Raw genomic sequence first — 144,179 nt, 5'->3', positions numbered from 1 at the left:
CTAACCTAAGGAAATCACACACATCCATGCCCGAGGCAGGATTCGAACCTGCGACCGTAGCAAGACACCAGGGAATGGCCTCCATAGTACCAGAGGGGGCTGTAGAGGGCAGGAACAGTAGAGGAAGACAGAGATTAGATTACATCCAGCAAATATAGTAACTGAGGACATTGGTTGTAAATGCAACTCTAAGATGAAGAGATTGGCACAGGAGAGGAATTAATGGTGGGCAACATCAAACCAGTGAGAAGACATGTAAAATGAAAAATCTCTCACATCATGCATTGCAATTGTTTCTGCTTTTACTTTTGGCTCTGTTCATTGTGTGATTTAGAAAGCGCCTTTTAAGCTGTTTAAGAGGTTCGAGCCTCGATGTATTGTATGTTACCTCCTTTCTTTTCTTTTAAAGAAAAGAAAAAAATCACAGCTGGTTTTCTTGTCAGTGTTATTTAAGCGGGTATTTGTTTATATAAAAGTAGATCTATGGTATTGAAAGTATACTGTGTGGCACTATTTCTCTTTTTTCCTAATATTAAAACTTTAACATGTTTCGCTTGTTTTTCTTCGAGCCCTGCAAAGAGTCTTTGGGTGCTAGGGCAAGGTCCTACTGCGGTGTCTGACGCTTTGGCTATGTTTTTGTTTGTACCCGTCCATGTTCTGGGTGAAGGACAGCACATCCAATTATGTAGGCTATTTTTTAATTAAAAGTATACCTCTAAGTGCCTATAACCAATTTCGGTATTAAAAGTATGCCTCTAGGTGCCTTGGGCTATTGAAATGTTGCTTATTTCAATTTCGATGTTCAAGTTCCTGCGAAGGTTAATGCCAATTCGCAGCGATAATGTTTTTATATGTGTTTGTTTTCAGTACGTACCTTTTAACAAGAAAGCCTTCACAGAGTGCATAATTATCTATTATGGGAAATCGCTCTCATTGATGCTTTGTGTAGCTAAGGTAAAGTATTTTTGAAGTGTACTACAGTTACGTGTATTGTTTTCTACTAAGTGTCATTAATAGCTTATTCAAGGAGCAGCTTCTACTTATTCCAACCCTAAATGATATATTTTTTCTTATTTTGGCCATAAAAGTTGTATATGAACTAGGGAGTACATTTTTAAGCTAATTTATTTCCATTATTTGTAGCTTGCCTTGATTGACTTTCTTCAAACCTGTCAATTCTACTCTCTATTTCGTATTGAATCTGGTACTGAATAATTACCATGTGTTGACCAAGTGTTTTGTCTGTACTAAAGAAGCACCTGGGCATACATTTCTCATTCTGAGGCTTGAAAAGGTTATACTGCTGCTATGTTTTGATCCATCTCAGCACTGGATTTCGTTTAGCAACCACGGCCGGTGTTCAGTGCTACCGTGTACTTCAGACTAGCACTTTGATGCTTGGGCCCTGAGGTTTCTGCTTGGCGTTCACTGTCGTCCTTTAAAGAAATCTGAAAAAACGTCGTCAAGACGCGAGGTAAGTGGAAATTGTATTAGGCGCAGATAATTGTTTCACTTCAATAGGGCATTTTATATAAAGACAAGTTCTATCCAGACTAGTTACAGTTCAGTTCAAATCAGGTTCTCTTTAGTCAAAGGTTAGCATACAATTTTAAGCTGGATAACAGTTTGTAGGTAAATAGTTTTGGTAATACGTAGACTTTTTATTAAGTGGGAGATAAATTTGGGCTAAATTTCATGCAGAATCACATAGTGGGGAACTAAAGGGTCAGCCATCATTTCAGGCAGCTTGGGTTGCGGGTATCTTGCAAATTAGTATTTTTGGGCTGCACTGGTGTCACGATCAAAGAATAAGTTAGGTATTTTTCTAATTTTCAACTCGTCTAAATTTAAGACTGTTTCTGTGGTTCTTTCATTTGTTTTCAATCTTGAAGGCTGCTTTTCTCCATGGATTACTGTTCTCAAAATGTAGCGAAGATGCTGAGTCCCAAATAGGCACAACAAAAACACTGTCAACCAGTAAGCTTTCGGCCAAAATGGACTTCATCGTAAACAGACTGACACACGCGCACTCACACAAACGCAAGTCATACACACATGACCACAATCTGGTTCAAACGGTTGAAATGGCTCTGAACACTATGGGACTTAACTTCTGGGGCTATCAGTCCCCTAGAACTTAGAACTACTTAAACCTAACTAACCTAAGGACATCACACACATCCATGCCCGAGGCAGGATTCCAACCTGCTACCGTAGCGGTCGCGCAGTTCCAGACTGTAGCACGTAGAACCGCTCGGCCACTCGACCGGCGACCACAATCTCTGGCTGCTGCAGTCTGGCCTCAACAACCGAAGACAGTGGTGGTATGAGTGTGCGTTGCGCTTTCGTGTGTATGTATGTATGTATGTGTGTGTGTGTGTGTGTGTGTGTCTGTTTGTTTTCTGTTTCCGATGAAGGCTTATTTGGCCGGAAGCTTACTTGCTGAGAATCTTTTTGTTGCGTCTACCTGCGATTCAGCATCTCCGGTATATGTGAGTAGCAACTGTCATTTTCATAAAACTGTCGTTACTCCATCCTGGATTTTCCGTTGTTGTATTAGTACTCTGACTGTTTGAAACTGTTCATTTATTTTACTGTGGCTTTAACTTGGGCGCAGTTATTGTTTTATGTAATTTGGAGTTCTGATGTATTTGAAGTCACCTAGTTCATTTGGAAAGCTAAAAGGTAGCTCACGTAACTTCAAGCTGCTAAAATTTGAATCCACTCACTGTTTTCTTGGACAGTAAAATAAAAAGAGAATGTTTAACTTTGTTGCTGTCCGAAATGCTCACTATCAATCCTTTTACATTCTGAGTTTGAAATAAAGGTGAAGTTCCTTTCAGTGGTGAATGATGCCTTAAATTCCTCGCCGTCCAGTCCTCCCACAGAAGAGCATTTCCCGCCAGAAAGTTAGATGCAGCTATCTAGCTCAGTCACACACCGCAGGGAAAGTATCGTTTTCCTTGGAGCATGAATACTCATTTCCCCATTAAACGGCTGAACTAGCCCTCGCAGTCTCCCAGAACTCCATACCAAACAGCTCTTTTTTATTGGACGACAAGACAGCTGCGAGATAAAGGTAAATGTAAAATCTCAGGCTCAGTCCTGTAGCCGGATCGTTGGCCTCACTGTATTTCTTCGTCGAGGCACTAGGAGCTGAACGCTGTCGGGCCCATCGACCTGGCAGCCTTTTACTGCAGGATACGATACCCGGCGCTTATTTAATAGTAGGCTGAGTGGACCTGAGCCCGTCCTGGAGGGACTGTGTCGAGGAAAATTCCTCCCCCTCCCCCTTCTTATCTGAGAATGAACTCGAGACCGTCAAGACTGTTCTAGTGCTCTGTCCGCTAGACTATCATGGACACCAGGCGCAGTGCAAGTCTCTTAACACGGAAAATATTTCCTTTCATACATTTGGACACTTTAGAGCAGGCTTGACGAACAACAGCTGCGTTTTCATGATTTCGGTTCATCTGCAGTAGGGAAATCTCATCTGCAACTTCTTGTGTCTGTCCTGTATACAACTTGATTAATAAGCAGCGTCGCTCAAAGCTGCACGTTCTCGGAAACTATTATTGCGAGTTTCGGAGCGTTTCCAGGTGAGAGAGTCTGTCGTACCTCCTCCCGGTTCCGTCAAACAGACGGAGAGCCAGGTCTGCGCTGCCGCTGAATAATGAAGCGGGCTTCGCGGGGCGAAAACAAATCCAGGTTTCTGATTATTCTGCCTGGAGTGCTTCCTATTATGTTCAGTCTTCCCGGCCCGCTCCACCTCAACTCCTGTCGGAAACCCCGCTGAAAGATTAGAGAACAGGAGCGGGAGGAGGCGAAACCGTGCAAAGATTGCCCTTTGCGAGTAGGCACTAGTCGCTGGGGGTATTATGTCGCCGCCAACAAAAGGCGCCGGCGGGGGTGTATCGGCTCCGGAGTGGCAGGCTGGGGGGAGCTTTGTCTGCGACGCAGTGCCCCGCGCCGTCTGCGAAGAAAGGCCAGTGGGGGCGGCGGGGGCGGCGATGCGCCGAAACAATGGCTGCCTCCGGATGAGTCCCGCCGACAATGACGACTGCCTGCCGGCTGGGCCGCGCATGCGCACACGAATGTTGCGAGTTGCGGGGCCCGTCTGGCTCTTCGGAGACGGCGTTTACTTAGCACACCGCAAGCCGACTCGTGCCCTAGTGTGTGAGCGATAAATTGTATCCCTGCGCCTCCAACTGTGTTAACCAGCTGCGTGAGAAAACTAATAAGACGGGTGACTGTTGTAGGAAGCAGGCGAGTTCAGAGGCTTCGCAAGAAACTTTACGACGCATTTCTAAAGACGCTCCCTACTCTACACCATTCGCGAAAGAAACGAAGGAAATTATTACAATAGGCGCCCTTTTGAAGGCCATGGAAGCAATTGCACTAAAGACGCAAAGTGTAGTCGTAGGATATGTAGTTTTCCAAACAGTCTCATGATGAGGATTAGTCCTCCATTGGCCTGCGTATCCCGAAGGAGGACGAATAAGAACCGTGAAATGTGTAATGTGACCATACACTGTGGAACGAGTAGTAAAAGAGAGAAGGAAACGATGAAAAAATTTTAACCAGGGGATCGAATAAATTGATTGATTTAGACAAATCACAGGTGGTGGTAACAGACATTTCTGCCTTCAAAAGGATACTTCCAGAGTCATTACAGTGGGAAGTAATCCGATTCTGTGCAGTAAAACCTGAACTTTATCAAAAAGGTGTATGGACTCTGTGTTAAAGGCCAGTGTTGGCAGAGCATAAGTACAATAATATAAGAAGTTCAGACAGAAGTAACTTTAACAATAATTATCGTATTAAAAAGGAAAAAAAACATCTTGATGTTATGCAAAATTGTATTTATTTGATCGCGAACCGGCTTTCGGTTCCTTAGGCCATCTTTAGGTAATGACTGAATGTCACAAACGAAGACACAGACATTATCTGTACAAAAGATACAAAAATGACAGAGTGCTTACATAAGGAAACATTGCAAGAATTACATTACATTAAAAGGGAGTAAACAAACTTTTTATGAAAAATAAGATGAATTTAAAGTGTGATCCTACTATTTGTAACGAAAACTGAATTTATCAAAGGGCAAAATGGAAACTGAGTCTGATTGTTTAGTAGTACGCTGGCATTCTGTACAATGTGTTTGTTTATTTCCAGTATTTCCAGTAGGATTATCTTTCTTCTTTTCTTGATAAAATAAAACTTCACATTCACTTCTCCTAGATAATGATCAGCAAAGGTCTAACCTTTCTTCCTTAGTCTCCACCTTCTCTCATGATCACGTTGCATAATTGCCACGGCTCTGCCTGACTCACCAGTACACAGTTTTTCACACTGCTTGCCAGTGATTTTATACACACCGCTCTATGCCAAGGGTTGTAATTTGCCTTTACTATTGAATAAACATTTTGGTTGGTTATAGGAATTATAAAATGCAGATCTATAGTTGAGAGACTTTTGCCAAAATGGAATTTTGCACCAGGGCTTGTAACTACTGAATGATTTATGTCAGCCAGCATTGGCGATCATCTTTTAGCACAAAATCATTCATATGACGTAGAATGTGAAGTTTTAAATTCTGTGAAGAAAACCACGAAGATGACCGTACCGGAAATACTGGTAATCAACAAACACGACACAGAATGCCATCCTGGTATTAAATGATCAAACTCAGTATCCAGTTTCCACTTTGTTAAATGAAGTTTTTGTTGTAAATACTAGATTTGAACAGTAAATTCATCTCATTTCTCATCAGCTGTTAAATCTGTCTCCACATAAAACTTTGTTTGCACCGTTTTATAGCTAACGTTATTACTATAATGTTTCCCTACGTAAACACTCTGTCATTTTGTGTAGTGTTTACGGATATCATCTGTGTAGTCGCCCTTCATATTTATCTGTGTTTGCGACATTCTCATCTGAAGATGGCCTGAGAAGGTGGAAGGCTCTTCATTACTAAATAAATATAATTTTGCAGAACACTAGGAAGTCTTTTTCCATTTTAATATTATTGTCATGTTGTACAAAGCACCGACGGGAAATTTACTCAGTGTTAATAACTATTATAATGGTGATGCCTGAAACAGAGAAGAGATGGCAGTCATGGCCACAGTCCTCATGACAGAGATTGGAGAAGCTGACAGAAAGGAAAAAACAGGAATTATGGAGAGGTAAGAGAGAATTTTCAGCAGAGAACAAAGGATAACAATGGAAAATACAAGTTTTCGTTATTTATTTGAGAATAAATCGATAAATTAATGAATGTTTCTCATATAATGTTTATCTATGCATTATCAAAAACATGTGAGAGACTCAAGTTACTAGGTATTAGAACTGGTATGCAGTACTTTTACGCCTTTATATTTGTGATCTCATGGGTATGTGATCTTTATTCAGATTTAAAAGTTATGTTTTGTCTTGAGTCTTGACGAACCTCTTTGGACTAATAACTATAGTGGACATGTGATGAACTAGGGAAACGTTGAACTAGCCTGATCACTGTGTAGCCAAGGGTCAACAGTGTAAGCAGTCACTCGCAAGGGTGACTCTGAATATTTGATGGAATATGGTTTGGCTGCTGAGAGGTAGCACAGAGCACATTTGGCTGCATACGGAGGCAACTCGAGGAGTAACAGCTGCACTGAAGTAGGTTTGGGAGCAAGAGACTGGTGACATCTGTAGTCATTGCAGTACAATTTCAGGGACCAAAACAGCAGTGAAGTATTTTATGTGAAATCGTGTGCAATGAGTGGAAACGACCTGAAGTTTTCTGCAAGGTCATACCACACCAGCAATAGACTGCACCTGTTAGTATAGGCAAGCGTTTCGCGTCCAAACACCCATTCTTCAACACCTGACCTGCTTCCCCGGGGAAACTGAGCTTTAATGACTTGCTCTTACCACATGTAGCTGGAGGTACTAACCAACTCAAAAACATACGTACTGACTACAATTATTCCTCTGAAAATAACGTAAATACTGATATAACGTTGCTCAGTTCAATGTCCTCAGCACAATTAAAAAATCTGAAGTTATACCTGTTACAAGCTGTATGTGTTTCCTACTTATTACTCATGCTGACCCGTTCGCTTTAAAAATTATCACAAGATTTTTGGCACAAGTGGGAAACAATGCAAGAAATAGAATTATAATAACGGAATCTGGCACACCTTCATATTGCAGTTAACCACTGAAGAGCAATATGAAGTGGGGTTGTGTCACACATTTATTTTTCTTTTTTCTCCGAGGAGCTTGCTCGTGGAGCGGTAAGCAGGACCGATTTGATAGATCACGGCTGATAACCAGCCAAGCAAGTAATACAGGTGAGCTGATAGCTGAGTGTTGGTTGTGTATACTTCTCGGAGACACGGTACGCTCACTTTTGCATAGAAATGGAGACGGTAAAGTGGCACCTAAGATGGACGAAATGGAAGATACTTATTATATATTTCAAAATAACTACGTTACAGACCCTACAAACATGAAGCAGAAAAAATGAAGTACACCAGAAAATTCGCGACGATGATAATAATGCCGTACGTCGCTGTTTCAAGCCTTTCAGCTGAACGCCACTTCGGCGATTTGATCGCAATGTCGAGATGTGCTCATTGAAACTTCAGGCATAATTATAGGATAAATATCAAAAACCTTGAAATTGTTTTAATTATGATAGCCTGTAAAGACAGGGAAAGTCTGATGGTATGATGCGTCATATGACAATGCCATTAAACATCACAACAAGCTACTTTCCAAAAAGTGCATGTGTAGGTTAAGTCCGGGAGAGTTGGACCACTTTTTTTTCAGCATTAAATTTGTGTGTTCGTCAACTTTTTTGACTTCTGGCAGCATGGTCTTACAGACTGTCATATAAACTTACATGCAATATATTATTGAGGCGCTGCCTCTTAAAATAGAAAACATATTATAAAACTAAAACATACATGAGTGGTCTATCTCACCCATACCTGTACGAGTGTGATGGGCCAGTGTACTGGGAGGGACGAAACACATTTCCTCTCTTCTCTTATCTCTCGCTTTATTTATAGTTTCAATTGTTTCATCATAGTTCAGCAATTTGGATAGTTGCTGCTTTCCCCTTAAATTCATGTTTTTATCAGTAGATGGAATGAGTGATATTTCACAAAGAGAAGAGTAAAATTAAAACTATATATTTTATTTGTAATATGTCGTAACGAATTCATAATTATACTAATTAATATATTATTTTTATTATAAATCTCGATTGAATACTGGCTTTTCTAATGAACTACTTTTATTCAAACATTAGTCTGTCCTCCTCTCACCTCAGCAATTACACTTATTACCAACACTGAACCACGTCGTTGTGATAATTATGAACAAGAGACACACTGAATCCAGTTGTTATTTTTATTAGTTTCGTAACAGACTTCACCACAGTGAACACATTAATTTTCATCCCATTCATCAACGTTATTTTCATAATCTTTTACGATGCCTATATCTGATTAACACAGTGAGCTATTTGCAGTATTTTCCTTCTTAGCTTCTTCAGTCTATTTTACTCTTCACTAGTATTCCCTTTGGTGATACTTCTGTCCTTTTTCTACATCATTACTTTTCTTATCGCTCTCTTTATTTACAGTTTCAATGTTTTCAGCAGAGTTTAGCCCTTTCGATAGAATTGCTGCCGTCCACTTAAAATTCATGATTTTAATAACAGAAGGAATGGGTGATATCTCTTCCTGTAGTTTTGTCTCTGTTGGCTTAAGAGCAGTGAGTTTTGAAGTAATAATCTTGAAGGGTTTAGGTTTAGGAGGATGGAGTCACAAGTTTTGTTCGTGAAGAAATTTGACTTCAGCAAATAACACTGTTCTTTTTGTGTGACTCGGATCACTATATCTCTCGATTAGCTTTGAAGTCAATGTTGGCATGTGCGCTTGAGACTCTGCTCTTTCATTTATTGGCACAGACGCATCTCCCGACAAATAAGCTTTGTCTGAGACTGCGTTCATCTTCAGTGGAATCATTCCACATACATAGAAGCTATATTTAGTTATCTTCCGTCTCACTCAATCTAAAACAAGTGGTCCATCTCTGAAATAACATTGGTCCATCTCTGCCGACTGTCTGAGAAAGATGGACCACGCCGACTTTCATCTGACGGTAGCGAACTCGGTGGCCACTTCAGAATAGTTTCATACCCACACTTTTGTATGCTCCCAGTACTAAAGCAGCTTTATCACTAAAATTATGTAACAATGCGATAAAACGTTTCTAATTACAGAACAGAGAATGTGATTTTCGTCCAGAACTAACACGAAAATGACAGAAACAGTTTTGGATCAAGTTCGTTCACAAAAGAGCTTCCCCGCAAGTAATGGGACCTTCTGCGTAACGGGGCATTTGTGAAATACGCCACTTGTCCCTCTCACCCATTAGTCCAACTCTCGCGGACGTACCCTATAAAGAAGTAAAGACGAGTTTACGAAAAGTTCGTTGGCCAGTGTTGCGGAGCGGTTCTAGGCGCTTCAGTCTGGAACTGCGCGACCGCTACGGTCGCAGGTTCAATCCTGCCTCGGGCATGGATGTGTATGATGTCCTTAGGTTAGTTAGGTGTAAGTAGTTCTAAGTTCTAGGGGACTGATGACCTCAGATATTAAGTCCCATAGTGCTCAGAACCATCCTTGTACTAAACGTTCTTACGCAAATGTGCCAGTATTTACCTGACTTAACTAATCTTCATCTACATCTACATCTACGTTTATACTCCGCAAGCCACCCAACGGTGTGTGGCGGAGGGCACTTTACGTGCCACTGTCGTTGCTTCCCTTTCCTATTCCAGTCGCGTATGGTTCGCAGGAAGAACGACTGCCGGAAAGCCTCCGTGCGCGCTCTAATCTCTCTAATTTTACATTCGTGGTCTCCTCGGGAGGTATCAGGAGGGGGAAGCAATATATTCGATACCTCATCCAGAAACGCACCCTCTCGAAACCTGGACAGCAAGCTACACCGCGATGCAGAGTGCCTGTCTTGCAGAGTCTGCTACTTGAGTTTGCTAAACATCTCCGTAACGCTGTCACGCTTACCAAATAACCCTGAGACGAAACGCGCCGCTCTTCTTTGGATCTTCTCTATCTCCTCCGTCAACCCGACCTGGTACGGATCCCACACTGATGAGCAATACTCAAGTATAGGTCAAACGATTGTTTTGTAAGCCACCTCCTTTGTTGATGGACTACATTTTCTAAGGACTCCCCCAACGAAACTCAACCTGGTACCCGCCTTACCAACAATTAAAGTTATATGATCATTCCACTTCAAATCGTTCCGCACGCATACTCCCAGATATTTTACAGAAGTAACTGCTACCAGTGTTTGTTCCGCTATCATACAATCATACAATAAAGGATCCTTCCTTCTATATATTCGCAATACTTTACATTTGTCTATGTTAAGGGTCAGTTGCCACTCCCTGCACCAAGTGCCTATCCGCTGCAGATCTTCCTACATTTCGCTGCAATTTTCTAATGCTGCAACTTCTCTGTATAGTACAGCATCATCCGCGAAAAGCCGCATGGTACTTCCGACACTATCTACTAGGTCATATATATATATATATATATATATATATATATATATATATATATATATATATATATATATATATATATATATATATATATATATATTGTGAAAAGCAGTGGTCCTATAACACACCCCTGTGGCACGCCAGAGGTTACCTTAACGTCTGCAGACGTCTCTCCATTGAGAACAAGAGCTGTGTTCTGTTAGCTAAAAACTCTTCAATCCAGCCACACAGCTGGTCTGATATTCCGTAGGCTCTTACTTTGTTTATCAGGCGACAGTGCGGAACTGTATCGAACGCCTTCCGGAAGTCGAGGAAAATAGCATCTACCTGGGAGTCTGTATCTAATATTTTATGGGTCTCATGAACAAATAAAGCGAGTTGGGTCTCACACGATCGCTGTTTCCGAAATCCATGTTGATTCCTACAGAGTAGATTCTGGGTTTCCAGATACGACATGATATGCGAGCAAAAAAACATGTTCTAAATCTTCATAGTAGATGAGTAATCACAATTTACTTTATGTGTATTTTTAATTTTAGGTGATCTTTGTTATATCGTAAACTAAGATGTATACATACTTTGTAAACTGTGTTCATAACTTGTTTTATACCGTGTTGCTACGTATTTTACAAAGTGGTTGCAAAATGATTCCAACCATTTTCTTTGCTTTCTCGTATCTTATAAGTACGTATGATTAGCTTTAACTGAGAATGGTAGTCATTGTGTAAGTGACTAACTTGTGTTCGGTAGCGTGTGACTTCACAGAAAGTATTTAACGACAGTGGTAGCATACGTGGTATTTTTTTTATGTCTTTGCGTGTTGCTTATATTCTGTTGCTGAATCTGTCAGGTGACTCTGCTGCCGATTAGCTACATGATCTACGTACCCGGTACTCTAGCTTTTCATTGTACTTAGAACAGTTTTATGAGGTTTGGACTAAGTGTCTAAGTGATAGTTAAATATCTTAACTTTAAAGTGGGTTTGAAATAATTTTTGCGTATGCGAATTACGAAATTTTGCTTCTCGCTGTTCTTGTAGTATATGACTGCATTTTCAGTGAAGGATTTTGCACGATTTTACGAACTTTAATCTCATTGGATTTTCAGAAATGGATTTTACACGACTTTACGAACTTTTAATTTTCCTTATGGGAGCTGAGGCAGCTGTGTACTGTTATTATTTACTGTAAATGATACTTCCTTACATGTAAATGATACTTCCTTCCTTGACGAACTCGTTAAATGATTCTGACATAGGTTATTCCGGATAACGAACTTTATTTTACGTTGTGATTGATGGCAGTAGTAGCGGAAAACTTCGCACTTCCAGGTAAAGGAACTTTGTACGTGATTTTGTATTCGATGCCCTACTTGCACTACATACATTAAGTACTGTTTAATTTCCTATTTTTTTTGTTTGAATCAACAAATCATTTGAGGCGACCATTCACACATGTATTAATATCTGCCATACAGGATGAATCATCTAAAACTTCTACCGCAGATATTGTGGACATGGAAAGTACTACTGACGTGCGGTTTTCACAGAATGGATTGCTGGTCAAGAGCTCGTATTGGTAGCCAACAAACAGGTTGTAATTATATTTAGAAAGTGTATTTTTGTGCAGACATACATTTTTTAAATGGGATATGCCAACTGACATTAACGAACTAAAATTATGCTGAATTAAAATGTCAGTTGCGTTTGTTGCAGGTGTCTAGTGCGATTCGTTTACGAGATACTACATTTAAAAAAATTCCCTCACCGACATTGTTCAATACCTGCGGTAGCACACACTAAATAACAATACAAGTTCATACAATACATATGTGAATTCTGAATACAACGAGACAATTGACCATCGCAGGTTGCACTCACTGGCAGCGACAACATACGCTTCTTGTCTGGCATGAATGAACTGCTGTAACGTGCTAGCATTTCAGTGAATATGTCCGATCAGGCTGCAGTAATGCTTCGTTGGATATCATAGTGTGAAGTTGGTATGTCCTTCTAGAGAACGTCTTTCAGTCTTACTCACAGAAAAAAGGCTACAGGTATCAAATACGGGATCGGCCAAGATATACGAGGCCTGTCTAAAAAGTATCCGACCTTAGGCCAGAAAAATATTTCGAATAACTGACGGGGCTGGGACCCTAATCCTCTTCAAAGTAGGCCCCTTGTGCTTACACACAGTTAAGCCACCGATCCTTCCACTGCTGGAAACACCTCTGGATGTCTTCTTTTGGAATGGTTCTCTACTTTAAAAACTGGATCCTTTCAGTGGCGTCTTCAATTTTGGAAACAACCAGAAGTCACTAGGAGCCATGTCCAGCGAGTGGGGAGGTTGGCGAACGGCTATAATTCCATTTTTGGGCAAGAGCGTTTGGATCACGTTGGATGAATGTGCGGGGCCGTTGTCGTGATGCACATGCTAGATTTTCGCCGTCCACATGTCTGGTCTTTTGGGCTGAACTGCGTCACGGAGTCGCTGGAGAATATCTTGATAGTACTCCTTTGCCACTGTTTGTCCATCCGGTGCGCATTCGTGATGCACAATTCCACGGACATCAAAGAAGGCAGTCAGCATTACCATGATTTTGATTCGCACCTGACGCACTTTCTTCAGCCATGGAGACTCGGGATGCTTCCATTGTGACGACTGTCATTTTGTTTCTGGGTCGAACCCGTACACCCATGACTCATCTCCAGTTGTAAGTAGGCTGTTTATGTTTTCTTATTGGCAACGTTACGTAGCGCTCTGTATGAAAATCACTGGCTGTGCTGTGTGCAGTCTGTGGCTAGTTTGCATTGTTGTCTGCCATTGTAGTGTTGGGCAGCGGCAGCTGGATGTGAACAGCGTGTAGCGTTGGCAGTTGGAGGTGAGCCGCCAGCAGTGGTGGATGTGAGGAGAGAGATGGCGGAGTTTTGAAATTTGTAATACTGGATATCATGAACTGCTATATACATTATGACTTTTGAACACTATTAAGGTAAATACATTGTCTGTTCTCTATTAAAATCTTTCAATTGCCAACTATGCCTATCAGTAGTTAGAGCCTTCCGGAGTTTGAATCTTTTATTTAGCTGACAGTAGTGGCGCTCGCTGTATTGCAGTAGTTCGAGTAATGAAGATTTTTGTGAGGTAAGTGATTTGTGAAAGGTATAGGTTAATGTTAGTCAGGGCCATTCTTTTGTTGGGATTTTTGAAAGTCAGATTGCGTTGCGCTAAACATATTGTGTGTCAGTTTAAGCACAGTCATATATAATTTTTCAAAGGGGACGTTTCACAGTTATCAGGGTGTTCAGAAACCCAGGATCAGTGTTGGTGGTGTCCAGAAGGTCCTGTGCAACGTCAAAACAGAGGTATTTTTGTTCCAGCGACAACAATTTGTGCACCAATATCGCAGCCACTTGGTGCATGTACAAATCATCACGTAATATTGCATGTGAAGAATCTTTACTCACTCCAACCTCATGGGGAATCTCCCACACGGTCAAACGACGATCTGTCATCACCAAATTTTGCACCCTCTCAACAACAGCTGCACTCCGAGTAGTTTGGGGTGTGCCAGAACGCTGGTGCAGCCATTTTTGAATCGGTTGTACTAGTCCTTAATTTGTGTTACACCCACGCATTCTCTCCAAACACCTGCTGAATTTTACGAATTGTTTCGCTTTGAGAATCACCAAGCTTTTGACAAATTTGATGCAGTATCTTTGCTCAACACGTTCAGTCATCTTGAGAGAATCGGTAATACGACGAACACGTCGAAAAACATCTCACTCAGCTACCGACAGGCAGTGACTGACGCGCTGGAGGGCGGGGACAAAAGTCATGCATGCGTATAAAAGTCTCGTCCTTTACTGTGTCCAGTGGCGCCGCGATTTCGTCTCTTTTTTGCGAGGGGAAAATCATAGCTATTTTTTAGACAGACCTCGTAGATTCCCTGGGTCCAATCTAATGATTTGGAAACAATTTGTGAAGATATGCTGTAATATTACGAGCACTGGGGGCTGGACAGTCATCATGTTGATGTCACAAGTTCTTCCTGGTCTGTACAGGAAAGGCTTCTAGCATGATGATCTGTGAGGAGGCTACGGTACTTGTACGTATACAGCGTTCCGTCTATGAAGAACACGCCTATGAGCTGATCGTTCACTATCCCACACCACACGTTTACATTCAAAGGAAGCTAACGTTCCACTTGACTAAGCCAACCGCTCCTGTCAATACACGAGTAGTGCATGTTTCGGCGATTTACCTGGACGTGACTGATAAATGTGGCTTCGTCACTAAAAAAGATACGCCGGCATATGGCGTATCCTGTCTTAATATCCATGTAAAGAAGTTAACACGAGTCTCCTAATCTCGGAGAAAGAGATGTAATAGGGAACCTACGTAGATGGACAATGTGTAGGACACTTACCTGACTTATGCCACTTCCTCATGCAGTTGCGCGAGAGCTAACGTGCTGATCAACTACAACAGCAGCAAGAACACTAATTTCCCCCTCTTCTGTCGTCACTTGTTTCCTTCTGTTACGTTTTCTAGGTGTTAAACTACCACTTTCACGTAACTGGTTGAAGATTTCGATAAATAATTTCCGAGTTAGTTGATTTCTGTTGGGATATCTTGTGCATACACCTTACAAGAACGAACTTCATTCTACCTATACTCTCGACACACCAGCAGCACCTCGGCTTTTACTGCTTTTGTAAATTCCGTCGTCTATTCACGACCTACTACTTGGACTGTCACACAATGACTAGCAAGTCGCAGTGCACTCAAGAAACACAAGCACACTGTAAGCAAACATTACAACATTTTACCTAGCCACTACGCGTGTTGAATGCCACTAACAAGTGTTGGTATGGAAACTTTTCAAAATACTATATCTTGTAAACGACTCGCGCTATACTCCTGTAACAAACGCCACTGACATTCTGATTTAGCCTACTTTGATCGAACAGTCCACGAGTGTACTGCCGGTCCATAGTGTCCAACAGGCACAATATTTCGTCGATCAGACATGTCGCCATCGTCAGGTGCGCTGACGAACTGAGCCTCTGCCAGAGTCGAATTAGCTGGGTTACCCGCATGTTTTAGGAGATTCAGTGCCAATTGCACTCTGTCTTCTCCTCTTTTTTCTTAGGGTTTTGGAACTTGGGATTTAATTGGCAGTTATTTTAGGGTCTCCATCTCTAGAGAATGATGTAGGTAGGATTTGCTTGCGAGGGATTTTGATGGTGTGGATTGTAAGGAGGTGGCACTTGTACCTAAATTCTAAAGATTCGGTCGATGGTTGTTTTTGGGGTTGTTACTTGGGGGTGGATTTCCCTGCAAAGGGTGTTGATGAGATGATGGCGTGATGTGCATGAACTCTCGTAGAAGTTGATGGATATCTGTTGGATGATGTGATAGATTGTAGGGTATCCTAACATATTTCGGATTTCTTCATTGCTGGTGTACCTATTTACATCGGCTATGATTCGAAATGCTTTTTTTTGTAGTGTTTCGATTTTTGTTAAATTTGTGTCTGCGGCCATACTCCATACCTCTGATCCATATAGTATGACCGGCAGAATTATTGTTTTCCACGTCTTGATTTTTGCTGCATTTGTGAGACCCCCTTCCTTTTCGCAGGGGGTACAGCTGGTAGAGGCGTGCGGATCCTCTGTTGCAAGTGTCGCTTATGTTGTTTGAACGTCAGATGTTTATCTAGTTTTAAGCCTAGGATTGGATTGTTTCCATTGCAGACGCTAGTTGTTTACTGTTAAGTTTCTGAGAGGCGGCTTACGTTTTGTTGTACATATTACCGCCTGACATTTGTCTGGGTTGATCTTCGTCTTCCAGACGTTACACCACTTGATGACATCTTTCAAGTGGCGTTGCAGGCTAGCTACAATGTAGTTCAGATTTCTGTCATTGTGGTGTAGCGCTGTATGATCTGCGTACAGCCGTATGTTTCCCCTTGGTGCTTTTGGTATGTCGTTTGTATATAAGAGATATAGAAGGGGACCAAGCACAGAGCCTTGTGGTACCCCGGCTTCTATGTTTTTTATTGTGCTTTCGGCACCGTCTATTGCAGAGTAAAACTTTCGTGAGGAGGGATTTAGTACTTTGTATTGTGTAGGTAGGGATGTTTAATTTGAACATTTTGTAGAGCAGACCGCCATGCTGAACGCGATCGAACACCTTTTCAATATCTAGAAATATTGCAGCCGTGCTATATCCCTGGGATTTCTCCGTACAGATGAGCTGTATCAGGCGAATGGCCTGATGTACGGTGCTTTGGCCTGCATGGAATACAAATTGCGAGGGGTAAGGAATGTGGTTTGTTTGGAGGTGTTGTAGCAGCTGGATCTGTATTAATCCCCTCCCCCTGCGAGGCGTTCTCTCCATGGTCTGCGCACGCGACCGCGCTTCCGCTGTCGCTGAGACGCTGGCATCAGCGTCTGTGGTGACACCGGTGTAATTGCCTCGTCCGCCCTGGTCTCCCGTACGTTTTCTTTGCTGAGTGTCTTTTTAATAAAACTCAATACTGGTTCCCATGTCTTGCTGAGGTTATAGCCACAATCTCGTTTGATAAGTCTGTCCCTGGTACGAATTTCGATAGCCTCTCTAACGACGCTGTCCCAGTATTTAGATGTCTGTGCCAACACCCTGGTATGTTGGTAGTCCATCTCGCGAGTGTCCGGCAAACAGTGCTCTGCGACGTCCGGCTTGTTGGGATACCTAAGTCTGGGGTGCCTCTGATGTTCTCGGCAACGATCTTCGACGGTGCACACTGTCTGAAGTCTTCCCACACTGGCACGGAATCTGCTATGTGCCCGTCTTCCGCAAACCGAGTTTTTATTTGACACTTCCCAGTAATGCTCGTGTTTTATTGGGTGGGCAAAAGACAGTTCCAATTGGGTGTTTCCTCAATATTCGTCCTATGTTCCCCGATACTGCGCCAGTATACGGTATATAGGCAGTGGCTATCTCTTCCTACGTGACTTCTTCCGTCTCCACACGCTGTACTGCAGAGGTGGGGTGAAGAGCGCGTTTGATCTGACATTCTGAGCACCCAGAATACAGTCTTGAGGTAACTGAAGAGTCATACCCTACTTTGTCAAAAGGCATTGTTCCATTTAAAAATATATGTTTGCAGGAAAAATATACTTTGTAAGTATTATTACAATCTGTTTGTTGGTTATCAATACCAGCTCCTGACTACCGACACATTCGGTGAAACCTGCTCGTCAGTAGCATTTCTCATTTCTGCAGTATTTGCAGGGCTAGTTTTAGGTGATTCACCTTATACAGTATCTGATCAAAAGTATCCAGGTCCTCCCACACGTAATGCGGAATTGACCACAAGATGTCACGAGAGGCAGAACCTTCGCTATGAAAGAAGGTGGGAAGTATTGTTAAAAACCACTGAAAAGACAAGATCGCAAAAAATATGTTTTATTCAAGACAGCTGATTTCAACAGTCTCAGCTGTCATCTTCAGATCATAATTTTTTTTTGCAGTAAAACAAGTTCTTTTTATGCTGACCTCATGCACAAGAGGTCAAGTGGATATGACTTAGCACATTACAAATGTTTGCCATAATTAAAATATTTAAAAACACACAGCATCTTATCCAAAAGGCCATGTCCATATACATATTCCTCATAGATGCTTGTTAAATGATACAAACATGTATACAATAGCACATCTGTTTATATATGCTGGACACATATTAGACAATGCGAATCCACTTGATTTGTACTTTTTACGCCATTTAAGCAGGTTTTGCGTTGTCTAGTAAAGTGTCCATCATCTGTTAACACATTTGCTATTGTGTACGTATTTTTATGATGTAAGAATCATTTGTGAGCAGTAAGTATATGGATTATAGCCTTTTGGACAAGATGCTGTGTGTTTTTTAATATTTTAAAGAAGACAAACGTTTACAGCGTGCTGAGTTTTATCCAATTGACTTCTTGTGCATGAGGTCAGCGTAAAACGAACATGTTTTACTACAAAAAATAAATATTTAAGACCTGAGGATGACGGCTGAGACTGTTGAAACCTGTCGACTTGAACAAGAAATATTTAGTGCAATCTTGGCTTTTGAATGGTTTTTAACCATTAAAACAGATCGCTCTTCAGTACTCTCATAATGCGAAAATTCAAGGGGAATATTATGTTGACATCAGAGAACCAGAACAGCAAAATGGGTCGGCCAGGAGATCTCAGTGTCTTCTAATATGGACTAGTCATTGGTTTCCTCCGGCGTAACATATCCATCAAAGACACTGCAACCCTTCTAAAGCTGTCCACGCCGAGTGTTGGCTACATGGTTATGAAGTGGAAACTCGTAGGAACGACCACAGTTAAACTACTAAAATGCAGGCCTGTGTGATAAGGAACTGTCGAGCACTGCGGACTGTGGTTGTAAAAAATCACTTAAAATCAGCGGGAGGAATCATTCGTAAGTTACACCTTGCTATCATCAGTCTAGCTAGCACAATGACTGTGTGTAGGGAGTAAAAAGTAATGGTATACAATTGCCAAGGAGCTCCTCTTTAGCCTCACATTTGTGTTGCCAATTACAAGCGAAGCCTAGAGCGCTTTAAGGAGCGCCGCCAACCGACAGTGGATGACAAGAAATGAGTGTTTTGAAGAGGTGAATCGGTGAACAATTGTGTTTTATCATTAATACAAGGAACCTTCAGTCTTTTGAAACTGATACTTATTCTTGAGTATCAGACATGTTTTTTATGTGACATTTATTCTTTGGGAGTTTGTTTTGACCTAGATATTTCTATTTACAATTATATGATTGATCGTTTGTTTACATCCGTTTTTGCAACATGTTCATCCAGCCATTTGTTGTTCTAAATGTGCTAAATATACTTGGTATATGTCTCTTCCAGTAATTACTGGTCTGGACGTAACCTATACATGTTTGCACTGCTCTTGGTCACATGCCACACAGAAGACAGATGGACAGGTGGAACATGAGAACTGACTGAGGGATGCTGGGAGAGTTAAATGGGGTGTTGAAGTGGGGACCTGATGTTAAAATTCCTTACACTCATCCCAATACATATAGAACTGCACGTAATACATAATAATTCATACATTATATACCTGAACTGTTGTATTTATGTTTCTCCTTTGTCACAGTTTTTGGTTTGCTTTTTATTTTGTTACTTCTCTTGAAGGACTTTTTTTTGTTTTTGAAGATGTTACCAATTTTGTGTTTTAGCTGGTTGCGATATGTTATGGTGTGCCATTTTTGTAGAAGGCTGTGTTTTCTGGTGTGAGTAAGAGCTTTTGGTTACTGTTATTTTTTGTAATATTTGGACTGCTTTTAATTTTGCTGTGATCTGTCTCTGTTTTCTTTTCAATAGTGTAACGTAGTTTGTGTACTGTGTTGCTGTCGTCTCCAGTGTTTGTGCTATGTCAATAACCATGTCCACTTCTTCTTGGTAGTTCTTGTTGTTTAGCGGTATTCTGCATAGTCTGTATGCAATATGTCTGGACCATGCAGAATATTTCTAAGCAAAAGGACTACCAATAACTAAACATGATCATTAACATAACACAAAACAATGTATACAGCAGCAATACATTACATAAACTATATGACACCATTAAAAACAAAATGTAAACAGAATACAGCAAAAATTTGAAAGCAGTCAAATATACCAACAAATAACAATAACAAAAAATTCACACTCATGCCAGAAAACCCAACCCTCAACAAAATTTAGCACACCATGACATACCACAACCAGCTCACTCACAAAATTAGTAACATCTTCAAAAAATAAAAAATTATCGTATCCTCTAAGACAATTAACACAGTAGAAAAGGAGCTATAAACTGTGATAGAAGAGAGAGGTGAATAAAACAGTTCATGTGTACATGAGTTAACACATAATAGCTGCAGTTCGAAATATGAGGGTTGGAACTTTAACAGTGGCAACTATTAATTTACAGCTCGTAACAAAATATATACATGTTTCAAAGTTTTACTGACCTTCAAAGTAGTCACCAGCATTGCGTATAACCCATTGCCAGTGATGTGGAAGTCGTAGGATGCTCTTAGCAGTGCAAGTTTTGTTGACAGTTCAAGCAGTGCGGAGTAGTGCCCGAAGTCATAATATGTATATATCAGTTCATGACATCCAGTCTTGCAAATTAACTGTCTCCCCACATCCACCACTACAGGCGGCTCACCTCCAACTGCCCAACGCAACGCGCTGTTAACATCCAATTGCCTAACACTACAATACGAACAACAAGATTGGTCCGCTGAGTTGGGGCGTCCCGGGGTTTAAAAGTGGTGAAAGTCCGGTGTTTGCTTGTCAGTCCCTGCAACGATCCCTTCTGTGTTCCGCCGCTCTGTAGTTCCGTTTTCTGTCCCAGCAGGGTTCTCCCACCCTGTGGTTCAGCAGATTTACTGCCCACTTCCACTCTGTTGGTCTCGCTGTCCTTTCCCTTCTCTCGACGCTTCTGCATTGTAGGAATCGTGTCTTGCTAATTACGTCCTTTTCTTTCTTGATACTTCTCGCGTTGCAACTTGTGGGTCATTGCACCTGGTCTTTGTTGGAGTGTTTACAATGGTTCTTACAAAAAGTTTTACTTATAATCATCTAACATACGTCTAGTACCTACATTTTTTTTACGCCTTCTTAAAAAGGTTTACAAATTTTGGCGCCCTTTCCATGTTACCATTCTGAGATATTTTGAGTCTTAACTTCTACAAAAATCCTCAAATTCGTTTTATTTTTATTTTTTGTGTAGTGTCATGGTGTATAGCATTTTAGTATTTCAGGATGTTAGACTATCTACGCTTTATCCATTCACCTTAATCTATGGTACTATTGGTGTTATTTTTGTTTTTGTTTTTATTGAAACTACTTTCTTTTTCCCACCTTCCTCTCTCTTCATTCTTCTTTCTCCTGACGATCTTATCTACAACATAATCTTGAAATACTGTGCTGATTATTTACCAGTAATAAAATTAATCTTCAAACTTGTACTTAAAGTGTTTGATACTGCAAGTCTTCGGTAAAAATACCTCTGCTTTATCTCGTAAAATACCCTCTAATTCTCTTTTACTGTGTTCCGAAATACCTTGAACTTCTTGCAATTTTTCGTCGATTTCTTTATGGACTTTTAACATGAATTGAGGCGATTTCCCCTTTTGTGCATACCATTCTAATTCTTCATCCTCTTTATCTCGCATCATTCTTAATTGTTTGTGTATAACTGGTATTTCTTGTAATTTTAGCTTTTGCTCAAAGAGAAGTGTGACATTCCCGAATGTTACGCTACCTTTCCCCATATCTATCATCGCTCGTCTCTCATTTAAAAAATCTGCACCTATAATCAAATCTACAGTTAGTTCAGGTATAATCACGAAGTTGGCTTCGATCTTTTGACCTTGACACGAAAGAGTTAACCTTGTTTGTCTCGTAACTTCCACAGCATTGTTTCTGATGGGACCTCTTACTTTAATCTTACGTGTTTTCAGAAATGGCAATTCCTCATTGGTATTACACTGCATGAATAAATTTTCTGAGATCGCAGTCAGTTCACTTCCGCCATCAATTACAATATTGACTGGGATATGCCTTACCATGGCCTTCACAATTGGTTGAACCGAAAGGGTTGGTTCTGTTCTTCTTCTTCTTGCATCAACGAATCCTCCACTGAATCATACATGAGTCTTTTTAGGAATTTCCCTTGTGAATTCGAACTCTCTGTGGGATAAGCTTCGACTGCTACTTCTCTCTCTTTTATTTCCTCTTCTTTATTTCTTCCTTCATTTACGCTTTCTTCAACTTCCTCTACTTTTTCCTCATCCTCGTCTACCTTCTCCTTCTTCGTCGCCACTTCCACATAATCGCATCTAAATGCTCTAATTATCGCTTCATAACTTCCTTCATTATATACGTTGGGTTGTGTGCCCACTCTTAACTTATTTTCAACTTCTGTCTACTGCGCATTATCCTCATCGAATTCGCTTTCCCTAGTTTCCATGTCAAATAGCTCTGCAATGCTCATTACCTCGTCCTTTCCTCCTACATTCGTTGTGCATACCTCTGGTAATTCATCTTCCTCGTCAGTATTCTCCCAATTAATTTCGTCCCAACACGATATTGTTATTTTCTTGTCTTCGTTTTCAACTGGTCCCTGCGGATTTGTTTCTTCCTTCTTCTCTTCTCATGATAAGATTTTTACTTCTCTGTTCAAGGTGCTTTGATTGTCCTGGGTCGGTGCGTCATTCTCTTTCGCATGGGTGCTTAGCTGTCAATTCGAACGTTTATCGGGGTTTGGTGGTCTTACCTCCACCTCTTCTATCTGTATTCTCTTTTCTTGTTCAGCTTGTTGATAGTGGTTTCTTTGTTGATAACTTGTCGGTCTATTGGTTCTCCAGTACCCGTTCCGGTTGTTGTTATTCCCTCTGTGATAGTTGTTGCCGTTCCTGGGTGAATTATAGTTATTGCCAAATTCTCTTCTAAATCCATAACCGGTTCTTTGCTGAAATCTATTGTCGTTCCTTGGTGCGAATTTATCGCATGGTTCGTAATTATTGGTTCTTCGTACTGTGTCTTGTGAATTCCACTGCTTTTTGCTTTCGTTTTCACGTGCGCTTCGTCTTTTTCTTGCGTCATCTTCCGAAAATATGAACTCTAGTTCCCTTAGAATACCTTTAAATGCTTCGACGTCATTGCCTCCGCTGCCTACCAATGATTGCTGGTATTTCAATGGTAACTTCATCGCGCATAATTTAATCAACTCTCCGTCACTCTATGGTACATCTAAGCATTGGTTTTCCTTGGCCATTACTTCGAAAAATTTCACGGTACTCTTCTCTCCTGAATTTTCAAAATATGGGTTCTGTAATAATTCATACTTCACTCTGTTCTGTGCTTCGCTAGACCAATATCGTGAGAGAAACTTCTCTCTGAAATCTTCGTACGATCGGCATGTCGCTGCAACATTCTGCATGGTTTCTGCGACTGTTCCTGACATGTGTGCACATATAAAGTCTAATTTGTGTGCTAGCGTCCAGTGTTCTGGTAATCCTACTCGGAATCGATCAACGAAAGTTCGTGGATGTAATGAGTTTCCTTCTCGAAAGTGTTGAAATTTTCTGACTGTGAGGAAATGATCGTTATCGTACTTCGTCACAGTTCCATATGAAATTCGCGATTCTTCGCCACTTTTGTTTCTTATCATTTCTCCCGTCGTTCTTTCCGGTTGTGGTAGATCCATAGGATATTGTCCACTGCAACTTTCGCCTACCCTTGCATAGTATCGTTGGAGTGGTACGCAATAATTTTCTTCCATCGGTTGTGAACGTGTAGCAGAATGCATTGCACTGTACTCTTCGCGACCTGGCTTTCCATTGTCAGGTACTGGTTCGGTATCTTGTCTGGCTAACCTTGCTGTTTCATTGCACGATGCAAACTGTCTTGAAACATACATTTGTGGATCCGCATGTGTTTGTAATGACGTTTGCTCATCAAGAATTTCGAAACGTGTTTGTTGCTGTGCACTCTGTCTGATTTCACGTATGTTACTTTCCGCCTGTGATTGGAATCGCAAATGGGTAATATCTTCGTTAATTGCTTGTTTTTCCGGTGCTGTTACAGATACGGATGTGGTTGCAGACTCTGTGCTTGTACGATCCTGTTCACTACGCTCTTCAATGGTTTGCAACAACTCTGTTCGCTATTTCTGAAATTGTCGCTTCGTTTGAGCTTCTATTTTGACTATGCGGTTATCATATCTTTTCAGCGCTTCTTTTGTAATACGTTTGTGTAACACACTGTTTTCAACAACTTCACGCGCTGTACCCGCTGCTTGTCTAGTAATTTCGTTTATCTGTTTCTCTAGTTTCTTGACTCCTCCCTGGGTGTTGTTACGTAATGTTTTGATCTCGTCCTGAATGTCATTCCGCAATGTTTGTACGTCCGCTTGTACCTTGTCAATGTCTGTTCTCAATTGACTGTGGGCTGTTATTAAGTTTCCTATCACTTCTCGAGATTCTTTTGCCTCGTTTTTAATATACTTAGGTGTAACTGAATTTTTTTGTTTTGTTCTTTACTCGCACGCATTTGTCTCGTAGTTTCTGCATTCAGAATTTGAATTTGGTTCGCTATGTCTTTATTTTGCCTTGTCACGGTTTCCGTAATTTTTTGTAATAATTCTGCCAGATTGGCGGATCCTATTGCGTTTTCTTCCGACGTCCTACGCTCTGTGTTTTCGCCCAAGTGTTGGTTCGCAACCGATTGCATTGAACTGTGCTGTGACACGTTTCTGCTCGCATTCCTTGTACTCTGTGGTGAGGGAGCTCTGATTACTTGTACTATGAGTTCTACGTATTCAAGACGCAAGTTACAATCCGCATCGACTGTGTCTCTACTTTCCTGCTCCTCTGTTGTATGCTGACTTACGTTTTCTGTGCGTTGACGTACATTATCCTCGTTATGGTGCCTAATATGTCCTATTTCTCGCGATACTGCATCGTCTGTTGTACCGTCCTCTATTCTCTGTCCATTTTCATGCTGGGTCTCTACCTCAATTCGGTCAAGGTCTCGATTTGCCATTGCTAATCTTTCCGAATCCCTTATTTTCTGTTTTAAAAGCAATTCACGCGCCCTACTTCGAGTCAACATGCGCTCATACGATCTCACGCGTTTCATAAACTTTTCGTTCATACGACTTGACACTTATTATACACAAGACTGACAATCCATTCACATACTTGTTGGGTCAGAACCAACTTGTCAAAGATGTATCCGCCACCTGTGCGCTTGCATTGAGGAGAAAACTTAATTTTAACAATTTTTAAAATTCGTAAATTCATTATGCTATTGTCTCTGCTAGAATGTCTATCTATCGCTGCAGCTACTGTTTTCAACGATTTATGCCTTTCAAAAAACTTTTTTCTATTACGAAAATTTTTAACAGGATATTTTTCTGACCTAGTTAGGCATGTGGTCGACCATCAATCATGGTATTTTACCATCCTGGCAGGGTCGCCATTTTCTAACATTCTGCGTGGTGTCTGTTTGTTCTATACCGTGTCTCCCTACCACTTTCGCGCAAGGACGCTCTGCGCGTGTTTTTTAGGGAATTGACTAGTTTGAACCTGGGACCTGTTGCTGGTAAGGAGACGCCAGACCACACATGACATGTAGAGTTCAGAAGAGTTCAGTGAGACTAGCGATGATATAACCAAATACTTAATGATTTCGGCCGGCCGTGGTGGCCAAGCGGTTAAAGGCGCTGCAGTCTGGAACCGCGCGGCCGCTACGGTCGCAGGTTCGAATCCTGCCTCGGGCATGGATGTGTGTGATGTCCTTAGGTTAGTTAGGTTTAAGTAGTTCTAAGTTCTAGGGGATTGATGACCTTAGAAGTTAAGTCCCATAGTGCTCAGAGCCAGAGCCACTTAATGATTTCAGCGTCAGCTCCACTGCACTCCCTGTAAAGAACCTTAATACTAACTAAATTTAGTGGAAAGGGTTCAAGGCTTTCCTATTTTTAGTTAGCTGGTAAAATAACGTCGAAAAAGCAGTTAAGTTTACCATTGGAAATTTTATTCTACTCATAAAACATCGTTTATAAATTGCACTATTGATAAAAGGAAATGTTTTAATACAGGATGGTAAAAATCAACTGCGTTCAACAAAAATGTGAACGAATATTCCCTGAATGGGTTTCCAAGCTCTACAATGGATCGAAGGATGACCTATGCCATATCACATCTATAATCTAGGTTTAAATTATGTTTCACAAAAGAGAGAACTATCAAAATGGTCTACAGTGACCCTCAATTATCTTTAATTACTTATCTAACTTGTCGCAAATTACAGTGGCTGATGTGGCTTCTCAATAACTATATAACAGAAAATCATCGCGTTACAGATTTTTACTTCAAGTGGCAAATTTGAACACCCTGAGCTTTAATTGACGTTCGACACTAGTATTACGCAAAAAGGGGGTGTAATAGATGAGACTTCTGCAGTTCTGAGTGAAGCCTTATGCGATTAAAAATGCGGCATCGCGTGCGTTCATTACTTTGTCGGTGTTTAGGCAGCGTCAGGGCGGCGCAGCTCCCCACATCTCGCCGTCTCGGAAGCAACTCTCTCATAACTTCTCCTTACTACAATTTACCGAAGTTGGTTTAAAAAAACTATCTGGCTGTGTCTTCATCTGACTAATCAGGGCATCAATGTTAACCTTAAGCTCCACCTACAAAAATTCTGTCTATCGAATGAGAAACGTTATACTTTTCGTGAGGGGCAATGTTTTTAAAGTTTGCAACGTAACAGAGACGCGAAAAAGTCTCACGCTAACACTTGCAGCTGGTGTGGTCCTTTTTGTGTTATCGTAAGATCTGTAGTGTTCTTCTGGAGGGCTCTATCTTTTAACATGGGCTGGGCGTGGTCCTGACGTAACAGAGACGCGAAAAAGTCTCACGCTAAAACTTGCAGCTGGGTTGGCCCTTTTAGTGTTATCGTAAGATCTATACTGTTCTTCTGGAGGGCTGTAGCTTTTAACATGGGCTGGGGGGTGGTCCTAGCGGTTGGCTGGCGACCTGGGTGTCCGTCCCTTATCGTAGGGCCTTCTAACTTAACACGGTTCTGCTCTTGGCTTCTGTTCTCGTTTCTCCCCTCGGAACTGCGTCTGTCTCATGGTGGGAAGGTATGACATGCATTTAGGCATTCTTGTGTTAGTCTGTGGTATTCCATTTGCTCACTCGTTATTCGTATTACTTTGGTTAATTTAATGTCACGATTTATTTGGAGCTATGTGACATACTACTGGATTTGCTTATCATTTCAGGGTTTTTATGGAAGTTGTTGGATTTGCCTGACACCTTACATTCCTGAATACGTTTTATGTCTCCATCCAGGCTAAACACACTGAGCCGTGGCGCTCGTTACTGGCGCGCCAGTCCCTTGGATGTCCATTATCGATCCTTCGATGTTTCTTATCTTTGCTTGTTGTTTTCCGCATTCGCGGGGCGAGTGGCAGTTAACGTTTGCCCGGGGCTACCTGCTGAGACGCCGCGAGGTACGAAGTGGAAGTAACCACGTATATGTGGAGTTGGTTGTACGCGGTCTGCCGGTTCAGCATGGAGTATATGCGTTGGCTGCCTGCCTGCCTGTCTGCTCTTCTCATTTTGCTCGCCGTGCCTTGCGACCGCCTAGCTTTGGTTGCTGCCTGGTGTATCCTACACGAGCGATACCGGACGTCCAGCAGAAGCCAGCAGCAGTTAAGCAGCCTTGCGTTTCTTTAAAGAAAAGGAGGAAATGTGTAAGAAGTTTTGTAACCAATTTTGGTAGACTCTTAAGTGTGGCCTTCGCGTTTACACTGCCTTTGGGGAGAGATAATTCTTTTAAATTTAAATAGTTGGGGTTCCCTGTCCTTTATAATCTTTTGGGGGTTTTATTTGAATTTTCTCTTTGGGGTTCCTTCCTCCATTTAAAGGCTGTTGGTATTAACTCCCCTAGTTGCGGGGTGTTGCTAATTCGTTCCAACTGGCCTACTACTTATTCATTGGCAAGGCTGTTGATTAGTTGGTTACTGTGAGTACAAATTCACGCTGTTTATTTGTTATCGAAATTGTTGAAGTGTCTATGTCGTGATTCAATCACTAACTATATGTCTGAGCCAAACTGATATAAACCTTACATTGCCTCCTTAAAATTTGTTGCCAGCAGAAACCCTTAAGACAACTAGATTTTGTCGCTGCTTATGTTAATCTTTACTGGGAGCAATATTTCATATAGTTAAATTTTGTTTTAAAATGTGTATTTCTCTGCTGTAATAAACGAGTGATAAGAGAGAAAAGCAAAGGGGCCTGGTCCTTCCCATTGTGTCCGGTTTGTAACACGTATCACACACTATGCAGACTGAATCTGCTCTCTTCTGAGAACAGCTTGTGACCCCAATCCTCGTTGGTCCAATCCATTCGCTGTTGGTGCCATCACCAACCTTTGAACACAGTACGCTCACCGGTTAATAACATTGTGACGGTCTACTTACCCGTGTGCTTCTTTTCAGGGGTGCATTCGACCATGCCTCATGTTTATACTCGAGAGTATGCGACTGCGTCGAACAGCACAGGTGGAGAAGCTCTTTGAAACAGAGGATATTCGGCGAATGGACTGACCTCCCCATTTCTCTGACTTAAATCCCATACAGCTCATGTGGGATGTTTTGGGTAGACCTGTAGCAGATCCACATGCACCAACGACCGTCCAGCAGTTTTCAGTCCGCTGGTGGAGGAATGGAACGTCCTACTATCACAAGAACTCTTTACCAACCTTGTGGCTAACATGGGAGCAAGCTGTACGGCATGCACTGCCGCCCGTGGTGATCACTCACACTATTACGAACCCTTCCCCAGTTTTTGTTACATCCAGGGGACCATCACAAATAGCGCAGTCACTTCAGTGTAATTATTATATGTGAATAAAAGTGTCATTTCTGTTCGTCTCATTTCGTATCTCTCTCGGTTACCTTCCGTGCTACTTTGTTGTGGCTTTTTCTATATACTAGGTGTACGGGTATGAAATGAGCGTTAAGATACAAATGTGTTGATAGGGAACATTTGTTGTGAACGAGCGTTAATTTTTTTTTGTTTGCTTGGTATGACATCTGTCAAAGATATTTAGTATACATCAAGTCATGGAACAAACAACATCATATGTTTTCATCGTGTTAACAATGTCGAATTTTGTACCAGAGAGTGATGATTTGCGGAGAGCATTAATTTTTTGTTCTCATTTGAAAAAAAGTGCTGCAGAGTCGCATCGAATACTTCTCTAGGCATATGGTGATCATGCTCTATCAGAAGCAACACGCAAATGATGGTTTCAAGAGTACAGAAATAATGATTTTGATGTAAGAAATGAAGAACGTGGAAGACCACCAAAAAGGTTCGAAAACACCGAATCGCAAGCAGTATTGGACGAAGATGACACTTTGAGTCAGAAGCAAATGCCAGCAATGCTAAATGTTACACAACAAACAATTTATGACCGTTTGAAAGCTATGGGAAAGATCCAAAAGTGTGGAAAATGGGTGCCACATGATTTGCATGAAAGGCAGATGGAAAACCGAAAAACATTTGTTAAATTTTGCTTGAAAGACATGAAAGAAAATTAATTTAGCATCGAATTGTTACTGGCGATCAAAAACGGATTTATTTTAAGAATCCTAAACGGGAAAAATTATGGGTTAATCCGGGACAACCATCAACATCGACTACAAAACCAGATCGATTCGGCAAGAAGACAGGGCTCTGTGTCTGGTGGGATCCGAAAGGTGGTGGTGTATCATGAGCTTCTAAAACCCGTTGAAACAGTGAATACTAATCGTTACAGACAACAAATGATTAATCTGAACTTTACATTGATCGAAAAAAGACCAGAATGGGCCAGAAGACATGGCAAAGTAATTTTTTTTACACGACAATGCACCTGCACAAAAGCAAAACTGGTTCTGGCTACAATCAAAACACTTGGCTGAGAGCTGCTACCCCAACCGTCGTATTCAACAGACTTGGCCCCTTCCGACTACCATTTGTTTTCATCAATGGGAAACGCGTTAGCTGAGGAACACTTCGATTCCTACGGAGAAGTCGAAAATCGGGTGTCTGATTGGTTTGCTTCAAAAGACGAACACTTGAATTGGCGTGGTGTCCACAAATTGCCAGAGAGGTGGTCAAAATGTATAGAAAGCAATGGTCAGTACTTTGAATAAAATGTTTTTACTTTTCAATTCAAAATTAGTGTTTCATTTTCACAAAAAGACGATCATTTCATAGCGGTACACCTGGTATGTTCCATCTTCCGTCGAGCTTTGTTACTTGGTGTTGACACATAACGCAAACTTAATTTCTTCTTTTAGTTTTGCACACCAGTGTATAATCTACACGACAGGTAATCCAGATTGCTACGTATCAGAAATGAAAGTCCCCCGCGACGTTTTTCCGTCTGTATGTTGAGGCTAATGTCTGGTTATGATTTTCACTAGTAGACAGACTGATTCATGAGGGCCGACCGTGGTGGCTGAGTGGTTCTAGGCGCTTTAGTTCGGAACCGCTCGACTGCTACGGTCGCAGGTTCGAATCCTGCCTCGGGCGTGGATGTGTGTGATGTCCTTCGGTTAGTTAGGTTTAAGTAGTTCTAAGTTCTAGGGGATTGATAACCTCAAATGTTAAGTCCCTTAGTGCTCAGAGCCATTTTGTGATTCATGAGGAAAGTTTGTGAATGTAACTCACCGCAAACCCGTCTGAAGCCAGGGCAGGTCGATAGTACGTATTTATGCACAGTGGGCAATAAATAGCATTTCTAATAAGTCAATGTGCTACACTGCTCGCAGACAAATGTCAACTCGCAACTGCACTGCTACCGGCGACGTGCACACCTCACGACTACTGCCAACGCGGATCAGTTGACAGGGCTTTGTTTGTGACGACCTGACTACGCACGAAATGATTTCAACTGTTCCTACCTTTTCCAATTTTACAAATATTATAGTCAGCTGGATTCCCTAAGCAAGTTTTAACCAGATCACTGAAGAGAGACTTTTTACGTCTTTGAAAATAGCTTCATGAACGTAATATTTTCTTAATAAAAGCGAGGGTACTTCCAAAGGTATGTTACACACTACTATGGCAGGTCAAGCAAACTTTCATGAATGCTATACTACAGTTCACCTACGCCTTTGCGCCACTCTGGTCAAATTATTTCACCGTTGCACTCTACGGCAGCATACGATAATGAATTTAGTGCAATACCGCCAGAATTTCAGGGTGAATCTGTGTGACATTTAAAACTTTTTGACCACATGAGTCGGACTGTCACGCGTGCTTGGTTTTTGTAACAAGTTTCCAGTTGCCACGTCATTTCGCTCACACCGGGGACGACGAGATACTACGGGTCCTGCAACGAACCTGTATGTGACACTAGTTACCTTGTCCACCACACTTCATGAACGGTCAGCTCTGTGCAGGGCCCACGGGAAATTAATATTTAATTGAAAAGGTACTGACTAAAGATTCAAATGGCTCTGAGCACTATGGGACTCAACTGCTGTGGTCATCAGTCCCCTAGAACTTAGAACTACTTAAACCTAACTAACCTAAGGACATCACACACACACACGCCCGAGGCAGGATTCTAACCTGCGACCGTAGCAGCAGCGCGGCTCCGGACTGGAGCGTCTAGAACCGCACGGCCACCGTGGCCGGCCACTGACTAAAGGTCCTAATTTTATCGTGTTCTACTGAGAACTTGAATGCAGCTTAACACGCAGTCATGAAATATTAAATTCGTCTGACATAGTTAACACTCCCCTCCAGAGACGGCTGCTGGCACTCGTAAGACCTGCAGTGTCACGTGCCGTGACGTACACATCGTGGCCTGTCTTTCTGGAGGGGCCTCGCTCCGACAGTGTGAGGCAACTGTCATCCGCACAGCAGCAGATCAGAGTCTTTTCTGGCAATGCAACAATGTTGTTTCGAGACCGGAACCACTACTTCTCAATATAGTATCTAGTAGCTCGTCAACTGACCTCACAAGTGCTGAGTGCACCACATGCCAACAGTACTCGGCAAACCCGCCCAAATGTTAGCCAAGTCCGAAAGCGCTTAACTTCGGTAATGGCGGGAACGGGTGTGGCCACTGCGGCAAAGACGTTGGCAGTTCCTGAACATAGGGTGAATTTAAAATGATCTTACCCCAAAAACGCCACTTTTGAGATGTAATTTGTTGTGGTGTGTCAGAAAAAGGCTTTCATTCATATCGGTTCATTGCCCTATGAACATTAGTGTTCCTGGCGCTATAGTTTTATCTCCGTGCGCTAGTAGTGCTGCTGTCACGTCACTTGATGAGCCGGCAGGCGAGTTTAATGTATGTGAATCACTCCCGCAAGTCACCACAGACGGCCCATGCTGCTATACATTGTAGCGTGCGAACCATACCTGAGTAATCATTCAGTCATTCAGGTTGTGGCACATACCGCTGGTTTCATCTAAAATCAGAAGCTGAAGCTCATTAATCTTTAGTGCCGCATTCAAAGAGACAGTGGTAGGGTTTCTTGGTCGCATACATCAGCCAATACTTTTTTTTTAGAATCAGATGAAACTATATGGTTCCAGAGACCTTTCCAAGTCTCAAACATCTACGCTGTACACATGCAGGCTCAAGTGAGGAATGAAAATTGTACATGCTCTCCAACTGTATCGGAATAGCATCTCAGCATCAAACGAAATGGAGGTTCGTGCCTGAAACCGTGGCATAGGTGCTTTAATAAAATGAAACTATATAATGCTGTTCGAGTTGAGAGACACTACCAAGTGCGCTGAGGAGTGAGAAAGATTTGAATTGAGGGGCCAGGGTAGTCCGTGCAGTTTTGCAAACCCAGTGTGCCAGGGTGGTGTAGTGGCTGGCTTTTCTGCTTAGTGAACAAGAGATCGAGGTTCAAATCCCGCCTTTGTATTGTGTTGTAGTGAACTGATGACCTAGAAACGCTGGAGAAGCTTCGTCCCCGCCGTAGCCTCAATGGTACACAACCCCACAATAGGCTACAGCAATCCACTCACCCCTCCAACACCCCTCGCCGATCCCAGAGTTGCCGGCCAGTGTGGCCGAGCGGTTTTAGGCGATACAGTCTGGAACCGCGCGACCGCTACGGTCGCAGGTTCGAATCCTGCCTCGGGCATGGATGTGTGTGATGATGTCCTTAGGTAAGTTAGGTTTAAGTAGTTCTACGTTCTAGGGGACTGATGACCTCAGAAGTTAAGTCCCATAGTGCCCAGAGCCATTTGAACCATTTTGAACCCAGGGTTATTGTGCGGTTCGGCCCCTAGTCGACACCCAGGGGATCGTCTCACACCAGACGACTGTAACCGCAATGTTTACATGGTAGAGTAATTATGGTGTACGCGTACATGGAGAATGTGTTTGCGCAGCAATCGCCGATATAGTGTAATTCAGGCGGAATAAGGGGAACCAACCCGCATTTGCCGAGGCAGATGGAAAACCGCCTGAAAAACCATCCACAGACTGGCCGGCACACCGGACCTCGACACTAATCCTCTATGCGGATTCCTGCCAGGGATCGGCACGCCTTCCTGCCCGGAAAGCAGTGCGTTAGACCGACGGATAACCGGGCGAGCTAAATCCCACCTTGGTACAAATTTTCACTCGTCACTTCAGTCTGCATATACTTTTTTTTGCCACTGCTAGCTGCTGCAGTATGTAAGATTCATTGGAATACGAAGTAATCCTGTCTCCGAGAGTCAGAAATGTGCACTCAACCCGGCCGCGGTGGCCGTGCGGTTCTAGGCACTTCAGTTCGGAACCGAGTGACTGCTACGGTCGCAGGTTCGAATCCTGCCTCGGGCATGGATGTGTGTGATGTCCTTAGGTTAGTTAGGTTTAAGTAGTTCTAAGTTCTAGGGGACTGACGACCTCAGATGTTGAGTCCCATAGTGCTCAGAGCCATTTGAACCATTTTGTGCACTCAAATTGTCAAAGTTGGCAGAATGAAAAGCTACTGACGAACTGCGTTCCTCGATCCAAAGATGTGATGAGTACTCGTGCTCTGCGACGCGTCGCCCGAGGACGCTTCAACACGGAAGGCACTGCGTTTCCCACACAGGCTTCCTTCATACGGTAGCGCGAGTACGGTACGTAAGGAAAGTGACGTCTGCTTGGCAGCGCAGCCGTCGCGCCGTCAGACGTCGCCGTGAGAGCCGCGTGAAAAGAAGACGGGAACACGGGGAGCGTAGCAATTAAAGAGGCATCAGTGAGGATTGCGGAGTCCTGTGTGAAAGGCGGGCCGAGACAGGCTGCTGGCGGCGGGTCGCGGGGCGGCGTGAGCCGCGCAGCGGCCGCTGCCGCTAATGCATCCGTCACCGGCGCCGCTATTAATAGCCGGCTGTTCGCTTTCAATAGGCGAGGATCCGCGGCCGCCACAAAGGCCCGCGTGACGCGGCGCTTCTAATCCCTTTCAGCGGCGCTGCCCCTGCGCCGTGTGGCGTCTCTGCGAGCCCGCCGAGTCTTCTGCCCTTTGTGTGTATGTGTCTGCTCGTGTGTCTGCGCGTGTGTCGGTGCGACACGTCGCCCCCCCTGAAGCGCCCCTGACGACGAACCATTAATCCTCGCGCCTTCAATTATCTCCGCGGCTGCTGACGGGAAATAATCAAGAGAACCGCAGTGGTTCTGCGGCGTGGCGCTGCACGGCGGGCACTTTCGATGACGTCCCCTGATGACCAGCTACCTCCCGGACTGCCGCTCCTTAGCGATATTTCCGCTCGCGTTCCTATATCAGTCTCCCGTCCTTTTTGATAAGAGTGATAAACGTTGCGCAATTGTTAATGAAAGGGTAAACGTGCATCTCTATACAGGGTGGCCCATTGATCGTGACGTGCCCAAATAACTCACGAAATAAGCGTCAAACGAAAAAACTACAAAGAACGAAACAAGATGGCGCTATGGTTGGCCCGCTAGATGGCGATGCCATAGGTCAAACGGGTATCAACTGCATTTTTTTAAAGTAGGAATACCCATTTTTTATTATATATTCGCGTACTTCGTAAAGAAATTTGAATGTTTTAAGAATGAGATTTTCACTCTGCAGCGAAGTGTGCGCTGATATGAAACTTCCTGGCAGATTAAAACAGTGTGCCGGACCGAGACTCGATCTCGGAACCTTTGCCTTTTGCGGGCAAGTGCTCTACCAACTGAGCTACCCAAGCACGACTTTCTTTCAGGAGTGCTAGTTCTGCAAGTTTCGCAGGAGAACATATGTAAAGTTTGGAAGGTAGGAGACGAGGTACTGGCAGAAGTAAAGCTGTGAGGACGGGGCGTGAGTCGTGCTTGGGTAGCTCAGTTGGTAGAGCACTTGCCCGCGAAAGGGAAAGGTCCCGAGTTCGAGCCGCGGTCCGGCCCACAGTTTTAATCTGCCAGGAAGTTTCATGAATGTTTTAATTGGACCACTCTTTTCGCTTTGTGATGGATCCCACTGTAATAGTCACAAACGTATGGCTCACAATTTTAGACGAACAGTTGGTAACAGGTCGGTTTTTTAAATTAAAATACAGAACGTAGGCACGTTTGATCATTTTATTTCGGTTGTTCCAATGTGATGCATGTACCTTTGTGAACGTATCATTTCTGAGAACGCATGCTGTTACAGCGTGATTACCTGTAAATACCACATAAATGCAATAAATGCTGAAAATGATGTCCTTCAACCTCAATGCATTTGGCAATACGTGTAACTTCATTCCTCTCAACAGCGAGTAGTTCACCTTTCCTAATGTTCGCACATGAATTGACAATGTGCAGACGCATGTTGTCAGGCGTCGTCGGTGGATCACGATAGCAAATATCCTTCAACTTTCCCCACAGAAATAAAACCGGGGACGTCAGATCCGGTGAACGTGCGGGCCATGGAATGGTGCTTCGACAGCCAATCCACCTGTTATGAAAAATGCTATTCAATACCGCTTCAACCGCACGCGAGCTTTGTGCCGGACATCCATCATGTTGGAAGTACATCGCCATTCTGTCATGCAGTGAAACATCTTGTAGTAACATCGGTAGAACACTGCTTAGGAAATCAGCATAAATTGCACCATTTAGATTGCCATCGATAAAATGAGGGCCAATTATCCTTCCTCCCATAATGCCGAACCATATATTAACCCGCCAAGGTCGCTGATGCTCCACTTGTCGCAGCCGTCGTGGATTTTCCGTTGCCCAATAGTGCATATTATGCCGGTTTACGTTACCGCTGTTGGTAAATGACGCTTGATCGCTAAATAGAAAGCGTGCTAAAAATCTGTCATCGTCCTGTAATTTCTCTTGTGCGCGTCCCGTAATTTCTCTTGTGTCCAGTGGCAGAACTGTACACGACCTTCAAAGTCGTCGCCATGCAACTCCTTGTGCATAGAAATGTGGTACAGGCGCCATCGATGTTGATGTAGCAGTCTCAACACCGACGTTTTTGAGATTCCCGATTCTCGCGCAGTTTGCCTGCTACTGATGTGCGGATTACCCGCGACAGCAGCTAAAACACCTACTTTGGCATCATCATTTGTTGCAGGTCGTGGTTTACGTTTCACATGTGGCTGAACACTTCCTGTTTCTTAAATAATGTAACTATCCGGTAAACGGTCCGGACACTTGGAAGATGTCATCCAGGATACCGAGCAGTATACAGAGCACACGCCCGTTGGGCATTTTGATCACAATAGCCATACATGAACACGATATCGACCTTTTCCGCAATTGGTAAACGGTCCATTTTAACACGGTTAATGTATCACGAAGCAAATACCGTCCGCACTGGCGGAATGTTACGTGATACCACGTACTTATCTGTTTGTGACTATTACAGAGCCATCTATTACAAAGCGAAAAATGTGGTCCAACAAAAACATTCATATTTCTTTACGTAGTACACGAATATGTAATAAAAAGTGGGGGTTACTATTTTAAAAAAAACGTAGTTGATATCCGTTTGACCTATGGCAGCGCCATCTAGCGGGCCAACCATAGCGCCATCTCGCTTCCCGCTTCAAGCTAGACAAGTTTCGTTCTTTGTAGTTTTTTTCGTTTGACACTTATTTCGTGAGATATTTGGCCCGGTGACTATCAATGGACCACCCTGTATAGGGTACGGCATGTAAAACCGGCCCGTCTTTTTTGTTGTTGTTGTGGTCTTCAGTCCACAGCCAAGACTTATGCACTCTCCATTCTACTCTATCCTGTGCAGGCCTACATCCTTATGAATCTGCCAGGGGTATTCATCTCTTGCTTTCCCTCTACGATTTTTACCATTCACGCTTCCCTCCAGTACTAAACTGGTGATCCGTTGATGTCTCAGAACGTGTCCTAGCAACCGATTCCTTCTCTATTCAAATTGCGCCACAAATTCCTCTTCTCCTAGTTACATTCAGTACCTCCTCATTAGTGACGTTATCTGCCCATCTAATCTTCAGCATTCTTCTGTCGTACCACATTTCAAAAGCTTCTAATTTCTTGTCTAAACTATTTATCGTCCATGTTTCACATCCATACATGGCAACACTCCATACAAATACTTTCAGAAAAAGACTTCCTGACACTGAAGTCTATAATTGATGTTAACAAACTTCACTTCTTCAGAAACGCTTTTCTTTCCAACGCCGTCTACATTTTATATCCTCTGTACTTCGACCATAATCAGTTATTTTGCTTTCCAATAGCGAAACTTATTTACTATTTTACGTGTGTCATTTCCTAATCTAATTCCCTCACTATCCCCTGATTTAATTCGACTACATTCCATGATCCTCGTTTCGCTTTTGTCAATGTTCATCTTATATCCTCCTTTCATGACACTGTCCACTCCTTTCAACAGTTTCCCAAATCTTTTGCTGTCTCTCACAGAATTACAACGTCAACGGCAAGGTTTTTATTTCTTCTCCCTGGATTTTAATTCCGACTCAAAATTTTTCTTTGGTTTCTCTTACTGCTAGTTCAATGTACAGATTAAATAACACCAGGGATAGGCTACAACCTTGTCCCACTTCTTTCACAACCATTGCTTCCCTTTCTTACCTCGACTCTTATAATTGGCATCCGGTTTCTGTGCAAATTATAGCCTTTCGTTCCCTATATTTTATCCCTGTCACCTTCAGAATTTGAAAGAGTGTATTCCAGTCAACGTTGTCAAAAGCTGTCTCTAGAAATTCTGTAAAAGTAGCTGTGCCTCTGCTTAATCTAGTTTCTAAGATATGTCATAGGGTCAGTATTGCCTCGTGTGTTCCATTTCTGCAGAATCCAAATTGATCTCCCCCGAGGTCGCTTTCTACCAGTTTTTCCATTCGTCTGTAAAGAATTTGTGTTAGTACGGTATTTTGCAACAGTGAATTATTAAACTAATAGTTCGGTGATTTTCACACCTGTGAGCACCTATTTTCTATGGAATTGAAATTATTATACTCTTCTTAAGTCTGAATGTGTTTCTCCTGTCCCATAAATCGTGCCCATCAGATTGAAGAGTTTGGTCAAGTCTACCAGTAATTCTAAAGGCGAACGTAATAGCTGCTGTCGTAATGGCTGAGCCAATAAGATTGCATTGGCGAGTACACTTTAGATTTCCCAGTTCGCTGTAATTCTACTCCAGAAATTTTGGAAGCTAAAAGCAGCTGCTCAAAAAACTATAGTGCCGTATAAAAACTGATAGGTGCTAGCGTTTCTTGAACGGTAACGTAAGTCAGTACTTCAACTGTAATCAAATGAAATTATACCGTTCTAGATACTTTTTTAAATCTCTCAAACATAGACACTGAAATGAGGAATGAAAACAGCAGACGCTCTCCAGATGTATTAGAACAATATTTCAGCATAAAAATAGTTTTTGAAAAGCGAGACTCTTTATTATATCTATCAGAAGTTCAACCCGTAAGAGAGTGGAAGGAATTGTTCAATAGTCCACCTCGCACTTTTTTTGGTTGGATAAGTGTTCTTTAGGTCATCATTATTTTCATATTTGTAACATGACAAAGAACTTAAGTAAACATGAAAAATAAATATTGAAGCTTCGCCCTTTTTAGTGTTATTACGGTTGAAGATACATCAATTACATTTATGCCTTAACTCTATAAATAATGGCATAAATGGCCCAGTGTTTTCCTAAGTGGCTGGTCTCCAAAGTGTTAACGACGGATGGTCTCTTTTTCACAGCTACATTAACAACATCGGATGAAAGGTGGCTGTTGTATTTATTATGACAGCTTCTTGGCCACTAGGCCAAGCGCCAGCGTCTGTTAGCACACCCAAAGATCAATATACTTGAGCACATGTGTGGAATATTTGCCTTTGCCAAACAGAGTTTATATTGGTATTAGTTGATGTCAGTCGTCTTTCCTACCAAGTCTCTTGCAGATTGAACTTCTAGTGGATATAGTGTAGTGTCTGGCTTTTCAGCGGCTGCCTCTCTGTACGTGCTGAAAGGGATAACATGTATTAACGCTTCTGATTTCGCTGCGATCACCAACATTCGTGTAATATGCATGGGGAAAATCATTCATGTCAGGATTCACTGTGTCGAGTTAAGATTACACAAACTTTTGAGGGGTAGCTGATACACGACAGCCACACATGGAAACTGACAGATAATCCCTTTGCTTTTTAGAATTGAAATGTGCTGTATGTAGAGATTTTTCTTGACAAATTGACTTGATGTATCACTATAGCTCTTTGTTCCATACGATTGCTACCGACAATGTCGTTTAAGAGATGGATTTACTTTCACTCAATTGTAAGTGGCTCTTTAACTATGTGTTTATTATTTTTCACAATACTACCGTTACTTTGGGGCAGGTTCTTGATTCACTTGCGACATTACTGGCACATACCGCTAAGCGGCATTGTTTCATTTTCTGCCAATGTTCTATAATTGTTTGATTGAGAGTACTGGACATGTGACTGCTTGGGAGTAAGGCGTCGAGTTTTTCAAGCTGGCAAGTCCATGCTAATGTTGTCGGCAGAAGGTAGTCAGCGAATATTTTTAGGAGATGAGAGCCTCCACAAGGAGATGGGAGCTGGCAACAGCTCTCTGGCATACTTTCCATGAAGTTTTTTTGAAAGCAGGGAGCTAAGGAAAGGTAAGTGAATTTTTTGGTATTTTTGTTCCAGCGACTGTACACTTGGTCTACCGGCTGCAGTCTGTAGGTGTTGGGTACATTCTTTGGGGAATGTAAATTTCTCAATCTGTGGTAGCACGATCTGCTTCCTGAGCTAACTCGCTACTTGATTATAATTTGTGAATTGGTCTCAATAACACTTAATTCGTGAGCTGGCTGGGTAAGGATAGCTTGCGGCCTTTTTCCATGTATCTTTCCATAGAATTTGGTACGTCCACTCAGTATCAGCGTGAATTTAATTCAGATTAGCAGAAAACTTTACCCTCTGTTAACTACTTGTGTACTGCGTCCAGTAATAAGAGCAGGTAAATATCTGATGCCCGCGCAGTTGGCCTTGCGGTCTAAAGGCCGGTTCCCACTAGAGCGCGGCAGCGCGGCGTGCGGAAATGGCAGCGGCAAGCGGAATTGGCGTTCCCATCTGGAAGCGGCAGACGTTAGCGGTAGCCAATGACGGACAGCCACTGAGGTACGGGGCAGGACCCACTGAAACGCGCGGTGCGTTTGATTAACTATATCTTACACCTACATGAAGGAAAGACGAAGTTGGGTGAAGACATACAAATTTTTCATTTTCTGTACAATGTACTCTTTCACATATTTCATTATTCATGTTTTCTCATTTCACCATAAACAGATTTCATGACTACCGTTCACGATTTTTCACTATCTCCTAACACATTGAAACAATGTACAACAAGAGAGATTATTCAGATAGTTAAGCGAGACAAAAATTTAAAATGCGGTACGGTAGCAGGTACACGAAAACAGTAAGAACACAAAGGCTAGGTGGAAGGGATGAAAGTGGAAGCCACCTGATAGAATTTCCCACAGAGCATAATGTAATCATCGCCAGCACCTTGCTTAAGAATCACGAAAGAATAATATATATTTGGAACAGTTTTCGAAACCAGATTTTAAATTGTAAGGCATTTCCTGGTGCAGACGCAAACCTGGCTGAAGACTGTCAATAGCAAGAAAAGCGTTCTGAAAAAGAAAATTTGTTCACACCGAATATAAATCCTAATGGTTGGATACTATTTTACAAAGGTATTTGTGTGGAGTGCAGCCTTGTATGTAAGTGAAACGTGGACGATGAACAGTTCTGTCAAGAAGACAATGGACGCTTTCAAAACGTGGTGATTCATAAGAATGCTGAACATTAGATACGAGGATCGTGTGACTAAAGAAGAGGTACGGAATTAAACAGAGGAGGAAGAGGAAATTACGGCACAACTTTGACAACAATAGGGGTTAGTTGACATGACGTATTATGGGGCGTCAAAGAGTGAGGACAAAGGGGTGGGGTGATAGTATTCTGATAATAATCATCTGTTGAAATACTATACTACTATTTTATCTATTAATGTAAGCAGTGAATTTACTCTTCCATGCACTCTTTAAAACATTTAAACCAAAACTGAAATCAGCTGAACACCAAATCTTTCAACCACTGTCTGACAACTACAGGATTCACTTTCAACTTTCTGTAACAATCACTGGCTAGCCACACACCCATACAGATATAAGGAGAACAAAAATAAACAAACATTAGTTTTCAGCATATAATTCTGCAGGTTGGCAACATGGAAACAAACAAACCAGACAGGAAGGGACATGAGGTGAACACACTGTAGTTACGACTTTAAATCAGAGTTTTCGGTAAAACGTCTACTGCTAGTGACAGAAGAAAAAAGAGCGAACATGAAGATGTGCTTATGTTCCATAATCAAAGTTTTAGTTCAACCTCCAGCATGTGACCAGGTGAGGGGAAACGTATATGTCCGCCAAAAACTCCATTCACTGTAAGTAATCAGTCATTCATGTAAAAAAAGATGTGAACTGTTTTATAATCTGCAAGTATCACAGATCAAAACAAAACTGAGTCATTCTAGATTCCACCGAAGATGCCTTAAAGTAAAAGGCGAAACGCGTCTTCAATCAGTAAAGTACACTGGATAAAAAAAAAAGAAAGGAAATAATCAATAGCTCTACATATTTAGTAAATTATATCTTATGACATACCAGCAAATTAGTTTCGGTTTAACTTCTCATTCGACATGCTATTAATGCCATTTAAAAAAATTCATCTATCCCTTCTGAAAAACTGTAGTTACTTTCATATCTCGGTAGATAAACAGATTTAGGATATTTATCATGCTCGCGTCGCGAGCAACCCGCGCGCGGTCACGGCACAGCCCGTCCGCTGACATATCAGTCAATATCTCGAGAACGGTGATAGCTATCGATCTGCTCTCAGCTTTAAAAACAATTTCGATATGTTGACTAAATTTCATACGCAATAATGTATTACCTAAAATGAACTGTACGCAAAGCCCACGCAATGCGTTTTTACCTCTGCACACTCATTAAAATTTCGTGTAAAGGTTTACGTAAATGCGATACAGCAAGTAACCACCACGAATAACGAAAAGAAATTCGGTTCTTTATCGAGAGAAGATATCAGGCTGTAACATGTCCAAGAATCAAATTTTTCTACCGAATAGTTTCCTTGGAATCGGATGATAAGTATTTCATAGCTGCCGCCGCGTCCGCGCCAGCGGTTCGGCGAAAGTTCGCGTGGCCCGGGGTTCCGTACCTGACGTCACGTTCAGCGCGGTCTGTGATTGGCGGCGCGCACCTGGGGCGCGTCACGCGGCAGCGGAAGCGGTTCGACATGGTCAAACCGCGACGCAGAGCCCGCCGCGCCGTGCCGCTGACGCCGTTTCCATGGCAACCACGCCGCTGACGCGCGGTTTTGACGCGTGGCAGCCCTAGTGGGAACCGGCCTTAACGCACTGCTTTCCGAGCGGGAAGGAGCGCCGGTCCCCGGCACGAATCCGTCCGGCGGATTTGTGTCGAGGTCCGGTGAGCCGGCCAGTCTGTGGATCGATTTTACGCGGTTTTGCATCTGCCTCGGCAAATGCGGGCTGGTTCCCCTTATTCCGCCTCAGCTACACTATGTCGGCGATTGCTGCACAGACAAGTTCTCCACGTATGCGTACACCACCATTACTCAACCACGCAAACATAGGGCTTACACTCGTCTGGTGTGAGACGTTCCCTGGGGGTTCCACGTTGGGCCGAAGCGCACAATAACCCTGGATTCGGTGTGGGGCTGCGGAGGGGTGAAGTGGACTGCGGTAGTCGTCGTGAGTTTGTGGACCACTGCTTCCGCGGCGGGGACGGAGCCTCTCCGTCGTTTCTAGGTCCCCAGTTAACATAACATAACATAACATAAATATCTGATATACTCAGAATTTAGTTAAATTAAAAAGTTCTTTAACTATGTCGGCGATTGCTGCACAGACAAGTTCTCCACGTATGCGTACACCACCATTACTCAACCACGCAAACATAGGGCTTACACTCGTCTGGTGTGAGACGTTCCCTGGGGGTTCCACGTTGGGCCGAAGCGCACAATAACCCTGGATTCGGTGTGGGGCTGCGGAGGGGTGAAGTGGACTGCGGTAGTCGTCGTGAGTTTGTGGACCACTGCTTCCGCGGCGGGGACGGAGCCTCTCCGTCGTTTCTAGGTCCCCAGTTAACATAACATAACATAACATAAATATCTGATATACTCAGAATTTAGTTAAATTAAAAAGTTCTTTAAACTATTGTCCTACAACTCTTCCATAGTTAGGTGACCCACTAATAATAAATATATCCTGTTGCACACGCGGGTTTGTTGTTATTGAAAGTGGACACACTCAACTATCATTCGTTTATTATTCAGTGACGGTAACTAACCTTGCACTCGCTCGTCTTGTTTGATTATAAGTCTGTTTATCGAACAGGGGGAGCTGTGTCGCTTTCACCTAAGATCCTAATTTTGTTGTGCGTTGTTTCATGACTGTTTGCCTAACGACCTTGCAGTGTTCAGACGTAATATGCAATAGCATTTTGTAGGAATGTCATACCATTTATCCCGTAACTCCGTACTTCTTTTTAACCATTAATAAACCCACCTTGCGCAAGTATATGTATTCTCAACGCGTAGCAGTTCTCTTCGTAGCAGCGAGTTTTATCTCATGTCCACAAGCAGCAACGTGATTTATTTCATGTCCTGTAACAGACAAGAGCAGACCATCCGGTTGTACAGCTTAGGTTTTACGTGAGGGCCATGAGGCCATGAGAAGCAATTATTTTTTGCGTGTTAGCGTAGAATAATTTTTTCCACTTTCATGTAAGATACAATATAGAATCAGTAACTATTAAGGATGAGTGTTCAGTATACATTTCACTTTGAAATGTCTTTACTACTCGAAGGCAAGCTGTAGATCCATGTGTTTCACGGATGGTAACTTCTCATGATTGAATCACCAACCACTAAAGGCAAGGAAAAGATTATATATTTCAGTTTTTAGTTCCATATAATAATGTTTCACATAATAAGCATTCCGTCAATAAGTTACACGTATCAGTTTCAGCATGCGAGTATCACATGTTAAAGCAAGAGAATAGCAATCATTAGTAAGATCACAAGACATCGGTATCATCTTCTCGTTTTGAAGTGGAACTATAGCAGTTTCTGCTGCTAGTGCTGTAGTTCTAAAAGAGGCGAACTCAACAGGTATTAAATCTTCGCAATTAGATTGCAAGTTTCAGGGAAATTACAGCATTCGTGACTTTTGATTTATGTGATTTGAACATAAAACAAACCATTTGAGGCTAAAAATTAATTTCGAAATTTCAGTAATTAACGGGTGGGCAAATTTATGTATAAGTTTTATAAGTAACTTCGGGGTGGCCAAGAAAGAGTAAACAGATAATTATGATACACGAATAAAGAGGTTTCATTATTCTGATTTTCAGCAGCTGATACCTAGTTGTATTAAAAAATTACTAATACCCTTAGAATAAAGTTTTAGTAGGAACTGGAACGCTTTGATGTGCATGGATACACACTATAATGAAATTGGACATGGTGTCACACACATTTTAGTGATAAACTTGACAATTTTCTTCACTTATTACTAGCAGAGCATCTGCATAAAGACTACATGACTACAGGAACTAGATGACTTTAAAACTTTGCTTTCCTTTGTGCATTATTTATTAACGCAAATTTGTATAACTTGTGAATACAGTGTTTTGGAAAATTTTACTTCTTATACATTTTATTAAGGGGAGACTAGCATTTGTATTGCTTTTTGTTGCAACTAGTATTTTTGTAATGAAATTTAATAAGCTCGTTGAATTTAAAATTATGTGTTGTAATATTTTTTATTCGGAACATTTTCTGGCAAATTACGTCGGAATTTGTTGGTAGTGATATCATCTGGGCCATAATGATAAACGAAGTGCTTGTCGTCATTCCGAATTTTCACAATGCGGTAACAAAAGTAATAATATACCGGCAAAGGTAATGTAGCAGTTAAGAAACAAATATTCTTTGCATTGTAAAAAATTAGTATAGGAGCCATCAGTGACTCAAGAATTACATCTCTTGGCGCCCGCCATGTGCAGCTTGTATTTTAGTAGCGGTGAAGAGTTTGTGGTTGGACTTGGTGATGTATGGCAGCTTTTGTTTATGTCTGCAGTGTTGTATCTATTTGTTAAAGAAGTCAGCAACAACAAAAAAAACATTCCTGGTAGTCCTGAAACAAGAGTGGCGAATCTGTTATTCCCTAGTCGGGAAACTACTTCGTTTATATTTTTCTGTGAATAATAAATCTTTTATATAAAGATAGGACTATTTGTGTAAGCCTTCAGTTCATATAGATGTGCACACAGGTCAGTGGACGCACATGCATCTGATTAATTTACAGTGCCTCACCAGCAACTAATCATACGTTTTTGTACTTTCTTTCCTTCGTACTACTTTGGGTTCCCAGTACAAGCATGCTTTCAATTGAAAATATAACTCAAAAAAGAAGTAACACCGTTTTCACATGATCTTGATCACAGACTAACTCCTCTCGAAATTTCTTGTGTTTCTGTCCGATATTTTGTAATCTTCGACGGTACATTCCTGTAGACCAGTCCTTCTGGAACATTTTTGCTGAAGTGTCAGTACTGATATTGTGTGACGGCGTCTAAATCCGCATATGTAGTGACTCATTGTTAACTAGTAACCTACATGAATTAGTATGATATGAGGCCGCAAGAGGCTAGTTACAGTAGTGGACGACAAGTTAGCAACCGGACCCCTAGGAATGGTCGTCAAAAGTCTATACCATTTCAAACACTTGGTCTTGACTGTACTTTCAGACTACTGGCAGCCTCAGGGACCCAAAAGTCGTGACATTGTAATCGCCTGACGAAGTGTTGTTGTGTTCTCTGTGTGATCAGAAGATTAAATAATTATTAATAGTAATTACACTTATATTTAAACGCCTTAACAATATCAGACACTGTCACAAACTTTTACTTAATGTTTTGAAACTCATTTACCTTGTATTACAACAACCTTAATTTAGTTTTTTGTTCCTTGCTACAAATATTGTCACATCGAAACCGCAATGAAGTCCAGACAGGAAGGCAGGCCGGTCTGTGAAGTACAACATTTAGCACTGAAAGCACATTTATAGCTAACAGCTCTTTGTTAAACACCCGGAAAAAAGTTGCTTCCTGGACCAAGAGTGCAGCTAAACTGCTCAAATGAATAAGGAGAAAACGAGCATTAGCATCCGGTACGTTACATTAGTTTTGATACATGCGGAACCTATGGTATTATTGGATAGCTTAAGATCTTCAAATGGTTCAAAAGGCTCTGAGCACTATGGGACTTAACATCTGAGGTCATCAGTCCCCCAGAACTTAGAACTACTTAAACCTAACTAACCTAAGGACATCACACACATCCATGCCCGAGGCAGGATTCGAACCTGCGACCGTAGCAGTCGCGCGGTTCCAGACTGTTCCTAGAACCACTCGGCTTAAGATCTCGCTTTCACTGTGTGCAACAACTAAAGTCATTCACCATCTAACGTCGGTGCTATGCATTACTGTATCAGTTAATCCATTAGCCCCTCAGGAGGCAGCCAGTACCAATGTCCCAGTGTTCTCTTATGAGGTACATAGACAGCAGTTGTCATTTGAGGATATTGTATTCAAACAGGCACACGCAATGCAACACTGTACTGCAGTGCAAGTTGCGACAGTGGTCTGTTTGGTCCAAGAGGGATATACTTTCTGCCGCATTGCTGCAGATTACTCTTTCTCTCCATTTGTCGTTCATAGATTGGGGGATACAGGGAGACAGATCAGTACACAAGGTGAGTTTGACAATGTTGCCGACGCATTACACCCCGAAGTGAAGACCGACATCTGGCCAACTGTGTGTTGTGGTTTCTTACGGTCACAGCCACAGCATTTCAAGATGATCGTACAATGGCCACCACTGGAGCCACTGTATCCGGTCATAACGTTAGGAAAAGGTTACGAGAAAGGACCTTACGATTCAGACTTCCTGTTCGAGTACCCCACCTGACACAAAAACGTATCGCAGCTCACCTTCAGTTCTGCAGTTGCCTTGACAAATGGCAGCTTCATCACCGGTGAAACGTGTCATTCACAGGCGTGTCTAGAATTTCTCTGACGCAAAGGGATGCCAATGTTAGCGTGTGGAAACACCGTGGTGAGCGGTGCGTTACAGATGTGGTCCATGGAATCGACAGATCGGTCAAAGTTCTGCGATGGTGTGGGGAGGCAACAGTGTTGACAGCCGTACGTATCTTGTTATTGGTCACTTTACCGCCAGGCAGCACATCGAACAGATCCTTTTCGACCATGCGGTGGCTGCTACACATGGTGGTGCCCATGGATTTGGTCTCATGCACGCCTATTTGCCGGCAACACTGGGGGGGGGGGGGGGGCTTGCGAAGTCTAGACATTGGAGTAATGGAAAGGCCAGTGATGAGTCCCTACCTAAACACCACCGAGCATTTGTGGAACCTGCTTGACAGACGTGTTCGTGGTCGCCATGTTGCACCACAGACCTTCCAGAAACTCCCAAGGGCTCTCATTGAAGAGTGGTAACGGATACCGCAAGGTGACTTCCGTGACTAATACGGAGAATGCCATGTAGGTGTCACGTGGTAATAAACCCTGTCAGAGCGCATACACTTCACTGAAGTTCTCCAAGTCAGTAAACAGTATGCAGGATGACAGGATGAAAGATTGTTTCCCCTTTGTTTCCGACACCTGCCAACAACTTCAGTTCAATGAACAACGATGTACTGATGTTTTGTTGTGTACTTAATTTCTGGAAGGTGAAGGATCGAATTCCTGCCTCGCAAGGAACGAAACGCGACTCGGATTTCACGTTACAAAGTAAATCTACTTTTCCCGGCTTGATAAATGGTTAAGAAGATGCAAGTCGCCAAAGCGAAATCCAGTTGACTGAAAGCGCTTCAGAACTACTGCCTAGCGAATGCACATGCGTGTCCAAAACCTGCGCTAGTCAATTAATTATTTACAGAGTAAACTGCTGCGTGGGATACAGCCTTACTTTCTTTATATACAGGAAGCTTTTTAGCAGCGCAGAAAATGAGCCAATTTATGCTTCATGCTTTCCTTGTGTCAAACATACATGGGATCGCGAGTCAGTGCGTGGTGGGGCGAAGGTCATTTTTTCTTCAGACACTTTCAACCTATACGAAAGACAGGTAAACGAATCTCCACTAGCTTTTAAAGTTCATGAAAATATAGGCACTATCTTCTTGATTGCTATTCAGAAATTTCGTGCTGATTTCGAAATACTTCTACAGATGGTTCAGGGACTCAACTTGACTTATGACCACAATTACAGAACGCCAGTTCCTGCTTCCTCAGATTACCAGTCGTAATTCACACCCTTAATTCACTGCAAATTCTTCGAAAAATCGGCATTGTTACTCAGAGTTGAAACATTGTACTAAGTATGACTAATAGCAAAAAGATAACTACTACATCATAGTCGGGCTGTGAAGTCAGACTTACAGTCTGAAACAATCAAATATTTTTAACCAGTCGTTTTCCTACAGTCATTTGAGAACAACTGGATGGAAAAGAAGAGACTCCAAAATGTGTGGTCTTTTATTTTTTATGGTTCAAGTAAATCTTTTTGTTCGCTTCAAGTAGTCTTAATCGTTTTTCAGTATCTGTAGTGATAATAGCCGGCCGGAGTGGCCGAGCGGTTCTGGGCAGTACTGTCTGGAAACGCGCTGCCGCTACGGTTGCAGTTTCGAATCCTGCCTCGGGCTTGGATGCGTGCGATGTCCTTAGGTTACTTAGGTTTAAGTAGTTCTAAGTTCTAGGCGACTGATGACCCCAGCAGTTAAGTCCCATAGTGCTCGGAGCCATTTGAACCATTTTTTTTTTGTAGCGATAATATTGGTATGTCTTATTTGTGAATCCGAGCAATCATCAATACGTTTTTCAATGCAAAATTCTATATTTTCGATTTTTGTCTGCTTTATTCAGTTTCAACACCAGACGGCCACTGGAAGAGTGAATCGAAGGGGACCCGTCCGTTGACTTTACGTGTGACCTGAACTTCCAAGGACTACATATTTCTCAGTGGTCAGGCTGCGGAAATTTTTGTAGCCTCCGTGTATGACCGTTCTTACGGATGCGCGAGTTGCTATTAATATACATTAAGCTACTACAAAATAATGTCCCATTTATCAGCAAGTATTGGGACTTGAATAACGACTGATTTTTCTCGTGATACGTCCCTCGGTCTTTGATCTAAGTGGCACGTAACGTCTCAGTTGTGTTGCGTTGTTCCTGGCACGTGAAATACGAAGTGGAAAATACGAGCTTGTAAAACTACGGAGAATAGTCGTTTTATGAAAAGGAGTAGTTTAACAGTGAAGCAGATAGGTACAGGATTGGCGGTAAAAGAAAGATTTCATTGCGTTACTGGAAGATAATCACGTAGAAAATATATTCATTAGACTCTGTTTCTGGTATTTTGAAATGGAGTAGAAGATCAAAGTTGCGACAAGAATAATGCGTTGTTTTAAAGTGTGTTTATGCTCAAGTGACAGTATGCCTATCTACCATGTATTAAGATGGCTACAGCTTGAGGCTTAATCCGAACCACGCTGCACATCAAATTTTTTCGCACATAGAGGCCACCGCCAGAGATGAAACTCGCTTTAAGTGGCGGAAAAGATCAGTCACTCAGCAAGGTGTGCTTTAAAGGTTTGCCGACCGGCGTGGCCGAGCGGTTCTAAGCGCTTCCGTCTGGAATAGCGCGACCGTTACGGTCGGAAGTTCGACTCCTGCATCGGGCATGGATGTGTGTGATGTCCTTAGGTTAGTTAGGTTTAAGTAGTTCTAAGTTCTAGGGGACTGATGACCTCAGATGTTATGTCCCATAGTGCTCAGAGCCATTTGAACCATTTCGCATTTTGCGCAACTAATCACCTACAAAAACATCCAGCTACGTACCTGACAAGGCATTTGGTTCTTAAAAATAAAAATAAATAAATATCTAAATCGCATAAGAGTGATTTGCAGCTGTTGACGAGAATTTCTATGCTGCTCGTGTCAAGAGCACATTCTTTTCTTTCAGTGTTTATCACGCTGTAAAGCGTTTCGCCGTTCCCTAACATAGTCGTAAGAATCCGAAATTACACGTGTTCCCGACGAAATAACGATTCTATACGAAAGAACGTGGATTTTCGATAAAAATCTCTCGGAATAATTCAGATAAAACGGTTTGTTAAACGAAACCTTTTGTGTTCCGAAATTTTAATATGTAATAAAGAGCCAGATAAGTCCTTTTTCTGGTGCAGTTCTCCAAACAATGGGCAATTACGGTTTTACTATTGTTTTTCGTACGCGATAAAAGTCTGGTGGCGGTCTGGAGAATTTGATAGCTGTTGAGCAGGGAGCACGGGTGGGGTTGGAGGCTGCGTGGGCTGGAAGGCCGACCGTAACGTAACCTAACGATCCGGTCTGCGCGCTCGAGCGGCCGCCACATCGGCCGTGAAAAATGGAAGCCAATATCTGGCTGGCTGGCTGGCTGGCTAGCACTCTCTCCCACTCTGCATGAGGAGCCCGCGGCGTGCGCGCGCCCGCTAAATAATCTCGACTCGGCGGCGCATCGGCACGGCCGGGGTCGACTCAATCTGCGGCTGTTTGCTGCGTCCGGAGAGGGAAAAGAAATATGCAGGCATCCGCAAGGTGTCGCCTCGTGTGCGAGTACCAGCGGTAACTGTATTACGAAACGGTGCACGGATTCAGTTGCAAGTTGTCTGTCTACCGGCTTCTAGGCGAAACAAAAATTTGGTTTTCCGTATTTCATGTAGTTATTGATCGCACAGAAAAATTTTAAATGATATCATACAAGCTGTGGCAATAAAATAATGGGGCTGATTCTGCCACAGAGTAAGTACGCATGCACCAAAGATGAACGGCCAAAAGTTGTGAAGTACACTACTCTCCACTAAAATTGCTACACCTGGAAGAAATGCAGATGATAAACGAGTATTCATTCGACAAATACATTATACTAGATCTGACATGTGATTACATTTTCACGCAATTTCGGTGCATAGATCCTGAGAAATCAGTACCCAGAACAACCACCTCCGGCAGTAATAGCGGCCTTGATACGCCTGGGCATTGAGTCAAACAGAGCTTGGTTGGCGTGTACAGGTACAGCTGCCCATGCAGCTTCAACACGGTACCACAGCTCATCAAGAGTGGTGACTGGCGTATTGTGTCCAACCAGTTGCTCGGCCACCATTGACCAGACGTATTCAATTGGTGAGAGACCTGGAGAATGAGCTGGTCAGGGCAGCAGTCGAATATTTTCTGTATCCAGGAAGGCCCGTACAGTACCGGCAGCATGCGGTAATGTATTATCCCGCTGAAATGTAGGGTTTCGCAGGCATCGAAAGAAGGGTAGAGCCACGGGTCATAACACATCTGAAATGTAACGTCCACTGTTCAAAGTGCCGTCAATGCGAACAAGAGGTGACCGAGACGTGTAACCAATGGCACTCCATACCATCACGCCGGGTGATACTCCAATATGGCGGTGATGAATACACGCTTCCAATGTGCGTTCACCGCGATGTAGCCAAACACGGATGCGACCATCATGATGCTGTAAACAGAATCTGGAGTCATCCGAAAAAAGGGGTTTTGCCATTCGTGCACCCACGTTCGTCGTTGACCACATCATCGCAGGTGCTCCTGTCTGTGATGCAGCGTCAAGGGTAACCTCAGACGTGGTCTCTGAGCTGATAGTCCATGCCGCTGCAAACGTCGTCGAACTGTTCGTTCAGACGGTTGTTGTCTTGCAAATGTCCCCATCTGTTGACTCAGGGATCGAGACGTGGTTGCACGATCCGTTACAACCATGCGGATAAGATGCCTGTCATCTCAACTGCTAGTGAGACGAGACCGTTGCGATCCAGCACGGCGTTCCGTATTACCCACCTGAACCCAGCGATTCCATATTCTGCTAACAGTCATTGGATCTCGGCCAACGCGAGCAGCAGTGTCGCGATACGATAAACCAAAATCGCGATAGGCTACAATCCGACCTTTATCAAAGTCGGAAATATGATGGTACGCTATTCTTCTCCTTACACGAGGCATCACAACAACGTTTCACCAGGCAACGCCTGCCAACTGCTGTTTGTGTATGAGAAATCGGTTGGAAACTTTCCTCACGTCAGGACGTTGTAGGTGTCGCCACCGGCGCAAACCTTGTGTGAATGCTCTGAAAAGCTAATCATTTGCATATCACAGCATATTCTTCCTGTCGGTTAAATTTCGCGTCTGTAGCACGTCATCTTCGTGGTGTAGCAATTTGAATGGCCAGTAGTGTATGAAGGCTTGTCAGCGGTGAATACGAAATAGCGACAGAGAAAGCACACACCAAGGGTACACTGTATATAAATATGCAATAAATGATCTATGAAAACGGAAATGAGAAACAGCATATGCAGTTAGATTGTATAATTGTGTACAAAATCAAGGTAGGAATCAAACACAGCCCACATGACTTCGAGGGAACACGTGCACATGAATTGAAAGTACCAGCAATCACAAAAACTCAAAATCTCTAAGGAACACACAAAATGAGCTAAATCTATGGGGAAAATGATGAAAATTGGCTGCATAATGTTCCGGATTGATGTGTATACCAGGAGTCTGAAACCAGCTCCAAGCCTAATGGAGGATATTCCAACTCTCCTTCCCAATTAATAGTAAGTTTAACACATGAAATTAGTGAGAGGTAAGCTGTAGGATGGGAACACTACGAGACTGACTCAATACGAAAAATCTTCCCTGTGAGTGACCGTTTGGAATAACCGCAATCATCGTAACCTTCTCATGAATACTGCCGACCCGTTGTCGCCGGATCTAACCTCTAACCGCAATAAACATATGCGAACCGGTGTGTTTGAAAGCTATCCGCAAGCATGAACCCTTAACCGCCAGCGTACTGATTTGCTGAAAACACCCAGAAAGGTCTGGGGGCGACCAAGCGATACTGTATACGTTAATAATGGTTACCGAACATCTTGACGAGGTATTAGCAAAGATTACTGAAAGAAAATTATTGAAAAATTAAAAGTAGCTGTTTAACTAGCAACTTAATATTAAATAATAGTTCCTATTATTACTATTATTATCGTTGTTGTTATTGTTTCTGTTGCTGTATTACTTTCTGTGTCAAATCCAAACTCTGTTTCTACTTGCTATGCTGTTTTGAGTTTTTATTTTTTCTTTCTTGGTAAATGTACGAGTAATTCAGTACAGATCTTGTGCTTATTCTGCACGGAGTTAGCTTTCTTTGTGTCTTCAATACTGCTGTTCGGAAAGTCGTTGGATCGTGAAGATAACATTAGTTTAATTACTGCACGCACAGAGGCATTCAAACAATTATTCTTCCCGCGCTCCACGCGTGAATGGAACAAGAAGAAACCGTAATAGCTGATACAATGCGACGTACTCTCAGCCATTCACTTCATGGTAGCCTGCAGAGTATAGATGTCTATGCAGATGTAGATATAGAACAGCATTCGCTTGAATATGCTACACTGAGGAGCACCTGTAATAATAGCTTTGATTATTGGGTAACGATTTTACCGTTTATCTTTAAAGAACTACATGACGATTATAAAGTCCTAGGACTTTATCGTGCCGGGTTTATGGTAACTTCAAGTGGAATCAACAGAAAATGAGATTGGGGTTTAACTTCCCGTCGAAGATAAAATTCTTAGATACATATCATAAGTTTTGAATGGAAATGAATGGGAAAGGAAAATCGCCTTCATCGATATTGGCTAATGCAGGAAACACAGGTTTGGATGGGGACATGAACACTTCTCGTTGCGAATGTGAGTTGCTTTCCCTCGATCACTGTACTGTCTAGCTCGGTAACACAAACTGATTTCCGTCGAGTGAAGTGGCAGAGTGCTTGGTAAATTGGGCTTGTAATCTACCTTCCGGTATCGTCACCTCACATCCTGAACACTACATTTTATATTTCACGTGTCTTGCGAATTTCACAGTCTTCACGTAAGTACGACTCTGAATTATTCGTTCCAGTGCTTGAATTTCCAGTCAGATAGGTCCGGCTTCCAGACCTACATTTAAATGAAAATAAAATGGAGAAACGCTTCTTCTCTGCTCCCTCTTGTGGGACAAGACACATAAATAAGAAATATGCTCCAGAACGGAATAATATTTAGTAATTTTTTACGCCTTGTTTCATTATGTACGATTTATCGAAAGATTCGACTGCAGATGTTGGCATAACTGCATTAATCAAAACCACTACTGAGTCCAAATACCGCTCCACATGAAAAGAAATACTGCGTTATTGCTTCGCACTGCAGAAATTACAGCCTTGCCTTCTGGCAGCTTCGCAGAGCTCCACTAAACAGTGGCGCACCCATCATTATTTTTTTAATTCAGTGAACTATAGCAATGGTAATGTTTTACCCTGTACGTCTGACACCGTTCCCGCACCATATAAATTATCTCCCAGCGGCGTGTCACGAAATCGACATTCTTAACCTAAACTTTGTAATAATTGTTATCAAATTAGGTGAGGCAGTTTTGTAGGATCCAGCATTTAAGTCTGACCAGGCGTCCTCGACAGATATGACTTTCAGCCGCTTCAGGAGAACAGAGGTGAGCCAGTCACAGGCAACTATATTTTTCTTCCCTCGTCTACTAAACTATAGTACCACATCCGCAAGCACAATCGCGATAGTAAAACCAATGAACTATATACAGGGACGGACATCATGATTTCATTTCCTTTCAACGGTGATTTCCTTAGAGAGCGATAATCATCTAAAAGAGAGCTATCTAACAATGTGGAAAACGATGGATCGATCTATTCAGCAAACTAGTTTTTCAGTAGAGGAAATTTGTTTGCACAGATCTGACAGCACCAGGGATACGGAGCGGGAAGAACCACTAGGTTTATGAAGTCAGAGCTTGATACACACACACATCCACTGTAGACGAGGAAGGGTGGGAATTTCTCTGTATAGGATTTTTATGGGAGACGGTAAACTGAAAATCAAACACGTACATAGTTTTAGATTTTTAGGCACAGAAATTAGATTAAGTGTGACATGTGACAGGATAAGAGGCTTTAAGGGGTTCTAATGAGAAAGCAGTATCTATATTCAAACCAGTTTTAGCCATATTTGTTGTTTCCAGCCCTTCTGTTGGAAGTTTTGGATGTGGAGATTCCATGTCAGTTGAAAGTTGAGATATAATGTGAGATATTTTAGTGTTAGTTGGATATGACATTTCTACATCATGCGGTAGAAGACATGGACGGGCAAGATGTTTGTGTTTCGTTGTGTAATTCTTGCCTGGATTTTAGAAGCATTTCTGTTTAGAAACCATTGGTACTAAGCGATTAATTGACAGGGAAACATGGTATATCAGAAGGGTGAAATGAAGGGCGAAACATACCATTAGAAAACAGCGTCAGTGAGCTGGAGGACGTGAAAGAAAGGGGTCTAAGCACACATGTAGTGAATAAACGTCTGGAAGAATACACAATGACAAAGGAGATTTGAGCATTGATGTTGTTGATGCTTGTGTAGGATGTGTGACTGTATAAAAGTTGAGGTAAGGTACATGTAGTTAGCTGGAATTGTATAGAACTTGAATTTGGATAACTGACTGGAATATCATACGCAGATGCAGACGAGGGGTCTACACACTTGGAATTACTGTCGATCACAAATCCCTCACTGTGACTACCCAAGAGCCACAAGCTCAAAAATAACCTTCAGTGAGACAATTTATTATTCGCAATTAGGATCCCCCTGCCATAATGCTAGCTACAATGGGTACAAAGCACTTAATTGTACAAGAGACCGCTCTCTCGTTTTCGGGAGGTAATGGAAGGCGACTAAAAAAACAATGATAAGTAAGAACGGTGAGGAGGGGCCCGTAATCAGGTCAATGGCGGGCCGTGTGTGGCCCACGGGTCGCAGTATGTGCGTTCTTGCTGTAGACCCTATGAAGATCACAGAAAAAAATTAATATTTACAATAAAGAATCTGTAACATACAAAAGTGTGTCGTCAATAGTCAGCATGGCTGAAAGATGCTTGGTTTAGGAGTTTCTGGATGCCCTGAGAGTAAATTGGTTGGAGGACACAGAAATAAAACTCATGAAGAATTATCACTGTGACGTTTACTCTGTCGTGATTAATAAAATACATGTAGGTTGACGATATAGAAGCTTCAAGGATCACTTGGATGGAGTAAGGGCATTTCTCTGTGTGTACAAGTCTTTCATCGTGGTGTCTTTACACACATTCTAACTAGGGTCTACATGTGGTCTGAGAGGTGTAATGTGCTTGTCAGTTGTATCGCAACCAGGAGCAAAAGGTGACACATTGGTAGCTATGCCTCCATGGACTACAATGTATTATACAGATGTCAAATGAGGGCTGTAAGTAGTTGTTGAAGTGTCCCACTGTTACGATGGGAAATGTTTGCATAGATTTTATTGTAAGGGATGGATGTTAAAATGAGCGGATAGTACAAAGTGAGGTTACAGCCAGTGTTACTGTGGAATAATTTCGGTTTTTGTTTAGTTTTTGGGTTGTTTTCGTTCTACACACATCAAAGAGAGTTTTGCATCACCTCTGTTCCGAGAGTTACGGAACCTGTTCAAAAAATTGAAACAGATATCAAAATAAACATTATTTTCGCCCTTTTTATTGCTCATGAAAAGCACACATTGTGTGTTTTACTACCATGCAGCGAGACCTTCTGAGGTGGTGGTCTAGACTGTTGGACACATCGGTACCGCTAATACCCAGTAGCACGTCCTCTTGCATTGATGCATGGCTATATTCGTCGTGGCATACTATTCACAAGTTCATCAAGGCACTGTTGGTCCAGATTGTCCCACAACGGCGATTCGGCGTTGATCCCTCAGGGTGGTTGGTGGGTCACGTCGTCCATAAACAGCCCTTTTCAATCCATCTCAGGCATGTTCGATAGGATTCATGTCTGGAGAACATGCTGGACACCCTATTCGTGCGATGTCATTACCCTGGAAGAAGTCGTTTACAAGATATGCACAATGGATGCTCGAAATTTGGTCCATGAAGGCGAATGCCTTGGCAGTATGCTGCCGATATGGTTGCAATATCGTTCGGACGATGGCATTCACGTTTCGTACAGCCGTTACGGCGCCTTCTATGACCATCAGTGGCATACGTCGGCCCCGCATAATGCCATATCAAAACAGCAGGCTACCTCCACCTTGCGCCGGCCGGAGTGGCCGAGCGATTCTAGGCGCTACAGTCTGGAACTGCGCGACCGCTACGGTCGCAGGTTCGAATCCTGCTTCGGGCGTGGATGTGTGTGATGTCCTTAGGATGATTTGGTTTAAGTAGTTCTAAGTTCTAGGGGACTGATGACCTCAGAAGTTAAGTCCCATAGTGCTCAGAGCGATTTGAACCATTTGAACCTCCACCTTGCTGCACTCGCTGCATAGTGTGTCTAAGGCGTTCAGCCTGGCCAGGTGGCCTCCAAACACGTCTCCGATGATTGTTTGGTTGAAATCATATACGACATTCATCGGTGAACAGAACGTGATGCCAATCCTGAGCGGGCCGTTCGGCATATTGTTGGGCCCATCTGTACCGCGCTGGATGGTGTCATGGTTGCAAAGACAGACCCTGCCATGGTCGTCCCGATTGAAGTTGCGCATCATGCTGCCTATCGCGCACAGTTTGAGACGTAACACGACATGGTGCCGTTGCTGTCATGGATCCTCTGAGCTATAACACTGGTCAACACTCACTTTCTTGCCAAGGATATTTGAGTGGCTTTAGGATGGGTTAGTGGTACTGAGGACGAATATAGCAACCATTTATGCAGTTTGGCTCTAGTTTTTGAGATAATGCATGATTTATTCAAAAAATTAGAAAAAATTGCTAATACTGAACTCGAGCGCTACAAACTACAATGAAAAAAGAAAATAATCTTTATAAATAGCTTCTATGAAAACCTGATAGGCATTTGTCCACGTATAAAACATAATTGAAAAGTTTCTCTATAAGTATATCATTTTCCGTCCATGACGAACCGCTTCCTGCACGCTTTCCTTTTATAGGTCTCTTCAGAACAGTCACGTTGCAGATTCCAGCAATAATCTGCCATCATATGCCTGTCCCATCTTCCTTTATATCTTTCCTCTATTCCTTTCATATCTTGATGGAACCGCTCTCCTTGTTCCTCACTGAAATCACCTAGATTACGAGGAAATCGATCCAAGTTGCTGTGAAGGAAGTGCAATTTTATACTCATGTTAGCTCCTAAGTTTTGAAAGTTAGTGAGCATGTTTTTGACCAGTTCCTCGTAATTGGGAGCTTTATGATTGCCCAAAAAACATTTTACAACAGTGACAAAACTGTTCCAGGCCGATGCTTCAGTGACAGTCATGACACTTGTAAAATTGGTATCGTTGATGAGCCTGCGAATTTGAGGACCATCAAATATTCCTGCCTTAAGTTTTTCACTACTGAGTCCAGGGAACGTATTGCAGATGTATGTGAAGCAATTACCATTTCTGTCTAAAGCTTTGGTGAATTGCTTCATTAGTCCTAACTTAATATGTAATGGTGGAAGAACAATCTTGTCGCTACTAACCAGAGGTTCATTAATGATGTTTGCTTCACCAACAGCCATATGTTCCCTTGGAGGCCATGTTTTCTGCTTCCAATGTTCGTGCTTTGCCCTACTATCCCACATGCAGATAAAACATGGGTGCTTTGTGTATCCACTTTGTTGTCCAAGCAAGAAGTTCACCATTTTCAAATCAACACAAATCAACCACTGGTGCTGCATATACTGAATTTTCTGCAGAACCATCTTGATGTTAGCATATGCTTCACAAAGTTTTGTTGAGTGGGCAATTGGAATAGATGCGTAACGATTGCCATTGTGTAGGAGAACACATTTTAAACTTCTAGTGGAACTGTCTATGAAGAGACGCCAGTCCTCTGGTCTATATTCCGGCAGCCCCAATTCAAGTAAAAGTCCAGGTATATTGCTGCAATACACTATAACCTCTTCTTGGTTGAAGTATGGAAGAAGGTTTTCTTCTCTTGTCCGGTAAGCTGTTATTTTAACACTTGGATGAAGACAGTTCTTTTCCTTAAGCCTGGATGCTAAGAGTTCTGATGCTTGCTTTGAAAGATTGAGTTCTCGTATCAAGTCACTGAGCTCCTTCTGGTCGAACTGCTGGGGTTGTGTCTCACGTCCTTCGTATTCCGAACCACTACTTGTACATTCCTCGCCGTGCACCTCGTCATCTGATGATGTTAGCGTGGGTAACGCTGTGAAGGTTGGTACAGGAACATCGTTGCTGTGCACCACCGGTCTTCTTGCTGACTCCAAATCGGGATATTCCCACTTTCGTTTTTTGAACCTATTAAAACCTTTCACATTAACAATGCAAAAATAGCAATCATCTGCATGGTTCTTCTGCTCTCGCCATACCATAGGCACTCCAAAGTTTAAGCTTTTCCTTTTTCATTTTGTCCACTGCCGTAAGCACTCCACACAGCATTTACATACTTTATGGGGTGCCCACGCCTTGTCTTGATCTCCAAGTTTAATTCCGAAATATGCCAGATACGCTTCCTTCACAAAAGGAGTGATATTCTTCATGTTCTTTTGAAGAACGTATTCACCACAAATGTAGCAGAACTCATCTGGATGGTTCACGCAAAGACGGCGTGAAGAACTCATGTTTTCCTAAAACAAAATTGCACAAATACTACATATTATGCAGAACTTTCTTGTATTTGCATGTCAATCACATCCAACAAACATCATTAATTGTTTTGTGTGAAATGAATACTCACCTCTTATTTGCTACGTCACGATGAAAAGGTTCTATCTCCTTGAAGCTGCACTGCACATGTGTGTGACTTTCGACCATCGCCATTTTTCTTGTTTACACTGAACGCTACCTATCGGCTGTTGCGGGGATTACCTCGGCCAACAAATGAATGTCGAGTACCGCCGAATTCAAATCTGCACAACCCTCAATATCTTCAACACACGCACCGCACAACAGGAGTGAACACATGCTGACAGTGTGATGTTTGCATGATGTAATCCTCAACCACACAGATGCACTCCCTGAGCACAATTGTTTAATAAAGATAGTACAATATCACTAATTAAAAAACAGGTAGCAAATACATTACACCATATATGGACCCTGCAGTCGATATTATCCACATGAAACTCTCATTTCCACAAATAACCTATATCTCAAAAACCAGAGCCAATTTGGAAAAAGTACAAATATATTCGGAATGAGTATCATAACAATATCCCATTTTCGTTCAAACTTCCCTGGCAACGAAAAAAAAATTTATTTTGTAGAGCTGTGTAATCGGTAGATAGCGGTCATCCACTGTAGTAGTATACCTTGGGTGGCCTGAGCGAGGCATGTCATCGACAGTTTCTGTCGATCTGCACCGCTTTCGTTTACTCCGAGACGCCTGCACACTTCCCTTGTTGAGAGCCTTTCCTGGTACCACGGACACGATCGATCCGGGGGTATTGACCGTCTAAGCATGGTTGAACTGCGGACAATACGAGTCGTGTACCTGCTCCCAGGTGGAATGACTGGAACGGATCGGCTGTCGGAACCCCTCCATGTAATATGCGCTGCTCATGCATGGTTGTTTACGTCTTTGGGCATGTTTGGTGACATCTCTGAACAGTCAAAGGCACTGCCTCTGTAAGACAACATCCATAGTCAAAGTCTATCTTTAGGAGTCCTGGAAACTGTGCTGATGCAAAACTTTTTTGATGTGTGTAATTTGGAGCATGTCTGGTGCCCATTCCTACATTTACCTGTAACGTATGTTTCAGGATGGGGCAGCACAGGCGCCGGTTTGCATGGTGAAGGACTAGATCTCATGCAAGAAATGTGAAGCAGTTACTATATGTGAAGATACGGTGTCTGACTCAGTCTACTGAAAGAATGAGTAGTTTAAATTATTTTGGTTTCTGAAAGGTATTTCAGTTGATGTGTCTTGAATACACGTAAGAATGATAGTTTTGGAAGTCAGAGCATAGAGTAAAGACGGTTTTTATTAACTGACAAAGGGAAGGTACTGCGTCATGTTCTTGATGGTCTCAGTAGTCATTCCTAGTCAAGACAGGTGGAATGAATTCTCTGTACAGTGTAGCCTATATGTAGACGTACTTATAGTGTATTGGGCGTACAGTAGCCCTGGATTCGTTGTGGGGCGTCGGTGGGGTGGGTGGACTGCTGTGGGGTTGTGATCCACTGAGGGCTACAACGGGCCGAAGCCTCAGCGTCGTTTCTAGGTCCCCGGTTTAATACATACATACATATATACATGTACACCAGTATATTTTGACATGTCCGACATCTGAAAATAGCGCATTGTTTTATGCCAAAACAATAAATAAAATTAGCTGCGTGTTAATACAAATATCCATTACTGTACAAGGAGGAAGAAACGTGCCAGTCTGATTTATTTGCTCTGAGACATCAGGGAGGTCAGTACCCAAATAATAATGCCAAATTAACTTCTCGCCGGCCGCTGTGGCCGAGCGGTTCTAGGTGCTTCAGTAAGGAACAGCGCTGCTGCCACGGTCGGAGGTTCGAATCCTGCCTTGGGCATGGATGTGTGTGATGTCCTTAGGTTAGTTAGGTTTAAGTAGTTCTAAGTCTAGGGGACTGATGACCTCAGATGTTAAGTCCCATAGTGCTTAGAGACATTTGAACCATTTAACTTCTCATTCAGTTTCAGAGTTCTTGTAGGTACAGCGATTCTGCTGAAAGTAGGAAGCCAAAGAGTTATGCTTCGTCGAATACCTATTTCGAGTGACTACACTGATGTTATAATGTTTGCAAATGGTTCTTTCTATGAGTAAAATGCCATGTTATGTTAACATATCTCATCTGACACTTACTTTCCACACAGCGAAAAATATTAAACAAATTGGCGGAATTATCTCTACGTCATGCTGTGACCTTCAACTTACGTTTCGTTAGCCTAGACACACTGGTTGCGTACGATGTCGTTAACCATGACCTACATTTTTTAGGACAGACCCAAACTACTATTACAATTCAGAAACGTGTGATACAGATGACAGCAGAAAGAGCCAAAAGCGCCCAACGCATAGCATAGCTTAAAGGAACCGAAATTTAGACATCCTTTGCAAACAAATTAATCAAAATCTTCGTAACTCTTCTAATCTGACACAGTATGTAAGCCTTTCTGAAGGCGAAGCTAACTCATGTCCATTGGCACTAATTTGGACATCACAAAACAAGTATATAACGAAGTACTCCTGTAATTCGTCTGGGGCTATAGCAGTTTAGGCGGCTTTAACGTACCACGAAAGTCGATACCCTGCGTTCGTCGTCTTCGATATGGTGTTTACGCCGGCCGGGGTGGCCGAGTGGTTCTAGGCGCTACAGACTGGAACCGCGCGACCGCTACGGTCGCAGGTTAGAGTCCTGCCTCGGGCATGGATGTGTGTGATGTCCTTAGGTTAGTTAGTTTTAAGTAATTCTAAGTTCTAGAGGACTGATGACCACTGCATTTGAGTCCCGTAGTGCTCAGACCCATTTGAACCATTTGATATGGTGTTTACACCTCATAATGACGACATGCTTCAGTACTACGGAGTGAACGTAACCTCCTCCAAGGCCTGCAGGCAGACTCATGAAAACACGAGTGGTGACATTTGAGTTGTAAGCGCTGCCTATGATACACATTTGACCTTGCCGCCACTACCATGGATGGTAAGTTGCTTGCGCCAGAGAGAGAGAGAGAGAGAGAGAGAGAGAGAGAGAGAGAATTAACCTGACATTCACTTTTGTTATTGCACACCTCATCATTTAATTCATGAAACTGAGAATAACAATGTTCTCTTGAGTGAATCTTCTTCAGAGCCCATGCATTTCTCAAAAAAATGGCTCTGAGCACTATGGGACGTAACATCTGAGGTCATCAGTCCACTAGAACTTAGAACTACTTCAACCTAACTAACCTAAGGACATCAAACACATCCATGCCCGTGGCCGGATTCGAACCTGCGACCGTAGTGGTTGCGCGGTTCCAGACTGACGCGCCTAGAACCGCTCGGCCACCCACCGGCCGGCTGCTTTTCTCAGTTTTTATATTACTTTACACGTTTATTTCACGGGGTACCATAAATTAACATGCCAAGACGTTGGTTGAAGCTTCTTGCCACGTTTCTTTGTGTGAATCATATGCTATTATTATGATCGTAGCTCAGCAGCATATTTCTTAACTATTTGGAACTTGTGGCGTTAAAATTTTGGTGAGCTAGTTGCTTCCTGGGGAAGAAATTCTGGGAAACTCGTGATTTAGCGTGCCATGTGAGCCTCAAGTATTAGTCAATGAACCCCAGGTAATGATAAGGCCAGAATCCGTACGATTTTGCGAGATAATGCTCTTTGATACGATAGCGGACTTGTGTTCAAGTCGAGGTGTATTTATATTTATTTTATTGTGGGAAACGGAGCCCTTCGTGGCGAGTAAACGTATAATGTGACAGTCCGAAGGATCATTATGTAAAATCACATGTATATTACATTTCGTGTTATTTCTATTGTTAACTCCGTTTTTTGTAATTTATAATCTGTAAAAATATGCATGGTGATTGTAATTAAAATTAAACTTTAAAACCGCTTTAGAAAAAATGACACCACCGGTCAGAATGGCGCCAAATTGCAACGGAGTATTATCGGAGAAGGTGGAAAACGTATGGCAGAAGAAAAATAAATAGTTACAAAATGCAGGAACAGATGGCACTGTAAGCATCACAATTTAATAGTGGTCGACTACAAATGTCAAATTATTCATATAACAATGCCTAAGGTGTACGTTTTACACTAAACAAACTGTACTACACAGTGTGAATGGGTGTACAGGTGTGATTCTGTTAGTTACGTAAGCCCATCCACCAGGGTAAGGTCATATCACATCAGATGGGAAAAATCGGTTTTTAATTGCCCTGGGGCCACAAATCGCACACAAACGATCAATCACATCGGTTTCTAATGGTCCTACGGCCAAAAACCACATAAAAAGCATCAATCACATCGGTTTTAATTGTCCTGAGGCCAAAAGCCGCATAAAGCCATCAGTCACATCGGTTTTTAATTATCCTGTGGCCAAAAACCGCATAAAAAGCATCAATCACATGGGTTTTTAACTGTCTTAGGGCCAAAAGTTGCATAAAAACCTTCAATCACACAGGTTTTTAATGGTCTTATGGCCAAAATCCACATAAAAAGCATCAAACACATCGGTTTTTATAGTCCTGAGGCCAAAAACCGCATAAAGGCATCAGTCACATCGGTTTCTAATTGTCCTGAGGCCAAAAAATGTATGAAAAGGATCAATAACATCGGTTTTTAATTGTCCTGAGGCCAGAAACCGCATAAAAAGCATCAGTCACATCGGTTTTTAATTGTCCTGAGGCCAAAAACCTCATAAAAATCATCAATCAAAATCAAATCGTATTATTAATTTCCGTGCAACTGGCGCACACATGTTCAGTACGCTGTCCACTGTTTTCTGCAACAAGTTGAAATCGAGAAACAGCATGTTCCACAACTGATCGAAGTGTTTCTGGGGTCACGTTGAGAATGTATTGCGCAGTGCGTGCCTTCAGTGTAGCCAGGTTTGCAATCGGAGCACTAAACACATCTTTCAGATAGCTCCGCATCTAGAAGTCACACAGATTAAGAACAGGTGATCGGGACGGCCACGCTGTAGGGAAATGGCGCCTAATAACTCTAGCATTTCCGAAATGGAGCTTCAGCAGCTGCTTAACTGGATTTGTAATGTGCGGAGGTGCGCCATCCTGCGTAAAAATGATGCCATCCACACATCCACGCTGTTCGAGAGCTGGAATGACGTGGTTGCGCAAAAGACGCTCATAGCGCTTACCAGTGACGGTGTAGGTCACAGGGCCGGAAGCACCTGTCTCTTAGAAGAAAATATGGCAAAGAAGGATGTTTCGTACGATTTCACGCACCGTGCTCACGGATATGTTCAATGTTCAGGCAATTCTCCATGCACTACACGTTAGCACACCACCACTCGTCTCCTCCTGCACTGCTGTGGCCACTGCTTCCACTGACGTCGAATCAGTTCGTTTCCTCCCTCTATCATGTAGCAAACCAAAAGAACCTCTCTTTTGGAATTTCCGAATATTTTTCTCCAGACCAGTGACAGTCATCTGACCAACGCTTTTTTTCAAACCCTTCAGTGTCCGGAACTTCTGCAGAGCGACGTGTGCACAGTCATCATTCTTATAATACAGCTTTACAAGCAGAGAGCGTTCGTGCATTGAGACAGTCATGGCGCACGTCGCAGAGGCGAAAGGAGGGAAAGCCGTGTACACGGCGTGTTAGGGTTGACTTGGGGAAAGAGACCAAACAGCGAGGTCATCGGTCTCATCGGAGTAGGGAAGAATGGGGAAGGAAGTCGGCGATTACCTGTCAAAGGAACCATCCAGGAATTGGCCTGGAGCGATTTAGGGAAATCAGGGAAAGCCTAATCAGTATGGCCGGACACAGGATTGAACCGTCGCCCTCCTGAATGCGAGTCCAGTGTGCTAACCACTGCGCCAGCTCGCTCGGTCCCGGCGTGTTTATACCAACTTTAATGGGTCGTGCGCATGACAGGTGTTTTCATTTCATATTCTGACACATACAGCACCATTTATTGATCAATTTTCACACAATTTTTTTCTTATGCCATACGTTTTCCCTCTTCTCCTATCATATTCCATTGCAGTATGACGTTATTCTCGCCAGTGGTGTTATTTCTACAGCGTTTTCAATGTTTAAATTTAATTATTATCACCCTGTACATAGTCAGCTTTGCTTACAGGTTTCCCTTGGTCCTGAATGCTTGGTCCTGCGGCCAAAAGGCTGTGAGATGATATGTGGCATGAACACGTGAACCTTTAATTATAAAGTAATTAGAGTACAAATTTTTCTGCTTGCGAATACTACATTCGTATTTTACTCTTGTGTTTCATTATCCTGTATTAAAGATTTTAGCCCGCAGCTCGTGGTCGTGCGGTAGCGTTCTCGCTTCCCACGCCCGGTGTCCCACGTTCGATTCCCGGCGGGGTCAGGGATTTTCTCTGCCTCGTGATGACTGGGTGTTGTGTGCTGTCCTTAGGTTAGTTAGGTTTAAGTAGTTCTAAGTTATATGGGACTGATGACCATAGCTGTTAAGTCCCATAGTGCTCAGAGCCATTTGAACCATTTTAAAGATTTTGTTTCGCGTTTGTTCATTATGTACCGCTATGTCCGCAACTTCGATTCTTTTTTTCTATTAAACCAACGATCTGTTTGAATATTAAGCTATTATGCCTAGAGAGTTAGTAAAGATGATTTGCATTAGAATGATGTGAACGTTTTGGTAATCACGTATTCAAGAACACGAGTATTGGTCTGATTTGAAGAGCGCTGTGAGCAGCATTGTGCCTACAGGTGAGTGCCAGTTGTTCGGTAACTCCACAATGCTGCAAAGAATGTTTAATACTTGGTTGTCATCAATGCAGTCACAAACGTTTACGTGTGTGTTTTTTTGTTTAAATAACACTAAATTAACTCCGTTGTGCTTAGATATGTCTTGTAGTCATATGTGTATTCAGTAACAGTCCATAGCGTTTGTATATTCAGTGTCAGTCCATACGTTTCTACTCAGTGACACTATACGCTTCTGTAACCAGTCGTTTGGTCAGGTCTGTTTAATTACAATAATTTTGTCACACACAGTTGAAAGCTCGTATACCGTTCCATACAAAGTGGCAGCAGTGAATTATAGTGCAGCGCAGACCTATTGCAACACAGACAGAGGTCCAGCTCCTGTGATCTTAAGTGAGAAAAAATATCTAAGCAACTGGGATTGGGAAAACTTGTACAGAACAGAATAATGCTGCTCCATATGACAGTGGTTGAAGGGGACGTGGAAAAGAAGCGTAACTGATTTTGATGGTAGGTAGATGTCTGCGTCATGATGCGAAGTTGTCTTACAGGAGATTATGATAACCAGATGGCAGCAAAGACAAGAAGAACTTTGGTAACCGACGGTGGCGCGATAATATAAAGGTTTAAACTATTAATTCGGATGGGACATGAAGGCGGACACTGATTACGGTGAAGTATAAATGCTGTTAATTCGATGAGAAGCACAAGACATAAACCATCCACGATCACGGTTCTAGGAGGCAACTGCACAACAATAGTTTGGAAGTTGAAAGAATCTAATCCTACGACAGCGAAGGTATAAAAGGCTGTTTACCTGTTGTATCAATGTATTACACTTACGCGAAGCGACAACGTTTCATCATTTTCACTTTCTCTACCTAGCGTGGGCAACAAATTTTAAATGCGTTTATTCAAGTAAAAACCTGGCATCTACTTCTACAACTATATATTTGCTGAAGTCTACATGGACCACCGAACGTAATGAGTCTTGAAATGCCCAGTTAATGCAACGGATCAGTCATACCACCGTACGTAGCGTTCAGGTTTGTGGTGCTAATACACGCGGAATTTTAACAGTACCCACAGCAACACCAGGGAGATCTGCTTACAGTCTCCGTCCCCGCCAATGTGAATGAGTGACTTTCTTGAGGTTGCATGGAGCCTTCAAGGGAAACGGTACACTACTTAACTGGACACGGACCGTACCCGAGTTATCTGAAAAGTATAGACCCAGTAACACATGCGAGTGTAGTTGAGAAGGCAATATGGATTATGTGCTGTGAGAGTGCCACATAGAATTAGATGACAACAGGAATCTCCACAATACTGAGATAAAGCAGACTGTGACATAATAGATAAGGCTTCCTTGAAGGAAGTGGAATTTACCAGGAGAAAGAATTTTTCGATCAGCCACATCAGAAATCCTGGCATCAACGCTTACAGGAGTGTCGGAAAAGAAAGCAGAGGATGAAGAGGAACATCATGGAGCTATGGTTTCAGAGACACTGATCTACTTCGGCAGGTACATTCGTGGGACGGGTCCTGGAATGCTGCGTGTAGAACCGGAACAAAGAGTAGACAATGTCAGTTACATATGTCGTAAGATGAAGGTAATTAGACCATCTGCGCTTGGCTGTCTCCTGAATTCCGCTATCCATGTGGCGGAGACATCTGCAGAATAGTAGTAGTGATCGACCAGTAGTGGCAGCATCTACTTCGATGCTCTGCAAGCCACCTGACGCTGCATGGCGGAGGGTACTTCTGGTACCATTAACTGACCCTCCTCCCTCCCCCCCCCCCCCCCCCCCCTAAGTTCGACTGTTCCACTCGCGAATGGCGCGTGGGTAGAATAATTGTCGGGTAAGCCCCTGTATTAGCTCTAATTTCTCTAATTTTCTCGTTGTGGTCATATATATATATATATGGGAGTAAGCAACATGTTGTCCACCTCATCCCGAACAGTGCTCTCTCGAAATTTCAATAGTAAACCTCTCCGTGAAGCCGACTCTCTTTTAACTGTCTCGAGCTCACTAAACGATCCCGTAACGAAGAAACACGCCGCTCTTCGTTGGAACTTCTCTGCCTCGTGTACCTCTCCCGCCTGGAAAGCGCCTTTTGATCCATTTCTTTCATGGATGAATTTCATTTTCTTGAGATTCTTCTTTTGAATCTCAGTATGGCATCTGCTTTTCCTACTGTTTGTTTGATGTTGTCATTCTGCTTGAGGCCTGTAAATTTACGAGGGTCACTCCAAAAGAAATGCATACTATTTTTGTAAAAATACAATTTTCTTTCTGCATGTGTGAAAGTTATACAGTGTGTAGATACGTCCTTCCCGCTTGTTTTCATACGTTAGTTCAGCCTGTTACCGTGAGTGGCGCCATCACAGCATGTCTTCAAGATGGCTCCTACACTTGACGTTCGTCAGAAACCACGCGCTATCATAGAATTCTCGTGCTATGAAAACGAGACAGTGCGAAACATGCACAAAAGGTTCAAAACGGTGTATGGAGATGCTGCTGTCGACCGCAGTACAGTTAGTCGGAGGGCAAGCAGGTTACGCGATGAAAGCGGGCACGGCAATATTGAGGATTGTCCTCGTAGCGGCAGGCCTCGTACTGCACACACTCCAGACAATGTGCAAGGAGTTAACGAATTGGTGACTGCTGACAGACGCATCACAGTGAACGAATTGTCATGCTACGCTGGAACAGGGGATGGAAGTGTTTGCAGAGTAATGAAAGTGTTGGAGTTAGAAAAGGTTTGTGCCAGGTGGGTTCCCAGGATGTTGACAGTGGCTCACAAAGAAACAAGAAAAACGGTATGCAGCGAACTTTTGGAACAGTATGAGAATGGTGGAGATGAATTTCCTGGAAGTATTGTGAGAGGTGATGAAACATGGCTCCATCATTTTTCACCAGAGACGAAGAGGCAATCAATGGAGTGGCATCATGCAAATTCACCCAAGAAAAAAAATTCAACCTTCTGCTGGCAAAGTTATGGCTACGGTGTTTTTCGATTCCGAAGGACTCTTGCTTGTGGACATCATGCCAATTGGAACCACCATACATTCTGATGCATATGTGACGACACTGAAGAAACTTCAAGCTCGACTGAGTCGTGTTCGACCACATCGGCAAAAGCAGGATGTTTTGCTGTTGCACGACAATGCACGGCCACATGTCAGTCAAAAAACCATGGAAGCGACCACAAAAATCGGATGGGCAACACTGAAACACCCGCCTTACAGTCCTGACCTGGCTCCATGTGACTATCATCTCTCTGGGAAACTGAAAGACTCTCTTCGTGGAACAAGGTTTGAAGATGATGACTCCCTTGTGCACGCTGCCAAACAGTGGCTCCAACAGGCTGGTCCAGAATTTTACCGTGCGGGTATACAGGCGCTTGAGAGGGATGGAAATTATGTGGAGAAATGAAAATGTTGTTCCTAAAGGATGTATCTACACGCTGTAAAACTTTCAAACATGTAGAATAAAAGATAGATTAAAAAAAAAAATAGTGTGCATTTCTTTTGGAGTGACCCTCGTACTCCAAGGTACTGTTTCCGGCAATTTGTCACCAATAATATAGTTGTACGGTAGTGGATTTCTTTTCCTATGTATGCGCAATGTATTACATTTATTCACTTTGAAGGTCAACTGCCAGAGTTGGCCCCATTCATCAGTCCCCTGCAGGTCTTTCTGCAAATCGATACTGTCTTCCTGCATTGCTACTGTCTCATAGACACCTTATCATCTGCAAACAGTTGTGAAGACCTTCTCATCGAATCTGTAGCACCACAGTCCATATATCACCGAGTTTCATAGCTTCTTCTTTTCTGTTAAAATTACCCCCATGACCAGAAAAGAAGAAGCTATAAAAAGCAATGATATATGGACTGTGGCGCTACAGAATCGATGAGATAATTTTATCTTTGACATACTATAATCGATAGTTATATTTTATCCTTGACAAGTTTTATCTCTGCTGTCACATGAAATCCTGACCACGATCAGTTTCCACAGTATTTATGCCGTTCATCGACATCCGACTTGTCAGTCGGCAAGACTCAGCACAACCAGGAGCACCTCCGAAGATGTCAAACGTAACTTTGGACGAAACGTCTGAGATAGAAGAGTTCCATGGACCATAGCCGTACAACGCGGAAGAATTCTCGGCAGTTGCAACATACGGTCGTGAAAGCCTTCGTTGTATAATATGATGTATCAATGCTCTCCTAACGTGCATTTTAGCTTCGTCAGTATTTGTTTTACTGGTAGGTTTCCACTTCTTTGTGTGTAATATACTTATTCATTAGATTTTTGACAATACTTTTCTTTTGTTTGTTGCCCTATATTCAGAAACAACTCATACGGGAATGCCAGGTTGAAACTCTCTGAACTCAGTAATATGTTTCCTGAGAACCAAAACCAGGCAACAGACACAGTAAACCGGTAACATACAGAAAATAACGTTACACTGAAAATTTAGTAGTAGAATTAGAAAATATAGTATACAACAGGATCAAGACCGCACATTACTCGAAACTTTGCACCGTGACCTAATGCATCGTAAAATATGTTCTTCTCCTTTTGCTTTTACGGCAACATTAGACCACTTTAGTCAATTATTTTCTGATCATGTTCTTCAGTAGATTTTCTTTCCAATTGCCCAGCATCTTTTCATTCGTCCTGACCTTTTTTGTCATTGTTCGTCTACGAATACCCTTTTTATTTTATATTATTTGTCTGTTGTTGGTTTAAGACATTTTTATATTTTTCAGTTTCTCTGAATTTTCTGTTTTGTTTAGCAAATCGTCCAGGATGAAATCTAGCTAGCTCTTTCATATCTTTCTTGATTTTCTTTATCCGTCCTACTTGTTGCCTTATGTTCCAAAGTTTCTCTATAATTTTCCTTGGTCATCTGGTTTCTGGTGTTCACATAATATGATCAGAGAAATAGATTCCTTTCTTTCGTATAGTATGTGTAATGGGCTCCAGTTCGCTGTACGCCGCTTCATTTGGCAATATCCACCATTGTCTATCTTTTTGATGTTTCTTATTTATGCATGTACGGACTTCCTACTTTTAGGATTTTATCGACTCTATTTTTTTGGGTAAGTATGGAAAGAGTTTCACTTGTACCATTGTACTACTATGTGCAATAAAAATCATTCATTGGAACACCATTACAACACCAGCCACCAAGGAGATTCCAGGAACTTGCCTTCTGAAGAAACTACATAATTTCTAGCTATACCTGGGGAAGAGGACTGCACCATAGTCTTTTGATGATTTAATTAAATTAACTGACAGGTATTTTTATTGTATGTAGACCATGTTAATTTTTTAGCTTTTATCATTTTATTAGTTGTTTCTTGGTATTTAAAGTGTTTCATTATTTTTACTTTCCTGTTACTTACTGTTATGTGGTTGATTACTAGTGGATCTCCTACCATTATCTGCTTCTTTGAATGATACCTGTATTTTTATTTTTTATGCTATGTTTTCTAGGCTTGTTATTTGATTTGTGGCTTCTTTAAAGTTATTAGCTAGCAACGTTAATTCATCTGCTACACCCAAGCAATTTAAGTTTATATGGCCTTTCTTTGCTCCATTTCTTACGTTCTTAGGATTTTCCTTGTACCATTCCCTCATCATGTACTCCAAAACACGGCTGAAAAGCAATGCCAATAAACCATCTCCCTGTCTTAGCCCTGATTTAATAGTGAATGGCTCAGAAATTTCTCATCTGAACCTTACTTTAGATTTGAGACCGAAATTTCGAAGATCTGTGGATGCAATCATAGGCTTTCTTGAAATATACGAACGTTATTAATTATTGTTTTCGTCTTCTTTTGTAATAATTATTATCTACTATGGACAGCTTTCTCAGAGTCTAAATCCTCCTTAGCATTCTCCTTATTTTATTTCAGGTTGATCTTTACAACGATTTTACAGAATTCTTGACATAGCGTTATATGTGATACTCAAAAGGGAAATTCCGCTACAGTTGTTTAGAACTATAGCTGTAGTCCAATTTTCAATGTTCTGGTAGTTCTTTGTTCCAGATTTTCACTGTGCACCGGTATATTTATAGCTTTACTGGTTCTGCTGCATATTTCCAAAGTTACGCAAATGTTTTATTTTCACCACTTGCTAGTACGTAATGATCTTTATCAATTATTGAAATACTTAAATGAACGCCTGAACTGGGAATGCACACAAAACCGGAGTTATCGTGAGACGTGTTATAATTGCAAGTGGTGTGCTTATTCAGTTCAAAAAAATGGTTCAAATGGCTCTGAGCACTATGGGACTTAACATCTGTGGTCATCAGTCCCTTAGAACTTAGAACTTTTTAAACCTAACTAACCTAAGGACATCACACACATCCATGCCCGAGGCAGGATTCGAACCTGCGGCCATTGCAGTCACGCGGTTCCGGACTGAGCGCCTAGAACCGCGAGACCACCGCGGCCGGCGCTTATTCTGTGTTATTGTTAGCAAAACTTCATACGACCTGATTGGGCAATACAATACCAATAGAGAAAGACAGTCATTGCAAAATAGATTCAGCCCCTTAGGTACTGAATCCCCTGGTCCTGTTCAAAACTGATAACTTTGGTCCCCGTGCAGATAACAAATAAATAAAATTGTTTTACTTTTAAAGAGCAGCGGTGAATCGCGTTATAATCTCCTCTCTCATGAAGAAGAGCAAAATATACTAGCTACGGGCTCAGCGGTCAGCAATGCTGGCCGTAATACTTTGAAGTCTAGGTGAAATTCTTTTGGCTGATAAATGTATACATTTAAGAAAATTTGAATGTCTTTTAAAAACGTGTGACCTGGATAGGGAAGCGGTAGTGATTTGGTGAATTACTAACACTGACTTTTTCAGTGATGAAGTTGTATTCGAAGTTAACTTCTGCTTCTCAAAACATCTGACAATTCAAACTACATTACTCCGAAAAATTACATCCTATTTACTGAATAAAAACCTTTCTTTGCTGATGTAGCCACAAACACTGAGATTTTACAGCAATTATTATGTTGTTGTTTCAATTGTTGTTATTGCGGTATTCAGTCCAGAGATTGGTTTGATGCAGCTCTCCATGCTACTCTATCCCGTGCCAACTTCTTCATCTCCCAGTACCTACAGCCACCTACATCCTTCTGAATCTGCTTAGTGTATTCATCTCTTTGTCTCCCTCTATGATTTCTACCCTCCACGCTGCCCTCCAGCACTAAATTTGTTATTCCTTGGTGCCTCAGAATATGTCGTACTGAGCGATCCCTTCTTCTAGTCCAGTTGTGCCACAAATTCCTCTTCTCCCCAATTCTATTCAGTACCTCCTCATGAGTTACGTTATCTTCCCATGTGATCTTCAGCATTCTTCTGTAGCACCATATTTCGAAAGCTTTTATTCTCTTCTTGTCTAAACTATTTATCGTTCATGTTTCACTTCCATGCAGGGCTACACTCCATACAATAGCTTCCAGAAAAACTTCATGGCACATAAATCTATACTCAATGTTAACAAACTTTTCTTCATCAGAAACGCTCTCCTTGCCATATCCAGTCTACATTTTATATTCTCTCTACTGCAACCATCATCAGGTATTTTTCTCCCCAAATAGCAAAACTCATCTGATACTTCAAGCGTCTGATGTCCTAACCTAATTCCCTCAGCATCACCTGATTTAATTCGACTAAATTCCATTATCTTCGTTTTGCGTTTGTTGATGTTCATCTTATACCCTCCTTTCAAGACACTGTCCACTCCGATCAACTGCTTTTCCAGGTCCTTTGCTGTCTCTGACAGAATTGCAATGTCATCGGCAAACCTCGAAGTATTTATTTATTGTCCATGTATTTTAATTCCTACTCCCAAATTTTCTTTTGTTTCCTTTACTGCTTGCTCAGTATACAGACTGAATAACATCTGGGATAGGCTACAAACCTGTCTCACTGCCTTCACAACCACTGCTTCCCTTTCATGCCCCTCGACTCTTATAACTGCCATCTGGTTTCTGTACAAATTGTAAATAGCCTTTCGCTCCCTATATTTTACCTCTGCCACCTTCATAAGTTGAAAGAGAGTATTTCAGCCAATATTGTCAAAAGCTATCATATACCTGCCATCTGGTTTCTATACAAATTGTAAATAGCCTTTCTGTCTCTGTATGTGACCCATCAGAATTTGAAAGAGGGTATTCCAGTCAACATTGTCAAAAAGCTTTCTGTATGTCTAGAATTGCTAGAAACATAGGTTTTCATTTCCTAAATCTATCTTCTAAGGTAAGTCGTAGGGCCAGTATTGCCTCAAGTGTTCCAGCATTTCTACGGAATCGCAACTGATCTTCCACAGGTCGGCTTCTACCAGCGTCTCCATTCGTCCGTAAAGAACTCGTCTTAGTATTTTGCAGCCGTGACATATTAAACTGTTAGATCGGTTAACTTCACACCTGTTTATATCTGCTTTCCTTGCGACTGACATTATTATATTCTTGCTCACCAGATGGTAGTTTTGCCATGGCTGGCTCTCCCAAAGCTATCAGTAATTCTAATGGAATGTATTATGTAACATCACTGAAAAGCATAAAGACAAATCATCAATTAGGTATACCTGTATTACCAGATCTTAGAAACATTACAAAAGGGAAATATCTGACTAGCCTATACATCAAATCTATTTCCGTACATTCTGTGGTTATTCAACATAGAACTCACTGCTACCAATTATCAGCCAGCTTATTTACACTAACTGCCTGGCAAAAGGAAAATAGTAATGCAATTAACTTCTTTGCCGTACCTGCGAGAAGACTTCTGCTTCGATGCTTACGTTTCCAATACATACATGTAGTCGTAAAGCTTCTTTGTAATATCAGTCCACTAATCCTATCTTGTCCAATTAACATTACATTTCTTCATTTCACTTTACATTCTATTATAAAATCACTCATCACTTTTAACTACCAGTTTTACGTGCGGTGTAAAATATTGGTATCAGAAAATTCCTACATCGTAATCCAACACTTGGGGGCTTTACAGATCACACTACAAAAAATGGTTCAAAAGGCTCTGAGCACTGTGGGACTTAACATCTGAGGTCATCAGTCCCCTAGAACTTTACTTAAACCTAACTAACCTAAGGACATCACACACATCCATGCCCGAGGCAAGATTCGAACCGGCGACCGTAGCGGTCGCGCGGTTCCAGACTGAAGCGCCTAGAACCGCTCGGCTACCACGACCGGCTCACGCTACAAAAAAGTGTCTCTTTTATCCTCTTTCGCTTACAGACTTATTCACTCCGCGCTGTGCACCAAACGCTCTCTAACTCCAACATTGCAATCGCAGGCCAGAAGCAGTATCTTTGGCTCTGTGGCCGTGCAGTCAGCGACCACTTTATAGAGCCCGTCAGAGACATACATCGTTTACAATATATTAGTTTCATTTTAGTTGACGTTAGTATTATTACAATATTCGGATGTCGCGCAGAAATGTACCTCGGTAGTCTTCTTTGAAGTGTAACTATAAAGAAAATGCACATAAAAATTTTATAAAAGACGGAACCCAGGTCTTTTAGCGTGCGTTTCCGAGCGGTAACTTGGCGCTGGCTCAGAGAGGGCAGTCCCTCCTCCAGCGCGCAGTCCCCGTGGCGTCCCGGCGATGCCCGCGCCGCTCGCTACGCGCGGCCTCCAGCGGCGATCCATCAGGCCGATCGGCGGGTGGGCCAGTTAAGAGTTGGCGCGGCCTTTCTGCCCACGCGGGGTCAATGCGCGTCCAGGAGGTCTCGCCGCGTATGCATCTTCATCCACGTCAGCAGTCGCCAGGCGGCTACAAACTGACCGGCGTCCCTTGAAGTTGCCGCTGCTAATCTGTAAGGAAACGGCACGGGCACGTGACGACGTGGAAGAGCGATGCGGTGTCAAGCAACAGAACAATAGACGCGACAACTGAAGCTGACATCCGTCGAATCTGCATTGAAGGGTATTGGTACTGAGTACAGGACGGAAGAAATCATCCTGATAATAGAGACTGGGCAGGGGTGAGTTATCCAAATACCAATCTACATCTACATCTACATACATACTCCGCTAGCCACCAAACGGTGTGTGGCGGAGGGCACAATTCGCGCCGAAGTCATATTTCCCCCTTCTGTTCCACTCGCGGATCGCGCGAGGGAAAAACGACCGTCTGAACGCCTCAGTACGAGCTCTTATTTCCCTTAGCTTTGAATTATTACATTACGCGATTTGAAAGTTGGTGGTAATAATATATGCTCTGCATCCTCGGCGAACATTGGATTTCAGAATTTAGTGAGCAGCCCCTCCTGTTCAGCGCGTCGTTTATCTGCAAGTGTGTCCCACTTCAAACTTTATATGAGATTTGTAACGCTCTCGCGATGGCTAAATGTACCAGTCACGAATCTTGCCGCTCTTCTTTGGACCTTCTCAATCTCTTGAATCTGACCCAACTGGTAAGGATCCCATACAGACGAACAATACTCTAAGACTGGACGAACTAACGTATTGTAAGCTATTTTCTTTGTTGAAGGACTGCATCGCTTCAGGATTCCACCAATAAATCGCAATCTAGAGTTCACCTTACCCATTACTTGTGCAATCTGATCATTCCATTTGAGATCATTTCGAATAGTCACACCCGTTGTGGGTTTAGGGGCCATAAAACGACAGGTAACGGACGTCTACAAATTTATACTTCACATTTTTTTTTATTAATCATGTTAACTGATTCTGATGATTTTTGATGTGCTAAGCTCATAAATGCTGAGGATTCCCTTCCATCACTCAAGGTTCTTTTTTTCTTCACGAAGTAATGATGAAGATTCCGTAAATCCATACAAAACAGATTCAGTGAAAAACGTAATTAAAATAAAGGATGATAAAATAAGGAACTAGTGACGCTACAGTGAACCATTATGTTGTCCAGGTCTAATACAAAGACGTAAAATTTATATCTCTTCTTTTTACGCCTAAATTTCCGTTGCATTTTCTTCTGTGCACTGACTGCAGACATGCATCCAGGAGTAATCAGCTATCGTGCTGACATTTCATAGGTTATTATACCCCTGTTCCCTTTCATGTTATGATGGAATCTTTCTTCCTGTTCACCACTCGTAACATGTAGATTTTCTAGAAAACAGCTGATGCGGGAGATCACAAAGTGCAGCTCCAAGCCCTTTGACACGTCCAATACTTCGAAATTATGCAGCATATTTCTTACTAATAACCGTAAGCAGGGTTTTTGAAGTTGCCAAGAAACTTGTTGGCAACTTGTTTAAACGATATCCAAGATAATATACGAATTCCATTAATTTTGTAATGAAATGTTTCGTCTTTCATTGGTTTCAGAGCATCGGGACTGGCGAAAAATCTCTTCTTTCATATTAACTGCTCATAGCCAAGGTAACTTACTTGCCACATACTTGAAAGTGTCTTTTGGTAGGAGTTCCATAAATTGTCTTAAAATGTTGTCTGAGGTGGGAGTTTTCAGCATCAGTTCGAACAGTACGTTTTCCCTCTAACTTTTGACCTACTAATTGACCAGATATTTTGAAACGACTGTCCTACTCGGTAGGAACAACTGTTCCGTCCTCATAAATTTAACATAATAGATGTGGGAATCATGAATTGTCCTGATATCCGACCTTTACGCCAAAGTAAGCAAGATACACTTTTCTGGTAAAGTCAAAGACTGTCCGCCGCTGTTTCACTACAAGTTTACCAAGGTTGTATCAGAAGTGGCCAGGAGATTTAATACAATCTCTTGAAGCCATGAAATTCGCAAACGCGGGCACAAGTCTACTTTTTACTCGTTGCCGAGGTTTTTGTGAAAAACCATGTATATAACAAATATATAGGATGCACCATTACACTATCACAACTTTACATACGCAGCTGTATTATAGACTATAAGATTAAACATCTCTTTGTAGGAGATTACAATACAAACCTTAATACAACAATACTGGCGTTATTATAACAATTAAATAGCTACGTTTAGCATTCCTCACAGAAAATCTAAATTTGTGTCAAAACTGCATGTGACTGAAAAATTTCAAGTACGAAGGCGAGCCGCAAAGCAATGCCTCTGAGTTTCGTGTTAACTCGTAAAGGAAGGGGTTCCTCTACGCACTATTGTTAGTAATTTGGGAGCACCCTCTTATAACCTGACAAAGTATTTATCATCTGTTCTCAGTCCATTTGTTGGCAAGTGGAAACATCATATCTCCAGTTCGGTGGATTTTATTTGACGATTGGGATCTTTGAAGTTGAGTCCTTCAGATCTGTTAGTGAGTTTTGTTGTGGTCTCCCGTTTTACACAAGTTCCTCTGGAAGAGTCCCTTAGTTTGATCAGTGGAAAACTGGATGAAGATCTGGTGCAGCTTTATCGTCTTGTGCTGACATCCAGGTATTTTTTATTTAACGGTGACATTTTTGAATGGAATGACGGAGTGGCTATGGGAAGTCCTTTATCACCCATAGTCGCCAGTTTATTTATGGAGGACTTCGAGGATATGGCACCGAGGACTTCAGCTTTGCAACCAACGTGCTTCTTGAGATATGTGGATGATACCTTTTCCGTCTGTCCGCATGGACGTGATGCTCTTAATAGATTTTTGGACCACTTCAACTGTCTTCATTCGCGCATCAAATTTACTATGGAGGTTCAAAATGATTGGATGCTTCCATTTTTAAATGTTATGGTTTATAAAAAACCAGATGCCACTTTGGGACATAGTGTTCACCGAAAGCCGACGCACACGGATTGGTATCTGCATCTTAAGAGTTGTCATCCACCACACCAACGCAGTGACGTCCTTAGGACTTCGGTACGGAGAGCATATGCCATTTCCGACGCGGATAGCTTAACCCAAGAACTTGCGCGTTTGATGGCTGTTTTTAAGGAAAATGGATACTCCGAGCAGGAGATTCGTCGGGCTATGGAGTTTGGACCATCTCCGGAGGTGCATGAAGAGGAACATAGATCGGTGGCCTTTCTTCCTTATGCTGGAGGCATATCGTTTAAGATTGGACGATTTTTAAGGAATTTTAACATTAAGAGTGTGTTCCGTCCACATTCTAAGATTAGGGCACTACTCGGCCCGGTGAAACCCGGTGTGTACAAAACTCCGTGTCAGTGTGGGAAAGCTTACGTTGGCCGTTCGATTCGCACGGTGCATGACAGGTGTGTGGAACATCGCCGTCATACGAGGCTACAACAGCCAGAAAAATCGGCAGTAGTAGAACACTGCTTAAATGAGGGACACAGTATGAAATTTAATGAAACTGTGGTACTTGATAAATTTGTTTTTGGAACAGGGTCTATAAAGAGGCGATTGAAATTAGGTTGGCGGATTATTTAATGAACAGAGACAATGGGTCTCCTCTTAGCAAGACGTGGAATCCTGTAATGTATCGCATCAAAATTGAACGTTCTTCGGTGCGGCCCCGAGTGCGATATATCGTTGCCAGCAGTGTTCCACTAAGGGCGGCACCACCTACCTGTCTTAGAGGGCAGCATCCGTGATGGACGGCGCATACGCCGTGTACGGTACAGAGTTCTACATAGGACGTCGATTTGCAGCCTGGCGTCAGTTCTCAGCGGGGCTCATCAGCATCTTCCTGATGATGGTGCCCAGCTGAATCGCCGAAATATCGAGTCAAGTTGATTTTAGGTTCCGGCAGCAAACCCGAAGAGACTTTCAAAACACAAAAATCATTAACATTCTATATGTTTATTCTTCATGTCTACCTATTTATTTCTCGACGCATTTAGCCGTGTGACTGATACATTCCTCCCAGCAGAGAGACCGTAACTGTAGAATGTTTGACTTTGTTGACGGAACCACAACCTCACTTCTCCTTGCACCGCTTTATCTCTATCAATGTGAAGTCGTCCAAGATGTTCTTTAAGTTCTGGAAACATATGAAAATCAGTTGGGGCCAAGTCGGATCTATATTGTGGACGATCGATGACAGTGAACCCAAGGTGTCTGATGGTTGCAGATGTCGCAGTCCTCGTGTGTGGCCTGCCATTGTCATGCTGAAGGTCGGTGTGCTCCATGTCTGCACGATCCATTCGAATTCGAAACTCGCTTACAGCACACTGACTCTCACGAACCGACATGTTTCCTTCACACACCGTCATATTACCCGCTGGAATTCGGTTATTCACACAAAAATTTGGAAGACGTTACTTTTCATCATGCCTGTTACTGTGCTTCCAAAAATAAACCAGTAAAACCTTTTACCTTTGAGAAACAAATTTCAAACAGCGTAACCGGCGACGAATGTGCAGAAGTTAATCTAGTAAGCGAAAATTTTAAAACGTGTCTCGCTGCACGACCAAGCTGCTTCTGTATTTCTGATGTGGTTGTTATGGAACTTTGCAATTGTTATTCACTTCGTTGATGATGAGGGCAGGAATTGCGCGTATCTGCTGTAAAAATCGGATTTAAAAAAATTAATAATTAAAATTTAATGTCCCTTTTCTCTTTCACCATACTCTTAATGAACACTTACTGAGCTACTGTGCCTGTTAGAATAAATCTTTGTTCTTCCCCTCCATACATTAGGAAAAATTAGGTCTGATGTACAGATATCACGGTTAATACCATTTGCACCATACATTCCCGTTTTACTGTTGTAGTATTTCTGCGAAACATTTTATAGTATCAACAAATTTGAACCGTGAATTTTACTTTCAAAATCTTTTCTTAAAGAATTTACTTCATTTACTAGCGATTCATCAAGAACATTAAGACATTTAATCACACTAGGTGAGCGTAGAAGTAGTTGCCAGGAGGTAACTGATGGAAAATGAAATTACTTTTAACAAATGTGAATTTTACTCCTCAAAGCTTTTTCAAAATGAGATTTAAAATTATAAGCAGAAAGCACCTTTGACGTATCATGTTACAATTTTATTTAGAGGCAGAAAGAACAATAATAACAGTATGAGCCTTCGGGCTGAGAAGCTTGCCTGCTCCCTTTCAACACGGCCGTAGTCATGACCGCTCACAACAACCTCTGAAGGAGTACACTGGTGCATATCTGCAACACACCAGATTACTTTAAACTAAAAATATTTTTAATAACTCACACAAACACGTAAACTATGCACCCCATAAGAGGGATGGAAATGGTACAACACTCAAATTATTTGCCACCGGAAGTGCAATTTTTTTAAGGGACTCTTACTGTGGAAGGGTGGCAATCTTATAACCTAAAATCACTATTTAAATAAAACCCATAAAATGCAGACTTACATAAAATGTACAACATGCTCTACATTACACATATATCACCTCGCAGGATGATAGGCAAGCTTTCAAGAAGTCGGCCTTTAAGCAATAAATTCGTTAACACCGAATCCGACAAACATGACAGAGGCAGCTATTAACGTATGGCAGATTGACATGCACACAGACAGACACTAACTGCCCAGCAAATGCGGACAAGAGACTGACCAAGAAAACAAGTGGACTTTAACAAGTAAGTGAAACAATATATCACGAATCACTTCTAATAAACTGCGATGTCTGGCGAGGACCTGGCGCAGCACTCCCAAAACGCTCTCCCGAACCGTCCGCTGCCAGCCGCTTCAACGGACGCACGAAGGCGCGCCGATCTCCCGTCTCACGGCGTCACAGCTCCCACCAGGCAGACCGATGTCGTCGTAGGTTGGCTCCTGTTGCTCTCGTGTCGGCCACGAAGCCGCTACCCCTCGCTATACGGCGCGGCCCCCTGGACTGACGTGGCGACCTCACATGGGGCGACGCTCAAGACGGACAAGTTTTCTTGTGTCCCAGTGTGCGACCGACCAACCGATCGATCGATCGATCCGACCGCCAATGCCCACTGCCTGAACAAACTCGAGCACACTGGCGGCTTAACGCTCCGGACAACATACAGACACTGACTGCCCCACACTGAGCAGGCTGACCGACTGAGCAAACTCACCCCGACTCCATGACTCAGACTGCCTTGGCTGACCAACTGTCTCCTACTGACTTAAATGCACGTGAAGAGCAACTTTTCCCGTTTCCCACCAGAGGGAGACACCAAAGCTGCGATTGCCACAGCGGCGCCACCGCCAAAAACGGAGGGCGACTGCTTAACACTACGCGCTGCGCCGCGCTCTTCGAAACAGCAAATTTTACCACGGCTCAAAATTAATGGCATTACGGTTCTTGTAGCGTAGCAGATTGAATAGTCAGCCTTTATGCAGTAAACATCACATACAATTATCGTATAACATAACCAAAAATGGATAAGAATGTACAGATGCCAATCTTCCCCTATTCAACTAAACTCATTATTTACAGTAAATATAAGTAGAAATTGCGAAATTTAGTATAACGTGTAGAGCTCGTGAAAATGAGTTTATATGAACACACATCCGTCCTCTCGTTGCTGATTGGCTCGAGTTTTATGTCTGTAACTCCACAGCGGTGCAGTTTCGACAGAATTTTAACTGTATAATTTACTGCTAGTCCTATCCCAGGATGCATTTCTCCACCGTATTTAACAGCACAGGAAAGTAACCTCTGTTATTTCTACGCTTCCTGCGAAATCGACAAGACACGGAATCCTGCCTCTGAGTGGTTTGTGTCTGGCTTTGTGTGTTGTTCGTTTCTTGTCGACAATTGGCAGTTTGTGATTGCCCTTGCCATGAACGACCAGTGTCTTAACTGTCCTGCTTAATTTTATCTCTTCTCACGCTTAAACTACTTTATACAAGGAATATATCAACATTCAGATGAGTCATAATGTCACAGTAATGTCATCAAATTGAATTTATTATTGAAGAATTTATAGTGCGGTTCACAGAAACTATTAATCGATGTGAAAAAGACAGTCCGCAGCTCGTGGTCGTGCGGTAGCGTTCTCGCTTCCCGCGCACGGGTTCCCGGGTTCGATTCCCGGCGGGGTCAGGGATTTCCTCTGCCTCGTGATGACTGGGTGTTGTGTGCTGTCCTTAGGTTAGTTAGGTTTAAGTAGTTCTACGTTCTAGGGGACTGATGACCATAGAAGTTAAGTCCCATAGTGCTCAGAGCCATTTGAACATTTTTTTTGAAAAAGACAGAGCATACATAAAGACGCTGCAGCCCGTTATTCAGCACTCACTGCGCTGCCACGCCGTACTACTGACCACCATATTTCGTGCGGTCATTCTGGGATCGTTTAAAAACCGAGAGAGTTGGTGTATGGTTTTTGTAAGACCCAGAACTGCTAAATTTCTTTTCCGCATCATGCCTATCGTGTCCCCGCCGGCCGCGGCGGTCTAGCGGTTCAGGCGCTGCAGTCCGGAACCGCGGGACTGCTACGGTCGCAGGTTCGAATCCTGCCTCGGGCATGGGTGTGTGTGATGTCCTTAGGTTAGTTAGGTTTAAGTAGTTCTAAGTTCTAGAGGACTTATGACCTAAGATGTTGAGTCCCATAGTGCTCAGAGCCATTTTTAGCCAATCGTGTCCCCACGCACATGTTTCGAGAAAAAGTGAGTATTGTAACTGTGCTGTATTTTATGTACAGGTATATCTATATGTTTGTTTACTTGTGTGCTAGAGACTTCATTCATTCATCTTGTCATATACCTCAAGCCATATTACATTCCGAGAAATCTGTGACTATTGGCAATCCTGACAAAGGCTTGTTTGCATACTGGGTAACATTTCCGAAACGTCCGGAGCATAACATCGTTAGTTTTTATTGTGACTGAAAACTTGGTTGCTGGATGAAAGGTATGGTGAGTTGTATCTTTTTATGAGTGTTATGATGTAAGTGATTAAGTTCTTAGCCGGCCGCGGTGGTCTAGCGGTTCTAGGCGCTCAGTCCGGAACCGCGGGACTGCTACGGTCGCAGGTTCGAATCCTGCCTCGGTCATGGATGTGTGTGATGTCCATAGGTTAGTTAGGTTTAATTAGTTCTAAGTTCTAGGCGACTGATGACCTCAGAAGTTAAGTCGCATAGTGCTCAGAGCCATTTGAACCATTTTTTGATTAAGTTCTTAACAGGTGCAACAGATCTTACTCCAATAATTGTTTTTCCTATTTTTGGAAATTTTAAGTGCAGTGGGCTTTCGCATAAGAGAATATAGATTACAGACAGAAAAGCTTGTAACGATAGTTACTTGTTTTAATTTGAAACTTCAAATATTAATACGACTTTCAAAAAAAGCTAAATTTCCTATGTGAAACAATATTGGTGTCCTTTTGTATATGGGTTGTTGTTTTGGAAAGTTTTGAGCTATATTATGATCAGATCATAAACTGATTCAGGAGAAAACAACTTTAGTTAGGTAGTGACTTAAGTACTAATTTCATTAAGTATTATTTTTATTACGATTATTCTATAACTCAGACGTATATTCGAATGGCTGGGTAGGTTAGGTCGTAATGTACTCGATCCGTGGGCCCGAGTTTCTGTATTGGATGTTCGTAACACATAGTTTATTTATTGTCGCTGCAAGCACGTACATACAATTTGTATAAAAGCGCCCTCTTTTTCTAGAGCGTGTTTCTGTTCTCCGAACCTGTGTATTACACATATCTTCGAAGAAGTTTGATATTTTTCTGTGTTGGATTTATATGTACAATAAACAATGTATTAAGCCACACGAAGACTCAACAAAACTGAATTTTCCAAACCATATATTACAATTCTGAATGTCACATAATAGATCATATGAGACTGAAGTTTCTGAATGTATAAAAGGCAGTCATTGCTGAAATTCCGGGTGTTTCATATGTTCGTCCGCCATAATAAGGGATAATTTCATTTCTGGCTTTCACTGGAGAGCATTAACAGTTGGATGTTATTTCCTAGCAATTACGTAACAGCTTATCTACCTGTATCCTATGCCATCCTCCAATTGTTCTGACGGCGTAAAACGTGGCAGAGGGATGTTCAATTTCCTTCACTGCCGTGTCGGTGTTACCTCTCTATGGTATTCTGTCTGTCTGTAGATAACCCATTTCGATGGATAAACTACGTATTAAAGTGGAGGGATGTTTAATTTCCTCCACTGTCATGCCGGCGTTAGCTCTCTATGTCATTCTATCTCTTTGTTCATAAACCATTTCAGCAGATAAACTACGTGTTAATAAACGTAATCTGTGCAGTTAGTATTTTGAAAAAGTCATATTTAAAAACAGAGAGGACTGATCATAAAATACTTCTTAATTTACCACGGTTTTCGATCTTCTGATCGCCTTCAGGTGTCACGAAAGATTTTACAACAGCCTATGTGACAATCTACTCACTGTGGCATCAAACATCGGGTTCCATACTTCCGTGTGCAGGCACTCTGCTCTGTGCTGGAATGAAAAAGCCGGAACCCGATACAATATAAGAAGATCGTTTAACTGTTTACACAGAAGGTTTTCATTTTATTTTATGCGACAGTAAGATAGCTTGCATTCATGCTGAAGGAACGAATTTTATGATACCTGAAGATGCTCGGAAGATTGAAGCCGGTAATAAATCACTGTTCTAACAACAGCTCTTAGCGGTCGTGATATACGACTTTTTGTCAAAATAACTATCAGCTAGTAGACAGTTGTACTATTTATAACGTATTCTCTTAACAAAACTGGTTGCCAGGTTGCGGCCAGAATTGTAACAAGTGACAGTTACGTTGCCATTACAGTAAGGCAGTGATCACTACATTGTATAACTACACTTTGCTCTCATCATGTGTTCATTGTAGTCTCCGGTGCTTATGTTGTCTATATTCTTGAAACCGATGCACTGGCGTTCGTGCAGCGATAACACGCTATAGCATATGGCGCCAGGTCATCGACAGGGACTAGTCCACATCCGCCGCGGTGCTATAGTTCGTAGCCAGACCTGTGGCACTAGGTGTGTCGTCCACGCGTCCACAGAGACGAAGATTCCTGTCATTCCGTGAAGTGACCACATTTTCTCGTCTTGGCGTAACACATCTAAATGTTCCAGGCACGCATCTCTGATATGGCGCGACATACCACGTGCAAAGCAAAATGCTTCTTTAGGGGAAAACAATGGTCCCGACAATGGTCACTCTGACCCGTCAAAACTCATCACCATACCCGTATTATGCCCTTCAGCGTCGACAAGACAAACTGGCATTTACTTACAGAAAGCTGTTACACTGCTCCATGTATCTTGCTACAATTTGGATTCATTCGGCACTTCTTTCTTAGTGTGGTGATTCTTACACAAGTGTATGAAATGTCTCTAAACTTCGCTGATAATAAGTGCAAATAACTTAACCCCAGATTTTTAACACCAGCCAAATGAAATGAAGTCCGAATGGGATTCACTTAAGGATTATTGAAAGTGAAAATAATTCCTTTGTATTAAGTTCTGTCACACATTTATCCTATAAAACTGCGTACAATTTTGGATATACGAGGGGCGTTTTAAAAGTCCGTGCAAAGTCCGAGAGATGGCACGTCCGGTGCGTGTCGAGGTCATGTTTAGTTAGCAGCATTTTTGGAAAGAACGCACACCAAGTTTGAGCCATATTGATCTGTTTATTTGTGTTTGGCATTCGTGCGAATCAAGGAAGTCGAGTGATTTTCAAAAAATGGACGAAAAAGAATTTGGTGTGGTTATTAAACATTACTTTATAAAACTGGTTTGTAAATTTTCAGAGTGGCCATATGGGAAAAGTGATGCTGTTCTGGACGCCCTGTAGAGGTTACGACTCCAGAAAACATTGATAAAATCCATGATATGGTGATGGGTGACAGAAGAGTTAAGGTGCATGAGACTGCTACTGCTGTAGGCATCTCGAATGAACGGGTACATAATATTTTGCATAAACATTTGAACATGAGAAAACTATCCGCAAGATTCTACGATTGCTCACGCTTGAGCAAAAACGGAATATTGTGAAGTTGCAAGGATGATTTGCTGCTGTTCGGGAACAATCCTCAGGACTTTAAGCGTCGCTACGCCACTGTGGATGAAACATGGATACATTACTATACTCGCGAGACCAAACAACAATCTAAACATTGGGTTACCAAGGGAGAATCTCCACCAAAAAAGGCGAAGACCATTCCTTCGGCCGGAACGGTTATGGCGACTGTCTTTTGGGATTCGCAAAAGATAATCCTCATCGACTATCTTTAAAAGTGTAAAAGTATTACAGGTGTATATTATTCACCGTTATTGGACTGTTTGAAAACCAAGCTGCAAGAAAAACGCCGGCCAATGTCCTTCTCCATCAAGAAAATGCAGCAGCACGCATCTCAGCAGTTGTGGTCGCAAAATTAATGGAAAAAGGATTCCAACTCCTTTCACATCCCCTCTATTCTCCAGACTTGGCTTCTTCGGACTACTGTTTGTTCCCCAATTTGAGGAAATGGCTGGCGGGACAAAGATTTTATTCAAACGTAGAGGTGATTGCAGCAACTAATAGCTATTTTGCATACTTGGACAATTCCTATTATTCGGAATGGATCAACAAATTAGAAGAGATTTGAACGAAGTGTATAAGTCTAAATGAAGACTATGGAGAAAAACAGAAAAGGTTTAACCCAAACACGTAAGTAGTTTTTATTTTTGCACGGACTTTTTAAACATCCCTCGTAATTCTACGTGCAGTCTGATCCTAAAACTTTACAATCGTTATTGTTTGGTTAATAGACAGTCATAAACAGCCTGTCCTAAGACTGGGAACTTGTGATCAGAAATAAGTACTTCACACTGATGAGGTCCGGTGTGAGCCACACGCTTTGTTAACTATTAATTTTTGTGTGTCGACGTCAGACCCATGTCCTTGAAAACAAGAAAACTTAATTATTGGAGATGTGTCCACGTTGGATTTTTCCCTATGGCGTATACGAAATCGATAATACATTCTAAGACAAAAATACGACGTACCACGAAGAAATTATGCGAATATGACGGAAAATGGCTCTGAGCAATATGGGACTTAAGTACTGTAGTCAGCAGTCCCCTAGAACTTAGAACTACTTAAACCTAACTAACCTAAGGACATCACACACACATCCATGCCCAAGGCAGGATTCGAACCTGCGACCGTAGCAGTCGCGCGGTTCCGGACTGAGCGCCTGAACCGCTAGACCACCGCGGCCGGCGATGACGGAAAGCTGTAGAAGTGAAATACCTTTACAGACAAGCAAATCATAACAGTTTCAGAAAAATAGAATGGTTTATTCAAGAGCAAGAGCTTCATAAATCGAGCTAGTGAATAAGGCATTGGTTCGTCTCTTGCCCTTATGCAAGCAGTTATTCGGGTTGGCTTTGCTTAATTGCTTAATAGAGCTGCTGGATGTCGTCCTGAGGAATATAGTTTCAAATTCGGTCAAATTGGTGCGTTAGATCTTCAAAATCCCGGGCTTGTTGAATGGCCCTGCCCATAATAGTAAAAGCTTTCTCAACTGCTGAGAAACCCCAGACCATCTCTTATGGTTGTCGGTCCATATGTCGGGCGACAGTCGGGTTGTTATTCCACTGCTGTCCGGGTTGTTTCCTGGCACATCTGCGCTACTCATCGGGGCTCACTTCGTAGTAGGGGTCATGACCGAAGGCAATTTTACTTCATTCATGAGATTCGAGACCGAATATGCGAGACACCACTGCAGACGGACTTGTTGGTGTACAGAGGTCAACGATAATCGCTGCAAGGAACACCGTGAGCTCAGCCCTCTTTCTGTGAGCCGCACGTTAATGGTCCTTTTGCTCACTGAAACATAAACTGCACGTCGGATCGATAGTAATGCTGAATCCGGAGCTATGAGTCTCTCTGACGACTGCTCGGTTCTCAAATTCCGTCGTGTCTCTTAGCCTTACCACTTCCTTCTGCAGACTGTGTTCGCCATGGTTCATCTATTTCTGCCAACATCGTCAAACATTGGTACAGTTCCTTTTCAGATGACGAGCGATTTGCAGATTGCTCCAACCGGCTTCCTTGAGTCCAACTACACGTCCTTTCTCAAACGTTGACATCTGCGTATATTGACGCGCCTGTCTGCGAGATGTAGTTACTGTCAAACTGAAAACTAGAATGAAATTTGCAAAGCCTTGCCCTCGTATCGACATGCCCTCTGTTTATTGTCTTTGCCATCTACGCGGTGAAACCGCCGAAGTTTACAGTTCTGCATTTCCGTTTCTAACTGTATCAGTTTGTCATTCAGTTTTCATAACTCCTTCGTGGCGTATCTTTTTTTTTTTTGTCTTAGAGTGTGCGTGAAATCCTACTAGACACTGAAAAGGTGCTGGCTAGTAATGTCACAACTGCCTACCTAAATGTACAGAAGATAACAGTGATATTTTATGCATCATGTCAAAATTTTATACGCCGCTGTGGTGCATTCATTGTGGCGTACTTACTTCGAACAGCTTTTTATGAATTCCAGTAGTTTATGTAAATAAAAAACCAAATATATATTTCCGTCGATTAGTTTCTGATTTCAAAGTAGTCCATTACGAACCATGTGCCATTTTATACTCAGGCAGTGGACTACAAAATGGAAACACGTACTCCACTTTTTTCTGTCTTTTCTTGTTGCGTTTAATTGTACTTCTTTCACTGTAGTATATGTGATGAAAACCAGTTTACGAGAATCTGCACCACGCCAAATAAAAGATGTTTGATTCGCGTATGAACAGTCTTAATACGTCATAGCCTAGCTTTGCCGTGCATCAGAGATGGGATCAAACTATGTGGCATACGTTTCACCATTACGTTTACTCAACTTTTTACAGTCAACAGAAAGTAGTAGTACCTTCAAGATTCCCTATGTCAATTAACTGCCTCATCCTATGACGAAGTCCTATATACCTGTCGATTGATTCCGTAGTGCTCACGTGAGAATCCACAGCAACAACTTACTATCAAAACACACACACACACACACACACACACACACATCTACTAGATGAGTTAACTCGTATGCTGAAAGGCCTGCGCTTGTTCTTGATCGATACGATGAACTTTCCTTTCTATAACTGCAAAGTGAAGTTTTATACGTAGTTTGATGAAGTCACACACACCATCCCAAGAATCAGGTAAGCAATCTACAGCAGGCTGTGGCAGTTGCTGACAGTAACTGCTGCTGACTAAGGATACTGCCCAGTTTAGTATCCTACACAATTACTACGGAGACGGTGACTGATGAGAAGGAAAGTGAATATTTTAACCCTTCTTACTCTCCTCTCTTTCCACGAAAAATAGGAGAAAATTTCCGCATTCTGCAAGACAGTTTTCGTTTTATCGATATGTTTCAGTACAGTTTGTCCTATCGTCAGCGAGTTTTTATTTTCATATGATAATAAGAGGTAGAGGTTCATAGTCGGTTACATGTTACATAGATCATATGAACTTTCTTTTATGAAAATGATGAGAAACAAGGCCGTTTACAGAAAATTTATACGTGATTAGTTCTGACATTGACGAACACATTATCATCTTATTCCAGCTAATGCCACTACACTTAATTTCTTTACTGGCTACCAGTTTTTAAGTAGAAATTCTTCAATGGAACGGAAAGAGTTGTCCAGGAGAAAAATTAGATTTAAAATTGGCTTCGCTCCCTGCCAGACATTTTATGTTATAGGGGAAAATGGTCAAAAACTTTTGTTGCTGCATATTGAACTCCTGTCTGAGCCATTGAAGCTTTAATAGTGGGTAGTAAAGGACATTTTTTCCCTCTAGTATTGTAGGTATGTACATCACTGTTCTTCTCAGATATATAATTTTTCTTAAAGAAAAATGTATATGCAAATAAGAGATAAATAGATTTTTATTTTCTTTAATATACGCATATAGCTCAGTTTTGTGACACACATTACACCAGTGGGCCATGTAATATCATACGTGTATGCCTGTTGAAAATGAGGTTTGTAATACTATTTTGAAAAATAAGGTAGTTATGCAGTTCTTGGAAATTTTCTGCTACTGTAGATAACTTTCGAGGGCTGAGTAACTACGGGTAAGTTGGTATAAGTATTGTACAAAGAGTTCTTCTTGTGCAGTCCGCCTAGAAATGCTAAAGGGGCATTTTACAGATGAGAAAAGTTATACACTGAGGCCACAGAAGTCATGGGATATCTATGAGTACATATCCAGATAGCGGTGGTGTCACGTATGCAATAGAAAAAAAGAGCAGTGCATTGATAGAATTCTCAATTGTACTCAGGTGATTCATGTGAAAAGATTTCCGACGATGGTAACTAACAGATTTTGAACATGGACTAGCAGTCAGAGCTAGAAGTATGGGACATTTTTATTATTCCGAAATCCATAGTGTCAAGAGCGTACCGAGAATACCACATTTCAGGCACTACCCCTCATTACGGACTTAACATCCGGGCGCAGCGGCGTTTGGATAGAGTTGTTAGTGATTACAGATAAGCAACATTGCGTGAAATAACCGCAGAAATCAATGTGGGACGTACGACGAACGTATCCGTCAGGACAGTGTGGCGAAGTTTAATGTTAATGGGCAATGGCTGCAGTCGACCGACGCGAGTTTTTCTAACAGCACAATATCGCCTGTAGTGCCTCTCCTAGGCTCCTGAGCACATCAATTGGACCCTAGACAACTTGAGAACCGTGGGCCGGTTAGATGAATTCGTTTTCAGTTGGTAAGAACTGAAAGTAGGGTTCGTGTATCGAGCAGACCCCACGAAGCGACGGATCCAACTTGTCAACAAAGCACTCTGCAAGTTGCTGGTGCCCACATAACGGTGTGGGCTGTGTTTACGTGGAACGGACTCGGTCCTCTGGTTCAACTGAACCGATCATTGACATGAAATGGTAATGTTAGTCACTTGGATACCATTTGCAGGCATTTCTAGAATTCGCGTTCCCAAACAATGATTCAATGCAGCCATTTCTAGAATTCGTTTTCCCAAACAATGCTGCAATTTTTATGGATGACAAAAATGGTTCAAATGGCTCTGAGCACTATCAACATCTGAAGCCATCAGTTCCCTAGACTTAGAATTACTTAAACCTAACTAATCTAAGAACATCATACACATCTATGCCCGAGGCAGGATTTGAACCTGCGACCGTAGCAGCAGCGCCGTTCCGGATTGAAGCGTATGGATGACAATGCGCCATGTCACCGGGCCATAACCGTTCGCGATTGGTTTGAAGAACGTTATGTGCAATTCGAGCGAATGACTTGGGCACTCATATCAGCCGACACATGTATGAGACATAATCGAGAGGTCAGTTCTTGCACAAAATCCTGCACCTGCAACACTCCCGCAAGTATGGACGACTACAGAGGGCTCAAGAGGGGCTTCCAACGGCTTGTTGAGTCCATACCACGTCGAGCTGCTGCACTAGGCCGGGCAAAACGAGATTCGACACGATATAAGGTGGTATTCTGTGAGTTTTGTTGCTTCAGTGAACGTGCAGATCGTCCTGTGTTACAATTAAATTTAACAACAATTTCTCCAACCATTGGGAAGCGAAAAAAGATATTTCCGTAGATCATGGGAGTAGCTTTGTGACAGCATGCATAACTATAGACAAATATGTGATAACTGAAATGGCAGAAATATATACTCATGAACTAAATTAGGGACATACGCATTAGGTTTAGTAAAAAAAAGCCAAAGTTTTATTTCGCATTTCAACTTTGTTTCTAAATATGATACGCAGTTGCTAAGTATGATTTACTGAATGTGTCTTGAGTTTGTTTTTATAATCCAACAAACTTGTCAGTAAATACAAAACAGTTTGAAGCAGTCGCAATGCTTAGTGGATATTGTGTTAAAGTCTTGTTACGGTTTTTTTCGCATACAATTCGCCTTGTAGACACGTTAAAGAGTGCAACAGTTTTGTTTACTCACTTTGCTTAATGCAGTTTACTGGCTTCTTATTCTTATTTTGTTTCAATAAGCATAGCTCTATAATTATTTGCGTTCTTAAAAGATTAGAAAAATAAATCTTACCAAACACAAACTTTCTTCTGTGTATGAAAAAACAATACTTACAAACCTCAGCTGATTTACAATAAAGTTATAACTGCGTGTCATAAAGAAATTCTAGGGAAATCCATCTTGATAATAGACAAACTTAACTCTATTTTCCCTTTCATAGAATTACACTAACAATGTAGTCCTGAATACTTAAAGTACTTAAAGTTACAATGTAGTCCTGAGAATATTCCATATTCCGAATATACTATTTCTTCAAAAATTAAAGGATAGATGTTGTAAAATTCCATATATGTCGAAATAAAATGTCGGAGCACATATACGTATAAGTTTATATTCCAAGAAAGTCCTGGACGTGTTACAATGTTGTGCTTTTTCATAGTACCTAACATAACGCTATCAGTTATTTTATGTTGACATTGCTGTAGGTACCATATTTTACACATTAAAGACGGAAAAAGATAAGTTCTCTATTTTTCTGTTTTACTTTCATTTCTGATTGAAAATCCCTACATCATTTAAAAAATGTGTTACTTATGCTTTCTTTTGCCTTCTCTTTTTTCCTTTCTATCACATGTAACAAAATAATTATTTTTTCGGTATTAGTCATGCATTTGATTTTGTCACTAACACAACGTTTCTGCCATCACTTAATGCACCGCTATTTCTTCCTCAGAATCACAGCTATCAGAACTGACTTTCGTTCCACCAGCCAGTTTGATGACAAGTTAGAGTCTTCGACCAGTTCTATGAAAGAAGCCGCGTGATCCATTGGAGAGGGTTACATGTCACTAGTAGTCAGCAACTCAGTTCTGAACCTGTCAGTCTGATGCAAATACCCTTCATTGATAGAATACTCAGTATACATTCTACGATCTCTTTCATTCTGTAAAATGGAGTCCTAGTAATTCCGCAGTTGCGTTGGCACGCACGCTCATGAACAATTGAGTTACCGATAGTTACTGTGTTGCAGAGAGTGCGCTTCCATTGACATGGAAATGAAATACCTGGGATGTCGAAAGCTTTTGAAGTGGCCGTCGGTGTGACAGCGGAATGCAAAATCGGCAAGACACGCTATTTTATACCAGGTGAACGCAGATGTGGATGCCGGAAACTTTGGTCGCTTTATTTCCAAGATCGTACAAGCCTTAGGTTTCTCTCCTCCCAGCGGATCAAGCGTTTACTGTGACTTGATTCGGAGAAACAGCAGTGGGCAATAACTTGTTCATTACAGGGGTTACAGTCAACTACCACTGACTGAATGGCAAGATGGGTCAAATGGCTCTGAGCACTATGGGACTCAACATCTTAGGTCATAAGTCCTCTAGAACTTAGAACTACTTAAACCTAACTAACCTAAGGACATCACACACACCCATGCCCGAGGCAGGATTCGAACCTGCGACCGTAGCAGTCCCGCGGTTCCGGACTGCAGCACCAGAACCGCTAGACCACCGCGGCCGGCTGAATGGCAAGACGGTGTCGGCAACTCCTTCCTGAATAGTAACCGCTTCAATAGCATAGCGTCCCGAACCCGCTTCTTCGCTGTTGTGAGGTACAGGAACTGTTACGTCATACGTGTATCTCTGTTCACCGTTCATCACGGTGCACATAGACTAGTATGTCCGCAGGAACGTCCAAATCGGAGGTTCAAAAGGTGGAAGAAGGTTAGATGGACGAATCGCGGTTCACTTTTATACTCGTGGGTAGCAGGGTACGAGTACGTTGAAAAATACATGAAGCGAAGCATCGTGGTTTCCCACCAGCGATTTTCTCAGGTAAGTGGCACAGTCATTATCGTGTTAGGGATGGAACGGTCACATAGATAATATTGTGGGTATAGCAATCCAAAGACTTCGATTCACTGGCAGAACACTTGGAAGGTGCAACAGGTCTTCTAAAGAGACTGCTTACACGACGCTTGTGCGCCCTATTCTGGAGCATTGCTGTGCGGTGTAGGGTCCGAATCATGTAGGACTGACGGATGACATCGAAAAAGTACAAATAAGGAAAGCTCGTTTTGTATTATCGCGAAATAGGCGAGCTAGTGTCACAGACATGATACGTGAATTGGTGTGGCAATCTTTAAAAAAAGGCGTTTTTCGTTGCGACGGGATCTTCTCATGAAATTTCAATCACCAGTTTTCTCCTCCGATTGCGAAAACATTCTGTTGGCACCCACCTACATAGGGAGAAATGATCATCACGATAAAATAAGAGAAATCAGCGCTCGTACAGAAAAATTTAAGTGCTCGTTTTTCCCGCGTGCCGTTCGAGAGTGGAACGGTAGACAGACAACATGAAGGTGGTTCACTGAACCCTCTACCAGGCACTTTATTGTGAATAGCAGAGTAATCACATAGATGTAGATGTAGTTGTTTGCATGAGATAAGATGTAGACCTTTTTGTGTTCGCATTATCTCTCCCTGTCGAAGAATATAAGCTCTTCTTGTCTGATCATGTTCATCCCTTTGTTCGTCGGAAACAGTTCATGCACGTCCCTCTGTGGAACTAGCGCTCTTTAAACATGCAGGTACCTTCGTAGTGCAACCCAAGCTCATTGAAAACTGTCCTAATGAACGAATCAACAACGTCACTGAGTGAGATGCAGGCAGCTTGAAGCCATTTCTGACCAATCTCTGGGTGAAGGTTGAGTGGTCATCAACGTACGTGGATTCTTAGCGTCTTCGGTATCTTGTGCATTTTATGCCTTGACATGTCGTAGCTCTGGCAGGTTAGGATTTAAGTGCTTCTAATGTACTTACTCATTAATCTATATCATCGTTGTGTGCCCATTCATCATTGCGCAGTCCTAGCCCACGAATATTATGGCTAGATAATGAGAACTAACACAGACAAGGCGAATTGCATTAAGGATACACAGTGAGTACCTTGTAAAAAATACACTAAGCTACAAAATTAAAGTGCAAGATAGGTAAAGTATCAGAACATATTAACTACTAGGTCGAAATAAATGGAAGTACGGAGCATGTTGCCAGAGGCCTCCCTGTTGCCTGATACGGCGTCATGTCAGCGTGACTATAGCGTCAAATCGGGCTGGCCACACAACACGAGGCAGTTGGAGGAACGGGGAAAGACAGTGTGTGTCAATCAGCGCGCAGGTACGGTGACCTGTGGTGGTGTTCTTCATTACAACGTGGCCTACAGACAATTCCATATGGCAAAGAATCATTGACAAACTAGGAGGAGGACGATGTGTGACGAATGTAGGCGAGGAGTTTGATATTGCTCACAGCATTGTTTTATGTGTATGTGGTGCGTTCCGATCCACTGACGCTGCTGACCGATCGACAACGCTCAGCTACACCAGAAGGTGACCATTATATTGTACAACAGGTAAGAAGAGACCGGCGTGATATTACGGATATAACTGCAACCACATTTAGCAGGTGTGCAAGACACGCGATCTCGCGCTTAATGGTGACATGGCGACTGCGTGGTGACGGTCTACTTGCCCAACGATCACTAGGTTATGTTCTGTTTACAACCGCACAACGGCGGTAACGATTGCGTTGGCGACAGGAGTGTAGGGACCTATGAGAACGGGGTTGCCTGCTCTTCTCGGAAGAGAGCAGATTCAAAGTAGTGGGGATTCTGGATGTACTGTCGTATGGCGCTGGCCGTGGTGGCCGAGCGGTTCTAGGCGCTCAGTCCGGAACCGCGTGATTGCTACGGTTGCAGGTTCGAATCCTGCGTCGGCATGGATGTGTGTGATGTCCTTAGGTTGGTTAGGTTTAAGTAGTTCTAAGTTCTAGGGGACTGATGACCACAGATGTTAAGTCCCATAGTGCTCAGAGCCATTTGAACCATTTGTCGTATGGCGAGAGGTGGGAACACGTAAGGCACCTAGGAACATTGTCGAACATGATCGTTCTGATGGCCCTGATGTTATAATTTCGGGAGTCATAATGCTGCATGGGCGCACAGACCTCCATATGTTTGAACACAGCACACTTAGCGGTCAAAATTATTGTGACACTGTACTCCATTGCCATGTGCGTCTCTTCAGGAGTGCATTTGGCCTTGACTTCATTTTTATGCATGACAATGCGCGACTTCGAACACCACAGACGGAGGAACTCTTAGGACGATAGAGCATTCGGCGAGTAGATTGGCCCCCTTAAATTCCATAGAACACTTATGGGACGCTTTGGGCAGACGTACTAAAGGACAAAAGCAGCGACATTGTCGCAAAAAAAAACTGTGACCCGTATATGTAATAAGTTTCCTTTAATTTACGTCTATGGTCACAAACTTTTTGTTAAGATTACCGGCTTCAGTCTTTAGTGACCATCATCAGATCTGCAGCAAAAATGGAAAATTGCGAGTGTATTTATGGTTTTCCCATTTTTGCTGCAAATCTGATGATGGACATTAAAGACCGAAACCGGTAATCTGTTAAGAAAAAGTTTGTGAACATAGACGTAAATTAAAGGAAACTTAGTACTAAAGGACGTCGACGTGCACCGACGACCACCCATCAGTCGTCAGTGTTGATCACACTCTTTTTAAGAAACATTTCCTGCTTTTTGTAATGTCGAAGGAATCATGGTGACTTTAGTAAAACTACCGTCTATGAATGAAACTATAATTTTGTTCATCTAATTGCGTATTTCTTTCAATTACTTACTGTACTGTACTATAGCAGTTTTTGTGTATATATAGTCCAGGTTTCATCTAGCTGTCTTATTTGCTAGATACACGTCATGCGATAGTTACTTTCGTCCTTCCGTTCTGCACACGAGTGAAATGTATATTATGTAATATATCTCAGCGACAGGACACATAAGTGTTATCGTAAGCCGGCCGCGGTGGCCTCGCGGTTAAGGCGCTCAGTCCGAAACCGCGCGACTGCTACGGTCGCAGGTTCGAATCCTGCCTCGGGCATGGATGTGTGTGATGTCCTTAGGTTAGTTAGGTTTAAGTAGTTCTACGTTCTAGGGGACTGATGACCACTGAAGTTAAGTCCCATAGTGCTCAGAGCCATTTGAACCTTTTTTTGTTATCGTAAGCGGTTTCGACTTATTACCAAGTCTTTATCAGATCAGGAAGAAAGAAAAGGAAGACAGTAAGATACCACGAAGCTAAAGTACAAATCAAACTACCTTCTATACAAAACCAAACGTACTTGAATACGTCACATAGTAGCTCAACTCACGAGATCCAGAGAGGAGCCACAAATTGTAATACGAGCGCTATGATTGTTGAAACTGAAGGCTTACGAAGTCGCCCGAGCCGAGCTATCGCCTCACTGGGAGCGTCTCTCCGGGACTCTACAATTGACGAGTTACTATGCAAAGCATACAACTTATTTGTGGGTGTGCATAAAAGTTAGTTTGATTTGAAGTTTAGTTTATTAGTATTTTACTATCCGTCTTTTCTCCCACGCGTTTCCAGTCGTACACTGTCCACCGGCGTCACCCTTTGTGCCCCTTCTAGAGTCGCTTACATTGACAACAGAAATGGGTCGCTTACGAAGAGCTGCTCCATCATCGTTCCCCGTTATAACTCACTACGTACATTCATTCTGCTATCTGGACTGCTGGTAACATTTTACGACTCGTGATTCTCTTAGCTTGTTACGTGTGACTTGTTACAATAACTACCTGCAATGCCCAATTTTCCCATATCCCTCAGTACATGAGGTTTCTCTTGTTTTGTTTAAGCTATGGTTGTTGCTTCGAGTTTCCGTTTCACAATCACCTCATCAGCAGTTGACTTGGGCAGATTTAGAAGGGTTTTAATGTCCCTGATGGATTTGTTACTTAAGTGAAATCCTTGTTTTAAGTATCTATCTCTGCTTACCAACCCTTGTCTACTGACAACACAACCATCCCCGTCTCCTTTCATACTGACGGGTTCTCCTATAGTACCATCTAGTAGCTAATGCCGCATTACATAGATCTGGTTGTGTGATTTACAAAAAATGAGAAGCATTCTACTGTCAAAATCATTTTACAATGTAGCCATCGTGTCTGGCTTTTTCGTTAGTCTGTTGGACTTTGTAACTTGTGTTACCAACTATTCATGTACTAATTTAGTAGTACGAATAATTAAGTTTCAATTAGATTTTAATCTGTGCGTTTGTGTTGCACAAGACCGCCTCCAAGACTGAAACTGCAGTTCTGCAACGCGGAATAACCTCTGAGTCTAGAACATTTTAAAGCAGCTACGACGGTTCGTCATACCTCGTGTATCTTACGTCTAAAATTTTGATCAGATATATCTTACGACTAAAGTTTTGATCAGCGAGCACATACTTACCAACAAATTTGGATGAAAGTAAAAATGCATTACAGATGTCGGCGGTTCTAACCTAAAATTAATACGAAATTAGAATTAATTTAATACCTTCAGTTGCTGACGGGCGTTGATATATATCAACGGGACAGGTGAAAATGTGTGCCTCGACTGGAACTCGAACCCGGGATCTCCTGCTTACATGGCAAACGCTCTATCCATCTTTTTTTTTTTTTTAATCTCATTTTGTTCGCTTTTGTTCGTTATATCTGCTCGGAGCGGACGTCGTAAGACATCCGTTTAAGTTCGTTGTTGATCGAGTAACTCAGTTTTTTTTGTTACAGAGGGCAGCTAACCCTCTGACCGAACACGCTGAGCTACCGTGCCGGCAAATGTTTACTCGAGGGAAGAATTGAACCAAGGACCTCTAGTTTTTCTACTGCTCACGCTAACCACGAGACCACGGCGCTCATGAGCCATCTGAGCCACCGAGGGCACAGAAGATAGTGCGGCTGCAGGGACTATCTCGCGCACGCCTCCCGCGAGACCCCCATTCTCACCTTTTATGGCCACACACTACATTCGTAGTGTCTCACCCCAACACACTCATTACGCGTGGAAGACATTCTTACCAAGTCCCGTAAGAGTTCAGGGAATATGTGTGCATCCGCACAGAACAATTAGGTCATGGCCGGTATTGCCAGAACTATGTACTTAGTTGGATATGGTGTCTGTTCTTTCGGACATGTCCGAAAGAAAAGACACCATATCCATATAAGTATGAAATTAATACGTTTCTCATTTTTCGTTAAATATTTACATAGAATTGTGTCCCTTAACTACCCTGTCACTTCCTCATTGTAAAAACAACAGAATACGCTTCTCCATCCGACATTTCAGACCCGCTGTTGCCCGTACATCACTGGACACAGGAAATGGTGACTGCGGGAGATAACCACAACTCGCCAACGCCTTAAGTGCCCGCTGCTCTCGCCAGTAAATCTACACTAGAAACATATCCATAAATCTCGATATGACGTTCCCCCCACACGAGTCTTTAGGTTATTGTGTTCTTTCCTATAGGGGCAGTCGACTGCCGTCTCTCACACGTAGTCTCTAGAGCAATCTAGGATCTGTTCAGAAGGAAGTGTTCGATCTTATCGGTAATGATCGATGGCCTGTATTTTGAGCACACAACAAAAATTTACGAGGCCAAAAAATGTGAAATGTTGCGTTGTACTGAACTGAATGAATTATCGTACCTATCGTTAGTGTTTCTGTGTGTAGCAGGATTTAGATAACTTCATGTTCTTTTCTACTATTAAAAAATATAGACATTGTACGATCAATACAGTATTATTCGCTAAAGCTCACAATGATCATGGACATATTGCAGAAGCTTATTTGTATTATTAATATATCATCAGTTTGTTAAAAGTTCTGGTGTTTATCTCTTAGCCAAGCAAAGTGTTCGGAAATCTTCGATCAGAAATGATGAGTCCAACTAATTTTTATTTGTTTCTGTAAGAAAGGTCTCCCAAACAAAACTAAAAATACAAAGCTGTGTGTGTGTGTGTGTGTGAGTGAGTGTGCGTGTGTGTGTGTGTGTGTGTGTGTGTGTGTGTTCACAATCGTTTAAAATCTTCCCACAAATTCTTCTTTTATTGGATTACCTTACAGTTTGAGAAACTGTATGTTAATATTTCGAAGGTTTTTAACATGAAGCTCAAAAATAACGCAAATAAGTATCCAGCAGGAAGTAAGGAAATGCTCACAAATTAATTTCAAATTCTGCTTAGCACTTCCATTTATGTTCAGGTATGGACATCACTGTTAGATCTGTGAACTGACAAACACTCTCATCGTAAGTAGCTAAGAGATGTGGTACTACAGAGAATTAAACCTCGGACGTATTTCGGTATGGCTCATTTAGAAACTTATACGTGGACTACTTCTCTAAAAGTTCTTAAAACATCTCCAAAAGTATTTTCATTATCTGATGGAGTTGTAGACACTAGGGGCATTAGATCGTTGTAGGCACACGGTACTGACTATACAGCAATAAATACGAATTTTTTTAGCAATGCAGCGCAGCCTTCTCGATTATAATCAGATCAGATCATTATCTCAGAAAAGAATTTCGGGATCACTCGTTCGCCATATCGGTTATTTGTCGACCGGATATAAGTGCGAAAACTACGAACATAAATTAAAAACACTTTTACGAGAACTGTATACCGAACCAAAAAAGACACTGTCAATGCAGACAAACAAAGCTCGTCCCAGCAGAGATATCTCTTTCCTGGTCAAAGTCTTTCTCGTCGATACGTTGTATTTGAACTACCGCTTTTGTTGGTCTCATTCTCACCGTTTCTTGCTGGAATATTCATTGTCACGTAGCTTCATCTCTTTTCAGTACCACCCTAAATTTTACATCGATAAATTCCTTAAAGAACTTTTTTCTCCATTTTCCAATTAATTCCCATTGTCCTGACTGACTAACTCACGCACTCATCATCGCCCAGCCCAAACCACTACGGATAGAAACTTGAAATTTGCAAAGGCTGTAGACCATATACCACAGGTGTCGTTTAAGAAGGGATTGTTCGAAATTCCATTGCTAAGGGAGGCTAAGGGGTGAAATAGGGGATGAAAAGCATTTTTGAAGTTACATCTACAGGGTTTTTGATCCCCTAAGGGATGAAATAGGGGATGAAGAATTTTACGAAATTATTTCATTATGACAGCATTTTGAAAGCGAAATATACGAAAATTTGTATTTGGTATCTCTGTTGGAAATAAAAAAAATATGTATTTAACTGTTTTTGGAAATTCAACCACTAAGGGGAAGAGATAGCACATGAATATTTTAAAGAAGATATTTCGTTGTACTAAAAAAGATTTGAAGCTAAATCTTTGAACATTATTGTTTCTCTTCTCGGTTAGATACAAAGAAATATGTATTAAGGGATGAAAGTTTCTAAGGAAATATCACAGAATGAACGCTAAAGACATGATTAACCTTATACACCAGCTATCGGAATAGCTTTTTGGCCAGAGGTACATACTGAATGGGCCATGCTTTTATGACCTTAATTAGTGTGAAAATTTTAGAAGATTTGCAACTTGTGAACATCATAAGAGCTCGATTACAGAGAAATAAAAAAGTCCCCGGTAAACCATATAGTCTTCGCGAGGGAAGGAGTGGGCGATAAGCTAGACACAAATAAACGGTGAGAATAATTAAACATTTCGAATGAACTTCCATCCCACTAATGCTCTAAAAGACGGTTGAATATAGAAATGGACAATGTATTCCACGGAGCTAGATTCGCTCTTTCAGGATCACAAGTGGCCAACAATTATGCACCGATCTTTCTACTTTTATTCTTCGCTGTGCGAATATGTTTAACATTCCCTTCGTATCCAGAGCACATATTTGTGTAATTCTCAACGCACTAACAGCGTAATCCACTTCCTAAGATACGGGAGGCATGGATAGAAACAGTCTTTCAAGGCTGACTCAGCACCAGCAGGAAAGAAACTCATCATCAAGGGAAAAGGAGGTAATGAAGATAAGGATCTAACGACCCATCCACAGCCTCGGACTGGGCCAAGAAGGGGATTTTTTCTGTTGCTGGTATTTTGAAGATAGGTGGATACTGGGCAAATATCGTTGTGTACATGGTGTTTCTACGATAGTATAAACAAAATGGGCAAGTAGAGGACCATTAAAGAAGCACATAATACTGATAAACGTAGGTCCGGAAATCAGTAGCTTTTCCGACGCCACGTATTAATGCTGAGAACACGAATGTCTACAATGGAGTCCCCGAGGATCCAAAGGGCAACATGCCGCCCAGCGTAAGCTTCACATATCTCCTCATCGATGCCCATGCACTTTAAAAAATCCCAGTATTGTTCCGAATGCACGGAAAACCGTCAAAATGTTTTCCCGGAGTTCGTCTAAGCTATCAGTATAGCTGGCATTCAGCTAAGCTTTTAATTATCTGCACACAATAATGTCTAACGGGTTAAAGGCTAGTTACCCACGATACAATGGTACTGGAGAGACCCGACCGATACTCTAGTTGTCGAAGCTCTTGTGATATTCCTGGCTGTGGCCGCCAGTATTTTAATTTGCACGAAGCTCGCCTTGATGCATCCTGATACAACTGAAGTAGCATATGGCACGGAAGTGGAGTGAGGTACAAGCGACAGGCGGAACAGTATGTACCAGTTTTGTGGGAGAGTCAGCCAGTTGTACTGGACTTGCTTCTGATTGGTCAGCACATTCGGGTGCTAAACGCCAAAACTACTAATTTCTCTTAAAAAGCATTTATAAACTTTTCATTGTATTTAACGCAGTTCTTATTATGACAACCTCTCATGGTCACTCAACGAGTCCATCGTTTTCGTTTATTAAATTCCACTACTTTTGAGAAACGTAAGAGCAACGATATTGCAGCCGAAGTGCTTCGGACACCTTCGGGTCGCTTTGGCACGCCTGGGAGACGAAGTAATTCGGCTGCGTAAGTCACTCTGTTTCAGGCGTTCTAGAGGGACGGACACATAACTATGCTCTGGTCGTTCTGGAGGGACGGACACGTCGTACTCTGTATCGGAAGTTGGATAGAAAAGTTACCGTATAATTAAAAAGCTATGCCGAATGTTGTAAAAGACAGTGTAAAATGTGTGAATATTTGAATAAAAGTCAAACAGGAAACATTAATGAGAAGTGTCGCCTACTATCATTGTCAGAACTACTGATCTTACCCTCTGTAGATACAGAGACTAGCCTGGGCAAGTGGAATCCCATAAAAAGCACAATAACAGGTTCAAGAGGACAGCATAGCAGGCTCCGCCAAAGAAGATCCGACGACCGACGAGCTGTCTTCTGCGTTGGAGAGACAACTTTAGAAGACGATAAGTCGGTAGAAACAACGGTTGGAGATTCTCATTCAGTCTCACCAGATCTCTCCAACTTCCAGATCTGACTTCCAAATCACACATAATTTGTACGCTTCTTGGGAGTACTAAGGAATTATGACAAAATAAAACGAGGACAGGTTGTTTCTTTGTAATGTACGCTTCACATGTGGTAATTCGCAATAAATGTGGCCTTTGACATTAACAGTGTTGTACGTCTGGTATGACTGCATGTGTCAATACGTCGTAACAGGGAAACTATTAGTTTCCAGACCTATGGTTATTAGAAGTACTCCTAGGAGTTATCCACTCTCAGATTTCAAGGTCTCATTCGTTCAAGTCATGCGATCCTCGATCTCAATATTCCATTGTTTCCTGTACGTATTTCTCGCATCTTTGCGCTAGCTCTCCTCTCCTTCTCCTTCCGGGCGGCTCCCAGTTAAAAATCTTCTTTTGGCACATATATCTGGGCATTCTCTCTACGTGCATATTAACAATGAAGCGCTCTTTTCTCCAATGTTTAGAGATGGAGCACGTTATTCCATGAGGCTCCACACCTCCTCGTCTCGTATCTTCCATTGCCTTGTTAATTGCTGACAACTTCTCGTATAGTCCAATTCCACTGTTCTAATTTTCTCCCTCTTTCCTTGTTTCAGACCACATTTCAGTTTTATATAGACTTACGCTCTCCACCACGTTATGAAGTATTCCTTTCGTTGTTTCCTTCCAATATCATCACTACATATTACCCCAATACAAAGCTTTAGAGGCTCTCTTTCCCGGTGGCATTCTGGAACTAATATCGGTGTCGATATAACGGTGCTATTTATTGTCAGCCTCTAATATTTGTAGCGTCCCCAGGATTTTATTTCTCACTCCACTAAACCAGTTATCACCAAATCCTGTCCCGTGCACACACAAACACACACACACACACACACACACACACACTCACACACACAAACACACACTCCGTTTAGTTCAGATTTATTCCCACGTCCCATTTGCCATACTACTCCTTAAGCTTTCTCAGTATGTACCCCACATCCTCTTGATCTTTAGAGATTTGTTTATTCATTTGCTATTTTCTTTTTGACTGCTATTAACATGATTTCTAATGTTTTAGTGTAACTAATCGTTATGGTTCTTACGTAACATCTCTACAGAAAAAGGAAAAACTTTAAAGAAAGAAAAGTCCTACAAACTACCATTTGGTCATCGTGAGAGAGATTACTTTATCATCCGTAAATAAAAGAGAGGTAAGAATGATAATTAGTGTTACTTGGTCATATTCCCGTTACTTAACACGTTTTTGCTGATCAAACCACCGCAATGCTGACAACTTTTGCCAGAAGGTTTACTAGCTGACACACGAACCGTTATATCCCACTTAATGATAGGTGCTATACTGTCGGTCACGGAGCACTACCATGTAGACATAATAGGCAATAGATTAATCTACAGTGTCTATTTTACCTAAGCCGCTTAAATTACGAAGTGCTAATGCCACTTTTGATACTAAAAACGAAAAAAAAACTTCTTACCAGGACATTATGAAATCGTAAGGGAGTAACAGCGAACGTCTGGTCTTTATTGGCGGTAGGCACTTCTACAATGGGTAGCCAAAACCAGTTTCCGTCAAGTGCGAACAACGTCTCTAAACTTGAAATGCCCATTTTTACAAGGAGAGGTTCCCAGCGTTGCGATCGACTTTTTGAAACTACTTATATGGTTGTGAAGATTAGGATCCCAGTTATCACACATAGCAGCCATTCACCCTGGTGGGCCCTCGCTTGCGAGTAATTACACAAAAAATAAATTTGGAATTTGGTGTAATACTCAATAACATAAAAAAGTTCCTTGTCACAGTGTGGTTGCTTGTACAGTGGATAGGATAACCGGTTGTGGGTTAGAATCTCAGACGCAGTGGGTCTTCTTTTCATTTTTTAATCTTTATCGAAATGAATTTGATCATTGTTTGTATTCAGTTAATAGATTTCAGTATAGTTTCTCAATTCCATTCCTTTATCACATAATTTTAATCATAAAATCAACTTCGTAACTTGCTCTCATCTTTCTTCCGATCATTCTTTCTCCACTACAATTCTTTGTTCACGTATTTATAGTTAATTTTATGTATTCATTTCGATTTAATTTCTTTCTTTATCACCCTGCTTTTGCGTCCACGTTATAGCATTCATTTTATCTATTTCTCATTTTGCTTGCATTTCGTTTTACTTATATATATATATATATATATATATATATATATATATATATATATATATATATATATATATATATACACCAGTCTTTTATTTAAATTTTCATCTGCATAATTTTGTCTGTAGTTCAGTAGGTATTTAGGTTATGTTTTAAATTTCTGTATGACGATTACCGTGCAAAAAAATTACACATTTGGTAAGAAAAATACGTTTTTCACATCAGTGCACCAATATTAATAGATTATTTCGTCTTTTGTTTTGTAACTGATAGTTCGGAATTTTCAAATAATTGAATATTATAATATATAAATATAATTAAATTTATATTCCCAAAAATTCCGATTGGAAAAAGGATGATACAAAGAAAAACTGAAACAAATGAAAAGATCATACGGTGATTAAAATTATGTGAAAAAGGAAAAAAATAAAAATTACATTTAAACCGATTAACTGATAAAAATAATGATCGAGGTATTTTCGATAAAGATTCAAAAGTAAAAAATAAATGTTTTGTGCATCTGATAAAATTCGAACCCAGTACTTCCTGCATCTGAAGCTGATACCCTATCCATTATATCAGTCAACCGGACTATATTATGGAACTTTTATAATTCTATTGAGTACCACACAAAATTCCGAAAAATTCCGATTTTTTTTCGTCAGTTACTCGCAAACGAGGGCCCACCAAGGCGAATGGCTACAGTGTGCTATACCTGGCATCTTAGTCTATATCACCTTGTAGAGAGTTCCAAAAAGTCGATCGCAACGCTACAGACCTCTCCTTGATAGTGTGTGCTTATGACTGGATTTCCTTCACCATTTAAGGCGGTATCCAGCTTGCCGTTCTTGGAACAATTTGCGTGGCAAAGGCTTATGACTAGGTTGTACATTTAGAGTAGAGGTAGAAATATTAGCAATCGAAATGCGTACAGCAAAGAGAAAAAAAACATATCTCGTGCACATTTCCAGAACCCTGAAAATGTGTTGTGTAGATGTCTGCTTTCAGGGAATTCTCCTATGAACTGCGTGTTGAACGAAAAGCTTATAAAGCTTGCTGGCAGCCCAGAACTGTGTGCTGGACTGACACTCGAAGAAGGAAAATGAGAGAAAGGCAGTGTTTAACGTCTCCACAACATCGAGGTTATTAGAGACGGCCGATACTCAAACTCAGGATCTTCTCCTTTCGCGGGCAAGTGGTGTACCCATGCCCGACTCACGACCCGTCCTCACAGTTTTGATTCTGCCATTACCTCATCTCCTACATTCCAAACTTCACAGAAGCTCTCCTGCGAAACTTTTAAGGGTAGCACTCCTGGAAGAATGCGGAGACATGACTTAGTCACGTTCCGGGAGATGAGATATTCTCTCTGCAGTGGAGTGTGCGCTGATATGAAAACTACTGATAGATTAAAACTGTGTGCCGGACCGAGACTCGTAATAGGGGCCACGCTCCAGCACTTGCCCACGAAAGGTGAAAGTCCAGATTTCGATTCTCGGTCCAGCACACATTTTTTAATCCGCCACGAAGTTTCATAGCAGCGCACCCTCGGCTGCAGAGAGAAGAACTCTTTATAAAAATGTTTGTCTTCGCAAATCCTTTGGCGCTCTTCGAGAGAAGTGTGGAGTGTTATGGAGCTTTATAACACCGCCCATTTAGTTCCACAGTCATCTGCTTACTTTATTAATGTGATAAAACACTAAAAAACACCATTAAAATTAGTGAAGTTAGCTGTAAAAAAATAACCGTCTTGGTCGTTCCAATATAAAGCCATAAAACTTACAGCTTGTAAAAAGAGTGAGAGTGAACTAAAAATCGCGAAACTGTATAATGTGTGGATTTATTGGGGGAGGGGAGGGGAGAAGGTGGCCATGGATGAAGGGCCGGCCGGGGTGGCCGAGCAGTTGTAGGCGCTACAGTCTGGAACCGCGTGACTGCAACGGTCACAGGTTCGAATCCTGCCTCAGGCATGGGTGTGTTTGATGTCCTTAGGTTATTTAGGTTTAAGTAGTTCTAAGTTCTAGGGGACCGATGACCTCAGAAGTTAAATCCCATAGTGCTCAGAGCCATTTGAGCCATGGGTGAGGGGTAAGGGAGAGATTCCATTTCCAGATATCTGAAAAGCGTTTGGCACGGTGCCCCACTGCTAAATGTCAGTTAAGGTACGGGTTTACGGATTAGGTTCCCCGATATTTGAGTGTCTCGAAGATTTCTTACCCAGTCAGTTGTCCTCCACGGGTGTGTTCATCAGCGACGAAGATATCACCAGGAGTGCCTCACGTACGAGTGTTAGGACCGTTATTATCATCTATATACACAAATAACTTGACGGACCGGTTGAGCAACAATCTGCTGGTTCTTGAGCATGATGCCCTGATGTACTGGAAGGTGTCATCGTTCAGTGAGTGTAACGTGATACAAGGTGACTTAGACACATGTCTAGTTTGTGTGATGAATACACAAATGTAGAAAAAAGAAAGTTAATGCAGATAACTACGAAAAACAGTCCCGTGATATTCGGATATAGCATTAATAATAATAGTAATAAGCTGCTTGACACAGTTATGTCGATTTAATACCTAGGCATAAAGTTGCAAAGCGAATACAAATGGAGCGAGCGAGGAAGATTGCAGTAGTGAAGGCGAATGGCCAACTTCTGTTTATTAGGAGAATTTTGGGAAAGGGTGGCTCTTCCTTAAAGGAGATCGCGTATAGAACACCTGTACGACCCATTGTTGAGTACTGCTCGAGTGTTTGGAATCTCCACCTGGTCGGATTAAAGGAGACAAGGAAGCAATTCAAATGAGAGCTGCTAGATTTGTTGGGAAGGGGATGATCGTCACGAGGAACACATTGACAAACTCAGCAGACTTTGAAGTACTGCATTTTACGCTGACTGCCGAACACTTCTGCTGCCGTTAACGTGCATTTCTGGTAAGGATTAAATATAAGAAAAGAGGAATTAGGGCTCTTACGGACGCATATCGATAGTCGCTTTTCAATCGCTTTATTTGCGAGTGGAACAGGAAAGGTAATCACTAGTAGTGGTGCAAGGTACCCTCCGCCACGCACCGTAAGATGGTCTGCGCAGTACGTATGGAGATGCAGATGAAGGGAAGGTGTGGGGGGGGGGGGGGGGGTGGGGTGGACGGAAGCATACACTCCGCTGCACAGAAGAAACTGACAATCGAAATTTTTATCTTTGTTGTAACTGAGGTGCTCGGATCAATCTGTACACACTAGCGGTTAAAAACAGTATGAATTTCTTTATGCAGCACAGTGAGTCAACATTGCGTCTAAATTTCGTGAAATTGGCATACGAAAAATGAGAATTATGTAACAGCGCCGTCATTCAAGCGTTAGTTATGCTCTCGAGACTGATTCGAAAGATTAGTTGTGGAAACCTACTTGTCTTATTCAGAAAAGAGAGTAAAAAGTAGAGGTCAGACGATCGTTTTTAATGGTTTTAGAGGATATTAAGGTCAAGCAGACAAGAATCCAAGACAACAGCAGCGACTACCCACGCGCGTGAGTCTGAAGATGGAAAGGCGAGCCGTAGTTTGGAGCGACTTGATGAAGACATTAACCCCACCACGGCAGCCGACGAGAAATCCTGCAGGTGTTCCGATTCATTCTGGCCAAGTTGTTTTGTATGCCGCGGCGTCATTATGGAGATTGATGTCCTCTCTTCGGACTTGTTTACAAAGAAGCTTGTTAATTCTCTCGGTAAGGGGTTCGGCGTTTTAGAAGCGACGGCTAAGAGAAAGAAGAGGAAGCGTAGCGAAGCTCGCCACTGGAGATTTTACAAGCTGTTAACAACCAGGCGAAGAAAACAGCGGGTGAGAAAGGTGAAGAATGTACTTAGGATAACAGTGAGAGAGAGAACAAAAATATATTGTCTTCTCACCGTCAAAGCGGTCTCAATGAACTGTTAAGCGAGGAATGACGCGTCGTTCTGTAATGTTGGCGCACCTGTGAGCGGGCAACAGCCACAGACCGCTTGCGGCTAAGGTTCTCTCTCTCTGTCTCCCTCCGTCGCTGTCATAAATTATAACTCGCTGGATCGCGGAGGTGCTGTGAGGGAAGGAGGAAATGGCGGAGGCAGGGAGAGAGGGAGGAAGAGTGAATGAAAGAGAGAGAGAGGAAAAGAGAAAACTGCAAAGAAGGGCCGCGAAAAAAGGCGTGCACGTGCGCAGAGATGCCGCCGGTATTTTAATAACACGGCAATAATCGTCCCGGAATGAGATGTCAGCACAGCGTAGGCCTGGCTGTCGTGCATACGCGATGGCAGTCCATTACTGCGGTGAAGTCGTGAAGGAAGACTATGACGAAGCTGACCACTGCGGTTTCTAAAACGCCGCTAGATTCGTCCTCTGTAAACCGTCCAGTGTCCGCGTTCACTAAGATACGTAAGTATATGAAGAGAAAAAGACGAAGCCTATTTTCCTCACAGAGCGTCGTCCTCCGTAGCCGACGTCGCTAAAGCGCGCCAGTGCGGAGGCGTTCGACTCGGAGGTACGCTGGTTCGAATGTTGATAGTGGATGAAACTTTCTCTGCCAGTGTTTGACCATTGAGGGGAGGAGGGGCGGTGGCGTAAAATTTCCGTCTCGCAGTCTTCACGCAAGTGTCCTAGATTAAATTCGAAATTTGTCCACAGTTTTTCATTAAGTGAGGGCTTGCGAAACTACTTATGGTGATCCGTCTATCGGATGCAGACGTTAAGGTCGGCGGCACACTTGGTGCTATTCTAGAGAAGTAGGCTACGTACTGCCTCCAGGTTTCAACGCCTCAGTTCTCTCATCATCATGTAACACGAATACGACACTAGACTCTACACGCAGCCATGACAATCACCTACTCCCCACAGTCACATACGACACATCTCTCACATATCTGCAAGCAAAGGGCCAATCTGCAAAGAAGAAGAAACCCTTGAGATATCTCGGCCAAAAATGCCATACTACATTTACATTTTCTACAGAGCGTCATTTCCAAGCACTCTCATCATTCCATTATGTTATTCGCACCTCGGAGTCGCGATCGTTAAACTTTGGAAAGAAATACACTACTGGCCATTAAAATTGCTACACGAAGAAGAAATGCAGATGATAAACGAGTACTCATTGGACGAATACATTATACTAGAACTGACATGTGATTACATTTTCACGCAATTAGGGTGATAGATCCTGAGAAATCAGTACCCAGATTAACCACCTCTGGCCGTAATAACGGCCTTGATACGCCTGGGCATTGAGTCAAACACAGCTTGGATGGCGTGTACTACAGCTGCCCATGCAGCTTCAACACGATATCATAGTTCATCAAGAGTAGTGACTAACGTATTGTGACGAGCCAGTTGCTCGGCCACCATTGACAAGGCGTTTTCAGTTGGTGAGAGATCTGGAGAATGTGCTGGCCAGGGCAGCAGTCGAACATTTTCTGTATCTGCAAAGGCCCGTACAGGACCTGCTACATGCGGTCGTGCATTATCCTGCTGAAATGTAGGGTGTCGCATTGATCGAATGAAGAGTAGAGCCACGGGTAGTAAGTAACACATTTGAAATGTAACGCCCACTGTTCAAAGTGCCGTCAATGAGAACAAGAGTGACCGAGACGTGTAACCAAAGGCACCCCATACCATTTCGCCGGGTGATACGCCAGTATGGCGATGACGAAAAAAATGGATCAAATGGCTCTGAGCACTATGGAACTTAACTACTGAGGTCATAAGTCCCCTTGAACTTAGAACTACTTAAACCTAACTAACCTAAGGACATCACACACATCCATGCCCGACGCAGGATTCGAACCTGCGACCGTAGCGGTCAGGCGGTTACAAACTGACGCGCTTAAAACCGCACGGCCACACCGGCCGGCTGGCGATGACGAATACACGCTTCCATTGTGCTTTAACCGCGACGTCGCCAAACACGGATGCGACCATCATGATCCTGTGAACAGAACGTGGATTTATCCGAAAAAATGACGTTTTGCCATTCGTGCGCCCTGGTTCATCGTTAAGTACACCATCGCAGGCGCTCCTGTCTATGACGCAGCTCATGGGTAACCGCAGCCATGGTCTCCGAGCTGATAGTTCATGCTGCTGCAAAACGTCGTCGAACTGTTGGTGCAGATGGTTATTGTCTTGCAAACGTCCCCATCTGTTGACTCAGGGATCGAGACGTGGCTGCACGATCCGTTACAGCCAAGCGGATAAGATGCCTGTCATCTCGACTGCTACTGATACGAGGCCGTTGGAATGCAGCACGGCGTTCCGTATTACCGTCCTGAACCCATCGATTCCATATTCTGCTAACAGCCATTGGATCTCGACCAACGCGAGCAGCAATATCGCGATACGATAAACCACAATCCGACCTTTATCAAAGTCGGAAACGTGATGGTACGCATTTCCCCTCCTTACACGAGGCATCACAACAACGTTTCACCAGGCAACACCGTTCAACTGCTGTTTGTGTATGAGAAATCGGTTGGAAACTTTCCTCATGTCAGCACGTTGTAGGTGTCGCCACCGGCGCCAGCCTTGTGTGAATGCCCTGAAAAACATCTTCTTCCTGTCGGTTAAATGTCGCGTCTGTAGCACGTCATCTTCTTGGTGTACCAATTTTAATGGGCAGTAGTGTATGAACGTAGGCTTCCGTGGCCGTTGTTACACTCAATAAAATTCTCCTGGGTTTAGGACCGCATTCTCAACAATAAAATTCCGACGATTCGCCGACTATGGCAAGACGCATTCATCAGAGTGTATTGCTAACTGCTTGACGAGTGCTAGTTTGGTTACTTATATCCTATGGAGAAGTCTAACATTGGATATGACGGTGAGTAGGAAGGGTATTGGGTTGGGTTGTTTGGGGGAAGAGACCAAACAGCGAGGTCATCGGTCTCATCGGATTAGGGAACGATGGTGAAGGAAATCGGTCGTGCCCTTTCAAAGGAACCCTCCCAGCATTTGCCTGGAGCGATTTAGGGAAATCACGGAAAACCTAAATCAGGATGGCTGGACGCGGGATTGAACCGTCGTTCTCCCGAATGCGAGTCCAGTGTGAGGAAGGGTATCAGGTGTTCTTTTATTGGTCTTTGAATTGCGTGTTGTCATTGGCGGAAATAGGCGTTTTCCATTGGAGTTTCCTTGATTGCTTGCCATCGGTGGAATTCGGCGAATAGGAAATTGAGCGGCGACTGCAGCGTAGCGCTGTTTACTAACTGCCGAGTAAACGCCGCTGTGGCGTACCGCGCGCCTGTTGCTTTGCGAGAGCTGTCCTTCCGCAAAGCTATCACTGCTGGCAGCCACGAGGCTGGGAGTCGGTACCCGTCTTTCCTATTCATGTTGTCCGATCGCTTGGGTATTTCTACATCCTCTCTGATCTTGCTCCTCAAGCTAAATGGTAGTTACGCCAGTACGCGGGTCTCTCGAAACTCAATCTTCATCCTGCACTGTTCCTGGTGTTCTGCTACCACTGATTTGTTATAATGTCTGAGACGGATGTATCTTTCGTCTTCAGATAACCTTGGGCTTATTGGACGCCCAGTCTCGCCGATATACACCAGTCCTCATTCTGACCCGATTTCATAAACTCCGGCGGAATGTAGTTTGTCAATTGTATCTTTCGTCGAGCCCAGAAAGTCTTTTCCTTTGTTGTTGTTACGAAATATCGGCTTAATACCTGAGATGTTGGTGCAAATTCTGAAGCTCTTCTTCTCCGTGTGGCCAGATGACACCGGTGTCGTCAGCGTATCGCAGCCAGCATTCTGGGCGTAATGGTGAGAACTAAAGTGCTGTTTCTTCGAATGCTTGCATAAAAATGTTTGCGCGACAGGCGATGGAGGGCAACCTACAGCTACACCGTCCGTTTGCTCATAGAAATCCCCTTTCCACCTGAAATAGGTGGTCGTCAAACAGGGGCGCACTAGCTCGCAGATTTCTACCAATGGCAAGGAATAAAGGAAACTCCAGTGGAAAACGCCTATTTCCGCCAATGACAACACGCAATGCAAAGACAAAAGGAAAGAACACCTAATACCCCTGCTCCTCATCGTTATATCACATGACAGCACTCCTCCATAGTATATAAGTAATCAAACTAGCATTCATCCAGGAGTTAGCAATACACCCTGAGGAAAGCGTCTTGCAACATTCGCCTACAGGTCGGAATTTTATAACTGATAATGCGGTCCCAAACAACGAAGAATTTTATTGACTGTTTAGAAAGAAACTGGATAGTAAAATACTTGACGACTATAGTACTTAAATAGCGCATTTGTTAAAATGATTTTCACATAAAATGCTCATCTCACCAGAGGAAATGTTTGTTAAACCCCATAAGAGGGAACAAAGATCGCTTATGAACGAGGTACGATGGTTATTCGTTTATTAAGATCAGATCGGTCGCGAAATGGTAAACACAGTGAAAAATCGATGACGTTTTGCACATATCTGTTGGGCGATGTCTTTAGTACGCCCGTCGATCGTGGCACGTAGCTCTTTCCAATTCTGAGTGAACAGTGAGCGCATAAAGATGCCTAGAAAATTATTCCTTCCTTGTGACAGTTCTCGGTTGCACACGCACACTTCGATGAGAACTGTTTGATCGCCCACCTTACAGCCAGAAGTTGACTCCCTCTCAGTTTCATCTCTGCTCGCATGAGCCGCTGGCTATGAAGACTACATTCTGGCACAGACAACAAGCTGCACTCCAGCGTAGAGAATTAGCGTAGAGAATTTGCGGAAAGCACAGGCGGTTGGCTTCTATGACATGGTTACTAGAAAGTTTGTACAAGCTACGACAAACTTGTAAATCTCAGGGGGAACAAGCACATGGAAGGTACTATTGCAAATAAAACTTCTTGATTTCCACTGCAGTTTCCATTTCGCGACTGATCGGACCTATATAAATGAATAGCTCTTGTAGACGGTGAACAACTCATACCAGGTGGTCATGTGACCGCAAAACTCACGTAAATCGTGACAGGAAAGTAGTGTGTGTGTACTACTCGGTGGAATGGATTTTCAGCAGGTGGATAACCGCATAAACAGGATATAATGGCAGAGAGGAGACATCGCATTTAAACTTCGCTCGATCTATTGGTCTATCAGTGCGGTCCGATACCTACAGTTAATAGTGAACCACACGCAGCTCTTTAATATGGCGTTAAGAACAGTGCTCGTAAAAAGACCTTTACTGACAGGCACCGGAGACTAGTGGCAAAGCTTGTCAATGAAAATACGATTCAAATGCGACAAAATTTGCCATTTTTTAGTGAACGCAAGTCCATCTCAAACAGTTACTGAACGAATGTTACGAAGGAAACTACAGTCAGTGGACCTTTCAAATCGAGTACCTTGGAAAAGACCTTTCTCACATGTAGCTATATATCTTTAATAGGCGAAACGATAAATGAACTGAATGTTTGAATCAAGGAAATTAGTACGAGCCTATGAGTAATGATTTTGCCTTCGTGCAAATAATGAAAAGCACGGAGTGAGTAAACGAGCCAGCCGGTGTGGCCGTGCGGTTAAAGGCGCTTCAGTCTATAACCGCGTGACCGCTACGGTCGCAGGTTCGAATCTTGCCTCGGGAATGGATGTATGTGATGTCCTTATGTTAGTTAGGTTAAATTAGTTCTAAGTTCTAGGCGACTGATGACCTCAGAAGTTGAGTCGCATAGTGCTCAGAGCCATTTGAACCATTTTTGAGTGAACGACCTATTGAGGCCATTAACCCACAATGTGTCAGGGGCGTGAGTCACGCTGAAGGTAGTTTAGCGATATTTAGCTCTTTATCATGCCACGATTTGGGCCCACTCAGTAAGGTTACCGTTAACATGAACCACCAAGTGGCCGAGCGGTAAGAGGCGCCATGTCACTGACTGCGCGGCCACTCCAGTCGGAGGTTCGAGTCCTCCCTCGGGCATGGATTTTTGTGTGTGTGTGTGTTTTACTCTTATCATAAGTCAGTTTTAGTTTAAGCAGTGTGTAAGTCTAGGGACGGATGGCCTCCACAGTTTGGTCCCTTAGATATTAACACACATTTGAACATTTCAACCACCATGTTAAGTTAAACAATTCCGTTAATAAAGTACTGACCCTTCTTCTTCCTCTTTCTGATTAGTATGCTATGGATACTTCCGTCATCCAAGATAACAGCAGCTGTGTTCATAGTGTTGTGTGGAAGATTATCCCCAAACTGTCATGCAATATGTTTCGTGATGTTATATGCCTATCCTCATGATCAAAACAGTCGACTGTTTACCCTGCATAATAACTGCTGGAAATATTCAATACTACCACTGATCGGCCAGCTAACATAAGTAACCCCTTTCTTCTATTACGGTGAATGGCCTGTCATTTTCTACAGTCTTGTGGAGCTTTTTCAACCTGAGTTTGGTTTTTTAATGATCGAGACAGTCATCAATTTGTTGAGAGCTGAAAGGTGTCCTTGAGACCAGTTAGGTGAAGCAGAATTCATTTCGTTCCACCTCGGCACTCTGGGAGGTCCACGGGGCAAACTATCTGCTGTAAGACAGCATTGTTTGAGACACCAGGAGGAATCCTCTTACAAAAGATAAAATGTAAGCCAGATGGTAAAGTGTGAGATCCGCTGTTTCTCGTCGTAGCCATACAATGGAAGAATGTTCGTATAAAATACTTGCAGCCAGTTTTCTAATTGGTTATTATATTTATTTCCGTAGAATGCACCATTTTCCGCATGTGTCAACGTGTAGGCTCTTTGATTCATTAGATTCAGAAACCTGTGATGGAGTGGAAAAGAGTTTCTGCCTTCCTCCATATGCCACGGCATCATTGGTTAATCATAATAATTGGTTAATCATAATAAATTACTCAGGAGTAAGTGTTTGTATAACTTATTTAAAAAATTATTACTGGTTGGAACTCCTAGATCTGCTGCAATCGGCTGGTGAGATTTTGACACAGCCGAGTTTCAGAGGGTTAAGATAGACAACATCTGCTGTGGGCAGTAAAGACTTGCTGCCAGATGACCGATGGGGTAAGACATGTTGTCATACAGAAGGATGTCTCCAGTTTAGAATTCAGTACAATGGGTGAGATGGACTCAGAATTGCCAGCCGTTACTGCCGCTGTCTTCCAACTTCGTGCTGTGTAAGAGTGATAAGAATGGGCTGGTGAAGCGATCACCCAGTCGAGGGGATACGATGTTAGTTAACTTTTATGAATTGCACAGCTATAACATTTGCTATCAGCTAGTTTCTTCGATCATGCAACTTGGCATTTCTGCTGGGGTTCATACTTACTTTTCCGCATTTTGTATTTAAACTCATCTTACAGTCAGTGGTCATATCCACAATTTTTTCTAATGATTATGCTTTTATAGTACTCACTCACCCGTCCCAAGATTAGATATCATGATTTTAATCCCTTGTTCATTTACTAAATGCCAGCTTACTTACGTCAGTGGGTGGTACACATGATGATAGTTAACAGTGATAAAACAAATGTGTAAAGTGACCTCTTGTTTCCGTTGCAGATAGATGAGCCCCTGCAATAACATATCCATGTGTGGTGTAGCGCCCATATTCTCAAACTTGATTGGGTCACTCCTACTAACTCTCATTCAATAAGACGTTTCCTTTGCGAGACGTTTAGTGTTTCTTTAAAATTTTATGATCGTATGGAGATTTCCCTCCTCTCGGTAGGTCACAGGGGACCAGGTTTATAGCATATTAGGAGTACGCTAAACAGCTCAACTGGCACGTCATAACAGGTCTGCACGCATACATTGCTGGTTTGATTACACACAAGAGCATATCACACCTACAATGATACCTAAATCGTCCTATATTACTCCCATAGAGAATGAAATTACAATAAAATCCAGACCATTAGCTGCTTACAGGCGGGGGCAGTTGAAAATGTGTGTCCCGACCGGGACTCGAAGTCGGGATCTCCTGCTTTCATGGCAGCCACTCTATCCGACTGAGCCATCGAGGACACAGAGGATAGTGTGACTGCAGAGACTTATCTCTGGCACGCTCCCCGTGAGACCCACATTTCCAACTAACTGTCCACTCACTACATTTGTAGTGCCCCTACCCACTATATTCATTACTCGCGGCAGTCAATCTACCGATTCCCGCAAGAGTTTGAACAATGTGAGTGCATCCACACTGAAGAAGATCATTAGCCGGTAAGCCTTATCTATATGAAGATGGTATCTGTTCTTTCGGATATGTCTGAAAGAACAGATACCATTAGTGATCTTGCAGCTCTCGAAGAATGAAATTACAATGAAATCCAGATCATTAACTGCGGCCGGCCGGTGTGGCCGAGCGGTTCTAGGCGCTTCAGTCTCGAACTGCGTGTCCGCTACGGTCGCAGGTTCGAATCCTGCCTCGGGCATGGATGTGTGTGATGTCCTTAGGTTAGTTAGGTTTAAGTAGTTCTAAGTTCTTGGGGACGGATGAGCTCAGATGTTGAGTCCCATAGTGCTCAGAGTCAAGCCATTAACATCTTACAGGAGTTGATAAATATAGGGAATGTCACGGATTAACAGCGGTTGAAACGCGACAATCAACATACCCGAAATCTGTTAGTTCTACGGGATCTAATCATCGATGAATGGATTCAGCTGGATATGGTATATGTGGAGGACGCAGGTATACGTCTTCGCCGAGCAGTGACCTTTGTCAAGGCTAGACGTGGTGTAACATGGTATTAGCCAGATGTTTCCTTGTATGGGCAAAACCGCAGTGGCAGAAATGTACACACAGCAGTGCCTAGTCAGGTTTCTTGCCTTGTTCAAACATCCAAAAGAACAGCCATGTCCAAACGTTCTTCTCCAAGTCTCCAATAGAACAAAACTATTTTTTTTTTAAATATTCTCCACCTTTGCTCTTCCTCCGATGATATATTTTCATAACTTCATGCTCCAGACAAAGGGGTTTTTCACTGCGAATTATTGGTTATACTCCAACTTCTTGTGGCCACTTTGACCATCCACCAAATAAATTATAAATTCCCCCAGAAACAGGTGGCAACAGAGGTTCTGATGTTTAAATGACTCTGAGCACTATGCGACTTAACTTCTGAGGTCTTCAGTCGCCTAGAACTTAGAACTAATTAAACCTAACTAACCTAAGGACATCACACACATCCATGCCCGAGGCAGGATTCGAACCTGTGACCGTAGCGGTCGTTCGGCTCCAGACTGTAGCGCCTAGAACCGCATGGCCACTCCGGCCGGCTCTAATCTTCAGCTGCTCCGTGCTTCCTGTCAACAGAAGTTCCTCCTAGGACGGGTTGGTTCCCATCGATTTGCTATCTTCCAGTGGCGTATGTGCAGCCTTACCAGAGTCGTGTTCCGGATACTACTGTTTCCTACGTCCAAATGGACATGATAATTGAGGCTCTGTAAGACGTTCTGTCGTTGCGATTAACTATGGACGCAAGAATTAATATACGTCAAGTGACGTTCACACGATTTTGCCATCTGGAAAAAGCGTTCGACAGTTTAAATTGGTGTAAGACGTTTAAAATTCTCAAAAAAAAAAAAAAAAAAGAGGTAAGCTGTAGGAAAATTCAGGTAATACAGAATATGTACAGAACCTAAAATAGAACGATATTAATGGAAGACCAAGAAGGAAGCGCTCGGATTAAAAAGGGAGCAAGACATGTATGCAGGCTTTCTTCCCTACTGTTCAATCTAAACAACGAAAAAGCAGTGACAGAAAAAAAAGAATGCTGGCTTGTGGGATTAATATTCAATCTATACATCCAAAACGCAATGAGAGAAATAAAAGCAAGTTTTAATAGTGAGATTAAAATTCACTGCCGTCCAAGGCAGAAATGGAAGAGACCTGCAGAACCTGTTGAATGTAATGAACTTTCTGATGAGTACAGAATATGAACTGAAAGTAAACCGAAGAAAGACGAAATTAAAGAACAGTTGCTGAAGCCAAATTATAGGCAAACGGAACATAAGCACTGATGACCACGAAGCAGGTAAAGTCAAGCAATTATGCTACTTTTAGGAAGCCAAATAACACATAACAGACGAAGTAAGGAGAACGTAAAAAAGCACATTAGCACGGGCAAAGAGGGCGTTTCTGGCCTAGAAAATCCTACTAGTATTACATATGAGTCGTAATGCGGGAGAGAAATTTCTGTGAATGTACGTTTCAAGCACAGGATTTTATGGTAGTGTACCATGGACTGTGGGGAAATCAGAAAAGAAGAGGAGGTAAGAATTTGAGACATGGTGCTGTAGAAGGATCTTGAAAATTAGATGCACTGGCAAGATTACGAAAGAGAGTGTTCTCTTCAGAACCAGCGAAGAAAGGAACATCTGGAAAACACTGAGCAGTATGACATACCGCATGTTAAGACATCAGGAAATAACTCCCACGGTACTAGAGGAGCTGTAATGAGTAAAACCCGCAGGGGAAAAACGAGACAGGAATACATCCAACAAATAACCAAATACATTGGTTACAACTGCTGCGATGAATTAAGAGGTCTGCACATGTGTGGAACTCGTGGAGGGCTGCATCAAATCAGTTCAAAATTAAAAAAAGGAAAAGGAGGCACGTTTCCAGAACGACAACAGCATCCAAATGGGATGGTTGCTACAGATCGTTCATTATGGTCCGGATCGAACTTACCTGAACCCTGTAGCTTTCAGCTCGCGATGGGAACGAGATCCATTCAAGACAGTGTTCTTGTGACTTTCTTGTAAAACCACAGGTAGGCTTTCAACATCTGTGTGTTGACAGAGTTGAAGTAGGTAGTACTTCTTTATACTAGGAGTTTTGAACAATACCTACAAACTGAAATGCGTAGACACTATAGGATATGTTGTAACCTCCCCACAAAATAAATTCCGTAACCTCCCAACAGTAAAAACAATATAATATAATTATTTATTTCATTCACATTCAGCGTAACCTTCCAATAGTTTATTATTCCGTAACCTAGGAATAATAAAAACATACTCATTAAAAGAAAACTTGTTTATAGTGATATAATGAAGCATACAGCATAACATAACAGAAAACGTATTAGGTCAAAAACATAGACAGTTTTTAAGTGCATAAAATGTACACACAGTATCATAATGTAGTGGCAAAAAATGTTGAGATATAATAAGGCAAAATGTCAATGTCAACTGGTGTTTGTTACATTTCATAGTGCATACAGACAAAAATTCTACTTTCGATAGGAAAACAATCATACATACACAAAAAATGAAAAATGTGCACGGTCTGATGTCTAACGATAAGAAAAGCGACCTGCTAACCTTACCTTGCCGGGCACTTGCCAAGAAAAAATATAATCATCATCAATAAGTGGTCATATAAATATCTGGAAATGGCATTAGAGTGTGACAAATCACAAAGTATGTTCATTCAATAAACGGTTTAATATTGGAGACATGGTGATTGCCCTTGCTTTTTCTGGTTCTCAAAGTTTCGACGTGCACTACATTAGGGTGAGGAATGCTTCGTATTCTGTATGGACCTGCGTATAGAAGCTCAAATTTACTGCATCTACTCTTTCCTCTGTTGGACAAATAATGCGTGCGTACTAATATCTTCTGTCCAATGTGAAAGTCACAACGTGTACAAACCTGTTTCTGCCGTCGTCTGCGGCGCTCTGCGGCACGTTTGATGTTGTTCAGCGCAATGTCGATTATTTCATGGTGACGTAGTCGACGAGATGTAGGAAAAGATACTAACTCTCTAATTTTGTTAGGTGGTTCAAAATTTTTCAGTATAACAGACGGAGATAGCATAGTAGATTCTTTTGGTATGGAGTTAATTACATCCTGGAATGAGAGTATGTTTGTGTCCCAATCAATATGTTTTTTATGGCAGTATATTCTACATAGTTCACCAATTTCTTTCATCAGTCGTTCACAAGGGTTCGAAGAAGCGTGATACTTGGATATATAGATCGGAGAAATGTTTCTAGTTTGTAACATACGGGTCCATATCGCAGATCGAAATTGTGGTCCATTGTCGGAAATTACTTTCAATACATGCCCTACATGAAATAGAAAATATTTTACAAATGCATTCGAAACAGATTTAGCAGTAGCTTTGCGTAACGGAGTCAAGGTAACAAATTTCGAAGTGAGTTCAACAGCGACAAAAATGTAAGAATAAACTCTATTAGATCTGGGAATCGGACCAAAAATATCTACAACGGGCATGTCTCTCACTGTAATGGGTACAATGGGATGTAACGGAGGAATATGTGAAGTCGTGTCTCATTTAGCTTTCTGGCAGATGTTACATGACGCTAAAACTCGTCGAAAACGTTTCTCCATGTTCGCAAAATAACAGTTCTGTCTCAGTATAAGAAAACATTTTCTGGCTCCATAATGTGCGTAACTTAAATGAGTATACCAAATTAATTTGTTAACAAGCTCGTCAGGAATACATAATAACCAGTTGTTGCTGTCAGGGTGAGAGCGGCGAAACAGAATATTATTGCGTACAGTATAATGGTTTCTAAGGTAACATTATTCTTATCTTGCCAAAGGTGTTTAATTTCTTTCCACACGTTGTCTTTGCTCTGCTCTTGTGCTATGTCTCGTAATGTCGATGAAATGAAATTTTCAAATGCGTCATGTCGAATATACATGACGCTAGAATTTGCTTGGCAGAAGTTGGTTGCGATGTCTTGCTGATTGTTGCTGAGAGAACGGGACAGTGCGTCTGCTACAATATTTTGTATACCGGGAATGTGAACAATTGTAAAATTAAATTCCTGTAAATAAAGTTTCCATCTGCTTAACCTGTCGTGTGTAAATTTTGCGGAAAGTAAAAACTGTATAGCTCTATGACCAGTGTAAACGGTCGTATGTCTTCCATAAAGAAAATGCCTAAATCTGGTAAATGCCCATACAGCACATAATGTTTCAAGTTCTGTAACAGAATAATTGCGTTCAGCGGGTGACAGAATGCGACTTGCAAAGGCGATGTTTTTAATTACTGTAGTACCGTCTTCTTCGATTTCCTGAAAAGTGTGAACGCCTAAGCTGTGTTAGAACTGTCGGTAGCAATTGAAAATTTTTTGGTAGGATCTGGGTGTGATAAAAGTGGTGCATTCAACAAAGCTTGTTTCAGATTGACAAATTCAGACTGTGCTTGGCTATCCCAGGACCAAATAGCGTTTTTACCCGTCAATTGGCATAATCTAGGGGTGTCTAAAGCAGAGTAATGAATAAATTTACGGAAAAAGTTAATTAATCCCAAAAAGCTGCGTAGTTGTTTCTTCGTCGTTGGAACAGTAATGCCACGTAAAGCTTCAAATTTTTCAGGTCAGGTCAGGCGCAATACCTTCTGCTGAAATTACATGTCCAAGAAATTTTATGGAAGTTTCGCCAAAGTGCGATTTGCTAAGATTAACTGTGAGTCCTTGTGCACGAAAAGTTTGCAACAGTTGTTCAAGAATCAGATTGTGTTCAGACCAGTCAGCTTCTGCAGTAAGAATGTCGTCTACATACGTTGTGATTCTGTCTTTTAATTCTGTCGGAAGTATAGCATTCAAAGCGCTAATAAACGCTGCGGAAGAAATTGTTAAACCGAACGGTAATTTACAAAATTGATAACAGTCACCAAAACAGAGACGTGCTGTGTACTTTCTGCAGTTCGGGTGGAGCTGAATTTGCCAAAATCCCGATTTCAAATCTAATGTGGAATAAACAGCAGTCCCATGAAATTTCTGTAGAAGTTCTTCTAGTGTTTGAGGGCGATCTGTTTCATTAATAATAATGTCATTGATATGACGCGAATCAAGTACGAGCCGAAGTGAGCCATCCTTTTTCTTAACAATAAGGAGCGGGTTTATGTACGGACTAACTGCCGGTTCAATAATTCCTTGGTCAAGCATAGCTTGCAATTCTTTCTAACTTGTTCTCTGTGAATATATGGAATGGGATAATGTTTGGCTTTAAACGTGTCGTCCTGTTTAACTTGAAATTCATACATAAAACCGGATATAGTACCAGGGAAGTTGTCAAAAACTGGAGCTTGCTGTAAAAGAATTTTGCGTAGCTCTGTACGTTCGTCGTCTGTATTTGCACTGCTCTGTATAACTTTATCAGAAATCATTTTCGTAACGTCATAGTCGGTTTCGTCTGGTGTATTGTAGTTGTGAACATACGTATCTGTGAACAATGTGGAATGACAGTTTATGTTACGTGATGCAGAAATGACCTCAGTCCCATTAATTGTTCGTTCTTCTGCAGATAAAGAGTGCTGAAATTCTAATGCCAGTTGTACATTTTCATCCTTTAACATTAAATAGGAATTTTAAAAGTCAATAATTGCGTCGTGTTGTACCAGAAAACTCGTACCTAAAAAACGTCTGTTGTCAATAAGGGAACCATCCAAAAATTTGAGTGGAATGTATGACCAGCAATACAAAATGACAAATGTGTCTATAATTTTACATCCTTTACCAGATACTGCTCCTTTTACTTTAGTTTTGCCTAATGGTAACGTAGGATAGGTAATCTCTTTGTTACATTCGTTGAAAGTTTCCTCATTTATAACTGACATAGGTGATCCAGAATCGATTACTGCTGAAAATGTGTATCATCCAATCTTTACTTCAATGACAGGGTGGGAAATTGTTTTTTTGAATAACTGGTTTTTCATGCAAAAGTGTGTCTCGGATGTCGTCAAAGGTAATAACATTTTCGTGAACAAGATTCTCTGTGTCAAAAGTATTGCTTGCGTTGCTGGAAGATGCAACCTGTACTGTATCTAGTCAAATTCTTTCTGACGTGCTGTTATTTGCGGGAGGATGTGCTGCGGCATTTCAGCTATTTGTACTGTTCTCTTATTTCTTCCTGACGTATTAGGTTCGGGATGATATCGACTGTCTGGTTCTTTCATGATAATTTGTTGTTGCGGATGATTCTGCTGCTGGAAAGACCTACTGTTATTAAATGTACGCTGAAATCTGTGCTCATTACATTTACGTGTGTCATGATAGTCATTGCTATACGGCGCGTTGCGATAGGAATTGAAATGATCTGTTTTTGTACGTACTGATTTCCTTATTGCGGTGCGTTACTATTTGGTGGAGCGGACGCTATACGTGTAGGCGGCGAAACATTAAAGCTTGGTAGACCTTGTAAACCACACTGTTGGTTAGGTATGCTAACCGGCTGGTTTTATTGCTGTTGTGGGGAAAAACCTCTATTGTTACCAAAATGCGTTTGCTGTTGCTGATAATTTTGCCGGTACTGATAATTAAAATTTTGTCTGTTATTTAAGTTCTGGTGGTTGTCATTCCTGGAGCGTCTATCACCTTTGCTATTAAAATAGCGTGGCTCGTCGTAGTTACTGTATGCTTGTTGGCCTTGGTTATGATGTGAAAAATATTTGTTTATGAAAGAATAGTCTGATTGCTGAACTTCAAAAAGCTGTAGCAGATCTCTAAATGCCGAAATATTTTCTTTCTGTTAAAAGTGATAAACGATCGTGGTAATTTAGAAATACATAACTGGATAAGTGCCGATTCACTGTATGGCTCACTTAAGTATTGGTTTTGTTGTACCATGTGTTCAAAAAATTGCGTGACAGTGGGCTGTGTCGTTTTCGACCAATACGCTGACAGAAAAGCATTCTGAAATTCTTCTACCGAGTAGCATTGTCTCGCGATCGGTCTCATACGACTTGCCGGTTTGCCTTCCAAAAAACTGCAAATAAATTCAAGTTTGTGTTACGGGCCAACTTGGTGGAAAAGCAAAACTAAATTGTTGTATCCAATCCAAGGGGTGAATTTGTGTTCTGTCATTCTTAAATAACTTAAATTTTCTCACGGATAGAAAATGCTTATAATCAAAATTATCGTCTCTGTATGTCTGAACAGGTTCAGGATTGTATGATAATCTTTTTGTCTGTGACTGTTCGGAATCTAAGACACGTACACTCTGAAAATTACCTAAATTATACTGGCTGTGCGAGTGTGAGAAATATTCGGAATGTGGCGTATGCTGTGCCGCGTTAGAGGCTGAAACATTTTTCATCTCTCCCACTTCTTGCTGTAAAGACGACACTTTTGTACGCAATATATTATTGGACGAACTCATCTCACTGATTGTCTGCTGTAAATTTTGGAATTCGGGTGTTTGATTGATTAAAACGTTCGTCAATTAGGCTTTTCTGGTGGTCAAATTTAGTGTCTACTTTCGCATCCAGTGTGCGTGAAAGTTCTGGTGACATTAATTTAAACTCGTCGCGTAACTGTGTTGCGTTTTCAGAACATTGTTTAGCGACTGCACTAATTTCATCTCTAAGTAATTTAGTTGTGGCTGTATGTGTGTTACTTAATTCTTGTGCCACAGATCTAATTTCTTCGCTACTGTTCCTAGTACAAGCCTTAATTTCCTCACGTAATTGTTCTTTAGTATCATGACATTGCACGGCAACGGCTGTAATCTGTTCACCAAGTTGTTTGAAATTGTTGTCTTGTTTATCATTCGACTGTTTGAGATTTTCATTAAGTTGTTTGTTCGATTCATTGAGTTGTTGTTTGAGATTTTCATTAAGTTGTTGTTTGAGATTTTCATTATTTTCATTAATTTGTTGTTTGAGATTTTCATTAAGTTGTAGCAATAATGCCATAACTCGATCCATGCCAAAATTAGCTTCTGTATTCTCTGTGCTGTGTGATGGTGTATGTGCATGTGTCACTTTTTGTGTACCGGTAACCATTTGGTCATTGTCTGATTCACAAAAAGGTTTGCCAATTGGATGTGCACTGTTGGTCACTACATCGGAATCAAATAAACTAGACGTGTTTTGTGTATATTGTTCACCTTCGTTAGAAACAATTAACTGTTCGCTACGTATATTTTGCAAATCAGGTGTGTCAAACTCGAAAGCGTTCATTGTAACGGAACGTGCCATGTCATCAATTGTCGTTAAATTTACAGTGGACGCAGTTGAATTTGTTTGCTCATCATTAGGATTAAAATCATTACTAGTGGTCGGTACGCACTGATTATCTGTAATTAGAGGATTATCATTATGAGACTGAGCGTCGCTAGTATTATCGGCCAAATTATTCGAGTCGGCTTTCTCACTCATTGCACATCATGATGTACTGTTAGCAGTTTTTCGCGGCATTTTCACAAATCACAGCTAAGCACAAACTCATACAAAGACAAAGCAAAAATGGAACAAATATAATTACAAAAAAGAGCAATAAATTGCCGATGATCTGTGAAAGAAAGAGTGACAAGTTAGTATCTGCGTTGCGCCAGATGCAAACTCCATTTAACATTAAGTAAATAAGAGCAGATATATGGCTACTTCTCAGAAATTCACAAAGAAAATATGTTCCTGGCAGGGTCGCCAAGTGTAACCTCCCCACAAAATTAATTCCTTAACCTCCCAACAGTAAAAACAATATAATTATTTATTTCATTCACATTCAGCGTAACCTTCCAATAGTTTATTATTCCGTAACCTAGGAATAATAACAATGTGACTCACTTATAACCTTTCAATAATTAACTGTGAATTTAAATTGGTAAATGTTGGACGTCAGCAGTGCTGCGTCATGGCCCTGAAAGATCATTTTGCATAAATTGAAAATTCTTACCTCAATGAAGTCGGCGGATAACGTATATATATCTGCTCTTACAATAAATTTTTTGTGGCACAGCCCAGTGCAATGGTGGCCGATAGATTTGTCATGTATAAAAAGAACAACTGATTTTTCTTAGCAATAATCGGGATGACCATGGATTGGGGAAATTAGTAAATTCTTTAAATTGAGATGAGTGATTGTCAAAAGTTACTTTTTATAAGAAAGATTATTATTAAGGGATGTTTTTAGAAACATTTACATGGGATTTGATGTAATAATACTAAATATGCGCGAGGCTGCTTTTACCTTATACCTCGTACAAGGCTCAGGCTCCGCCATCGCTCCCCACGACCAGCTCAGCCAAGACGATACACTAGACTGCTCGCTACCAACTACTTACTCCTACAGCTACACAGTTCCTACTGCAGTCAACACTGCTCTTTGGTCTCAGATTCTCTTATAGCTTATATATCGCAGGTAGCGAGTGAGCAATCCATCGAAATTACATACGCGCGAGTGCGCTAGCAACAAATCCCTTAATCATGGACCTCTTACAATGTTCCACGCCTTTCAACGTCACGCATCGTAACGACCATGAATTTCTTAAAAAGCAATGTGAAGAGTAAACATAGCGCTATCTCGGTAAACATCATACAGGTTTTATTTGTAACAGGTTTACTAACCAGCATTTACGAACAAACTGAACATTAAACTCAACTGATCGAAATGAGGAGAGTGATGTAGAACGGAGATGCCAATAAAACCGACTTATAATGATACAAAATACAGCGCAGTTTTTGGAATTCCCTTATTGGCAAGTAAATACGTAATAATTCAGTTTGTTTCACAGTACAAACAATTTGTAAGTCCTCGTGTTCATTTGGCAGTCTTACCACAAAATTAGTTTAGTTTCGATACCCTCGTTTCTGGACAAGTTTTCCCATTCTCAAATTGATACACGTTCCTTTCCCTACAGTCGGTGAGAGTTTATATCATAATTACGAATCTATTAATTAGATGTCTAAAATTTTAAATTTTCTTCATTAAGGGTGTCACGTTACAGTGCGGCTGATATCTTTTTCTAAAAGAAATATTGTTACATTGCTTATCTACCTGTTAACTGCAAAAGTCAGTCCTACAAACACATCCTCGTCTGCATGTCGTATCTGCATTATGGCCGCTAGTTCACTGCAATATTTTTGTTCCTTCTATCATGAGGATGGAGCATGCTAGGTTTGCGATAGTAAAATTCAAACAATTGTAAATCTTTTGCTGTGTGAGTCACTGTTTTAACCGTAACATCGGTTTGTTGTTTGTATCATTTTTGAGCATTCTTCGTGAAGCTGTATTTCCTATTGGAGTAATTCTCACGTTCAGTAAGTTCGTCTTCAGTTTTAGTTTGACGGCTAATAGTAATATGTAGTTTCTGAAACCCTCGCGATACAACTACTCGTCCTACTTAATGTAAACGCATCTGATGATGAGTAAACTCATTCGAAATGGTTACCAGTGACAAAATGAAAATTTAAACTAAAAATTGTGGCTACTATCTATCCTTCATATCGTTACGTCTCATGAGATACGTCTTACCTCTCACACTGCGTGCCTCTGAAAGTGACTCAGTTGTCTGTCACCAAAATATACGAAGGATACAGTTTAACGTTCCGTCCACAGCGCTATCATTAAAGATGGGGCACAAGCATCCCGAAATTTTCCTGGAGAGATATATGGAAATTATGGAAAATTTAAATCTACATGAGCACAAAGGGGTTTAAACCGCCGTCCTCCTGAGTGCTTGCCACAGCTGTTTCAGAAAAGTGTCGTACGATTAAACATATGGAAGTTTGCAGTTTACTTAGAAGTATTGGGTTGGTGCGTAAGTTTGTGCCGTTTTTTCATGGGTTTAATAAATATAACAGATACACATGATAAATAATATATTATCCTTCACTATTTACAGCCGTCTGCCAATGCGGGGTAACTTTTCGTTTCTGCGACTGTAGAAATCAAGTGAAGGTGTAGAACACGTCGAGCCATGTTTGGAGCTCATTTTCATCCGGAAAGGGAGTTCACCGAAGTTAAAATGAAATGAAATACCCTTATCTCCATACAGGTGTTGATATAAGTCAACGGGGACAGTTGAAGATGTGTGCCCGTATCGGGATTCGAACCCGGGAACTCCTGCTTACATAGCAGACGCTCTATCATTTTTTTTTACTTTTTTAAATTTTGCTTGGTGTTGTTCGTTGCGTTTGGTCTAGACGGACGTCACATGACATCCGTTAACTTGATCGTTGATTCCTTTACTTAGTTTTTTTATTACAGAGAGCAACCGCCTCTGACTGAAAACGTTGAGCTACCGTGCCGACGTCCATCTGAGCTACCGAGGACACAGAGGATAGTGCGACTGCAGGGACTTATCTCTGGCACGCCTCCCGTGAGACCGTATTCGCAACTTATTGTCCCGCTCTACATTCGTAGTGCCCCTGCCCATCATACTCAGTACTTGCGGCCTTACCGCCGACTCCCGACTCAGTTCGGGCAGTGTCTGTGCATCCACACAGGAGGAGATGGTCAAATGGCCGGTGAGTCATACAGATGGTATCCGTTCTTTCGGACATGTCTGAAAGAATAGATACCATCTTCATATATGTATACTGTTCACTGAGGGTTGTTCGATAGGGAGCGGAAAAGGTGACAATCTGAGGGCGCAATGTCAGGTGAATAAGCTGGGTGCGGAATGACTTTCCAAACCCAAGTCCTGTATAGTGTTTTTTGTCGGTGTAGCAGAAAGCGGCCGGGTGCTATCGTAGAGTAGCATCGCCTCAGGCAGTCTTCCTGGTCGTTTTCCTCAGGTTACGTCTACAAGACGTTTCAGTTGTTGACAATAAACGTCAGCATTGATGGTTACATCTCCTGGAAGAAATTCGTAACACACTAGACCACCAGATGCATAACATTATCTTTTATGGAAGCGCACAGGTCTTTGTACGGTGAGTTGCTACTTTGTTTGTGCTCAGCTATTCCTTTCGTTTCGTTATGTTAGCATCAAGACACCATTTCTTCAACAGTACCGATAGAGTATAGAAAAGGTCGGTTTTTTTTTACTAGTCAGCTGATGACGAACAAACAGAGATAAATGTATGACCATCTGCTGCTTTTTGTGATTTTGATTTAGAGCTTGCGGTATCCATATACTCGATTTCTGAGCCTTGCCCGTTGCATGCTACTGTCGATCACAGTTACCAGTTCTCGAGTACACTGACGTCTATCATTGTGAATTAATGCGTTTAAACGATCTTCATCAAACCCTGATGGTCTTTCTGAACGTGGAGAGTCATTAATGTCAAAACGATCCTCCTTAAAACGGGAAACCCGTTTTCTTACCGTACTCTAACCAATGGCATTATGCCGATACACGGGCAAATGTTTGTGGCTGCCTGTTCTGCTGCCACCGCTCTACTGAACCCAAGCAGAAGAATATGTCGGAAATGATACGATTTCTCAACTTGGCATTCGATTGTCTAGCGTTCACAGATCCACCCACCAACTATCTCCAAACGACAAAATGACAATACGTAAACTCAAATAGCAACAATGAATCGCAAATTAGGAAGACAATAGATAAATAAACCCATACCAACCTAAATACCACCCTACTAAACAAAAACGCTACGAACTTATGCAAAAACCTCATACATTGTTGATGAATGAGTTATCTATATATATGCACGACGTTTACCAGTAACATCGGCAAACAACGACCACATCTGTACTGTAACACAATGAAAGCTTTCACGGTCGGTATTAATTACTGTTGATAAGTCAGTGCAGTAAGATCACGGTCAATGAACTACGTTTCGCCCATTACTTTAGTTCTAAACGTAACTCCACGAACAAGAAGGAAACGGTGATCAATACTTTTACCCCCCGGCCACACCACAATTAGCCTAGAGGTTTTAACAGAAATATCTTTTTTTTTGCAGGAGCTCAACTTCAACATATCTGGTCGACAGAGATATGTTTAAGTGTCCCTCTTCCTGCAGACAGGTTTCTCTATTACATATTAGATATCCGTCATATCTTCATAAATTGTAAGTAACCTCTAACAGGCAATGGAAGGGTATGACCCCGACTGCTCATCAGAAATGTTATTCGTATCCTAGTGTACCCTTATTGTTATTTGCAACAATCATTGATCTGTCGCTAGTGCCAATTTCGTAGTGTGTAACGCGGAATTTACAATGCACCAAAGGTAGAACGTCTCATCTCCTGCTATGTGTCATAAATTAAACTCCAGATAACTTCATTATTTAGTATCTACCTCGGAAACAACGTATTATCTTCATTTGTTCCGTTTTGTCCGTTGTTCTGTAGTTGCTTTAAAATTCATGGGAGTATCCATGGAGGAATTCACCCAAAAACTAGGTTTAGAGTTGAGCACGAAAATAAAGGAGCCATCAGTTATGTCGACACTACGGTTACAAGAAAGGTGGGTAAGCGCCGTTTCTGTGTGTACACAAAACCAACCTGTGCAGACATTATTATTGTCCACGTCTTGGCACCCTGAAAGCATCAAGATAGCATGTTCTCTGCCCGTGATTAATAGATTATTAAAACTGCCATTAAGCGAGCGAGACGAATAAGGAAATTGCTAGTACAAAGCAAGTTGCTGTGAGAAACTGCTATCGAGTCTCAACGATAACTAACTTGCTACACATAGCAGCGTAGAATGACAGCACGCTAACAGGTGAACGGGAAGACAAGAAAGACGTGTACATGCCCATTAGTAATAATGTAAAATTTCAGAAATTATTGCTACAAAATTTCGCAATACCAGTTTTCCTACAAGGTTGAAGATAGGGACAGTACTCACTTCAGACTGAGGCACCGTGTGATCAAAAAAGCCTTGAAATACACGGCAGCCTGTGTTTATGAACGAAAGTGACAAAACCGTTGAAAAGAGTACACAGATCAAACAGATAAGACCTTTGGAATGCCCTTCAAAGAGCACGCTTCAGTTCACAACAACAAAACACACAGGGGTCGACAGAAGCGTCCGATCCCACCGTCGGCTTTGACCCGTGACGTAAGGGTATTGTCGTGTGTGACGTCATGACGGCGCGGCGTTTGGTTTGTGAGTGTGGTGTGTTTGTAGATGTCGTCGTATTGTCGTTTGCTGTGGTCTCTGGTGGTATGTTCAGGGTTTTCGTTTGTGTGGTGTAATGGGCTCAGTTTGCTTTTGCTCATTATCCAGAATTGTTCGAGTGTCGTCTGTTTTTGCAGTGGAATTCGTTTCAGCGAGTTAACGATTTTGTGTGAAGGTCAATTTAGTGTTGTTCGCTGTACATCGTGTGGTAATTTTAGTAAAGTTAATCGGGTGTAGTTTTTGTCCAGGAATGGATATTACGGATACAATTTACAGTGCGCAGGTCAAGGGAAGTGTTCGATCCCAATGTGTGGCTGTGTGTGTTGATATTGGTATCGGGAGATGTTTTTGAGCTATATAGGCCAAGGGAAGTGTTTGATCCTAATTTATCGGATCGGGAGCTGCTGTTGAGCTATATAGGTCAAGGGAAGTGTCCGATTCCAGATGATATTGTGTTTAGTGGTATTTGGGGAGTTTTGTGATGTCGGTTTTTTTCGTCGTTTTGTGTGGTTTTGTATGTGGGTGGCTGTCTAAATTTGTCTATACACTCCTGGAAATGGAAAAAAGAACACATTGACACCGGTGTGTCAGACCCACCATACTTGCTCCGGACACTGCGAGAGGGCTGTACAAGCAGTGATCACACGCACGGCACAGCGGACACACCAGGAACCGCGGTGTTGGCCGTCGAATGCCGCTAGCTGCGCAGCATTTGTGCACCGCCGCCGTCAGTGTCAGCCAGTTTGCCGTGGCATACGGAGCTCCATCGCAGTCTTTAACACTGGTAGCATGCCGCGACAGCGTGGACGTGAACCGTATGTGCAGTTGACGGACTTTGAGCGAGGGCGTATAGTGGGCATGCGGGAGGCCGGGTGGACGTACCGCCGAATTGCTCAACACGTGGGGCGTGAGGTCTCCACAGTACATCGATGTTGTCGCCAGTGGTCGGCGGAAGGTGCAGGTGCCCGTCAACCTGGGACCGGACCGCAGCGACGCACGGATGCACGCCAAGACCGTAGGATCCTACGCAGTGCCGTAGGGGACCGCACCGCCACTTCCCAGCAAATTAGGGACACTGTTGCTCCTGGGGTATCGGCGAGGACCATTCGCAACCGTCTCCATGAAGCTGGGCTACGGTCCCGCACACCGTTAGGCCGTCTTCCGCTCACGCCCCAACATCGTGCAGCCCGCCTCCAGTGGTGACGCGACAGGCGTGAATGGAGGGACGAATGGAGACGTGTCGTCTTCAGCGATGAGAGTCGCTTCTGCCTTGGTGCCAATGATGGTCGTATGCGTGTTTGGCGCCGTGCAGGTGAGCGCCACAATCAGGACTGCATACGACCGAGGCACACAGGGCCAACACCCGGCATCATGGTGTGGGGAGCGATCTCCTACACTGGCTGTACACCACTGGTGATCGTCGAGGGGACACTGAATAGTGCACGGTACATCCAAACCGTCATCGAACCCATCGTTCTACCATTCCTAGACCGGCAAGGGAACTTGCTGTTCCAACAGGACAATGCACGTCCTCATGTATCCCGTGCCACCAAACGTGCTCTAGAAGGTGTAAGTCAACTACCCTGGCCAGCAAGATCTCCGGATCTGTCCCCCATTGAGCATGTTTGGGACTGGATGAAGCGTCGTCTCACGCGGTCTGCACGTCCAACACGAACGCTGGTCCAACTGAGGCGCCAGGTGGAAATGGCATGGCAAGCCGTTCCACAGGACTACATCCAGCATCTCTACGATCGTCTCCATGGGAGAATAGCAGCCTGCATTGCTGCGAAAGGTGGATATACACTGTACTAGTGCCGACATTGTGCATGCTCTGTTGCCTGTGTCTATGTGCATGTGGTTCTGTCAGTGTGATCATGTGACGTATCTGACCCCAGGAATGTGTCAATAAAGTTTCCCCTTCCTGGGACAATGAATTCACGGTGTTCTTATTTCAATTTCCAGGAGTGTATTTAGTTTGCCCCCACCCAAAAACACCACATTCCCGCGCTTGTCCCGGTAGTGTCATTAGGCTTTTTGTAAAAAGTATGCGTGTTTGTTTTTCATTGTATTTTCGTCCTCATAATGCGTACGTACCGACTTTACATGTGCCATATTGGAATCGTCGTTAATGTCGTTTCCGCCATATTTGTGACGTCATGGGTCAAAGCAGACGGACGTGATCGGACGCTTCCGTATTTCCCAAAACAGTGTCTTATAGGTATCTAACAAAATGGTTCAAGTGGCTCTAAGCACTATGGGACTTAACATCTGAGGTCATCAGTTCCCTAGAACGTAGAACTTCTTAAACCTAACTAACCTAAGGACATCACACACACCCATGCCCGAGGCAGGATTCGAACCCGCGACCGTAGCGGTCGCGCGGTTCCAGACTGAAGCGCCTAGAACCGCTCGGCCACTCCGACCGGCCAGGCGTCTAACATCAAAGCGTGCTGTTGTAACTATAGTTATACAGCTGGAAGTGCTGCACAATGAACCCAAGGGACACCTCCGACAGTGTTGGAAAGCACTAAGATTTCTACACAGCATCTGCAAGAGCCTGGCAACACGTTAAGTCAGAAGAAAGATTTCATTAATACTGAGTTTTATAAAAATTTTGAAGGCTTCTTCCAATCGTCCTCCTCGGCAGAGCGCATTATGATCAGCAGCCTCACTCACCCACGACAGGCAGCGGCGGCGCATAGGCTGAAGCACCGTGCTAGCAGCAGGCCGGCGTGCAGACTGCCTGCCGTACATACGCTACTGAAAAACTGCGCGCCGTACAACGCCACTAGCCAAAAGCTAACACAGTTCACAGTAACTGTCACACCCCGTCCCTATGATTTTAGTTTGTGCACATACTTCCACTTTTTATCATTTACTGTTTTATACTTTTTACTGTTTTATACTATCAATATAGCGCTTAGAAGAAGTAATGTCGTTACTTCTGTTTACGTGGTATGTTTTACAACGGTAGTTGCTGCGCCTACCAACAGACTGCGCCGCGATCTCTTGGGGCTGGCTAAAGCAGATTTCTCACAGCGTGTCTCTTAAGACACATTTAGAATTGCTATTGTGTTTCGTGATTTTAAATAAATTTTTTTATCGAAGAGTACCAGTGGAATATTATTTTCGTGTGTTTTTGTAGACTTTTTCCGTAAAGCTAATCCCTAGAATTTTAGCAGTAGTGAAAAAACGGAACTATTCACGAGAGAAATGAATACCGTAATGCATCACTTGTGCTCAACTCTAGAATACCAAACAACTCACTCTACAAAGATACCCCTTCATACAAAATATTAATTGACTTTTACGAAAGTATTTGCTCAGAAAACAGCAGAACAATGGATTCTCTGTCACGCTAAAGATTACATTGGAAGTTTCTCAGTATCATGGCCCAAAGTTTTTAAGTTCGTAATGACAGCAAAATTTAACGAAGACGCTCTGGAGCGCCATTTTGAAATTCTGAGGTCTGTAGCTTTTGACAAGCATCCATCAACAGTAGATTTTCTGCAATTACATACGTTACACTGCGTGTAGTCCCCGTTAAGAGGGTTATATCTGCATCCGGAAACTGTGTACCGAATTCAGATGCATTTATATATTAAAGAAATGGAGGTACGAAACAAACGCATTAACTTATCCGCTGAGGTCCAAATTAAGGACAAAATGGTGACAGCGGGCTCAGACAATTATTTCCCTATTCCGTATAAAGACAACATTCCAAATCAATATTTAGTTTATCGCATAGCAGGTTACATTCTTAAAAACCTTAATAAACAGAGCAGCTGTATGAAGTGTGCGCAAACTTTTGTGAATGAAATAGTATCTGACACAAAAGTTGCAACCTTCACTGCCATAAAGGACTTCGGCTCAATAAATGACCTTTCTTATTTGATTTACCCGTCCAAAAGCATTTTCAGCTTCCTTTTACGGGTTGAAGTAGATCTTGAAAAGAAACTGTCTTCCAATTATAATCTATGGGGTGATATATTTTACGAGTGTTTAAACAGCACTGACGAAATTGTTTTAGGAACATGTGATTTAACATGTTGAAAATAAACTTGACGTTGCTGCTATATTAATTTTCCATTTAATGACGCGCCGCTTTTTCTTTCGTTCGAAAGCAATCAGCAAAGAGAATTTTTATACAATTTCATTTTTACATTTTCAGAGTAAGACCTTCTGGTTCTATTCTTTCAGAATATCACACTTTTAATATTTAAGACGATAGGCACATTACTTCCATTTTCATAATCTGCTATCTGCTATTTTAATAGAAGTTTCAGAAATGGCTCTGAGCACTATGGGACTCAACTGCTGAGGTCATTAGTCCCCTAGAACTTAGAACTAGCTAAACCTAACCAGCCTAAGGACATCAGACACATCCATGCCCGAGGCAGGATTCGAATCTGCGACTGTAGCGGTCTCGCGGTTCCAGACTGCAGCGCCAGAACCGCGCGGCCACTTCGGCCGGCAATAGAAGTTTCTTTACACAACTGACGTGTTGTGATTTTAGCGTAAGACATTCTCTTATTACTCCCACATCATCCCTGCCACTACCCCCTCCCCTTCCCACCTCTCCCCCTCCTATTCCTTCTTTACCCGCTCTCAGTTCCCCTCGCTCCAGATGATAATTTTACTGTTTTATGTGGTTTACATTGTACACACCCATTGTTCCATATCATTGGTCTACGATAATTGTAGCAAGACTCCTCTAATTTAACTTATTCCCACCACCCACTCCTTGCATCCTTTCCCGTTCCCCACTCAGCCTCTCTTCATATTTCCTTCCCCCTCCCTCCATCCAACATAAACCTTTTTAAAATATTAGCCGAATTTGCAAGACACAGTACCCAGATACTTGGTTCTGAAGAAACGAGACGGGTTGCTGACGCAACTGCTTCCTTAAAGTCTACACTAATGTGCAATTCATTTTCTTCTGCTTATTGTAAAATATTAGATGGTACATAAATAGTTTTACTTTGCTTTAGACCTGAACATGATGCTGAGTGATCAAAACATGTAATGTAATAAAAATGTGCAACAAGGATTGAATTATCTTAAATCACCGGAGTATATTCCGTCTTTGTAACTAAATGAAATGCTGTTCGTGTTTTGCCATACGCGTTTCGTATCCTTGATTACCTGAAGATTTTTCACAAATAAAAGAAGTGAAGCGCACGTGGCAAAAAACTGCTTTTCATTTAGTTGCAAAAACGGAATATACTTCCATAAACGTAATGTCACTCAGGCATTCAGCAAACATATCCTTTATGAAATCTCACTGAAGCTGTCTACCCTGTACCAGTACTAACATTGCTGAGCACAATGAATAAAAGAGGAGACGATTAATTGTTTTGAATGTTACGCGTAAGAATGAAAGGTAAATTAGTCGAGGCAGCTACAAATGTTATTATTGTGAATACAATTTTTTAAACTCCAGACACATATTTTCATGTTAACTTCTCCATGTAAACTACGTGATTCAGCAGTAAAAAGAACCTGACGCGCTCTTCAACATCGGTGTGTAAAACTGTGCCTTTCGGTCCCCTTCGTAAAGCCACTGTCATGAAGTCGTTTTCATCTGCAGCAATTTCATTGAGACACAATCTCCCCTTCCTCATTTTCAGAAGTAAATTAACACTTCATCTCCTGTTGGAATAAAGTTCTCACTGACTTCCTCCCCACCACTCACTTCTTCGTTCTCATTTGTTTTTCGTCTTTCTGTTTCAGTTTACTATAGGCCCAACACTAATCGTTTTACCGGAAATATATACGTCACTCCTCCCTAATCTATTACTGAAACAAAAATAATTACAAAGAATTCTGAATTATGAAGGAAGTGATGGTAGTAACCCTTTATTCATCTAGATAAAATGAGCACGATTTCGGTAAACATCTGCAGTACCGTAGAAATGAAATAAACTGGACACTTCAGACAGATGTGGCTGATTACAAAAATGTAAACAGCAATACAGAATATTCTACGCCTACGAAATTATTCCAGAGGTCATTCTACATTGGATGGCAAAGGGTACTTCGTTTAGTAGAGTTCTTCCCGCTTCAATCTCGAATTACAGATAAGAAATTATTCTGCATACAAAAGAGATTTAATGATCCTTGTTTCTTCTTCTCTTCCTGATGTTAAGTGTAAGAAGGAGGTAGTGCATTAGATTTCCTACCTGTTTCGAATCTCGGTTTGGTAGACCTTCCGAACTGTTCCACGAACTAAACGCCTCTTTTTTCTGTAATTCCCGAGTAAAATCTCAGGACCTCTCTGTAAAATGCTCACACTGCTCGATCTTATTAGTTACCAGTATTTCGTTCTCCTCCCAGTATCCGATTTCGTGAGAATACTTAACAGTACCGTGGAAAGAACGCGCAAGAAAGTTATGTACAATCTTAATTACAGTTATTCCACATGTCCCCAAGCTTCTCACAGTAAATTTATTCGTATATTTGATCCCTGTACACTTGATTTTGTACGTCCGCTCTGCTTAGAATCGTCCCGTGACGTTATTGCTCGATATTTCATCGACGTATCTTTACCCACGGGCATATATCAGTGGTGCAGTGTAATAAGCTTAGCGCATTATTTCGTATGTGAACGCGTTTTATAGTTCACGAAACCAAATTTGCTAGTAAGAAGTCAATTTTCACTTCCTTCGAATGAATATTTCTTTTATTTTATTATGACTCAATTCACACGTTTCCATTGTGCATATTTATGACGGATAGAAACCGTGTTTCTGAGTCAGACGAACGGCTCATCATAATTTGAAGTTACAGTATTTGCTACCGTCGTCAGAAACACTTCTAAATGAGATTCGATATAATGAATATGAATTTTGCACTCAACAACAGTAATTAATAAATAATTATATCACAGTCAGAAGGTCACAACACTGTCAGATGGTACAGTACAAGAAATACAGAAAGATGAACATATGAGTTCAGCTGCCAACACTTTACAGTGTGGAAGATAGTGGTAAACATTTGGGTCTATAAAATCACTGACAAAATTAAAACGTAGGGTATAAGCATAGAAAGTATGTATGGTCGTTAATGTATGATATACTTCCATCAAAATATCGAAGACTACCATTTACTCTGGTTCAATTGGATTAAAATTTGTGCCTTAATTTTTTATTGATGTTCCTCCCTAAATATTAAGTAATGTAGCAGTCTCATAAGAATATTGTACACGCAGTTATTTACGTATCTGGCATCGCTCCTTTAATTACAGAATATCTCTCAGCGGTAGAGTGATATGTAATGGCTGCTTCCCAATTGAGAAGTGAGCAGTTTATCAACATTCATTTGTAGACTTCGGTGAGCATACTGAGTCACAGAATAGTATGAACTGGAAATCAATGTGCAGAGAGCTAATGTCACTTATTAAAGTCGTTACGTCCATTTAGTCGTGTTAATTTCGAGTTTTGCTGTTGCGTTTTTCAAAATTCCTTAAACTGAGAAGGCGAGTACTGGTCGCTACATACGCGTAAATCTTGGGAATAATCACGACCATACAATGTGAGCAATCCATTTGTTTCAGTGTTTCCAGGGTTTAAGAACCCTTCTATTCAAGTCGCTCTATTACTGTCGAAGCAATGTAAGTGTTTCGTGCTGCTTTTGTAATGGTATATTATGACATCTGAGTAGAATTTTGCTTTAGGAAACTCGAGTTCGAGAGTTCGATTCCGTGTCTGAGTGTACCTTTCTTATTTATAATTTTCATCTGTCCAATAATGCTGTAGCATACACTGTTTGTACGTTTACTGCAAATACACTTCTTTAATACTGAATGTAAAATTATTGGTCAGACATGTAAGAAATGTTCAAGAAGAGCCACAACTAGTTAAAAATAAATTGCCTGTTGTAGCACAGAAAAACAAAACTGATGACTGGGGAGATGAAACTTCCTCGAAGATTAAAACTGTGTGTCAGACCGAGACTCGAGCTCGAAACTTTCGTCTCTTGCAGGCACATGCTCTGCCGACTGAGCTACCCAGAACGACTCACGACCACACCTCACAGCTGTATCTGAGGTAGTTCCTCATCTTCTGCGTTCCAAACTTCACAGAGGCGCCTCTGCGAAACTTTCAAGACTAGCACTCCTGGAAGAAAGCGATGTCTTCGCAGTATCCTTTCTTACAGCACTGCTAGTCTCGCAAGTTTCGCAGAAGAGCCTCTGTGAAGTTTGGAATGCAAGAGACGATGTACTGCAGAATACAGCCTTGAGGAAAGGCATTGGGTCGTGCTTGGATAGCTCAGCCGGTAGAAAATTTGCCTCCGCAAGGCGAAGGTCATGAGTTCGAGTCTCGGTCAAGTATGGTTTTCATGTGCTTGGAAGTTTCATATCAATGCACACTGCGCTACAGAATAAAAATTCAAATGGTTCAAATGGCTCTGAGCACTATGGGACTTAACTACTGAGGTCATCAGTTCCATAGAACTTAGAACTACTTAAACCTAACTAACCTAAGGACATCACACACATCCATGCCCGAGGCAGGATTCGAACCTGCGACCATAGCGGTCGCGTGGTTCCAGACTGTAGCGCCTAGAACCGCTCGGTCATCCCGCCCGGCGGCTGCATTTCAGTGTGGATATGTTAAATGTAGATTCTACATTCAGTAACCGCGACCAGTATATTAGAGATTATACAGTAATACTAGAAAATTTAAAAAAAGCACCTAGACCCGGAATCGAACTCACGAACCCGAATACTCTAACACAAAACACCACCCACTGCATTAAACCGGCAGTGTAGCTATTTAACACTAAATGAAGACTCTTACCGGGTGTGAGATTACTGTGTTGACAAACTACGCTCTAATACGTCCCTTTCGTAGAGGAAATATGTACTGTATGAAAAATTATAACAGATATTACTCTGCAGGAAACCGCGCTGTGGAGTTCGAGTGTCTGAGTTTCAGCTCATCCTATGTATAATATGTGGCTGCTTGGATCCTGGATTTTCTGACTTACCTTACTCCAGTTCCTTTCTTTGTAAGATTCATGGTTTGTATTTTCTTTCTTAATTACCTGATAAAGAACCCTCGTAAATCTGACTTATTTCCTTGACGTTTCGTGTTTCTTGCATTAACCACTTGGGCTTTATGTTTAACTTGAAGATAATAATGTATTATAAAATGCGTATCAATATTTCCCCGTCTACTTTGCCATCATGTAAAATATGTATAATATACAGAAGGTGAACAAAAATATAGAAAAACTAGCAACACAACAACCTGCCATGCTTAATACGATGCAGGGAAACCATTGGGATTCAAAACAGCTTCCAGTCGTCTCTAAAGGGATAAATACAGGTCCTGTGTGGTTTTTAGGGGACTCTTATATCATCCTGTAAAACATTGCCAAGTTCAGGTAACGACGATAGGGGTTGATAGAGATCACGCACGTTTCTCTCCGTAGTAGACCACAGAGGTTCATTACTACTGAGATCTGGCGACTGTGGTGCCCAGGGGAGATGAGATAATTCATCCTCGTGCCAACAAGACCAGTTTAGGGCGGTTCGAGCCGTGTGAATAAGGGCCCCGCCATTTTGGATCATTGGATCATCAAGGGGGAACAAATATTGTACCACGGGATGGAACTGATCTACCAAAATGTTCACGTAATACTTGGCAGTAATGAGACTTCTCGTTTTTATATGAGGCCCATGGAATACCACGATATAGCTTCCCAAATCATCACCGAACGTTCACCGCGTTCCACTCTTGGGA

The sequence above is a fragment of the Schistocerca cancellata genome, chromosome 5 (assembly GCF_023864275.1).
Source record: "Schistocerca cancellata isolate TAMUIC-IGC-003103 chromosome 5, iqSchCanc2.1, whole genome shotgun sequence".
NCBI classification, from domain to species: Eukaryota; Metazoa; Arthropoda; class Insecta; order Orthoptera; family Acrididae; genus Schistocerca; species Schistocerca cancellata.
This window is presented reverse-complemented; position numbering follows the sequence as displayed.